This window comes from Amphibalanus amphitrite, unplaced genomic scaffold, assembly GCF_019059575.1.
Source record: "Amphibalanus amphitrite isolate SeventyFive unplaced genomic scaffold, NRLGWU_Aamphi_draft 000416F_arrow, whole genome shotgun sequence".
Classification (NCBI taxonomy): Eukaryota; Metazoa; Arthropoda; class Thecostraca; order Balanomorpha; family Balanidae; genus Amphibalanus; species Amphibalanus amphitrite.
The window spans coordinates 265,682-407,911 of NW_024881910.1; the positions used below are offsets into that span (position 1 = coordinate 265,682).

A 142,230-nucleotide genomic window follows, 5' to 3' on the forward strand; every position below is an offset into this window, starting at 1 on the left:
AAGCAATGTCGCGTGCACCTGAACTATTATTCAAATGCTAGATTGTGCAAAAATAAGTGTGAATTAATGACCATTCGAACGCGATGTAACCGACTCTGTATATGTAACGATTGTATGCTTGCTCATTTTATTCTGAAGATGAAACATGAGTGTTTTGAAACGTTAATAGATCATGAGCATTGGTGAACTTTTATTTAAACTACCGAAACATCAACGAAAAACATTCCGACAAATCGAAGCCACCACACGGAAACTGGTGAAAGCTGAAAATGCCCTGGTCTTTAATGAGACTGCAATAAAGGAAAACCTTCTGCCAAACTATACGAATATATATATATATATATATATATATATATATATATATATATATATATATATATATATATATATATATATATATATATATATACATATATATATATTATAATCCCGTATGTTCCGTCTTCTTTTTTACTTAAAGGGACAGTATCATCGAAAAAAAAAATCCATGTATGGAGCTGATTTTTTTTTACTAGCATTTCTTATTTTTCTGAATCAGAAAAACATAGTTTGAGGACCGAACTCAGTGAAAAATATTGCAACCACATTTCATTTTCATGATTCATTTTCATGAGCGAACCACCACTATACAAGCATGGCCGCCAGTTTGGAAGCATGCAAAATTACTACAGAACTGGCGCAGATAATACATTATTGACGCTACGCTTACGCGGTCGTTCTTCTGATTGAGTTGTCCTTAGGGAGAGGTAGCCTTAGGTATTGCCTATAAAAATATAACGTGACAATTGGAGGGAGTGACAATTGGACGTGACAATGACAATGGGAGAAAATATCACGTGACAATCACGTGATAAACGTCATACATTGGAGGGAGATTGTGATTCAAGCTGGAGGAATTCCTTTGTTGAGCCGCTAGAATCCGAAGGAAACAGCGGAAATTGCCTACGACTATTTAATGAATTTAACGGTGATGAATAAGTGCGAAAAACGTTTTGGCTTTATAAAATTTGATGAAATGACCAGGGTAAAAGTTTTATTACTGGCGGTCAATTCAAAACGGCGCAAAACATTTAAACAGTGAAGATAGTGAAGCACGATTCAAAGTGTGGTACACCTTTCGTACTTTGAGCGGCGATAGCGGGATAACGGTGTGGAGCTTCGAGGATCGGTCTTCAGTTCCCGGACCAGAAAGGTGGGGCCTATGCAATGTCAAATTTCATCAAAATGGTGATACTGTCCCTTTAAGTGAAAGAAGCATAGGGACCAACTTAAAAATTGTTTTTGATACTTTATTTGTACGTTTCCGAAGAAACTTCGAGATTGTAGTTTGATAGCCCTGTGAATCCCGAGTCCTCTCATGCGAATGGAGTTGCTGCAAACTCAGAAACTATACAGGCTCTTGACAGAGACTATCGTAGATCAAGGGTTTGCATCCCAATCGGCCAAACATGACGTCTCTTCAACGTCACTTCCGGCAGACCTATGATATCTAGGTCCAAAGCTTTTTATTTTGTCATGAGCTGTCAAATCGATCTAGCAAAGAGTACTGAAACTGTTCGTGTCGATACGTCCAACAGTTTGGAAAATATTGCAGAAAAACTCATTAGAACCCCTCGCCATGCGCGGGTCAGGTATATCGGGCAGCGCGGGCCACGATCCAAAATCAGCGGAGATTGACATTAGGGGCGTTCCACGACAAATCGACAAGTGCCCTGCACCCTCATATTTTATTTTTTGCTTAAAATTGGTCTAATGGGTTGTGATGGGCGGGGAAGCCAGCTGTGGCAAGGATTTTTTTCTTCGAACAACGGTTTCTGAGATATAGCCTCGGGCAATTCCTGGAGGTCGCGCTGCAGCCCTATGTTTGGCGGCCTATAACTCAGAAACTATTGGTTTTCTACGATAAAAACTTTATATGGTTCAACTCACAATCAACCAACAAACATTTTGGCTATCTCGGATTTTCAATTTTTGAAAATTTTGATCACGTGACCTTTTGACCTATTTTTCGAAGAGTGACCTTGATATTTTCCCCACTGAAAGTTGCAATTTTGTCTGATGACGATTAAAGCCTTATCAATTGTCATTCATATGCGATAGTAAAAAAAGTGGTTTTCGCCCTGCGTTGACCTCAGGTCAGGTCATTTTTATGACCTGTCCATTATTACGGGCGAGAGCGTCAGCGAGATCTCGAGAACAAAGCAGGATAGCGACAAGCGGTAAACGGTACAGGGTACACACGGTTAAGATCTATAATTTTTACTGAGGTCATTTTCAGGTCAGTTCAAAGATGACGTCACAGGAGCAAAAAGGAAGTCAAAATAGCGGCACTACATACATATATGAAGTTTTTCTCGAATAACTTTCAAGGTATCCCAGCTAGGAACAAACTAATAGCACCATCGTGATCCTCTCGTCGATCCGCATCGAAACAGATGTATGTTGACCTCGAAAGGTCGAAAGGTCAAAACTTGACCTTAGGTCACATGACTTAAGGTCAACTTTTCACCTTTCGACCTTTCGAGGTCAACATACATATGTTTCGATGCGGATCGACGAGAGGATCACGATGGTGCTATTAGTTTGTTCCTAGCTGGAATACCTTGAAAGTTATTCGAGAAAAACTTCATATATGTATGTAGTGCCGCTATTTTGACTTCCTTTTTGCTCCTGTGACGTCATCTTTGACCTGACCTGAAAATAACCTGAGTAAAAATTATAGATCTTATCCGTGTGTACCCTGTACCGTTTACCGCTTGTCGCTATCTTGCTTTGTTCTCGAGATCTCGCTGACGCTCTCGCTCGTAATAATGGACAGGTCATAAAAATGACCTGACCTGAGGTCAACGCAGGGCGAAAACCACTTTTTTTACTATCGCATATGAATGACAATTGATAAGGCTTTAATCGTCATCAGACAAAATTGCAACTTTCAGTGGGGAAAATATCAAGGTCACTCTTCGAAAAATAGGTCAAAAGGTCACGTGACCAAAATTTTCAAAAATTGAAAATCCGAGATAGCCAAAATGTTTTTTGGTTGATTGTGAGTTGAACCATATAAAGTTTTTATCGTAGAAAACCAATAGTTTCTGAGTTATAAGCCGCCAAACATAGGGTTGCAGCGTGACCTCCAGGAATTGCCCGAGGCTATATCTCGGAAACCGTTGTTCATAGAAAAAAATCCTTGCCACAGCTGGCTTCCCCACCCATCACAACCCTTTACACCAGTTTTCAACGAAGAATAAAATATGAGGGTGCAAAATTAATATTTTATTTGTCGATTTGTCGTGGAACGCCCCATTAGCCGTTTTCACGACGGCCATCTGGTACACATTTGGTGCACATTTGGTGCAGATTAGGTGCAGATTAGGTGCAGATTTGGTCAAATTCGGTTCAGTGTATTTACTATTTCTTAGTAGCAGTATGGAACTAGGCTTGCGGTAATTACTTATATGCCTGCTTTGTCATATTATCAGAGAGTATCATCGATTAAAACACTGAAATAAATTCACAATACCAAGATATTTGCTGTAACAGACATTAGGTGCAGATTTGGTCAAATTAGGTGCATTCGCCGGATAGCCCGTCGTGAAAACGGCTATTATCTCTTGCGCCCGCCCGTCCTGTCAGTGTAACTTGATCACACTGACAGATACACAAACTGCTTGCCTACATATCATACGATTGATGTGCAGAAAGAAGGCACAGAAGGAAATGTATCCTCGCTTTGAGCTGCCGCCTCTGGGTCTGTAATCGGTATACGCCTGTGTCCTGTCAAGTAGAACTGTGAGCGGGACGGGGAGGTGTCGACATTGCGAATCGTGCCATAGTATATCACGCTGACTGTTCACTTCTCCGGCCACATTGCACAAACGGTACAATCACTGCCTGGTTACCAGCTGTTCACGAGGCTAGCCCGTGGCAATGATTTATCCCGCGCCGGGCCAGTGCTCGGCGCCAAACGCGCCTGGTGCACTTATTTACATGCACTTATTTACCTGACAATTTGGCTAGCGAACACAGACATTGATCAAATTATCAGTGATGAACATATAGATCGATAGTCTGATGAGTCAAATAACATTAATCACAAGCGTCAATGCCTAGGTTCTTACGTTTTAGTCCATGAAGGCGCCCTCTTTATTCCATATTCCAAGAACTCACAATCTACCAATTTATCACAGCAGAGTCACAACATCCTCCTCACGAGTGTTGATATCATACACGCGTACAATCAAAGGTTCCGTATTGCACATTCACGGTGAGACGTCTCGGCTCCGTGGCCTTCAACCACTGACGCAAAGACCCCATCTCCGTTTATTGCGCCTTGCGCGTCGCCTATCGGAAAGTCTGTCTATAAAAGGCGACTCATTCTCAGGTGGCGTCAAGGCGTCGCTATGGCTTCTCTCAGGGTAGTCGCACTGTTTCTGGTGCTGATTGGCGTGGCGGTCTCGGCGCCAGCCTCCGAGTCAACGCCGCCAAACATTGTCTTCATTGTCGCCGATGACGTGGGTGAGTAGTGAGATAGAGGTGTGTGTGAGAGAGAGAGAGAGAGAGAGAGAGAGAGAGAGAGAGAGAGAGAGAGAGAGAGAGAGCGAGAGAGCGAGAGAGAGAGAGAGAGAGAGAGAGAGAGAGAGAGAGAGAGGGAGAGAGAGAGAGAGAGAGAGAGAGAGAGAGAGAGAAGTGGGTATATAGTTTTTTTCTAAGAAAGGACCTTTGCTAGTAAACATGTCACGGTATGACGCAGTTTTGTTTTGTACATACATACCTATGCAGTGCACTGGCGAGGGCATATGGCAATGCCAATCGCAATGACATTGACAATACCCCGGTGTTTTTGATAGACCATGTGAGCAAAAGTAAACATGAGGCAAGTGTTTGAGTCTGACTTTTCGAATGGTTGGTTGAATTCAAAGGAATAAGCAGCGAGAATTAGGCTACCTAAACATAGGATTTTAAAGGAAATGAAAAATTCCATATACGGTTTGAATTTTATTGGCCTTCCAGCTTTCTCGTAGACCCACGATAACCGATTCACTATTTTGAGTTTTCACAAAGGAGGGTCATAACGGTACAAGGATCACAACGTTGAGAGTGAGACTATTCCAACCCATTGCGTTCCATTAACTTCTCATAACTCTTTTTCCGACAGGCTTCAACGACATCTCGTGGCACAACTCGGATATCCTGACGCCCAACCTGGCCAAGCTGGCTGGCGAGGGCGTCCTCCTGGAGAGGAGCTACGTCCAGCCTGTGTGCTCGCCCTCGCGGTCGGCGGCTCTCACCGGCCTCTACCCGTACCACATGGGTACCCAGGTCAGTCGGGTGGCGCGGTGTTCCGCCTCAGCCGGAGTGCCGAGCTGTTAGCTACACTGAAAACAATTTCACCCAAAACTGGCGAGTAAACCGGTGTCTCGCGGGTACCCCTATCCGCAACCATTTTTAACCACCCTCCCAGGAGTCAATTTAGGACATAACACTTTTGCAATTCACTCTGGAGAGTAGTAACCTTCCACGACTATTCGCGCACCAGTGGCTCGCAACCCCTCCATCGAAAGGTATTCATCGACGCCTACCTGGCAGCAGCGCCCCACAAACCCCTAGGAGATGGGGTTACCCTCCACGCCTACCCTTCGCCGACCAGAGGGCCAAAAAAACTCCCACGCTTGACCATATTTGCGGGAAAATATCTATATTATAGCAATCTCACACCTAGAAAACATCGGTGAGAAAGTTTCACATCGGTGGGAAAGGTCAAATCGAATTCCCATAGAAATTTCGACAAGACTCAGTCACCGGCAGTCATGCAGACCGCCCGAAATCAAGAAGATGTGTCGCCGCTGCTTTCGTGACCTATATAAGAATCTAAATGGTTTCACTAGGTAGTTTCGGAAGAAAAAGCGTTGCCAATCGTCCCGTGATGAATATTGCAGAGGTTTTAAACGTGCACCCTAACAATTGTACTTTCGCCCCCACTTGGAAACCGCCAAACAATGTGCCAATATATCATTGGTTCAAAAAAAAAGTTAAAAAATTGTTGTAATTCAAAACTGTATGAGACAACGCCATCTAGTTGTAACAGTAGATCCAACTCCTTCAGGGCAGGTTATGTAAAGGTTCGCCATCCACGGATACGCGTTTACGATACCTCGAGTAGTTCCAACTCTTTCAGTGAGGGCTGTGTCAATGACTCGACACACGCGGGGACAATATCCGGTGCTGGGTAGCTACCTTACTGCAGACTGTGGGTGCAGTGCATATTTACGAGTAATAAGGCAGGCAAGTCTGATTACCCTCTAGCTAGAATCTGGACATGGCGAGTTAATACACATATACCACCCGCAGAGCAACGCTTAATTCGCCAGCTTCGGGTGAAATTGTTTTCAGTGTAAGGCTGTCCATTAGAGTGCGGCATGCTGTCCCTAAACTGGGAAGGGACGGGGAGTGACATTTTGATGCTGTTGAATGAATGTATAACGCTGCGTATATCTATTTTATATGTTGCATTTTGAAGTTGCCTGAGGCTGCATGAAAGTGAAGAGTGGAAAAATTGAAGTATGAACTTTTGAAACGGTTATTCGTATAAATATAAACAATTGGTTATTCGCTAGCAATATTATCTTGACGGCAGAGTTGTCTTACCAGATTAACCCTCGCCGGCACGGGGGGATTGATGCAACCCCCCTAAGGTTTTTCACGAATAACTCGCATAAAAAGCGGCCGATCGCGACGAAACTTTCAGTACCCTCGCATTGATCAATTTTGCACCTACCCTGAAAATTTCATGACCCTGACTCAAATGACCTTTGACCTGTGACCTACTTTCCGAGACCATGTTTGGCCGGAATCGCGATTCGGCGTATGTCGGCTCGCATTAGCCGCGCGTTTGCAAGCTTTTCGTGGTTTCAAACGTTCAAACATGTGATTTGATGTTGCTCCCATGCATTAGGGTGGATGTCAAGGTCCCCTGAAGGTCAGGTCAGGTCATTGACCTTTGGTGACCTCGGTTCACTTTTTCGAGTTTTACATGTTTCTAGGCTAGTTTTTGGAGCTGATTTCGAATTTAGCACCATTTGAACATTTGCGAAGTAGTTTTTGTGCCTTCGTAACATGTTACGAAGCTGTCAGAGGCGGTTGACGCGTATTACGAATACCCGTCACGACCCCTACCGGTTGACCTGACCTGACCTGACCCGACCTGGTCTAAATGCTTAAAGACATCATCTCTGATCAAAACTAACACGATATTCGTGATCAGCACCCCGGAAAACCCCATGGCAGCCACACTTTACGACTTTCTAACAGGTCCCGATTTCCCCGATTTTCGGGTCATTGACCTGACCTGGAAGGTCACCCGATGACCTAGGACCTTGAAATTGGATATCATCGGCTTCCTCTCGTGACGGGCAGCACGCTCGTTTTTTCCGCGAAGCTCTAGCTCGATCAGGGGCCAAACGCGAGGGGGGTCGTACCAACGTACCCCCCCCCCCCTTGTGCCGTACCCCCCTCGTGCCGTCGAAGACGATGATACTACGGCTCCGACCGTTCTGTTTTAGTACGTGTGCTGGGCTGATTGTGTGACGTTGTTTTTATGTCACAGCGCAGCGCCTACCTGCCGTGCCAGCCGACCGGTCTGAGCGTCAACTTCACCCTGCTGCCCGAGCGGCTGCGCTCTGTCGGCTACAGCACACACGCCGTCGGCAAGTGGCACCTGGGCCACTGTGCGCCTGAGTTTCTCCCCCACAACCGCGGCTTCGACTCCTTCTACGGCGTCTGGAACGGCCGGGAGGACCACTTCACGCACACCCTGAACGGCAGCCTTGACCTCAGAAGCAACGACGAACCGGACTGGGACCAGAGCGGCGTCTACTCGACGGAGCTGTTCGCCTCTCGCGCCGAGCGCATCATCAGCGAGCACAACAAGTCCAAGCCACTGTTCCTGTATCTGCCGTTCCTGGCTGCCCACCAGCCCGTCCAGTCGCCGGAGGAGCTCGAAGAGCTCTACCCCAACATCCCCAACGACCTCCGTCGCACGTTCAGCGGCATGGTGACGGCCATCGATCTCGCCGTCGGGCGAGTTGTCGAGTCGCTCAAGGCGTCCGGCCTCTACGAGAACTCCGTGATCGCGTTCATCAGTGACAACGGTGGCAACGTGACAGCGGCCGGCAACAACTGGCCCCTGCGCGGCTTCAAGAGCACACTCTGGGAGGGCGGCACCCGCACACCGGCGTTCGTTGTGTCTCCGCTGCTGCAGAAGACCGGCTACGTGAGCTCAGAGCTGATCCACGTCACCGACTGGGCGCCCACCTTCCTCCGGCTGGCCGGTGTCGACACCTCGGACCTCAACTTCGACGGCGTGGACCAGTGGGAGACGCTGTCGACCGGGTCTCTGAGCGCGCGCGACGAGTTCGTCTACAACATAGACCAGCGCGACGACGGCGACTTCAGCGCCGCGCTGCGCCAGGGCGACATGAAGCTGATCTGGGGATCTCCCGGACGCTACAACGACTGGTACCCGGTCCCGGACTCCAACGGCGACGCCGTGCAAGACCTGTCCGATGCGGTAAACATCGATAACGAGGACGAGGTGGACGTTATGGACGTTTCAGCAAGCCGGCACGGAGACCCTCAGCCTGTGTACCTCTTCAACGTGACGGCCGACCCCGATGAGCGGGTGGACCTGGCGGAGCAGATGCCGGACGTGGTGAAGAGGATGCAGGACAGGGTGCTGGAGCTGATGGAGGACCTGGTACCGGCCGACTACCCCAAGCAGATCATCGACGGCTACCCGACGAAGGGACTGTGGGAGACAGGATGGTGCGACGCCCACTGATCGGCTGTCCTGCCACAAGCGGTACCTGCGAGTTGTGACCATCGACTGTCGTTTGCGCGTGAATTTGATTGTTACGATTTGTACGTATTTGAAGTCAAGATGTGGTACGAGGACCCGGAACTTCCTATGTATCAGTTGCTTGACGTTTAACCCGCGCCCCGCTGGGGGGGGGCAGAATCTGCCCCCCCTCCCGTTTTTCGCCAATAACTTCTAAACGCGTTACGCCAGCGACGTCAAACTTTCAGTACCTTATCATACATCAATTTGACACGTTCCCTAAAAATTTGAACGAAATCCGTCGGAAAATTTTTGAGAAATTGGCGTTTTAGTGACGTCATGTTCGCCATTTTCGCCTCAAAAACGGCAAAATTTCAAACGCCGCTAACATCTTCATTTTTAAAGGAATCAAGACGTAACAAAAAAGGTTATACGTGATTCCACGTTGTCTATCAAATGGCTATCTCGGTTTTTTGAAAATTTTGGATTTTGGCCCAAATTTTTTCAAAAAACTGATTTTTTTGGGAAAATAGTTATAAAATCCAAAATTTTGAGTGTATCGAAAAAACCGGAATATATGTCAGAGAAGTGGTCAATGTGCATCTACATACCAATTTTCAGAAGAATCGGTTCAAAAATGTGGGAGTTATTCAAAATTTCATGACGTCACGACACACAAATTTTTTGAAAAATGATTTTTTTGGAAGTTCTAGACCTCGTACGGAAACAAAAATAGCACCATTCGATTCGCCGTGAAAAACTGCATCAGATAGATACCTTTTTGGGCCTTAACAACCAACTTCAAAATTTGACCTCACTTGACCTGACCTTGACCTGACCTCGACCTGAAATTCATGCAGAGGTGGTCCATATCACTTATTGAGTGTGCCTATTGAATTCTATGAGTAAAATGAACCATAAAACATGTGTCGCACATGCCCTTTTCTATATTTTGTTTTTGGTGACCTGACCTGGCCTGACCTGACCTTGACCTTGACCTTTGAATGACATTGTATGCAACGAATATTGTCCTGGTAGTCTAAGAACACGTTTTGGGCAATCAGTCTCAGTCCATTCTTCGGCAACTACGGTGCAAGGCCGATACTGTAGAAACTTGCATTTTGTACCCTTGACCTGACCTTGACCTGACCTCTGACCTACTTTAGCAAAAAATTTTGGGCTCTTAAGATCCGCCTTGTTGAGAGCTTTCGATTGCCGTTTTCCCCGTCTTTCTACGACCATCGGTTCGGAAGTTAGACAGGGGGGGCAGAATCTGCCCCCCCCCCCCAGCAGGGCGCGTATGGCTGAATAGCCCAGCGGGGCGCGGGTTAACTGTTTTACTATTCATGTTGAATGATGGGTGTTGAATGCTGTTCTTGTCGTATCGAGCCAGTCGTGATCTATTTTCGCAGACACAACGTTGTATGAATGATAAACAGAGAATATATCAGTATGTAATGGTTTCATGTGTGATATTTCATGCAAGGGTGAAACACTGTTTGACGCCTATACCTCCGCAAGAGATAATCTTCACAGGTCAGGCTTTGTTTGCATTGAGGACGTGCTCATGTCTGCTGAACTGGCAGCTATTGACAGAGAATGCCTCAGAGCCACCACCGTTTGTTGGCCCAGGAGGCCGAGCTATATAGACGGGAGACGGTGTGTTCAGCTATACCAGCCCACAGCGGGACGTTGAGATAACTACATAGATTCTGTTCATTCTGTGTTCTCTGATTATGATCAGATAGATATTAGATGCATGTACCGATAACAGTATTCTTTTTCGTATAAAAGACGTCGCAGCAGTTCAGAAATCATTACGGAAATATTTTATTGTTTATGTTCTTGTTGCATGTTACACATGGACGTCGGTACTTACAACTGCATACAATGCTAAATCGCTCGCAAGACATGGCAATACATTGAAGCAAGCAAAGGTGAACCGCAACAGCTTCGGTGTCGTGATACGCACAAAGCGATATTAGCACAGTGCCTACAAGCTGTAACCGCAAGCAGCAGAGTTACTCTCAGGACAATCTTAGAGCTCCAGCATAGCTTTGTTCGCGTTACACAAAACCAAATACCGCACACTTACCTGTCACAATGCTACAGAAAATGCACATAAAAATAACTGACATCACATTAAGACGGAGTACATGACACATCGGAGCATTGGTTCATACCTTCATTCTTCTGGGTAAAGCTGTGAGATTGTTTATGGTTCCGTACTCGGGGTATTCGCAGGGGAGCCGTAGTCGGATAGAGGTTTTGGGTCCCAGCCCTTCTCCCGTCCAGTCCCTCTCCCGTCCATCCAAACCAGCTCACAGTTTCCACTGTTATTTCAGTCGTGGGTCACGGCCTCCTCCCTACCGGTCCGCCTGGCCGAGTCATTCGTCCTGCTCTCGCCAATGCCGTAGCGCGGCCCAGCGTTCCTCGGGCGGCTCGGTACTGGTGGCTCCATCTCTCACAACCTTATCAGTTATCACATCACCCGGCTAGTAGCGGCGCTCGCACTGTGCCATACGCTGGTCTGTTCGCTGGTAGGTCATCTACGAGGAAAGAGGATGTTCGTAGACTCACGATAGCAGACATCAATCAACCGCAAGGAATGTTGAGAGCGCGGCCATGTTTTCCCGTATAACAGCGAGACTACTCCACACACTGACTATTGTCGGCTCTACACTTTGCAGGCACCTCCCCGACATCCGTTCAGGCTCGATCAATCGTCTTACGAGAGAATACCTCACTCTGACTGTGGCACACCTATCGGCTGCATTTGGGCCGCCCGACCTCAGCGGGAACACAACCCTCACGCCGACTGACAGCTCACTGACGGTCAGTTATGATACACACATTACACAGTCATAAGCCATCACACACAGTCATCTCAGAACCAGAGCGGGCCTTCGGTATAGGTATTACAGTCATTGTCCTCCCCGGAAACATATAGCTTTGCATACTGCCACAGCTTTGCAACTGCAGCTTCTGTAACTCTGCAACTGAAGCTACGGCAGCTCTGCAGCTCCCCTCGGGGTGACACTGGGCGGATCTGAGTTTCGGTTTTAGCCTCTCCGGTAGACCGTCTCCAGCCAAGCTCAGGGCAATGGCTTCAAGACAGCGTGTTGACATTCGCTCGTACCTTGGCGTGAACCTTCATGAATTCAGGTGTGACGTCACACGGTGGCCGGGAGTCGTCCACGATCTGTGGAAAGAGACAAATACGGTTACGTTAGCTCACACAATGCAGCGAATCTGCAGCTTATCCTGTGCACAGAGTAGCCAGGGGGCGCCCCAGGGCATCATCGTGAACTGGAACCTGACAAGGCATTTAATTCGGGCTCAGGTAGGTACTCGGTCCTCATACATTATGGAGTGTTCAGATGAAGTGCGCCACACGGCTGTATACGACGCCACGAATTTTACAGGACGGTGCTGACCGGCTCAGCCTGGCTTATTGCAGCCAGTTCGCGTTCGGTGTCCACTGGTATTGCATACTTCTCATACTAGCATTGACATTTGACTATATTGTAATATGCACTGACAGATTCGGAGGCTGGCTTTTGGTGGGCACACGCTCCCGATGTCAAATAGGCTCGCAAAAATTAGTTACGATACACCCAACGCAATTAAATGACTTATATTCAGACAAGTCAAAACGTCCTCATGATAGGCATTATCAACACAATGGCTAACATAGTTAGTGCCCACTTCTTCCTAGCGGTTATCGCTACCATGGTGGTCAGGTGGTCTTCACATGTCAGGATACAGCTCGTTATCAAATTTCACGACCTCAACCGCGAGCGCCACTCGAGATCGACACCTAATTCAATGCGGCATTGCTCTCTAAAAGCATTCCAATGTGAATAAAGAACCATTATTCTAAAGAATATATCGCACACGGCACATTCCTTTTCCGCGAACAATTCACTTACAAGCGATTCCTCATCTACCAATTCATCGATTTATTTACACACTCGCTCATTTATAATTAGTCATTCACTTTAGCTAGGTATACTCCCTTCACCTGACAAGGAAAATGTCACGTCGTACCTGGACGGGGGGCTGCTCGGCGCGCCTCAGCCGCTCCTCGAGCGCCCGCTCGAAGCTGCTGCGGTTGGTGTCGGTCACCAGCTGGGCCTGGCGCCGCTGCTGGGTCTCCCGCCGACGCTCCAGTTCCCGCTGCAGCTCGCTCTTCTGGTTCAGAACGCTGCGGCCGCTGCGGAGGGGACAAAGACGTAAGTAAAGCAAAGCAATGGTCGAATGGGACGGTAGAGGTGGACTTGAGTAAATCGGGAATGGTCTGCTATCGGTACACAGAGCCGAAGTACGGACAAACGTCTGAACATTAGGGAAGGATGGGCATTTGGCATCAATAGAGCAAGGTCTTAAGAAGGTATACCTAACGACGAGACAGGACGTGGTAACATCGAATAGGATCAATTGGCAATAGTTATGCAATGTAATTTTGGAGTTATTTCCGTCTAATCATACCAAACGTACGGATGCATTGATACCATGGTATGACTGCTTGTGATCAGCGAAAGTCAGCGACGAAAGTAATTGTTTTCTTTCCATATTTTATTTCTAATAAATCATATACAACTATTCGTTTAAATGATAAGTAGATATATAATATTAGTAACTATTTGGTTGAATTTATTATTTATTATATAATCATTTATGTAAAAAGTAAATATGTTTTTAAAACATTTTTAATCGAGTCTTATAACAACGAAGGCGACGAAAGCCGAGGACATTCAAAACGCTTAAAAATCATTGTGAGTCAGAGGTGTTCGCTAAAAGCAATTGTCAATATCGGAATGTCTCTAGGCTAGGTACTTGACTTTATTAGTGCCTCGCGATATTATGCTTGCCGGTTACAGCTGAGAAATTCCGATTATATCTCAAGCACTTTCGATTAACAGCAGCTAGCAAACAAGCACCGCTGGCAGCACATTACCAAGCATTATTTGAACACTATACGTATACATACAATGCTGTGTAGGCATGAGGTCACCGTATCATCGCTTATCTGCCCAGCCTATTTGTTGACGGAGCCGTGAGAACACAGCAATATCTCTCAAACAGCATATCGATTGTCGATACATGTGAAAATCATCAGGTGTCATTTATCTGCATCCATCGAACAACACATCTATACAGTGCTGAACGCCTAAGGTAGGTATGTTATCAATGACCGCTTGTGATACTATAGCATAAAAACTTAACCCTGGCCCCGTTGAGGGGGCCAATTTGGCCCCCCCTGTGGTTTTTCCTGAATAGCAAGAAAACGGCGGCGCGCAGCGCCGCCAAATTTTCAGTACCTTCCAGGGCATCAATTTGACACCTTCACACCAAATTTCAAGTCTTAGGTCACCTTAGGTCAGGAGTTATTGTGGTCAAACTGAGGTCATGTTCGAGCAAAAATGAGCAAAAAACATGCAATCTTGAAACGCTCACCAAATCTACAGTTACCAAGCAATTTCAAACTTCTTTATATGGTCTAGTAGAAAAAAGCGGCACTACAAAAATGCAATCTCGGATTTTCAAAATTTTGGGTTTTTGACCCCAAAAATTCAAAAAATTGATTTTTTTAGAAAAACTGAAAAAAATCCAAAAAATTTCCGAATTTCAAAAAACCGGAATATATGTGATAGTCCCTGCGCTCTTCTATATACATACCAAATTTCAGATCGATATCTCGTTTTTTGGCCAAGTTATAGCGAAAAAACTGTTCAAAAAATGATGACGTCAAATTTTTGAAATCAATTTTAAGCGATTCTAGACCACGTAGGGCAAAACAAAGACCACCATTGAACTCCCCGTGACGAGCTGCATCGAATCGATACCCATTTTATGCAAAAATATCAACTTTGAAATTTGACCTAATTTAACCTGACCTTGACCTGACCTTGACCTGACCTTGACCTAAGCTGGCCCCAAAGGCTGCCTGACCCACATAATCGCATTTGTCATGTAAAATGGACCATAAAACATGTATCACACGACACTTTCATATTGAGACCCCCAGTGACCTGACCTCTGTGACCTGACCTAGTATCAGTGACCTCAAATAGCAAAATATGTGTTTGAAGAATATTTCCCCATCGATGATTTTCAATGAAATGCATTTTACTCGATTGTACAACGCATTTCTTAAAATGCCTGTAAACGGTGAAAATTCGACTTTTGACCTGACCTGTGACGTCATCGGTTTGACCTAGGTCAATAAAAGTGGGTCACAAGGTAGTTTCCTGATAGGGCTATCCGACACCGTTTGCCGCTTGTCGCTAGGTTGCGTGGTTCTCGAGATCTTAGGGGGGCAAATTGCCCCCCCCCCCCAACAGGGCGCGTTGCTCGGCAGAGCCCAACGGGGCGCGGGTTAATGAGGTGTTAGTCCGCGGTGCTCCCTTCGCTGAAACTAGATACGACACCCCAGGAAGGCAGGTCGTATGATAATGATGCCTGTCGGCATGGCTAAGGCTACATGATACCTATGCGGTGCGTCAGAATGTCATTCTAATGATGTCGCAGTGGGAATACCTAATGATAATACACAATGTGAGAGCTACGGATGCTGCAAATTTCTTTCGAGGACCAGGAGCAAGACCTCTCTCAATTACGGACACTTACGCGTGTCATCTAAATGTCATTGTCATCTCCAGTCCTGTCTTAGCAATAATTCGCTAGCAGTTGCTTGTCGGGCATATGGCCATATAAGACCTGTCCATGTGATTTTAAACGCATGGATTGAAACCCATATCAACCACAAGGGCTGGCGCCGTGTAAAGCCTCACGGAAAACTTGGATGGCCAGCAAGACAAACAAACTCCTGTCAAAATCCGTCATACCGACTTTGACATCCAAATGCAACATGCAGTGAAAGACATGTCGAACCAGCACCATGTCGAATCGATCACTTCTGCTCTGTCCCATGCACTATATATGTAGAGTTGACGTTACGCAACGGTCACGTGTCAATAGACAGCCCATGGGACAGGCAGGCTAGGGTCTTCACGGGTCGCCGCCCGCGCAGGGCGTGATTGCGGCAATTGATTTACGGGTGGTGTGTCGAAAAATGGTAGGTCTCTGGGCGACCTCGCTGCACCAGTACTGCGACTACTTTCTCATCTGACGACAGGAGAACGAATCCCTCTCTGCCGGCTCTAAACATGCATACGGAGACCGTATCATACGGCCTCCGTATTCATATGGAAGGAAGACGAAGGGCACAGCCATGACTGCTCTCCGGTGAATGACTCCAAGGAAAAGGTCGACGGTCACTATCCCGGCGCTGGCGGTCGGCAGAAGGCATTTAGTCTCGGACATCAGGACGTAAGACGATACTAACCACGGACATTTATCGGCAGTGAGTAGGTATTGACCGCGGATAAAAGGCGATACTGGCCACGGACATGATGCGGTATTGACTGATAGGAGGCGGTACTAACCGCGGGCATAAGAAGGCACCAACAACTCCAATGAAAGCACAGGTCCAAGCCAGAAGGCAGCCCTGGTCAGCTGACACGACTCGTCAGCAGCCCCGGGCTGGGAACAGTTCCCCGGAGCCCATCGGTCAGCCTCTGATCTGACCGGCGGCGGCCACTGACGGATTGTGACGTCACCGCTGACGGGCTGACGTCGGCGCTGACTCACACGCCGGGTGACCCCCGGCATACATCTGACAGGGAGCGCGTCCGCTCAGCATCCGGCACCCTCAGCCCGAGGCGCGGATAAGGCTGGGTACTGGTGGAAGTGAGCGCTAGGCCACTTCCTACTTGTCTTTGTACTAGGAAGAACTGTGTTACGAACATAGTCTTATATATGTCGTGATTATTTTACGGTGGCATTTATTGGAAAACAATATTTCAAGAAATTAAATTGTAAGTTTTTTCAAGAAATTAACACGCGCACCGACGGGGGGCGGATATCCGCCCCCCCCCTGAGGTTTTTCGCGAATAGCGGGAAAACCGCGGCGCGTAGCGCAGCGAAATTTTGTACGACTATTCTCTCATCAATTTTACACATGGTGTGCAAGTTTGAACCTCCTATCTTTTAAGGTCAGGTCACCAGGTCACTTTGAATGACCCAACCTCAAGTCACTTTTTTGCAACTTTGTCACCGTGCCAGAGCTACAGTAGATGTCGGAGGCCTTTGAAAGTCGCAGGATGTTATAAGGTCATTAGTAGCTACAATTTGTATATCTCGGAATATCGATATCGATGACCTAAGGTCAGGTCAATTTCTCGACCTCCCCATTATAAGTCAATGGGGGAAAATTCAACTCCCTGTTTTTACCACTAAAACGGGTCGGAATGGCCCCATAAACCATACATGACCTCATATACGATCAACCTTCACTACCTTGAGGTCTGTTTTGCTGTTGGGCAGCTGTAAGGTCATGTGACGTCATCAAAGGTCACCAGCGGTTTTTTGACAATAACTCCGTACAGGAACAAGATACAGCCGCGCGGATGGTCTCATTGTGTTCAGCTCGTCAAGGCGCATTGAATGATATACATGATAACCTCGAGGTCACGTGACCTGAGGTCAACCTTTGACCTTGATCTTTCGAGGTCAACATATATATCATTCGATGCGGATTGACAAGAGGATCACGATGCTGCCCTTAGTTTGTTCCTATATTGACTAGTTCGAAAGTTATTCGAGAAAAACTCTCTCCATACCTAGCGCCGCCATTTTGACTTTTTTGACCCCTGTGACGTCATCTTTGATCTGACCTGAAAATGACCTTTGTAAAAATTGTAGACCTTGTCCGTGCGTATCCCTTGCCGTTTACCGCTTGTCGCCATCTTGCTTCGTTCTCGAGATCTCAGGGGGGGGGCGGTCATCCGCCCCCCCCCCCGTCGGTACGAAGTTGGCGCAGACCCCCGTCGGTGCGCGGGTTAAACTGTTGGATAGTTTCCAACATTCGACATGCTAAGACTAAGAGAAAAATACAAGACAAGACATTCGAGCTAATTACAATGAGCAGTTATACGACGAGTGTACGAGCAGCTTTTCGCAAGCGAAATGTCCGTTTAAAAGTAGCCAAAGGGCTAAGCGGCAGCTAGAATACCCATTCATTCCGGAAAACAGTAACAGGGTACTGCCTCGAAAGCATCGTTTTACGTTTCTTTTCTATGCCATTTCTTTGTAATGTCCTTATCTTCATGATGCATGACACAACCCCACGCTGTGTCTGAGCGCCTGACGCGTGCAACTGCTGCAGGCGCTGCGGCAATCGAGCTCCCCCGCTACCGCCCGACAGCCACGCGGCGGCTCTTCCCGTATAGAGCCGCGGCGGCATGGAATCAGCTTCCACGAGATGCCACCGGGTCCGCATCGCGGCGAAGGGTGATCAACTGTTTTGATTAGTAGATTATGTGTAGTGTGTACGTAGCTGTATTTTTAAGCCATCTCACTCACCTTTTTACCCTGTATTTTTATTATGTCGATGTGTAATGCTTCCTTATGCAGATGCTTCCTTGTCGACGCACCTGTATCATGTAAAATGACTGGGCCATAATAGCCACATGTGGATAAGCCCTCAATATACGATACGATACGTTTCCCTATGACCGTCATATACGCTTTGCATAACCACAAACATTTCGCGTGTGGTGTTTTAGGTGTGAAGCCACTAGCTATCGTGACTTGGCATTCGAGGCTTAGTTTCTAGCGTCATTCCCGGGGTTACATCATGTGTGACACAGTAGTGATAAAAGAGGCACCGCGCCTACACCACACTGCGCATTTTGCGCTACCGAAGCTCAACAAGCGACATACTTTGCCGGTAAGCGCTGGTGATCGCGAACGTTACGCTTACGCGTCGCTGGCACAGGAAACTGTTGGCTGGCTAGCCATGAAAATGGGAGCAATTGAAATGGGTTGGGAACGATTGAAAGTAACTGGGAGTGGCTATGTGAGCTAAGCCGCGTCCGCTCTGCTTGCTAGCACAATGGTGACTACTATCCGTAAATAAGTAACGCTCAACAGTACCAAAATGTGTGCATTCAAAGTAGACTGTAACTATCCAAAGCAGCAATGTATGGCGCTCGACGGTGGAGGCTCTCACGTTTTGGCGTTGAACTTGAGCTCTCGGTGCAGCTGCCTGCGGTCGGCGCTCTCCAGGCAGGGGTTGGCCAGTTTGCGTGGCACGATGAGCCCCTCTGGCGTGGTGCAGGGCAGCCGGCAGTTGGCGCGCGCCTGGTGGTTCTCCTCTTCAGAGTCGGAATAGTCGGGCTCGGGTGCCACCGGCACCGCTGTCAGGCCTGGAACAGGGGAGTAGACGGGGTCAGCAGGGGTCCGTACGGTGGGGAACGTACATACAGACCGGGCCGGGCACCGCCGCGCCGACACCGTCGTCAGACCTACATACAACAGCGGGGCACAGAGGGTATCAGTCCAGCCAGGGATCCTCACGGGAAGGTGCCAACCAAGTTGATAGACGAGAAGCAGTCGTCAGGACTAACGGCGCAACGGATAGATAAAGACAGCGTTGTATTTAGGGCCTTGGTCAGCGTGACAGACCGACCGGATTTACAAGAGTCCCGCATGGCCACTCCTCACACTTGTAAAGGTTACCGTCGAGCGCTGCTGTCAGAGTTCACGGAAAACTATTGAAGTTCAGAAACACAGCGGTCGGGTCGTACTTCACATGTGGTACTTACAGTAGAAAACGTTCACAGCTGCCATAAACAATGCTTATCGCAATTAGTCCTGAGCTCAAGCTCCTAAAAGACATTTGTTTGTTCCCGGCTCTATCGAGTTGGTACTCGATATCATATGGTCGATACTAATGGAGAGGATTAGTGGGCATTGGCCGCGCCCAGTTTCTGTATCCCCTCAGACAGCTGAAGTGGTAGTCTGTTAGGGACGGTCAGCAGAGAAGGTTCGACTGGCCACAGGCCAACACGTGATTTGAAGTGGTAGTGGCATTTGAAGTGGGAATGGTAAACGTTTTAGGCCACATGCTTGAGTGCAATGCATGTTTAACTTTTGTGAAACTGCTTTAAATGCGACATACTTGCGCTAAAAATTCCTTCATCGCTAAGCTGAACATTACGCTGGTCAAACTATGAAAAAGTCTATCCATATTCTGTACAACGGCCAGCATTTGAAAAACCACATATCGCTCTGACACACTAGAAGCTAATAAGCTAATGAGTTGTATGTATAGATGCTAAAACAGCACACTGATCCCCGTGGCTAACACCGATTTTTGGTGTGTCTTCAGCCCCTGTGCCCTTTTCCAGCCCCCTGGCGTGACCCTGAAGTGACAGGTGTGACACATGGCGTCACTAATTAGAGTGACACGAGCGAAACGGCGCCGTAACGCCGCAGGCTCTGTCACGCCACTGCGGTGCGGGGCTGACATTATTGCAGCTGCACAAATGCCGGCTAAACGGGATAGCTGTCGGGGTCGTGGCGACGGCGTGCGACACAGGGTATTTTATTGGAAGTCTGGCAGACAGTCTGGCATGTGAGGTGAGTGAGGCGGAGGTCAAGATGGTGCCACCGGGACTCTCTCTCTCTCTCTCTCTCTCTCTCTCTCTCTCTCTCTCTCTCTCTCTCTCTCTCTCGTTCTCTATCCCTCCCTCTTTCCTGATACATTTTGGCCGTGTTCTCACCTGTTACAGACAGCTCGTTGAAGAAACCCATCTGTTCAATCACACCCTCGCTCCTCTATGTCCGACCTATTCAACACCGTCGCGTTCCTTCGCCACCACCACGAAGCGCTATCTCTCAAAAGGAAAGCAACTTCTCAAAGTAACTCCTCAGTCCGTCTCCGACCGTCCACTTCCGCTGTCCTCAGACGACCACCCACTGTCCCCTCTCGCCACCGATTGCGTCCCATTCCGCCCCACGTGCCTGAGGACTGTCCGCGGCCGCGATAGCGGTCTCCTCAGTCACTCCGCCCCAGCTGGCTATCTGAGACCACTGAACATACTTCCTTGGAGAGGATCGGTATGGCCAGTCACGCGCGCCGGCCGCCCAATACGAGCCAAATTTGGGCATGTCGCGCTGCGCCGGCCTTGAGTGGGACGTGTTTCTTGGATTCTGTGGATACGAGGGCGGAAATAAACATAGTTAAGAGGGCTGTAGTGGGCGCTGGCCAGGGGCCTTTAGCCGGAACGGAAGACGAATAATACGAAGCATGTCACATCCGTCGTGAAAAAGGTATTTTAGCTTTATGAATAATCGATGTCCGGTCCTGGGATCGATCGGAGGTAGCGAGGGGCCGTCCGCTCTCTGCACTTGCGTTACATCACAAGAACTGTTGGAAACAGACGTAAGACAAAGTTATGTTGCTTTCACTTGAACATGTAGCTAGATCCTAAGCATGTAGCTAAATCCCTTGCATCATGTTCACACTTCAACCCATGGACGAAATATACAGATAGGTATCTCTTTATGAATTTTGTTCGTTAATTGTTCAACCAGTAAGTGACAGTGTTGTTCCCGGTTGGTGCTGACCGCCGGCATAACATTGGTCAAAGCAGCTCGACTGTAAATGAATTGAAGTCTTCTAGGCCAGATTTCGTTATATTCTTCTTACAGCGTTTGAAATAAAACCGCTTTCCAACGTCATATTTATAACTACAGCAATCAGAGCCCGGGTCAGTTCATCATCCATGTGACTTCTTTGTCATCCTCTGATGTCGCTGAGCAGATGGCGAAGGAAAATCCCGGCTTATACCCTCTCGCTCATTGTTATGCAGATCTCATAAAGGACTGACCGAGGCTTCTCACATACTGCGTGCTTCTTCTCTGGTCCTGGGCAGCCAAAGGTCACTGGCTGTGACCGAGCTTCTGTCCTAATATACGGCTTCCCCTACAACTGCAGCCCTTTCCACCAGAAATACGGCAGACGACGCAGTGCCTGGTCCCACTACAACAAACAGAGGATTCGGAATCGGTTCAAGCTTTTAAAATTTATCTATTCTCTTCTTTTTCTCTTCTTTCTTTCTTTCTCTTTCTCTCTCTCTCTCTCTCTCTCTCTCTCTCTCTCTCTCTCTCTCTTTCTATTTCTTTCTTTCTTTCTTTCTTTCTTTCTTTCTCTCCCTCACTCTGCTTTCTCCGCTCCTTCTTCTTTTTCTCTGCGTCTATCTGTGTTTTTTTTTCTCCTCTCATGTCACAGCTATTTGGCTTTTAGTCCTCGTTGACTTTTTACAGCACATCTTTCATCACCCTCGGCCGCTTTTTCCCCGTCCCTTGATAACGAACGACTTATTTGCCCAGGAGACAGCACTGTCTCCCGTCCTGTCCTCCCTCCATTCTGCCCCAATTCGTGTCACTATTTGATCGTGTCCCGGCCTCCCAGCAACGAAAACAAAGCAGCGTATCTGCAACTCCAGCCAGGGACGGCACGAGGCCACCGACCTCGGCTGCGCATTTACAAACTGTACACACGCCTTCGGAGCGCCAATCATATTGCACCAGCCGCTGGCGTGACGTCGGCCATGACGTCAGAGAAGGGGCGGAGCGAAGCTGGTTAGCCAGCTGTTTTCACAGCGCGGCGGGCGGCGCAGTGCGGCGAGCGCGCGATTTTGTTTATAAACAATCGTTGCCAAGGCCGTATTGGTATAGATGGTTGCAGCGTGATTGATTTTGATTGTTTGATTGATGTGATGCGACGAGTATCATGGATGAGGATACTTACGATAGCATAATTGGTAAACACAGTTGCCTGCAAAATTTGAATGTCAATCAGACCGCTCGTTCACCAAGCGCCTGTGGCCAAGTGGCTATGATCCGCGCATATCACCTAGAGGAGCCGAGTTCGGTTCTCGGGGCGGCGAGTTTTTCTCATGAGCTCCGACGTCTAATTGAACGGTTTTACGTAAGCCTATAAGTAATATAAAGCAAACCCCTCTTATTGACGAACGCGGTTGGCGGCTCACACGCATGTTGCAGGTCAGAGTGGGTGGTATGAAACGACGCGTCTCGACCATCTCCGTGTTGTTTGCTAGGTGTGCACGCTGTCAGTGCACGGGTTTTGTGCATTTCGCCGAAAATCATTCTGGATTCTAATGAAATCGGACGTCTAAATAGGCCGACTCAGAGGCGCTCTGAACGGCAGACGGCTTAAAAGATCAACTTGAAACTTATACGCCCGTCTAGCGGCATCGATTTTGGCGAGGCACTTTTCGGATCTCTAACTATGCTCCAAATTGCCGAAGATCCGAAAAGTGCCTCGCCAAAATCGATGCCGCTAGACGGGCGTATAAGTTTCAAGTTGATCTTTTAAGCCGTCTGCCGTTCAGAGCGCCGCCGAGTCGGCCTATTTAGACGTCCGATTTCATTAGAATCCAGAATGATTTTCGGCGAAATGCACAAAACCCGTGCACTGACAGCGTGCACACCTAGCAAACAACACGGAGACGGTCGAGACGCGTCGTTTCATACCACCCACTCTGACCTGCAACATGCGTGTGAGCCGCCAACCGCGTTCGTCAATAAGAGGTTTGCTTTATATTACTTATAGGCTTACGTAAAACCGTTCAATTAGACGTCGGAGCTCATGAGAAAAACTCGCCGCCCCGAGAATCGAACTTGGTCCCTCTAGGTGATATGCGAGGATCATAGCCACTTGGCCACAGGCGCTTGGTGGACGATCGCTCTGATTGACATTCAAACTTTGCAGGCAACTGTGTTTACCAATTATGCTATCGTAAGTATAAGTTGGTCTTTCGGATGAACTATTTTCCCAAACAAGATCAGGGGTTTTAGCTAGTTGTAAATATTCAACACAACATTACAATTTCTCATCGAGTAGGTAAGCTCCACGATCCGCGAGTCTTAAGCTCCGCCCATGCACTTGACGTCACCTGCCAAGCGCCGCTACAGCCTTTCACTCCGCCCATTGGCATGACGTCACGGCTCGGTCTCCGAAGACGTGTATACAGTTTGTAAATTTGCGTCCCGGCTGGGACGCTGCCAAACAGCCAAATTACCGGCCGGCAGCACCGGAGCTCCAGAACTGCAGAGGCAGGCGCAGTGCCGCTGGTAACACTGCGGTACACCCGGAGGAGAGAGAGAGAGAGAGAGAGAGAGAGAGAGAGAGAGAGAGAGAGAGAGAGAGAGAGAGAGAGGAGAGAGAGAGAGAGAGAGAGAGAGAGAGAGAAGCTCCATTAGGAAAAGATGCTCTTCATAAAACAGCGATGGCAGATAAAAAGGGACATAACGATGCTGGAGCAGCGCAACGTCCTCCCAAGCAGTGATGGCTTTATATTTATGGCCAAGTGGTGCCCGTTTAACGCCTCAGTGATTTTCACTGGCCTCAGCTCTCGGTTATTCGGCCTCTCTTTCCTCTGAGAGCTGGCTCGGCGCGGCGACCTTGAGCTGAACTTGACCCTGTGCTGCTCGGCCGGTCAGCGGCCCGGGTGGGCCGCGCGGGGCCGGTGCCCGCAGCCCGACCGGCCCGGGCCGATCAATGGCAAGGTCGACACCCGCAGGGACGTGGCCGCGCGCCGAGTTGTGCGTGCGGGTGACCGGAGCCCCTCCCTCCCTTCCCACCCCACCCGCTACCGGCCGACGACCTTGGAGAGACGGCAAGGCCGCCGTATACCGCGGTCTGCACGGGAGAGGGAGACAATCTGCCAGTCACGACCACCACCGGCGTACTCAACGTCAGCTATTCGAGGGCTGTGGATAATCTGCGCTAAATCACAGCCGTTTTCACATTAATGTCGATCAGTGGGCTTAACTGTTCAAGGTGATCTGCCGACATTCGCCAGGATTTGGCGTATAAAATTATAGTCAGATAATCTTATTTTAGGCCGATTGAAGTCGTCTTCCTGTTGTCCTAAGAGAATAAGGAGGGAAACGAAGAAGGTTTAATGGTTTTGCAATTAAGAGACGAACGCAGCTTCCGTTCCTCGCGTGGAACCAAATGCCTTTCTGCAGTTGAGCACTAATTGTGTACAAGCAAAAAGTGATTTCATGTTTCAGGTTCGGGTACCCCATACCTACATAGGCGGCGGAACGGCGAGGGCACCGTGCCGCCCTTGATTTTGCCATTTTAACATGAGCCCTATGGGCGTTGCATGGAAAGAATGGGACCAAAAGTCGGCAGTGCCCCCCCCCCCTTAATTGAAGGTGTTCCGCCACTACTGCCCTTAATTGAAGGTGTTCCACCGCTACTGCATGCCTAGCTTAATTGATTGATAAGTCTTCCTCTGAGTAAATGGATAGTACGAAGGCAGTGTGCGCATCACATTTGTTGGAATGTTGTATATCTACGTGTGATACTACAGATGGAAAGACTAAAATGGAAATGAACATTGGGGGCATAGATGAAATGGAAGGGAAAAAACGAATTGATTTAATAGCTGTTGTATATAAACAGTTTTATCACGTGTTCAGTAGGCTATCCTGGAGCTTATGATCCCAAAGGATGATTAGAATTCACTAAACCGCATGCTACGTTGATATAAACATTTCTGAGATAAAAGATGAGGTAAAGTAAAGATACGCATGGGGTTTTTCACCTCAGTTTTCAATTTACTGGCGATCATCAACATTTACGGATCGTCCTACGCGTGAGCTATTGTTCTTGGATGCGAACCTAAACTGTTTGACATGAGTCCAAAACATTGCTTGGATCACATTCCGGGTGGGGCGCGGTCAGAATCATATGTTTCAGGACATAAATAGGAGCGGTATGCTCGCAGGCTGAGGCTCCTCCGGAGCCTATCATAAGAAACTGGCCTGAGCGTAGGTAGGGTGAATAGGTCAAAAACGCCCCCCTTAAGCGCGAAACCTCCTGACACTCAACCCAACACAGATTACTTAAACCTTTGGGCACCATCATGTAGCTCATTCTTTTTACTACGCTTTGAGACCAAGAAAAGACACCTGCGTGTGGTATTTAACCCCCAAAAAGGTTTTCGCATACCCTTACAAAAGGGCGTTTTGCCCCATACCCTGGGTAATACGCCCACACCCATGTGCAAAGCGCCCCCACCCCATCCATCAACAGAAAATGATGAACATGGCAGAACTTGACGTCATTCTGACGTCATTTGTGGTCAACCTATCATAGCCTTTGGAATAAAATTTTGTTGCAATGTGTAAAATGGATGTCCGGAGGAGTCCTGAAAGTTTGGTGACGATATCTGCAGTCGTTTAGGATATATCAGCAAAAAAGGACAGGGAGAGGCCTTTTCGGCCCCGACTTACAGGGCGCTACCCTGCACTCTCACCACCGTGCAAAACGCCCCCCTTTCAGAAAACTGGGGGCGTCTTGCCCCATGCATCGAGTAGGCGTCTTGCCCCATCCACTCCATTTCCGGTCAACAAAATATTGACAAAAAACGCGCCACTAACGCCGCAGCATAATACATTCAACAGAATGACAATAAAACGCAGTTTTGAGTGATGTGCACAATAGCAAGTTTTGTGATATAAAGAGGGCATCAAAATATTAGGAATCTTCTGTAAAAACAACAAAAACCACACCCAAAACCAACATCAGCACCTACCCACGCTGCTCCTCAAGACGCAGAACCGGAAACTAGAGACCTACGTAAACAAGCAGCTGACTGTTCTAAAAGACAGGATAAAACACCTATCCGTCGATAAGAAATACGATTTTTTTAGGGGAGGCGTTTAACCCAGGGGTGCGTTTTCCCCACAGTTACCCTACAGCTAGCAAAACAGCTTCGCTGATGGGGAAGCAGATCTTCATAGTAATTGACGTCACGCGGGTCATGAGCAGTGTTCAACAGTGAGCAGCCAAACAAAAATATAGTGCGCCTCGATTGCGTTCACTCGGGCCTCGATTGCGTTCACAAATATTTATATGGCACCAAGCCCCACGTCCTTCTACCATTGAACTATGACAACCAATTTAAGTCCTTGGCAAACTATTTCATGCACAGAAAATTTCCCTACACCCCAAGCAGCGTGCCCAAAAATGGTAGCAATAGCCGTTTTCACGACGGGTCGGTTATCTGGCACACATTTGGTCATATTTGGTTTAGAATAGTCCAGTTTGGTGCATTCACCATATCATCCGTTGTGAAAACTGCTAATGTGTTTTTATCTTTTTCTAAGAAAAGGACGAAATGAAATAAAGCAACTTATCAATAAAAATATTCAATAAGGGCAGCTTAGCACCAAACATATTGCTGCATATGAGGAAAACCAGACGCTGTATTGTAAATGCAATTGGACAGACTTGAGACTGGTATCAAAAGGCCTTCACTTTCAGGACAAGCAGATCCCGTAGGCATGAGAAGGTTGGAGGTCCATTCCACTGTTATGGCTGGACTCGGACTAGAATAAAGGCGCTTCCTCTCCATCACTCAGCCAACCGACGTCCAAAGATCATCAACTCAAACATAGGATCCAACGACGGAAGAACATGGTCGTTTCAAAACCCATCACGAACAATTCAGATCTGGACTTGGATGACACAATGCGCCGGGAGCCTTTATAGCTGCTGCGGCCGAAGCGTTTAAAAAGAAAATCAACAGGAGAGAAACTAGTTGTCATCAAAGATGTTGTATGTACTTACAGCAAGATTCTCCATTGCTTTCTAACAATTTAGTTCAAATAAACATGTTCGCTTTTTACACGCGTGACCTGGTACGGAATAACGGGCTTGCAGACATAAATCGCGGCTGCAGCAATGCCCTATGCTTTGAAATCAACGAACCGAAAGTCGGCATTAAGCAGGTTAGAATCCATTCACAGTCATTATAAACTCTGTCTCGTAACACATGCCATAAGAGCTGAGAGCACCATCGGGTCACATGACTGAGCAGGTTACGTCGACTGGCACCGGTCGGTAGCGGAGCGACCTTCTCTCTGCAAGACGGATGATCTACCATTGAGTCACCACACGCAGCATTCTCACTGTCGTTATCAGAGACTGATTATCGCCATATGACGGCTGTGAGGTGGTCCGAGGAGCCACAGGGTGACGATCGGACCACTCAGTGCGTACCGGGACCGCGGACCGGAGACTACCATCTGGTCGGTACAGTGGACCAACCGTGCCGGTTACACCACACCCAGTGAGTAGCGTAACGAGCCCTGATTCACAGCCTCACTGATCGATATATGAGGGTTTAATTGCTGGTGAGCGGGACCGCTGTAGTTACTGGGAGGGAGGAGAAGGAACGTATATCAAAAATGAGGTGAATGCTGGAGTGTCAACGATCGGTAGTGAAGCAGCATGCTCTCAATTTTTCAATTAATGTGTCAAAAATAGTCCGTCATCCAAACTTTTTTGTTATGGCCAGCAAACAATATTTGAGGTTCGTTCTTCACATGGTTAAAAACAAAATTACTTATCAATGTACCTACATAACGACAAATGTCTTTAACCGTACACTGACTTATCCCTTTTCCCCTCCAATGTCATAAAACATGAAGCAGTCTTGAGCAGGTATACAGGGGATAGTGCTTTGTGCGCCGTCTTGTTGAAGCGAGGTAAAAATATGCCTCATACAACATTTAGCACTTCAGAAGCGATACTGACCTTGAAGAAGGCGCAACCACATGCAGGACAAGTGCACACTCATTTTTCATGCGCATCATAATACATGATTTCGCTAACCGGTCCGGTTCTGCATGACCGAATACGGACACGGCCGTTTGTACGTCACCGATATCGACCGGATTGCAGCGACAGGGTCTGGCGCTGGAAACTAGCGCGACTGGACTGCAAGACCGCCAACTCACCGCTCTCAGGTGCGTCCCCATCACTGCCGTCTTCAGTCTTCCCGTCCTCAGCGTCAGTCCTCCGACTGAGGACCCCTTGCAGCAGTCCTCGCCTGTCCTCCATTGAGAGCGGCGCCCCGTCCTCCTCCACTCCCTCCGGCATGTCCTCTGGAGTCGCTACCGGCGATGTGTGACCCTCCTCCTCCATGTCTCCCCAGGCGGTAACTGGTCGACTCAGGAGGCGTCGACCGCGTCGTCGGCAGCGCACGCACCACCCTCCGTCCGGGGTAGGGGGGAACGGCACCCGGCGACCCGCCGCCGCCGACAGCAGCGTCTTCGGGGAACTTGGCTGCAAAGTGTCGCCGACCGACGCCTGACTCCGACTCCGACTCTGACTCAGGCCTTCAGCCGTGCGACTCACACGCCACGCTGGTTCTGGAGGGAGTGTCAGACGTAGCCCTGTTGCACTGTACCTTCCGCCGTCGTCGAATGCACGCTTCACACCAAATGCAAACCGAGGCGGCCGCGCGGCGAGCCGGCGCAGGGAGCAGCCGGAAGCGGGGTGGATAACACATTGAACGCCAGTTGCAGCGGAGGCGGCCCGTCCCGCAGCAGGGGAACGACCACCGGTCCCATCGATTGGATGACGTCACACCCCTCGGGTCGGTTGTACCCCGCGGCGTCGGGCGCCAGTGACGTCACCAGGCGAGGAGGGGCGGCCACACCTTGTTGCAGCCGTCAACGCTGAGAGGCAAGGCCCTATATACCCTGAGAAGAGACAGGAGCCTGTAGCCACTTCCAGGGCTTTCCAAGGCGGCCAGCAGAGCATGCCTGCTTCAGGGCATGCCTGCAGCAGCCTGCTGCAGCAGGCTCTGAACGATCGTGAATTATTACCGAATGCTGATGCTGCATTGTTTCTCGTCCATTGTATGCGTCGGTTTGCGTCCAGACTTGAGTCGCACACAAGTCTTGTTGCAGACCGGCTGCACAGTGCACATCCATGCGGAGCCCGGGCAGCGAATATCAATGCTGGACCTCGTACTGAACCTCAGAACAAAGCTAACTTTTCATCGGGTGCGCATGTTCAGTGTGACCCGTTAGGGCGGGCACCGGCAGAGCGTTAGTTGTTACCCATGATGGCGGCGCGATATTACTAGCTCAAATCGAGGGCGGTGCGCCTTTTTAGACTCGTTCAACCTGGCTATCCACCTGACGCTCAGGTTCTTGAGCTATCAGCATATCGGCAGCGGTACCATACCAGACATTCATCACGCGCACCCTTGCATGCATTTCCTCGTATGTGCACTGCTGTCAGCATTATGCAGTATCAGCTGATCAGCTGTTACGTATAAGGTCATGACTTAGACAGCAATGTGTAAAATGGCGTGTGCTCTGAATATGGAGCAGACTGGTCCGTCGCGAGGATGGCTGTGGCGACTCAGTCGGTAACAGTTCATTTGGAGCCATCTGTTATCCGGCTTTGTTATACGGCGTGCCAATGCACGACCATACCTCGAGCGCACCTCAGTCAGCTGGTCGGCGCTGCTTCCATTGTTCAGTTCAGGAGCGTCGTGAGGAGACGGTAGCAGGTCAAGCAGACCACTGAAATCGTTACCCAATGGCCAATGATACATTATCAGCGCCGTACGTAGAACTGAGTTTAAATGCATTTGAAAGCGATTCTAGATTCGTAGGCTGGCAGTTACGTGTTGCATGAATGGAGTGCACTTTCATTATCGTTCGGGAACAGAGTAGAGCAATGAGTGGCAGAATGACCCATGAGAGCACATTGTTTCAAAACCATCAATGATTTTTAAAACTCTATAGAACTTACTTCAAAGAGAGCTACCGCGTAATTCCTGTTGTGTGGGTAAATAATGTTTCGATGCTGTCCTTTGAGCAGACAAAGTCGCTGGATTTCAATGGCGTTATCAATTAAAAAAATCATGTTTTACGGCTTGCCTGAAGGTAAAACAAGCGCTCCATGCTCGTGAAACAACAACGCATGCGTGTTCTGCTAGTGTATCCGACCATTCCCACGCTCTCCAATGTTGTAAATACATAGGGGAGAGCGGGGAGAGTTGTATCATGTCCAAGTTGTATCAGGGCGAATTGTGCCAAACTTATCCAATGGATGGCGCTCGCGACACGTCCAGCCGACGAGGTTTTCCGGGCGCCATCTTTCCCTGTTCTGTCTTGTGGCTGAGTGGACGCGTCTCGAGGTGAGAGGCGATTTTATGTTTTTTTAATGTCATTCTAAAAAAATAAGTTGCAAGAAAATGTGTGTTCTGGGCATTTAGATGTGCACGAATTTGAAAGATCTCCGTAGCGGTGGTGAGGGTAGGTTCTAAGGCTGCGTGAGTGAAAACGGATTTCTCCAGCTGTCCGCTGTTTTTTTAGCACGAGGATGTTTTTTCCAAGATGGCGGCTAGGTACATGTTGTATCAGAGCCGGGTGGGGTATGTTGTAACATGTATGTATGTATGTATGTATGGGTATGTTGCTTTTGATCGCGAAAGCTAAGCCCTGGCTCGCGTTTGTAGGTAGCTAGTCAATGCTCGTTCCATTTCGGCACAATGTGTTGGCTTCTTTGCTCTTAACGGGCCACTTTTGCGCCTAGTCTGTTGACGTTTCGTTCGGATTGCATTGACCTAAGTTTGGTCTAATAAAGTGAAGCCTTTGAGCATACCTATACATTGTATTAACCCCATTTAATGTTGTTGTTATGTTCAAAACCAGTAGCAAGCACACTCCCTGAAACGTGAAATAGTGATACAAATTACCCCACCATGTGATACAACTCACCCAAGCCATGGGGCAAGTTGTATCAAAAACATTGTTCTATTCGGGAGACCGTAGAAGAAAAACTGGTAGAGGTAGCGGAAAAGTTACTTTGCACAAAAAAGCAGAAGAATCAAGGAAGGGGATAGTATGGAAATAATGAGTTTATCACGGATAGTTACGAGGTTATGGGTCTCGGAGTAAAAACTGATACAACCCACCCCACTCTCCCCTACAACAATAGGTAGGGACAGGAACTGGAGGGCTCTAGAGACCATATCAATGACTATCACTGTTATGGCCGAACAAAATAGCCAATAAGCATTTACCTGTTGAAAGATAGAAACCAAATTGTCCAATGAAAATATAATAAAATCATTTCATAGAGGTCAATTGCTAAATAAAAACATTAGTGTTTCCATAAAAAAATTAAAAAAAACGTTCGATTTGGAGAGAACAACATCATAGCCGTAAATACATTCGTTATACCGTTATTCGTAATTCACACTACCCAAATGAGATATAGGAAATTCCTCCATTTGCATAGCTCCGAGTGGAAAATCAGCTGATATCTTTGCCACTTGTATTTTTGTGTGTGTTGAAAGTAGAATGAAATGATTTAATTCAAACAACTCGCTTGAAAATGAAAAGTGTCTATTCCTAGCTTTTAAGTTCTAGAAATAAAACCTAATAGCAACAAATGAGTAAAATATAATTATGTCAAGCAATGAAAACGTAAGCGCTCTGACGGAGAATAGCAACGATAAAAATCATATCGAACTTCTCAAACCAACAGCTATCAAGAAGATTGACAGACTAGATGGCATTTCTGTCCGAGACACGTATGCTCCGTTCCTGACTTTCCACTTGTTTTCCATGGGTCGTACACTTACTTGTGCATTTCGCAACGCAGCAAAGTACAATGAAACCCTGCAGCAAAAGTCACAGGGAAACCTAACAAATACAGGGCACATTCCATTCGAGCCCTTCAGGGAGCTCTTCCACACAACAGTCATCTATAATAGCCGTTTTCATGACGGCCATCTGGTACACATTTGGTGCAGATTAGGTGCAGATTTGGTCAAATTAGGTTCAGTGTGCACTGTACTTCTTAAAAGCAGTGTCCCAAAATTGAGTTTTGTCTTGGGTGTCAGAGGGGAAATTTACCCACCAAAAAGAGGGAGAGAGTGGAAAACTGCTGATTCGATTAGATCCAAAAGGAGTGAGAAATGACAAAAAGCATGCATTTTATTCTAGGGTGTAGAATGTTTGATGCTAACTGGGCATCCACACAACTGTCTTTTTATAGGTAAAAAATCTAGGTTTTCTTGGTTGGGACTTGGGAGTGGAAAATTGTTCTGAAAAAATGGTGGTGAGAGTGGAAAATGAATTTCATTTGGATGTCGTTTCCCACCCAAATCGACAAATTTTGGGACATTGCTTAAAAGTTATCAGTTTGGGCTGCACAGATGCTCATACCATATCCCTCATTTTTTCTCAAATTAGCAGATATCCTACTTTCGATTGAAACACTGAAATGAATTCATATTACGAAGACATCTATTGTAAAAGAGGTTTGGTGCATATCTGGTCAAATTAGGTGTAAGCTGCTATTTCCAGTCCATTTTACTCACGCAGCTGTGCCACGACGCTCTCCATATCTACGTTCCTACGATCCGTCTGCGCCTCCGTCTCCGTCACCGTCTCGCCACCGCTCACCGCTCACAGCCCTCTCACCCGGCGTGCGTCGCGCCGCAGACTGACTGGTGAAGCCTTCCGACAGTCGTCAGCGACCCGGCCAACCGCCGCCGCCACCGCCGCCGCCGCCGCTTCTCGCGAGGTCAGCCGCCCGGACCGGTAATACAGGGGCCCGCTCCGACCCGGAATCCACTCAGAGGATCCACTCATCCACTCAGAGGGTCCGCTCCAGCTCGGGAGCAGCACAGAGCGCTCGAACCAGTACGGGAGCAACACAAAGGGCTCGAACCAGTACGGGAGCAACACAGAGGGCTCGACGCAGTACGGGAGCAGCACAGAGGGCTCGACCCAACCTGGGAGCAGCACAGAGGGCCCGCTCTAATCCAGAAGCAAAACAGAGGGCCTGCTCCAGCCTGGAAGCAACACAGAGGTCCCGCTCAAGCCCGTGGACCCGCAAACCAGGTGACCAGCAAAATTCAGCACGGGAACCGAAGTATACTCCTATTTACAGGACTGGCATGCTGGACCACTTGCACTGGCCGGGGACCGACGGAGACGCCGGGGCAGATAGCGAGAGCAGGGAGGGTAATACAGGGCCGGGGGAAAGGGGCAAAGAAAACACGCGCTCAGGTCACAGGTGACTCCGCCTGCCGGGCTAGCCTATACCTATACGAGCATACGCCTTCCGCACGAATCTCGTATACTGCCTTTTCCTTAGGTGAGTGATTGCCCTAGGCGCTATAGAGGACAGAATAAGTCAGATGGGTGCAGGATAGTCTTCGGCAGTGACCAAAGTTCAGGTTGAAGCCCTGTCTCTGTTGCATCGCGCCTTGACAGATAAGACAAGTGCAGTGACTTTGAGCAAAACAAAAGAGTTTATGGAACCACCTGGAACCGAATGGAAAGTGATATCACGGACAACGCGGAACTGAGAGCACGTAACACTGTGTACCAGACAGCCACCACGGCGCCTTTCACTCGCCGACTCTGCGCAAAACATCAACAGAGGCTCCAAAAACACAGCAGTCCAATTTGATCACGCTAGATAGCGCAGCCTGCCAGTTGTGTGGCAACGTAAACCGAACCATTAGGGCGGGCGGACGGGTAGATGCAGCACGCTTTTTGCATTGTCGGACAGTTTGATTGGCCCTCCTTTCAGGCTGTATTCACTGTATTGTCTCGTATTGGGTCGCCTGTCGCATCTATAGCGTTCGACGGGCGGGCGGGCGGGCGAGTCTACTCTGCTGGTCTCTCCATGTGACCTTCCTCTCCGGGCCCTCCGGGGCCCGACAGTGCGCCAGTTTTGTAACGCTGACATTACGTCACGCCGCGTCACGCCAGGTAGACATAGTGTCACGTGATCAGAGCGCTGTGACGACCTGCTGAGCGACGTGACGGCGGGCCCGCAGCTGACGGCGCCTGCAGTATGGGGGGGGGGGGGGGCTTACCGGCTGCCGTTTTCGTACCGTACCGGCTGCCGTAGATCGGTATCTGCACCCGCATTAGACAAAGTTGTGGCATTCATTCAATCATTATGTAATCGCATTCGACATATGTTTACCCGGTAACATCTCTGCATGATGAAGCTTTCAGCAGCCAATTCGCTAAACAATATTCATCTACAAAATTCACTGATATGCAGTGAATTTGATATGCATGGTGAAAGTTATCACTTAAACCTTGCATTAGCATTGTTGATGAATTTAACCCTCGCCGCCGGACCTATTGGTTTTCTACATACGCGCCGGCCGAGGGGGGGGGGCGGGTACGACCCCCCCCCCTCGCCGTTTCGCCCCTGGTGGAGCTAGCGCGTCGCGGAAAAAACGAGCGTGTGCGCCGTTACGAGACGCAGAGATTGGTACCCGATTTTAAGGTCCTAGGTCAACCGGTGACCTCTGAGGTCAGGTCAAGTGCCCCAAGGTACAGTTCAGTTTTTGGTGAATAACTTCGCAAAAAACGGCCACAGAGCGCCGATTTTGGCAGCATCGTGTTCGCCTCGCTCAGGCGCGTCGAATAATATACTTTTTGTCCGGGTCAGGTCAACTTGGGGTGTTGACCTCAGGTCAAGGTCAGGTCAGCACCCCCAGGTCACGAAGTTGGTCGAAAGAGGTCATGTCGCATATCATTCGATTCGGCAGGCCTTCCTGAGTCCATTGGTGGCTTTCCCGACTCGCTAGCTCAATCTGATCAAGAGTTATTGACGAAAAACTAATATGACCTTGATGACGTCATAAATGACGTCACGCAAGGTCAACATTGCAAAAGTGACGCATCTAACCTTGCAAGGAGTGCATCAAATCACGATTCTGTGTGCTTGAGATAGTTGGAGATCGTTCCCGGCGCCAGAATAGCAGTTTTCATTTTTCCCCATTGACTTATAATGGTGAGGTCACGAAAATGACCTGACCTCATATGACCTTTAGGAAAAATCCGAGATATACAAGTTGTGGGACTCATAATGGATACTAGATCCTGCAAGTTTCATTTCCCTGTGACATCTCCTCTGGCAGTGAGGGCGTTGCGAAGTTGCGACATCTGAAGACCGTGCAGAGGTTCACTTATGATGTCATAGGTCAGTGACCTGACCTGACCCAAAAATGCGGTTGGTGTCAAAAGATCCGGCTTGGATCAAAGGTCAGGTATGCCAAGTTTCAGCTTTCTATCGCCAGCGTGTACGGAGCTATCGCGAAAAAAACCCTATGGGGGGGGGGGCGGCACCCGCCCCCCCCCTCGGCCGGCGAGGGTTAAATATCAAACGTAATTTCCATGATTTTATTATTTATTTACATGAGGAGCCAAAATGCCGCCCTCCAGCTCCTTGTCCCCTACCAGGCAACGAAGGCCTCCCTCTTCTCCAGATGGCTGAGTCAAAACGCGCTCCCTCTCCCCTCTCCCCTGCTGTGATGCTCAGTTGGAACCATCAGTGAAGACGGGGCGCGGGCTGAACTCTCGGAATCCTGCAGCTGTCGCCTCGGGCAGTTCTAACGGCGGTCATCAGCAGCGACCGGCCGGCGGGGGTGTGGTTTAGCCTGCAGAGGGTAACCGGATGGCGGGTTGCGGATCACTGCCGCCGGCGACAGACGATCCACAGCCAACAGGCGTCTAAGCTTAGACTGTGGCGACAGACGATCCTTCTCCCCCCCCCCCCCTCCCTGTTCTTTGATATAGCCAACCAATGATCTACCTCCGTCCTCCAGAGCAGAGAGGGAGAGAGAACGAGAAAGAGATAGAGAAAGAGAGGGAGAGAGAGAGGGAGAGAGATAGAGAGAGAGAGAGAGAGAGAGAGAGAGAGAGAGAGAGAGAGAGAGAGAGAGAGAGAGAGAGAGAGAGAGGAGTCAGAGAGCGTCTGCTGACTTGTGTGCATTGGCCCAAAATGTCGAATAGCTGCATCAAGAAGCACCAATCTGGACCAATCTAGAGCAGACCACTTGCCAACAGCCCATTTCGTCAGGTCATTCCGCGGTGACCATGAGCCATTGTTCAAGTGTCCGCGATACAGAAACTGGACCAGTAGGTAAGTTCCGCCGACCTCCCGGTAGTTCCGCGCCAGGAGATCGGCGGTCAAAAAGATCACGATCTGATCAGAAAGGCCACGGGGTGTCCCCAAACAGAGGATAGCGGCGGTCAGAGCTGTTACGAGAGACCGAGAGCCGCTCGACCATGCACGAATGGCTCGTGACTGTGTCACAGAGACATTTCAGGTGACAGACGCTCTCAAAATGTCATTAGTTTGACAGGCGAGTGTTGGTGATCTATATCACCAGGAAAATCACTCGAAGTTCGAACGTTCTCCTTTATTCCAGCGATGTGTCAGCTGTTTCTGTGTGCATCTGTTACCGTGCTCCGCTTGAGGTCGTCGTAGTGTATTCGGTTGTGTGTATCCATTTTTATATCCCGCATGCTTATTTTTGGTTTTGTATGATAATTGTTTGTTGAATGGAATACTGCCAAGAGGTTGAAAAAATATTCACTTCCGTCTAATATGTCAAGAAAGAGTTTAAGGTCAATTACACCTTATCCTTCATTCTATTTATATCGACAATCGGCTACAGCATAACAAAAAGCATTTATTTGGACCAGTGCAGTGTGCAACACCGCTCAGCCTTGACCTAAAGTCTGCCGGGTCTCAGTGAAACTCCCCAACTCATAGAAATTCATTCGCCATCTGCGACGCTGTGCCGTTATAAAGGCCGTATGACACTGACACTCCTCGTCCGATCATCAGCCTGTAAAAATCCATGGAGCAGACGGACCGAACCGAGAGCAGCCTGTTCCGTTCCTATAAAAGGTCGCATTGGCAGACATAAAGCCGCCTTACGGACCGGCTAGTCGAGGCTAATCGTCCGTGGTATAAGCCAAATCTGCTCATTGGAGTGACAAACGGCCACCAGAGATGACGTAACACGACGGCATGGTCGCCCATCGTAGCTCTCGCCAGGCCAGCCTTTTCATTCATTTTATGCTTTCAAATCAAAAGCATAAAACCTTCAGCCGTAAAGTTACATTCAGATCCTCTGGCTTTGTTGCCTTTTCCGCCCTCGACCTTCAGTATCATGCGGCAAACGAAACAAATCCACGGGTCCTGAGTGAAAACTGAAACATTTTACCGACCCCATATGATAATTGCACTCGCATAAAAATTTCGATGGCATTTGGCAACGAAGTACCAACGCATAAGGCAGGGAGGGTATCATGCTTACCGCGCTTATGGTAGCCATGCATCCGCGACAGCTCGGAGAAAAACTGCATCTCTCCAATCTGAAATGAGACAAGAGTACCACAGGTTAAATCGGTTTATCATGTGCCGGTGTCACTGTTTCTTGTAAGACGGGCTTTTATCGCAATAACTATTGTTACACCAATAAAATGATGGCTGTACTTGCTGTTTGTTGTTCATTGGTAAACGTGACAGTGTACAAATAGGCAATTATAGTCACAGACCTTGTGTTGTTGGTTGTGAAGGCACAACACGTGACAGCTTTTGGCCGTGACCGCGGCCGGGGGCGGTTCGGCGCCGCTCCCGCAGTGCCCATTGGCGACAGGTGGTCGCCAATGGCGGTACACGGCTGTCCATTGTCCCGTGTGACAGATGGTTGTGGTCACCAGTCACCACCCGTCCAAGAAGCGTCACAACACAGTGAGCTGTGTATGGAGGCGAATACGACGGGGTTTTGCAATCCATGAATGGATGAAGAAAGAGATCAGAAGTGATGGTATGCTTCAGGCTGATCTGCCTGTGTTCAGAGGACACAGGCGCTCGTTAGGGCTGAATGAACTTTTTCATGAGAAGTCTCCATTCTGACGTGCGTTGGCCAATAGCTGAATGTTTCCAGATTAGGATCATTGATACATGTCCAAAAGCCAGTGCAAAAGTCAGATCTCAATAAGCGCCTGCCCTAAAGTTTCTTGGTATGACTGATATGGTTATTTTACCCTATTATCCACTCCAACGCTTTATCATTCAATCGAGATACAGCCTTGTCTTTTCTTAGCCACAGTAGGTACGCACTCGCTGCAACACCCTTTCCCTCCCTGCTCCCCTCGGCGGGCAGTCGGTCCGCTATTGTGCAGTTGCACGAGCCGGTCACGGAGCGGCCGAACTCGAAGCTATCAGCTGTGGCGCCGCGCCGCGCTGTATGCCATCTCTCCACAGTTGTAACAGAGCCTCGTGTGACGTAACAGGCCTCAGACCAGAGGCCGCGCCAGCTGGCCGGCGGAGCGCCTGCTGTTTTGTGACTCCCAAGTCCCAAGGTAATTGAGCTGTTGGAAGATGCCACTGAGACATTGCGTCACTCTGTTTACGTTACACGGTGAGTTATGGCTGAAAATGTGTTGATTCATTTTAGAAAGATTGACAGTCCAATACTCGTTCCGTAAGGTTGGCAATGCAGCGTGTGGAAATGCGGGATAAATGTGGGAGGGAAATGACAAGTCTGAACGTAATGCAGGCTTAGATGCGAAATGAGCTACTCTTCACTGGGCCGGGCACACGACTCTGAACCGTTTCATAAGGTTCATGGGACGGGAGATGATGGCATGTTGCCTAACAGAGGGAGCGGTAAATATGCAATATGTTGACTCAGCAGATTAACGGAGACGTACTAATTGATTGTCGGTTGAGAAATTCAAGCACTCCGCGGCTAGTCTCATTGAATAGCCTCCTTACTCCCTTCGTAAGGAGTTTGAACATTATTAGCCTCTTTTTTTACATAGAAATATCTTTAAAAGACAAAACAACAAGATTTTGCAAACCATCAAATTCATAAAAATTTGCGTCTTATAAAACCCGGAGATGCTTCAATTTTCGAACAATCCGGCTTGCACTTCATTAAGGTCTAGCTACACTATGCGGGATCCTACGTCCGTGATCTGCGACTTGCGAGTTTGCGGGTTTTGCAGAAAATCGGTACGCAGGTCAAGTTCAGCTGATAGGAAATACACAGGGTCGGCTACACTGGGGTCACGCAGATTCAGTCAAGGAAATCCCGGACGTTCAGTCCAGGAAATGCCGGATAGTCAGGACGGTCAGGATGTTCCGTACCGATATAAAGTCCAAAGCTACTAACTTTTTTGCAGAATCTGCGAGATTGCGTGATATGAGACAGTTGTTGGCGCACTTGGTGGCGCACCGTATGAATCCAAGTGACGTAATAAATAATTATTTCTTAAATTTTCATGTGTTTTTGATGTTTTATTAACAAAACATAATAATTATTGATGAAATAGTATAGAAGATAGCAAACTTAAGCGTTTGTTGCGCAACCATTTATAAGTTGTTATTATTACGTCAGAATACAATAATTCATGGAAATTCTGGAAAATCGCAGAAACCGATGTCAAGGAAGTCTCGCAATCACGGATCTGCAGATCACGCACGTAATTTCCTGGACGGTCACGCTTATTGTAGCTCAGCCTTTAGGCTACTTTTCCAAACCCTTTGTTTCACCGGCTTGCGCGACCCAAAGTCCCTTTGTTTTGTGGCACAGAGCGACTTCCCTCTCCCCAGTACTCAGCAGACGGCTCACCCGCCTCCCCACCGCCACCCAGCTGATAAAAATCGATCTGCAGTCGACCACCCCTGCGAGGCGGCTGGCGCTCCTTATATGGTCACACAAAGGCGCCGCGCGCAATGAGACACCTCTTGCCGAGCGCCGCGGGGCTGCGCGTGCTCCAGGGGTCAGCGGTGGGGTCAGCTGGACAGTGATCAAAGGCTTGACGATTGGTGATGATGTTTGGATTTGTTGTGATGATGATGTGATGTTGTGTAGCATGTAATGTTGTGAATTGCATAGCTGTCATGAAATACTTACCCAATGTGCTGCTCAGGTAAGATTTATGCTCGTAACATCAAGGTTTTGATTGCCAACTTTTAGCTTGCTCGCCAGTTGTTGGTTGAAGTTTACGATGATTTGTATTCAGTAGTTATTGGTCCTCCCAAAACAAAGAGCATTATTTCCCTTTCTCCTTGCCCCTCCTTCCTCTCTCTCTCTCTCTCTCTCTCTCTCTCTCTCTCTCTCTCTCTCTCTCTCTCTCTCTCTCTCTCTCTCTCTCTCTCTCTCTCTTCTCTCTCCAGCTTGTTCTCTACACCAAATATCGCCATAGCAGGGAAGAATGCCCCAGCGCTGTCTGCCGAGCAAACTGTCTATTCCGCAACCTTTCCTCTCAGGTCACAGCACTGAGACAGCAGGTCGCAGTTGATGACCTGACCTCTGACCACCGTGAGAAGTGTACTGCGATCGTGACATGTGCTGAACTCGCTCGCTTCGTCCGTCCGGGCTGGAGCGGCCGGAAAATATCACCACGGTATAATGGCTGCGGGGCCACGGGTGAGCCAATGTCCCACTGCTCAGGTCACGGAGCTGACATGAGGGTCCGGACGAGGAAACACGGCCCACTCCGGCGCAATGAACGTTTCCCCGTGCTCAATTTCACTGGAGCGGCGACCAGACGCACCGCGCAGCCGAAACGCGCCCACCGCAATCTGCCGGTGCGGCACGGCAGCGCGTGATGAGGAGCAGCAACAGAAGAAAAAGTGTCGAACAGATCACGACCTGCGACCGAGTCGGTTCGTGCCGGTTCCTCTCGGGTGAACTTTCACCTCGGTCGCGCGCCCACAGAGCATGAACAAAACCAAGGCGAGAAAACGCCCCCACAGAGAAGAGAGTTGGCAGCTACTTTGCGGTGAGCCGCACATAATCAAATGATCAGAAAATTTTCAGCGAATAGGTACTGATGCTGCATATTTGCGACACAATAGTCAATAATTCTAAAAAGTAAAAACCGTGCAATCTGACCTTTATGCTACATAGTACGTATAAAGGGTTATAGTCCGTTTTTCTTATCTTTAGACTTCACTCCAAGATGTTTCGCAAGATATGCACGAGACAAAGCATGGCTTAGAAAAAATCAAGCCCTTCGGAAACAGAAAATATTGCCTTGAAGCCTGGAGAGTGGCGCTCTTGGGTGCGGCAAGTGCAGATTTGTAGTCTCACAAATGTGTATTACATAAATAGGTAGGTACTTATACCTACCTGCTACAAAAATTAAGTTGGATAAAGTTTGGTATGCTAACCGAACTATCGATCCGATGAATTAAAGGGTACCTATAAAAGCGAATATCACTTGGAAATGAACTATTCTGCAAATGGACACAAGTCATCATCAGTGACTTTAGTTCAAGACCTATAGGGCTTGGTTCCAGCCGAAGTTTTTTGAAACCGCAGGTGCGTGCGACTGCGAGTGCGGACCCAATGCAAGGAAATTCTTGAAGGAGCTCGGCGTGTGGCTCGTAACAAGTTCTGGCGACTGTCGTGAAGCACTTGGTTTGTGGTTCGCTATCGCAGACATTCGAGTGAACGCGTTTTCGATAGTATTGACTGTGACGTTGTAATCCTCACGAAGTATCATGTGGACGGGTTAGACTGCGTGACGAGAGGCGGAGATGAATTATGCCTGTGGAGGTAGGCAACCCGCAGGACATGCGTGTTCAGCGGCGCAGGCTACCAACACGAGTTGGCTATATGAGCGTGTGTTTAGCGATGAATGCAGCATTGATCGAAATTAACAAATATACATACTATTTCAATGTGATGACATGTTTTGCTCGTATTACCCGCTAGTGTCTACAAATCTACCACCAGTAACTCGTAATACAAATTACAAAAGACAGGAAACACAGGAGTCGTACTCGTATATTGGGTATGTTTGGTTCACCGAAGCCATCGTAGGTCCCATGCGCCCTCAATCACTTTCACTGTCACTGTCGTCACTGCTCGAATCCTGAAGTGACACGATCACTGGCTCGATGTCCTCCATCATACCATCTGCTCGCCAGTACACCTCTTCCAGTTCTCGCACGTGGCGGCAGCAGTTTCGCCACAAGTCCGGTGGCGCGGCGTCTCGGCTATCCAGCAGCAGCCTTTCCACGTCATTCAGATGCCCAGTGTTGTTGAACTGGCGGACGTGCGTCTTCATGTTTGCCCAAACCATTTCAATCGGATTGAGGTCGCAATGATATGGGGGCAACCTCAGTACTTCATGACCGGCCTCCTGTGCCACCTTGTCCAACACATACTCGCGTGTCTGTTTCAGAGGGCGAACCAGCTCAAGAAGCTCGACCTTCCGCAAGTCCGGATCAGGATTGACATCATGTACCCGCAGCCATTCTTGGATCGCTTCCTTCCTCCAGCTAGCTGTAGGTGCCTTGTTAGCACATCTTGAATGATACGAGGCGTTATCCATAATGATCACGCTATTCGCTGGCAGGTTCGGCAGAAGTTGGAGTCGAAACCAGTCCTCGAAACAGCTCGCGTTCATAGACGTGTGATAGTCGGCAGACTTGCCGTCCGTCCTCATACACATGAATGCTCCTGGGGTGAAGCCGCTGTCCGAGCCAGCATCGACTATGATTAGGCGCTTGCCCTTCCCTGTCACTGGCTTATGGCCGGCCACGTCGTCACTGTCCAACCACGCGACCGTTCGCATATCAAACTGGTTATACCAGGTCTCGTCCAAGTACACTATAGTGCGCTCTGGGTCGGAGCTTCTAATCTTCCGAATGCGTCTCAGGAACGCGTTCCGGGCTGCCACCACCTGAGGTTTTTCAACCAGCAGCTTTCGGTTGTTCACTTGTCGGAACTTGAATCCTATTTGGAACAGCTGCTTTCGTATGGTTGAGCGCGAGATAGTCTGCTCGAACTTGTCCTGAACTGCCGCTCTAATGGTGTCCAAAGTGACCTTTTTCCCTTCCAGGTACATGGCATGCACCATTCTTCTGAACGCGCACTGGTCAAACTCGTCGAAGTACTCGCGTGGCCCCCTGTTAGGGCGCTGGCGGGCTGGAGACTGGCATCCATGTGTCTCTATTCCACTCTTGAATGCATTAACAGAGGCAATCGACACTCCAGTAGCAGAGCTGGTCTCCTTCGCTACGTTAATGCTAGCCGCTGCACTCTCATCACCTTGCTTGAGGTATTCATCTTTCTTTCGAATAAAATATTGGTAAACATTATAAACCACTTGTCTCGCTTGTGCACCGATCGGTTTTCCTTGCCGAAGTTTTGAGAGCATTGCATATTATTGTATACGAATGGATATAAATTTCAAAAGATATATAAAAGTCTCAGATTTCCTTGATACACAGCAGACATATGGTGTGTTCGCTTTTAGAGCCAGTGGCAATGAGCGTGACGCTTGATTTTTATTATCAAATTGTGTGACGTCACGTGCTAAGTTATCTGCACATCTTGGAGTGAAGTCTAAAGATAAGAAAAACGGACTATAGTTGATAAATTAACAACTATCACGTTTCTGGAAGCCTATACCTACCTACTAGAGATCACGAGACCGTGATGATAACTATAAGTTCACTCTTCAGTTCACTCTTGGCCAGTGCTGCCAGATGGGGAAGGCTGTAATCCTCCATATCAGTTACAAAAATCCTCCAGATTCCTCCAAATCCTATTGGTAGATATAGAAAGGCGGTCTTGGACGCTGCGGGGGGCTATACCCCCAAAAAAGTTTCACCAAATTCTAAAAACTCATCGGATTTCGAATCCTTTCGCACTGCTGTGCAGTTAAAAAAATACTTTTTCTTTTAACAGTTGCTGAGTTTTCGTTTTATCTTAAAAAACGAAAGTCGATTTCGGGCGCTGCAGGGGGGCCGGGGGCATTTGCCCCAAATGTCCCCCTTAGATCCGCCAGTAGTTTTGTACCCTCGTAAATATAGCTACAGACTGAGACATTCTGCAGTCTCACGGTGATAAAGGATGTGATATATCCTAACGGATAGGGTGACGCTGGGCAGGAAAATGCCTTTTTAGTCTTGAATGTGTTATATTTTTCCTTGAAATTGAATATAATAATCGGACGACAAATCCTCCAGATTTTCCTCCAGAATCAAAAATCCTCCAAAAGCGAAATTTGTCCGCAAATAGAGTTCAAAATCCTCCAGATTTGCGGAAATCCTCCAAATCTGGCAGCACTGCTCTTGGCGGCCGTCGCGTGCGGACGTCTGAGAGTGGCGCAGAGAAGACGATTGATTAGACGAGAGCGCGGACATATTTTCAGTTTATTAGTTTGAGGTAGGGGTTAAGGGCCCCATCCTCATTTTCCACCTTTCTTTAAACAGTTGATAGGTGTTTTTTTCTCTTCTTTTCTTCTTTTTGAATTTTGTTTCGCCATTTTTCTTTGTTCTCAAGGTAACCTGATTTATTGAGTTGTGTTTGGAATGAGTGGTCCGGGCAAAATGGATGAAGTTTCTGCCCTGATTACAGAAAAAATAGAAAATGCCAAAAAAGAACTAACTGAAAAATTCCAAAAAAACATGGATGACCTGAAAGTTGAACTCGAGGCTCTCAAAAAAGAGAACCTTGAGTTGAAAGATCAACTCACGGACATGGAAAGAACCCTGGACAAAAACGAACAGTACAACAGAAAAACATCTTTGATCTTAGGGGGGGGCGGTGTCCCACTGCCCCCTTCTGATAGACCAGAAACCACCACTGAAACTCGAGCTCTGGCTGCGGAGTTAATCAAAAAGAAACTCAAAGTCAACATGAAGGGCACAATAGTGGCTTGTCACAGACTAAGGAACAAAAAGAGGATGTTGGTCAAATTCCAGGACTTGGATGACCGTGAGGCTGTCTACCAGGCTAGATTCGAGCAGGCTAGTGAGACAGACAAGGTTATCATACATGAAAACCTCACTGAAAAAAGGGCCAGCATGGTGAAAACACTAGGACAAATGAGGGAAAAAGATGAAGTCACAAACTACCACACTAAAAACGGAAATATTTATGCAAGGAACTCCCGTGACAAGAGATACTCACTGATCGAACCCTGGTACACAGTTGAAAACATAAGAGAGACCTTAGGAAAGGCACAAACCAAAACAGCAGCTCCCGACCGGTTCATGAGATCACAGACACTTGAAAACATTCCACAGGGAAGGGTGGCCAACAGGGCTGCTGACTTGGGGGAGTTTGTGGTACCCGCCAACAAAACAAAGAAGGGACAGAAACAAACCAGGAGTCAAAGTCAGACAGAAAAGTAGTGAGTGACAGAATCTGTGGGTGCTGATTGGACGGGTGGGTGCTGGGCGGGCTGGGCAACTCATGTTTTGCTTCCTTCTTAAAGCCACATTAATCAAACTGAATTGATTTCACTTTTTCTATTGTGGTGGTATTATGTAGTCATCAGGTAGGTACTCTGTGCATACTAATCATTTATTTAGTATGATATGCATCATTATGAGGATTCAATTATATGCTGAAGGTTTTTGTGATCATGGTTCATGGACTAGCCTTGGATTTATCAGCATCTAATTATGGTATTTTTTCAAGGCTAGCATTTGTATTCAACTTTATATTTTCTGTGGGTGTCACCAATAAAGTTGTCTCAGTGTTGAACATAGCAAGCTGGTTACTCATAAGATCTGCTGTATGTTATAAGAACACACTGCCTGAGCATTGAACCTATTACATGGGCTTTGCCTAAAATCCTTCTGCCTGAGTGAATGTTGTTCTAAATGAGCATACCTAGCCTCAGTCAGACTGTTTTAACCTCCATTTCAAATGGAACACTGTATGGATGAGTGCATTGCACCAAGCCTGGCAGAAGGGCTTTTTTAATAAATGTTTTAATCTGAATGCAGAGTGAGTGAGTGTAGCTGCACCTGTGGGCAAGGGCGGATCTAGGGGGTCGTTTTGGGGGGGGTCACCAGTCGGCCGACATACCAGGTCTGGTGAATGAATTCTGACGACCGGGGGGGGGGGGGTAGGGAGCGAGTATGTCGAGATCAAAAAATGACATTTGATCTTCGTCGTTTATAAGATGAAGTTTTATCGTAAGTCACTCGGCTCAGTAGTTTTAGTTAGTGAAACCCACCTATATAGGAGCGTCGCCACGGATTTTTTACTGGGGGGAGGGGGGAGGCGGGTCGACCGACTTAAAAACCCAGAAGTAGATATAGTTACCTCACTTTTAGCCTAATGCATTAGTAAATAGTAGCATACAGTCACGATCTCTCTTATTGACCTGTGTATGAATCGGCGGCGCGAAGCGCCGCAAAAATTTGCAAAAAAAAGTTGTCAAAACACAGCTCTAAAACACAAATATTACAACCTTTTTAGCATGCTAGTACAAGCCGGAGTTCCTTCACAGTACACATATGAATTCCGATTCAATTTGACACGGTTGGTGTTATTACAGTCACTGTTATTTCTCTCTTATTGATTGGTGTATAAATCGGCGGCGCGAAGCGCCGAGAAAATTTGCAAAAGAATGTGTCGAAACACAGCTCCAAAACACAAATTTTACCACCCTTTTAGCATTGCAGTACAAGCCGGAGTTCCTTTACAGCACACATATGAATTCTGATTCAATTTGACACGGTTGGTTTATGTAATTACAGTCAAGATTTCGTATTGACCTGTACGTATGTACATAAATCGGCGGCGCGAAGCGCCGCGAAAAATTTGCAAAAACATTTGTCAAAACACAGAGGGGGCCTCCTCTCTACAGAGGACCACCGATCTCTACTGCGGGCCTCCTCTTTTCACAGGGCCTCTTAACTACAGAAGCTACAGGGCCTCCTCTCTACAGAGGGCTTCCTCTCTACTGAGGGTCTCTCCCTTTAAGAGGGCCTCCTTTACAGAGGGGGCATTCCACGTCAAATCAAACACCGAAATCCGTCATCCCCTTCGATTTTTCTGAAAATTTGTAGGCAGACTGGGCATGGTTCAAAACTGAGTTACGTATAATGTTTTCGAAATTTGATAACGTATCGCTGAGATATAGGTCATCGAATATAGCGAAAAATGCCACACATCAATTTTTTAAATGGCTATAACTCTGGTTCCTTTTCTGGTATCCAAATGATATGAACAGGGTCTTATAGGCAATTGATAAGGCTTTGATTTTTAATTATAAAATTAAATTGAAGTGACCTTGAAATGCATTTGACCTTGAATTAAAACAGAAAAATTTGAATAGCAAAAAACACGTCACCTTCGATTTGGGTAATTTTTACATATTATGTCCGTCACAATGTTCCTAACCCTCTGTGAAAAAATTGGAGTGGGCCATTCATAACTTTCGCGGCAAACGCCGTTTTCATCCATCAACATCACGCAACCGCGCGTGACCTTGAAAGACAGAGTCAAGACATGCTTGCTTGTGTACACTTTCTGAAATGAATAATTGCTGATTAGTGATATCCCAAACTCTGCGAGAATGGAAATGCATAGTCATGGTAGTCAAGCATTCACGTTCCATAGTAAAAGTGTCTCAGGCAAACGGTATTTTGCGGTGAATTTTGAGCCGTGTGGAAATGCATCATGAAGTAAATTCAACGAAAACACTATCACGCAACGATATCTTCACGTCTTTTGATCTTCACTATACGAAAGAACATACATTTTTTAGTATGTGTGGGGAATTTCTAGTTAATCCAATAATAAATATGGCAGTTAGAGGCCTGCTAAGAGTAACATTTCGCCGGCTGAGGCGGGCTCGGCCGAGGCCCGATGCGGGAAACGCAGCAATCACAATTTTGTGTTTACACGTTAATATTTCAATTGTTTACCAACCGATTTTCAAATTCTTTCACCATAAGATTACCTGTACATTTCTTAGTCTTCTCACAAAATTTGACGCGAATCGAACGTAATCAGCGGTAGGGAGCGCGATGTAAAGACGGAACCGTTCCGTTCCGTCCCGGCACAGTCTACAATTCAGGCGGCGCGTAGCGGTCGGCGCCGGCTGCCGAGTCGCCGCGTCGCTGCGGCGACAGGATGTTCACTTTACACCGCTATTACTAGAACAGTTGTGAACCGATTTTCTTATTGCTTGCACGATGAGATGTCCAATTTAATTCTTGACAGGTAGCCATAATTAATTTCGCATTAATCTTATGAGATATTGGCGAAAAACAAGAGGGGTGGGCGAAATTCGCTCTTCCCCCTCCACTGCGCGTGCTAACATACGTTTGCATATGTGCAATTTTCTTCAAAACTTATGAATGGCCCACTCTAATTTTTTCACAGGTTGTTAAGAATATGGTAGGCAATAAAATATATGAAAATGAGCCAAATCGAAGGTGACGTGTTTTTTGCTATTTCAATATTTGTGCTTAAGAACAGAGTTAAGCAAATTTCAAGGTCATATATTTAAGTAGGTGCAATTCTAAACAAATGCTTAAGAAATTACCTAAACAGTAAGGTTTATTTCATTCAAATCAAACAAGTACAACCAGAGTTATGGTCGTTCAAAAATACAAAGATGCAACATTTTGTAAAAATTTAATGCCCTATATTTAGAAGACCTGTGGTCAGAATGTGCAAAAAACATCAATGTAATGTCCGGGGCCACACAGGAACTCGCTCACAAATTTATAATGAAATCGCTGATGGTAAGGTGCAAAACAGCCGATTTTTGTTCGATTTGACGTGGAATGCCCCAGAGGGCCTCCTCTCTTCAAAGAGCCAGAGGACCTCATCTCTGCAAAGGGCCTCCTCTCTTCAGAGGGCCTCTTCTCTACAGAGGGCCTCCTTTCTTCAGAGGGCCTCTTCTCTACAGCGGGTCTCCACTCTTCAGAGGGCCTTCTGCATTCAGGCGGTCTCCTTTCCACAGAGGGCCTCCTCTCTACACAGGGCCTCCTCTCTACATAGAGCCTTCTCTCTACAGCAGGTCTCCTCTCTACAGAGGGCCTCCTCTTTAAAGGGGTCTCCTCTCTACAGGGGGCCTCCTCTCTACTGAGGGCCTCCTTTCTACAGAGGACCTCCTCTACAGAGGGCCTCCTACCTACTGAGGAGTCAGAGGGGCCCTAGCGGTCAGACACAGACACTAGCGGTTATTCACTGGAGGCCCCAGGAAGTAAGAAGGGCCCTAGCTGTCAGGCTGGTCAGAGGGCCCTGAATGTCCTGACGTGATTTTTGGGATTCCCGTGAATTTCTTTCGCCTCAGACGTGATTTTGACCTGCCAGGGCCCAGGGGCACTAAAAATAAAACAAACAAAATAAAAAATGAAAATAGGACATCACCAAAATTAAGTGACCGAAATCCGTTGAGTTTTTAATTTTGCGTATAGGTAGGGGCACCACGAATTAAATTCATGACCATCCCCTTGGAGTTTTCCTGGATCATCCCCTGGTGCTCGCACGGTTGAGACAAAAACGAGTAAGATTCTGGTCTTCAATACGCCTTTTCACGCAACACGATCCAGAAAAAACAAAGGTATTAGCTCAGAAGTGTTTGACAGGTGATTTTGAGCATGCAAGACGGCGTCTATAGCGCATTTAGGTCTTCGGCTTTTGGGGGGGGTCAAATGACCCTCTCAGACCTTTTGGGGGGGGTCATGACCCCGTGGACCCCCCCCAGGATCCGCCAGTGCCTGTGGGAGCAGCTTCACTAAGCCCAGCAAGCGGGCTTTTTTCACCAATGTTTTAATATGAATGCTGCATGTGTGGGTGCACCTGGCTGCGCCAAGCCCAGCAAACGGGCTTTTTTAACAAGGCTTCCTTGAATGCTGTATGGATGGCTGCACCTGCACCTGGCCTGACCACGCCACCTGATTATTTTCCTACCATGGCTTTGCTACATGGCTGCTATGTGTGTGCACATACACTTATCTTTGATGTCCACTGCTGGTTTGATGCTGTTGCAAATGTAGGTGATGCAATCAATATGCTCCCTTTAGGGTCATTCTATCGACCAAGTCATTACCATTCTCCATGGTAAGCCAAAGTCTGTACCATTGCACATGATCGCAAAACCCTAGAAAAGATTAAAAAAAAAATCATAAAAGAAAAAAAAAAGAAAAAAGTAATTGTGATCATTTCACTGCAGCCTGTGTTGTAATGTACTATACATTGAGTGGTACAGTTGCCCAGCCCAGCCCGGCCCGCCCTCCATTTCCGTCACCTCGCAGGTCTTAAGTTCGCCTGGGACCCTGTCCCGCTGCGCGCGGCGGGCGGCTGGCGGGGCCTCCGTGTCTAGCGGCCGGGGGCGTCGGGTGGCCGCCGGCGGCGTGCAGTGGGGCGGGACTGTGGCTTAACGTGGTCAAGTGGTGGCGCTACTAGTAGTGTCCAGAGGGCAGCACCTTACCGGTTGCTGAATACGATAGCATAGTTTCTGCCTGACTATTGCCATGCACAGTAAGGTAATGTTTGCTTGCAAATAGTACACACTACAATATTTGTACACTTATATCATACAATATACAATATCAAATAACATATCAAATGAATAAGCATAAAACAAAGGCATATTGATGCACATATGCATGCGTGTGATGCATGCATGCATATGTGTATGTAACTACGTGTACCAAATAGGTATAAAAAATATAGTGAACATGCAACCAGTGTGAACTGATACTTATTAAGACACATGAGGTAACAATAGGTACACAGATACTAGTAGAATGTACTCAAACCAGTACTATAACTTTCAAATAGTATTATTCAGTGCTTGCATGCTCACAAATAATACCACTATATATAATAATATGTAATATAATAATACCACAAATACCACCACATCAAAATGTATGTACGCTTACAAATATCACACAATATATCGTATTAAATATCAAACTGAATGAATAAACAAAAGGCAACAGAGGCATAGTGGTATGCATATGCCTGTGTCTTTGTGCACGCATGCATGTGTGCTGCCTGCTATGTGTACATTTGATGTATGTCACAAGTTTAAGCAATATTGGGTACATATAATCGGAGTATATTGATGCTTATGTAGAAATCACTACATATATTTGCTCTTATTGTATTTGGATACACCGATGCTACTGGTGTACCCATATCTGTAATGATAATAACCCTACTCTTTATAATTTACAAAACCTTACTGATACAAATGACACTTATTGTTCATCAATTCGTGTGAAATAGTGATTACTCATTCCAAACACCAAATGCTAGTGATCCAACTTCAAAGTTTTTTTTTCAAATACTACTTGTAGTAGTTAATGCCATTAAATATTGTTAGTGAAGCTGATTCGCATAGGCTGTATCAGAAAAGAATCAATCCCTTTCATGGCATTGGAAATAACTTTGACCCAGAAACTCAAAGAAAGTTTGAGAACATTATCACTGAATGTAAATACTATACCATTAGTGTTAATGATTCAAGACCTGATAATTCTGACACTGTATTTTCTGATAAACTCTCAGTTATACATTTAAACGTGAGATCCATTCTCAATAATGAGAAGTTTGAGTCTTTCCAAACATTTCTACACTCAGCTGGTGTAAAATGGGATATAATATGTGTGTCCGAAACCTGGCTCAATAGTGATATTGAAAACATGCGAACCATACCTGGTTATTCTGCTTTCTTTGAAAGCAGGATAGGAAAAACTGGTGGAGGAGTGGCCATTTATGTTTGTAACAGTCGCATAAGTTCATGTACTAGAATCCAAATGAACGTTTTGGAAGGCACAGAATCATTATTTGTAAAATGCGAACTACCTGGTACAAAGATAATCATAGCTCAAATTTACAGACCACCTGATGTGAATCAGGCTATATTCATTGATTTCCTGGATACAGTGTTAGAATCACTCTCAAGAACTCAAACTCGCTGTACATGCCTTGTCACTGGTGACTTCAACTTTGACCTTTTTGAAATTGACAATGATGAATCTACTCGTGAATTTTTTAATATCTTTACATCGTATGGATTTCTACCTTCAATATGCATGACAACGAGAGAGGGAGATAAAAAATGTTCCCTGCTCGACAACATATATTGTAACAATATAGATAATGCCAACAGCGCTGGCATCATTTATGATGACCTTTCAGATCATTTTCCCATTTACCTGACACTCAACATTCATGCAGCAGAAAAACAGAAACAAAGGGAAGAAATACGATCTTTTGACTATAGGAAGATCAATGATTTTAAATCATACCTCCAGACTTCATTACGAGACTTTACCAATATAACAGATCCAGACACAGCTTGTGAAACCCTTTTAGAAGCATATACAACAGGGATAGATAGGTATAGTGTTACCTATAGACCCACAAGAAAAAATACCCCCATCAAGCCATGGATTAGTCCAGGTATTCTAGCTTCCATTAATAGAAAAAACATACTATTTCTACAAAAGAACAAACATCCAAGTCGAGAAAATATAGCAATATACAACAAGTATAGAAATACCCTTAACAACATTTTAAGGGAAGCAAAAAAGATGTACATAAAAAGCCAGCTTCAAAATGCAGACCTTAAGAAAACTTGGGATATTCTAAGGGACCTGACCAAAGGACCATCTGCCAGGTCAGACCTGCCAAACACCTTCCATACTTCTGATGGAAATCTTGAAGGACCACAGCAAATTGCTGATGGTTTCAATACCTTCTTTACAAATGTCGGAAAAGAATTAAGAAATAAAATACATCATAATGATGTAGATCCCTTGCAATATATACCCCAATTTACGGGTAACAACTTGAACTCATTACCCCTTACCAATGATGAAGAAATAACAGGTATAGTCAATAACATGAATATGGTAGGTGGAGGGCATGATAAACTAAATACAAAAATATTTAGAGCCACCTATTCCTCCATCATGTTAGAAATTGTTCATTTTATGAATCTTTGTCTGCAGGAAAGCACTTTTCCTAAGCTTTTGAAACTTGCCATTGTGAAGCCAATTCTTAAGACAGGTAATAAACAGCAGTTTAATAACTATCGGCCAATATCACTTCTACCTGTTATTTCCAAATTATTGGAAAAGCTTATACACAAACGATTGGATGATCACTTAACAACAAACAGCATACTTAATATAAATCAATTTGGATTTAGGAAAGGTATGGGCACACACATGCCCATATCACTCATCCAGGAAAGGATTACAAATGCATTTGAAGCAAATAATATTGTGTGCGGACTCTATTTGGATATTCGGAAAGCATTTGACACAGTTAATATTGATGTTTTATTAAATAAAATCAAATGTTATGGAATCAAAAGTAAAGCATATGATATGATAGTATCATACTTGAGTGATCGATCCCAATGTGTACAGATTAACGGTGTCAGATCAAACACATTGCCAATTGATATGGGAGTCCCTCAGGGATCTATTCTGGGGCCTCTTCTGTTTATCCTTTATATAAATGATTTTCCAAACATAAGCAAGGAGTTCAATGCATATTTGTATGCAGATGATACAGCAGCCTTTATGGAATGTAAAGATATAACAAAATTACAAGATACTGTGGACACAATTATGCCCAAAATATCAGAATGGTTTTCTGCTAACCAACTCTCGATAAATACTGATAAAACTTCTTATCAGATATATTCAAACAAAAGAGATAGACAAGAAATAAGGTTGAAACTAAATGGAGTAGAGATAAAAAGCTCTAAAAGTGTAAAATACCTTGGAATGTTTATTGATGGCGATTTTAAGTGGAATACTCATATAAATAAGCTATACACTACATTGTGTAGAAATGTTGGTATCATTACCAAAGTGAGGTACTTTTTAAACACTGAACACTTATTATTACTCTACAATTCTCTATTTTTGTCATATGTCAATTATTGTTGCTATATATATAGCAATACTTATACTTCAACCCTATCCAAAATTGAAAAAATACAAAAGAGAGTTGTCAGAATTATAGATGGGCAGCCAATGATGGCTCATACGGATCCAATTTTCAAAAAACTAAAACTCCTTAAAATTAAGGATGTGGCACATCAGCAAATGATACTTATCCTGCATAGAAAAATATGCAACAATCTACCACATGGATTCGACCAATTGTTTAGATTTCATCCTTCACTCAGAAACATTCGTAATGTAAAACACTTCGAAGAAATATTCACTTTCAAAAAATATAAAACTCATACTTTGTCATGGACAGGTCCTAGAGTGTGGAACAATGTCATGACCTCGATCTTTCCTCACGTTCAGTCTGTGCCATTTGCCAAAAGCACAATAAAAAAGCTAGTTAAAAATCATTATATCAATCAATACTGATTATTTAGCTTGATACATCTTATAATTCAAAGTAGGTACTTCAACCATACCTACCAAACGCTGATATGCCTGTATGTGGCAGTTGTATGTGTAATGTGTATGTATGCTTGTGTAGGCATACATAGGTGTATGTATCCGTCTGGTATATGTGTAATACGCAGTATGTGTATTTTACTCATTTTTAGTGTTTTGCTAGATGTCACCCTACCTGCCCGGGCACTTGGAGCGCCCGACAACAAGCCTTGCTTCGTGGGGTGCTCCGAGTGTCTGAGCTAACGGACCCACATGCATGCCTAGACCAGAATATTATGATGATGATATTGCCTTTGATGAGAGAACCCCCTAACCAACCTTCCCCAGCGATTATGCCTTTTTCTCGTATTGGATGCTGTGTATGAATGTTACGAATGTGAGCGAGTGAATGAGGATGGGCTTTCAGTAGAGGGCAGTCACCACTGTTTACAGTGTCGACTACTTTGCTTCTTATTCATTCATATTAACCATGGACTCTCTCTTTACTGCTTTTTTATGTTTCTTTCATTTCCTAGCTGGGAGTGCCGCGACTTGAAATTTTAAGTTATTCTGGTGTTAACGTAAGGTTCTGTGTGTCGCTGGGATAGAGGGAGGGGGCACTCCTGGTCACCTGATCATGGGTGGCGGCTTAAAAAAAAAAAAAAAAAAAAAAAAATAAGGAAAAGGAAATGCTATTAGCATCCATATGCTGGTCAAACTTAGAGGAAAATACATGATAATTTCATTTTTTAATGTTAAGCCGAATCGATTACTTAACGCGCGATTACTTACTTACTTACTTACAGCCATACGCGCCCTGCTGGGGGGGGGCAGATTCTGCCCCCCCCCCCTGTCTAACTTCCGAACCGATGGTCATAGAAAGACGGGGAAAACGGCAATCAAAAGCTCTCAACAAGGCGGATCTGAAGAACCCATTTTTTTTGCTTAAGTAGGTCAGAGGTCAGGTCAAGGTCAGGTCAAGGGTACAAAATGCAAGTTTCTACAGTATCGGCCTTGCACCGTAGTTGCCGAAGAATGGACTGAGACTGATTGCCCAAAACGTGTTCTTAGGCTACCAAGACAATATTCGTTGCATACAATGTCATTCAAAGGTCAAGGTCAAGGTCAGGTCAAGTCAGGTCAGGTCACCAAAAACAAAATATAGAAAAGGACATGTGCGACACATGCTTTATGGGTCATTTTACTAATAGAATTCAATAGGCACACTCAATTAGTGATATGGACCACCTCTCGATAAATTTCAGGTCGAGGTCAGGTCAAGGTCAGATCAAGTGAGGTCAAATTTTGAATTTGGTTGTTAAGGCATAAAAAGGTGTCTATCTGATGCAGTTTTTCACGGCGAATCGAATGGTGCTATTTTTGTTTCCGTACGAGGTCTAGAACTTCAAAAAAAAATCATTTTTTTAATTTTTGTGTGTAGTGACGTCATAAAGTTTTGAATAACTCCCACATTTTTAAACCGATTCTTCTAAAAATTGGTATGTAGGTGCACATAGACCACTTCTCTGACATATATTCCGGTTTTTTCGATACACTCAAAATTTTGGATTTTATAATTATTTTCCCAAAAAAGTCAGTTTTTTGAGAAAAAAAATTGGGCCAAAATCCAAAATTTAAAAAAACCGAGATAGCCATTTGATAGACAAAGTAAAATCACGTATAACCTATTTTGTTACGTCTTGATTCCTTCAAAAATGAAGATGTTAGCGGCGTTTGAAATTTTGCCGTTTTTTAGGCGAAAATGGCGAACATGACGTCACTAAAACGTCGATTTCTCAAAAATTTTCCGACAGATTTCGCTCAAATTTTCAGGGAACGTGTCAAATTGATGTATGATAAGGTACTGAAAGTTTGACGTCGCTGGCGTAACGCGTTTAGAAGTTATTGGCGAAAAACGGGAGGGGGGCAGATTCTGCCCCCCCCCCCCCCCCAGCGGGGCGCGGGTTAAACTTTCCGCATAACAACTACTGAAACCGTAAAAAAGACAAACAGGGATGGAAATTGTGGCACTTTTCGTTGAGGTTTGGTTCAAAAGTGGTTGCAGGTCATGTTTGACGTACACTTTTAATATGTCGTCCCCGGTGAGGCCGTTTTCGTGTAAACCAATTCAGCACCTTGCACCCGAATCCGAGCCTCTCACGTTCAGCTGACGTACCATCTCATTGGCCGCCGAAAACGCAGTTGGTCCAATCAGCACTGATTTCTCAGGACAGATTCGATCACCATTCGTGCAATCAGTCTGATTGATTGCTGACGTGATTGCACTGAGAAGAAATGCAGACTGATTTTGTTGTTGTTGTTGTTGCTGCTGCTGGAGAACTATAGCAAACGAGTCACTTGGTCTTTTTTAGCCTTGTTTCCATAGATCCCCAAAACAAAAACTATTCTCTATGTCATCACTGGCTGCAGTGTGGCCTACACTGTAAAAAAAGAGTAGCACCCTTTGGGTCATAAGTCAGAGTTTTCAGTACCCTGTTGGTGCTTAACCCTCGCACGACCAGGCCATTTCTCATAACACGAACGACCAGGGGGGGGGGTTGTTACGACCCCCCCCCCTGGCGTTTCGAAACGGAAGGTCGTAGAGCTTAGCGGAAAAAACCAACGGATTGCTCTCAACGAGATCTCGCGATTGGTGGTATATTTTTTGGTCCTAGGTCAACATTTGACCTACTTTTGACCGGTCAAAGGTCAAATTTTCGGAAAAATAGACTTTTTCACCTTTCCGCGGCGATTGCGGCAAAACGGTGAGAGATATCGACTTGAAACCTTCACTATCGTGTTCCTTGATCAATTCTCTATCGTTTGGTATGTATTTCGTTTCCCTAGCTCTAAAAATGGCGCGTTGGGAGCGCCGGAAGTCGGCAAGGTCACAGTCGGCGGCAGAAATTCGAAAAATCAAAATTTAAATTTTTGAAATCTGATTGTATTTTCGGATTTGGGAGGTCCATTTGCTCCCTATAGAAGCTAATATTGCTGCATATTCCCATTGAGGTGACAAGAATTAGCAAAATAGTGGTTCGGGCGCTTTTCAAAAATAGTACCGGACGCTGTTCCTCTTATGACGTCATAACTCCGTGACCTGACCTGACCCGGTCAATTTTCTTGCACCACACGATAGCCAATGCTTGCCCCAACATGCATGGGAAGTTTCATCATGATCCATCAAACAATGTGGGTATCACCGGCAGAAAACCTAGGGATTCGGCGCACACGTTTGGTAACTGTCGGCCGGAGGCTGTACCTCTTATGACGTCATAACTCCGTGACCTGACATGACCCGATCAATTTTTTTTCGGCAAAAGATGCGCAAAGGTTGCCCCAGAGGGTATTGAAAATTTCAGCCCGCTACGACAAGCCGTTTAGCGTGCACTTCGAAAAAACCTCAGGGGGGGGGGGGGTTGATACACCCCCCCCCCTAGGCGTTCTAGGGTTAACGTATGCCCCAAATGGTGCTTACTAAAGAGCCCTAGATGCTAGCATTAGCACCATTTTGGTGCTTAACCGGCGCGGGGCTGGGGTCTCCAGCCGAACGCGCGGGGCTGGGGGGGGGGGGGGGGTAAATTTTACCCCCCCTGTTATCTCCCGAACTAATGGTCCGATTTGGAAAAATCAAACGCCAATCGAAAGATCTCATCACGAACAACTAAGAACATGTACTTAATTTAAACTTTGAGGTCAAGGTCAAGGTCAGGTCAAGGGTACAAATTGCAAGTTTCTACAGTATCGGCCTTGCACCGTAGTTGCCGAAGAATGGAGTCATCGACTGAGACTGATTGCCCAAAACGTGTTCTTAGGCTACCAAGACAATATTCGTTGCATACAATATCATTCAGAGGTCAAGGTCAAGGTCAGGTCAGGTCAGGTCAGGTCACCAAAAAACAAAATATAGAAAAGGGCATGTGCGACACATGTTTTATGGGTCATTTTACTCATAGAATTCAATAGGCACACTCAATAAGTGATATGGACCACCTCTGGATGAATTTCAGGTCGAGGTCAGGTCAAGGTCAGGTCAAGTGAGGTCAAATTTTGAAGTTGGTTGTTAAGGCCTAAAAAGGTGTCTATCTGATGCAGTTTTTCACGGCGAATCGAATGGTGCTATTTTTGTTTCCGTACGAGGTCTAGAACTTCAAAAAATCATTTTTCAAAAATTTTGTGTGTCGTGACGTCATAAAATCTTGAATAACTCCCACATTTTTGAACCGATTCTTCTAAAAATTGGTATGTAGGTGCACATAGACCACTTCTCTGACATGTATTCCGGTTTTTTTCGATACACTTAATATTTTGGATTTCATAATTATTTTCCCAAAAAAGTCAGTTTTTTTGAAAAGAAAAAAAATTGGGCCAAAATCCAAAAAAATCAAAAAACCGAGATAGCCATTTGATAGACAAAGTAGAATTACGTATAACCTTTTTTGTTACGTCTTGATTCCTTTGAAAATGAAGATGTTAGCGGCGTTTGAAATTTTGCCGTTTTTGAGGCGAAAATGGTGAACATGACGTCACTAAAACGTCAATTTCTCAAAAAATTTCCGACAGATTTCGCTCAAATTTTCAGGGAACGTGTCAAATTGATGTAAGAAAAGGTACTGAAAGTTTGGCGGCGCTGTGCGCCGCCGTTTTTGAGATATTGCAAAAATTCGCGAGGGGGGGGGGGGGTAAAATTTACCCCCCCCCCCAGCCCCGCGCGGGTTAACTTACACTCCAAAGAGTGCTTCGTTCAGAGCCATAGGTGCTAGCATTAGCACCGTTTCGGTGTTTTGGTGCTAAATTCACGCACCCAAAGAGTGCTTCATTAAGAGCTCGGGTGCTAACATCGACACTGAAGCACCCTATATAAGAGTCTTAGACTGCTAACTGTAGAACATTTTAAGTGCATGTTAACCCTCGCCCGCACATGGGGGGGGGGTGGTTGCCACCCCCCCCCCCCCCCCCCCCAGGTAGTCTTTCTGCTCTGCACTCAACATTTTTAGAGCTAGAAGGCTGATTTTTCGTATAGCTGCTCCTCTATCCTTTCTTGATGTCCACTGAAAATTTCAAGTTTCTGTGGTTTTTGGTTTCGGAGATATGACCTTGTTTTTCAGGTCATGTCATGACCCAAATGGCCCATTCTCAACATCTTGCGTTGGCTATGGGCCTTGTGAGCTTCTGACACCTTGATTTCGGCCTTTTTTGCCAGTCTTACCTCCCACCTATCATGGAACATGTTGTTCGACGATGTACAGATGTCAAGGTCAAGGTCAAGGTCAACCTAGGTCATCTAAGATAGTTGCGTTTTAGGCAAGCGGAATTTACTTTTTGTGAAGTTTTTTGACTGCATTTTTGGTAAAAGCTTCTCAGATCATTATTTCATGTAATATGGACACATAAACAATCGGTGCACACATCAGTATACACACAGACACACACAGACATACAAACACATATAATTGACCTTGACCTAACTTGACCTGAAATGACCTCAGCAGCAAAAACCTGGTCGGGTAGTGTGACAAAGAGGTTCTAGCTGGCTTCGCACCAAAAAACGGCATCGTCATCGGTATATGATAAGCAGCGCACTTGATATCCAGCGGTGACCCAAAACAGCGCAAACATTTTTTAGTTTGACCTGACCTGGAAGGTCAATGACTGACCTGAGAAGGTAAAACTGGGTATCATTGGATTTGTCTCTTCCCAAAGAATCTTTTTGGTCTTTACCGCTAAGCTCTATCTCCAACAGGAACGAAATGGCGCGGGGGGGTGGCAACCCCTCCCCCCATGTGCGTTCTAGGATGGGAAAATGGCATGTGCGGGCGAGGGTTAAGCACCCAGGGCTCTGGTTCCAGAACCGTAGCATCCGACTAGCACACCGGGATGCTAATCTTTTTTTACAGTGTAGTGATAATGACAATGACTTGATACGACAGATCGCACTGGTCACGAAGCCAAATAGCGCTTGGATAAGGCACAGGTGCCTCCCTTACCATGACTTGGAGCTAGCAAGCAAGGTCGATGCTCAGAAAACGGCTAAACGATCAGCCCGCCTGGCTTTAACTGCATATAACGCATTCACCAGCCATTAAGTACATCATACAATAGACCATCCTACATGGTGAAGCGAACCACTAATGGCACCAATTAAACGCGGACACGCTTCAGTGCGTCATCGAGGCCAATCCCTTCGATAGCGCTCGCCCTGGCGTCCTCCCGTTGCCGCGGCGCACGGTGCCCCCGTTCTGTGTCCCATTTTGTCTGAAATGGCCCACCTTCCGTCAACAATTAGCGGCGTGACGCGTCACGACACCTGCGCGACACGCCCCGCTATTGTCAGCTGACGTCACTGATAACGTCACCCAGCCGGCCGAGACTCCTCAGTTAACATCCCATTGGGGAGTTGGTCTGTGGTCAGCAGAAACAGGTCAGCCATGGTCCTTGGGATAGGTGGATGCATCATGCCGAGTGGCCGCATGGCCCTGCATGGCCTCTATGTCAAAAGTTATCGCCAAATTAACTTGAAGAGGTTTCCACTTTCACACAAAAAGCTATTTTTACTGTTTTTGCCTTCTTGAGGCTACGCCGTTGAGCTTAGGTCATATAAGAGGGCACATTTGTGAAACAGCCTCATAAACAGCTCCGGACGGGCGGCCCAGACTTAATACAGAGCTATCGAGTGTTCTCCCGCGATTTTCTATCTTTATAAGTTCATAAGCTATGTCTGAATTGCCAGAGATCGTCTGGATAAGGAAGCTGTGACCTTTTATTATTTTCACGGACTTTTATTGAAGTCCGTGAAAGTGACTCAAAGTGAAATAAAAGTCCGTGACTTTTATTGCCTCTCATGATGACCTAACCTTTTACTTGTGCCTAAAATATATTAAGTTTTTTTTTTCTGTCATGAATTATGGCGACCTAAAGCATGCCTCTTACCATGTGTCGCTATATACCGGGTGGCCCAGAAAAAACGTTCCCAACTTTGAATCAATATTTCTCAGAAAGTGATAAAGATGCAGCACTGAAACTTCCAATAGTCAATGCGGCATATATTTTCAGTGAAAGGTATGATTTTTATGTTATTCGATCAATTACTTTTTAAACGGTTCGTGTTTCTAGCATGCCATGTAAAAATTACTTTTTTGCTCAGATGTTTACTAAAAATGTGAGTGAACGGGCCACTTCCATCTCGGCACCACGGCCTGCAGCCATGACTGCTACTGGCAACTAGTCTCATTGATGGTTCAGGCCTCAGGGTGACACATTTCGTCTAGCTTTTTTCTTTATTCGGTCGATTTACTGTTTGATCTTCTTGAAGGGAGGGCGATGACCAGTAACCCATGCACCGTGCCACTCCTGCTCGAAACAGGACTTAGCGTTGAAACGAATGGCATCCATTAACACCATTTTGGCTCATTATTTGAATATTTGGCACATAAGTGGGATAAAAAATATTTAAAATAACAACATACGTGCTGGTTTCATTCACGTGTTCTATTTTTCTTTTTTTAACAAAGTACGTCCAAGCCAATCATCACTTCCGCTCAACATCGGCAAAAAAAGCAAAAACGTCTTACTTAATTCAACATAAGATTGCTGGCTTGAAAATGATGGTACAGTGTTACAATTTGGCATGCCAATGCGCAAAGAAGTCATGCAAACTTGATGAAAATTTTGGCTCGTTATTTGCACTCAAATTTGAGATATAGACCTCCAAAGATCGGAACGTTTTTTTTGGGCCACCCGGTATACGGCCCAGAAGCAGAGGAACGGGCGAGGATAAAAATGCCGCCGTCTCGATGTGTGACTGGGTCGGCGAAGTGGCGTAAATAAGATAAGCTTAATCTGCTTGGTGTTCCTTACCTATCAGTCTGTTTTGGATGCCTAACGTCCAGTCACACAGGCGTAGGAACAGGGGGCCGGGGGGGGGGGGCATGGCCTCCCACTTTTCAGCCATTTTTTAAAAGTAAAATCTTTATCTTTTATTTAACACGCGCACCGACGGGGGGGGGGCGGATATCCGCCCCCTGAGTTTTTTCGCGAATAGCGGAAAATACGCGCCGCGAAATTTGGTACGACTATTCCCTCATCAATTTTACACATGGTGTGCAAGTTTGAACCTCCTAACTTTTAAGGTCAGGTCACCAGGTCACTTTGAATGACCCAACCTCAAGTCACTTTTTTGCAGCTTTGTCACCGTGCCAGAGCTACAGTAGATGTCGGAGGCCTTTGAAAGTCGCAGGATGTTATGAGGTCATTATTAGCTACAATTTGTTTATCTCGGAATTTTGATATCGGTGACCTAAGGTCAGGTCAATCTCGCGACCTCTCCATTAAAGTCAAGGGGGGAAAAATCAACTCCCTGTTTTTACCACTAAAACGGGTCGGAATGCCCCCATATACCATACATGACTTTATATACGATCAACCTTAACTACGTTGAGGTCTGTTTTGCTGTTGGGCAGCTGTAAGGTCATGTGACGTCATCAAAGGTCACCAAAGGTTTTTTGCCAATAACTCCGTGCAGGAACAAGATACAGCCACGCCGTATGGTTTCATTGTGTTCAGCTCGTCAAGACGCATCGAATGATATACATGATGACCTCGAGGTCACGTGACCTGAGGTCAACCTTTGGCCTTGACCTTTCGAGGTCAATATATATATATATATCATTCGATGCGGATTGACGAGAGGATCACGACGATGCCCTTAGGTTGGTCATATCTTGACTAATTCGAAAGTTATTCGAGAAAAACTCTCTCCATATCTAGCGCCGCCATTTTGACTTTTTCGACCCCTGTGACGTCATCTTTGACCTGACCTGAAAATGACCTTAGTAAAAATTATAGACCTTGACCGTGCGTATCCGATGCCGTTTACCGCTTGTCGCTATCTTGCTTCGTTCTCGAGATCTCAGGGAGGGGGCGGTCATCCGCCCCCCCCGTCGGTACGAAGTTGGCGCAGACCCCCGTCGGTGCGCGTGTTAAATACAAACTATGAGCAGGAAATGGTTCAGAAAGGTGAGATGAGCACAAAACTGTAAAGGATTTCTTCAGAAGGGTGTTAGGGCTCCCACAAAGTGAGATTGAAGTTTCGCTGCCCCCCCCCACACACACACACACACACACTTTTCGTGAGGTTCCCCGTTCCTACGCCCATGTCCAGTCAGTCAGGTGTTGGTTAATGGTTGGCTCTACTTATACGAGCATTCTTACTTCTGATGTTATCGTTCACTGGCCTGAGACCAGCGATGACTTAACCCTCGCCGGACCTATTGGTTTTCTACATACGCGCCGGCCGAGGGGGGGGGGCGGGTACGACCCCCCCCTCGCCGTTTCGCCCCTGGTGGAGCTAGCGCGTCGCGGAAAAAAACGAGCGTGTGCGCCGTTACGAGACGCAGAGATTGGTACCCGATTTTAAGGTCCTAGGTCAACCGGTGACCTCTGAGGTCAGGTCAAGTGCCCCAGGGTACGGTTCAGTTTTTGGTGAATAACTTCGCAAAAAACGGCCGCAGAGCCGCGATTATGGCAGCATCGTGTTCGCCTCGCTCAGGCGCGTCGAATAATATACTTTTTGTCCGGGTTAGGTCAACTTGGGGTGTTGACCTCAGGACAAGGTCAGGTCAGCACCCCCAGGTCACGAAGTTGGTCGAAAGAGGTCATGTCGCATATCATTCGATTCGGCAGGTCTTCCTGAGTCCATTGGTGGCTTTCTCGACTCGCTAGCTCAGTTTGATCAAGAGTTATTGACGAAAAACTAATATGACCTTGATGACGTCATAAATGACGTCACGCAAGGTCAACATTGCAAAAGTGACGCATCTAACCTTGCAAGGAGTGCATCAAATCACGATTCTGTGTGCTTGAGATAGTTGGAGATCGTTCCCGGCGCCAGAATAGCAGTTTTCATTTTTCCCCATTGACTTACAATGGTGAGGTCACGAAAATGACCTGACCTCATATGACCTTTAGGAAAAATCCGAGATATACAAGTTGTGAGACTCATAATGGATACTAGATCCTGCAAGTTTCATTTCCCTGTGACATCTCCTCTGGCAGTGAGGGCGTTGCGAAGTTGCGACATCTGAAGACCGTGCAGAGGTTCACTTATGACGTCATAGGTCAGTGACCTGACCTGACCCAAAAATGCGGTTGGTGTCAAAAGATGCGGCTTGGATCAAAGGTCAGTTATGCCAAGTTTCAGCTCTCTATCGCCAGCGTGTTCGGAGCTATTGCGAAAAAACCCTATGGGGGGGGGGCGGCACCCGCCCCCCCCCCCTCGGCCGGCGAGGGTTAAATGAGCTAGAAGAGCTACAGCCGATATTGAGACACAAGTCACACAACACTACCATAAGCAGCACGTTAAAACGTTTTAGGACCCCAGCGTCACGTGTGTTGAACATCGAATATGTTTTCTGATGCGTGTGAACCGCATTGGGGGTAGGTATGCGAGAATTCAAACCACCCAGGACGGCCTCTGCAGGATACGAAGGCCGATATGTGCCGATTAACTGCGTGACTGCACGTGGCCGTCAGGCGTGACAAGCGCTAACGTCACGAATCACAAAAGCAAGGTCGCTGAGGTTACGGTTGATCAGCCAGCTGAGCTGTGGGTTATGCAATCCAGCTGATCGGCTAAGATAGGGGACTTGATAAAAAAGCGAGTGTGAGCGAGTAGGCTTACATTACAGAAATAACAAGAACGCCGGGCTGATAAAAATACATTTATAATCAGTTCAGTCCACGTCGGTCAAATAATGTAGCAGCTGAGCCACAGCCGATGTAGGTATTTAGTATTTACTCACCTTGCGATGATGCCCTGTCCAGTCTGGTCCAGTCCTCTACTGCTCGCTAGTATCACAGCTGCTGCCGGCTCTCCCGGTCCACCTCTCCACACCGCACACAGCTCCCGGCCGTCCGGTGTCCCACTGCTGCCTCTCCAGTGATCTGTACCGCCTCACACGGCCGTACACCACCCGCTGGATTTAGAGCAGAACAGAAGCCGCAGCCGCCCGCCCGCTGGGCCGTGACGCCGCCGTAACGTGACGCTGTGGCGTGTCACGGGCGCGCGCTAATGTGGCGACTAGCGGCGGGGCCGCAGCGCGTGCCGAGAGTGGGACGATCCGTCACACAGCAAATCAGTACAGCGAGGACGGACGAGCCGAGACGGGTTACGGGTGTTACGGGCAGCCCGACCGTGAAACGGGCACGCCACACAGACGTGCGACTGGCGGTGCAGTCCCACATACGAGCACGAGGATCCATTTGTGGTTGCCTTACCGATCGAGAGCACGGTTTCCCAATCGGTAGACTGATTATGCACCTGCAACATACAACTACATCCGGAAGAAACAATAATGTCTCGAGGTTGATTATTATTTATGACTCGTTGCTTTCTGCAATGCCGAGGAACACGCTTAAATAGCTGCCCTTTTTGGGTGCATTCGTAACCGTTGTTCCACTTACCATTTGCATTTATTTTTCGTTGTTACAGCGAAATAAGACAAACGAAATATATTCATTGTATTTCGTTGGAAGCGACACAACATAAACTGATGGACGAAATATAGCGTCACAATCTACAAAGTAACATCAATGCGAGTGTGCGTGTGTGAGCAAATATAACGCACTATTTTGCGCTGCAATAAAACACTATGCTTGGCACAACATATTGAAGCAACATACGTTCACTTATAACGTCAATAAGCGCGGTCAGTCAGCACGGCCTCTGCATATTCACGAGAAGCACCTTATGACAGTGGTATGATCAGATACGGGCAGATCGACTGAGACTCCAGGCCGGTCGCCGGGCCACCGAAGTGAGCACTTCTCGTACAAACAATGGCTACCAGCTCCATAACACTGCTTTCTATGACTAGTACCTCGGTGTGTAGGCACATGACTTTGACGAGAAGCTCAATGGGTACCATTTGGCCTATCATTCTTACACGTACGCCAAACAGAGTTTCTTACTTGCGCATTTGATGCGCGTTGATGAGCTAATACGTGTTTTATATGCCATACCTAAGCGACACATACCAAAAATATAGCTTTTCCTGTGACGCATTCCCTTTGCTATATCAAAATATCAAACATACGCCACTGGCTGGGCCACTGACTTACCCGAAACAACTCCAGTAGCGAGGCGACTCGAAGCTCGCCCCGGCACCGTTTACAACATAGCATCAGCGTTACTCACGCTCAGTTCGAAACATTGACGATGGAATCTTCAGCTTCCATCCTACTTGGTCAAACAAGGTCACAAGCTCGCACAATCACTTGATCATAGCTCGATACGTTACCAAAATAAGAACAGTATACTGCTGTAAGTCTCATTTCCGCACGGGCCAGTTTCAGGCATCAGTTTCTCTGTCACCGGCCGCAGCAAGACGCCGACATATCCTTCCCGGCGACACCACCAGTTTGTAGTTAGGTTCCTCACTCAGCCTGCACAGACCGTTAGGCTGAAGCACTTTGTAGTCACCACAGTCAGGACTGCCTGAATTGAGGACCTTATAGTCGCCGAAGTCAGCTTCGCCCGGTTTGAGGACTTCGTAGTCCCTATCTTCAAATCTCCCCGACTGAAGAACCTTATAGTCTCCGTAGTCAGTACTGCCCGACTGTAGGACCTTATAGTCTCCGTAGTCGGTGCTTCCCGGTTTGAGGACCTTATAGTCACCGTATTCAGTGCCGCCCGGTTTCAGGACCTTATAGTTCCCATAGACAGCACTGCCCGGCTGGAGGACCTTATAGTCTCCATAGTCTGGCTCGTCGAAGCTAAGCGCCACCCTCGGCGGCTGATCAGGAGCTGTCAGTCGGGTCAGCGGCACGCCGGACGTTCTGGGCGGGGGCGGCAGGGCCGGCGCGGGCGGGGGCGGGGGCGGCGCGCTCGTCGGCACGGCCGGCAGCGTGGGCGACATGTATGTCGACGACAGGTCTCCCGGCGGCGGCGAGGACCCGGCGGTGGGCGGCGGCGGCGCCTCAAAGTCGGGTGGCCCGAGCAGGTCGCACAGCGCAGCCGTAGGACTGGGTACCTCAGAGGAGCGCGGTGCCGGCGGCTTGGGCGGCAGCGGAGGCGGCGGCAGGGTCGGCGCACACATTATCGCCGGCGCAGACACCTGTAAGTGCGAGCAGAAACATACAGTCACTATAGCGTACTTACTGGTCATCCCCACCCTTCGAAACACAATTTAAAAATCAAACCATGCATGTGCGACAGTCATTCGTTTCGGCTGTGTGTCGTTCATTTAGCGTTCGCTCCAACAGTTCGTTCTATAAGATTACATCCACGTTTGCCTGGTGTTTACCTTTTTGGTGAGCCTGAGCGGAAGGCTGGGCCGGTGCTCCAGTCCGCCGCCGTAGACCACTGACGAGACTGACGATGTGTGGCGCTTTTCGGCAGCTGAGGAAGACGAAACCGGCAGATAGGTCAGTTAGGAGACACAGGGAGATAACTGGATAAGTCTCAAACATCATGGTTTCGTAACAAAAACCGGCTCCCATTATGCAGCGCAGTATCATTTATTTAAAAAAAAAGCGAATAAATGGTTAGCATTATTGAGTTAGGGGAGAGTGGGGCAATGGCGACACCATAAGCATTTTGCTCAATAGCTTAGCTATTTGAAGCTATTTTATGGTGATTTTGACTGTGGTTATAGCCAAAGGAATAGGCTTTCAGATAACACCCAGTTTTAGTATCTCAGATCACTGATGACAGATTCAGAGCCTACGCGAAAATGTGGTGAAAAATGAAGGTGCAAAAAAGCGAGGGGTAATGCCGGCCACTAAGTGCAATAGCACAAAAAAATCGAAATATCGTCTCTGGTATTCATCCTTAAACCGTTCTTTCGATGGAAATTTAAGTGAGAATTAAGAAACGACAACTGTATTCAGCAGTTAACAGTGCACTGCACTGCAACACAACATTGCACTCGCTGCAACACAACAGCGCGGCGCCAACAGAGCAGCAAACTAACACAACCGTAAACAGCAAGCAAACTAACACAGCCGTAAACACAGCAACCCGAAACGTTGAGCTTTAACGACAGAAGTCGCAAACAAAACCGCGTGGAGTCATTCCGGACACGTGTCCGGTATTACCCCGAGGTCAGCTTTATTTTAAGAAAGCAGGCAGCAGTCAAAGGCATTGCGTCGCAAACGCCTCACATCCAGCAGTCGCCTAAGAAAGGCTTAATTGAAGGTCATTGCAAAGCAGCACTTCTGAAAATGCGTTAACACATTTCACAGTCAGCAAATAGATGCAACAAAAATTAAAAATCAGATACGAAAAACACATTTAACGCTATAAAAATGAAAATAATGGAGCTACCGTGACAAACTTGCACCACGTGCTAGAATGGCGCTCAACTGAAATGTAAACAACATCAGCTGATTAGTGATGGACAAAGTACTCACTAGAGACGGGTGGCCGGCATTACCCACCGTCCGCCATTGCCCCGCTCTCCCCTACATGAGTTGTACGCAGAAAGCAAGGACAAAACAGCCTTCTGGGCTGGTAATATGCGTAGAGAATAATACCAAAAGAGTTACGTTTCTATCCAAAGCCCGTCTCGTCGGCACTTTCCAATTCCACAACTAAACGTCCCACAACTAAACGGCACGTCAACAGCCCAGAAGACCAGCCCGTCATCTCCTTCACTCTAACTTAAAACAACACACTGCCCGCCACCCGCGACGCACTAGCGCTCAAAACAGCCACCCAGTAAGCATTGCTCACGTTTGGGCGGCAGCGGCGGTAGCGGCGGCTGATCCGAGCTCCCCACCACAGACGACTGGCGGCTGACCGGACGGGACGGACCGTCGGTGGACGGTCGCGACTCCGAGAGACGCTTCGGCGGCCGCTCGGGAGGGTCGTCATCACTGAAATGAGCAGACAAAGAGCAGTGTCATCGGGTGAGTATCGCATGGTTCGGCATCTATCCATACCTACGACGGATCAATAGCTAAGAGCGGTCACGTTCACTACACATGCATGCTTTCTTATATTGCACAACAACAACCATACCGAATACAAGTATGCTACCCATGTATGCTATCCATGTGAAAATACCGCTTTTGCATCGTTTTCCTCCGGCCAAAACCGTTTTGCGGCCCGGCTATCCGGTGTCCTAGCGGCTCATCGCTCATAGTCGTTATCTACCCGTATCTTCCGTGTCTCTCCCGTATCTCCCCGCGTCTCTCACCCGCCGACGGTGAGCAGGAAGTATTCATGCTGTTGGAAGTCGCCGCTGGTCTGAGAGCCTGTCGAACTCCTCCGGTCACCGAGCGAGTCCCAGTCGCCGGGCCGCGCGTACCCCAGCTCCTGTTCGCTCGGCTCCGCGGCCTGTACCCCGCTCCAGGACACAGAGGAGGCCGCAGACGAGCGGCTACTGGGACACGAGCTGCTGCCCGGCCGGCGCCACTGGGGCACCGCAGCGGTCGGTACTGGAGGCAGCGGCGTGCTGGGGAGGGGGAGGTCGGAGGTCAGACACGGTGCCGGCGGTAGCCTCACACCTGGGGGGGGGGGGGGTCGGATCGATCAGGGGCACGTCAGAAGTTGAACATGGTTCAACTAATCACAGGACACTTTTTGGATCAAGTCAGGGCTCATCATACACAGCGTGATCCATCCACCGACTTCTCATGTGTTTTTCTGAACCGGTTCCTTATCTTACTTCACGTTTTGGAAGGCCAGTTTTGAAATGAGATTGTTTTGCCGTACACATTTCTAGGGATTTCACGATCACCCATTGGCCTACCTGAGTATGCTGGCCTTGGAGTCTGCGCCCACGCTGCGCCGGTGACTGCTCTGCCGACTGAAGCGGGCTGGTCCCGGGGAGTCGGCGCCGGGCGCAGGCCCCGTACCGGCGGCGGCCAGTCGCAGCTGCCGCTGGCACTGCAGCAGACGACGGTGCAGCGGCTGCACACTGGCCGGAGCCAGCTGGCCGTGCAGACTGAGCGCCTGGTCCAGAATCGAGAGCTGCGGAGGGGGAGAGGGAGGGGTCAGCGGAGACCCGAAAAAATGAGACATACCAACGAAGGAATGGGTTGTTAGAGCAGGAGATCGTGGTCGACTGGAACTGCCAGTAAGGGCAAAGTTAGTTTTGTTACAACAGGATAAATAATCAAAGTGTCTACCGATGTGATGTGTTGTTTTTCAGATTGTTTCGGTCTGACCCTGTGGTTCTGCCGGCCGACTGACCTGCTCCTGGATGAGCCCCTTCAGCTGCGCCACGTGCTGCACCATGTCCGGGTTCTGGGCAGCGAACTCGGCAGTGAAGAACGCCTCCTTGAAGTTGCTGTGGCCTCCGTTCACCGCGGCGTCTATGATGCCCTGCGCAGGCGAGCGAGACGAAGCGGTAGGACAGGGTTAGAACGGAGACAAAATGCAACGAATTCTCACTAAATAACAAGAAAAAGTTATTATGTCTAAGAGATTACATAATTTTCCTCTCAAAACGGAATCAAGTCTATCGACAGCGGCCGGTTAGCTTAGTTGGTTAGAGCGTCGTACTAATAACGCGAATGTCATGGGTTCGACCCCCATACTGGCCAGTCTCTCCCGTTTTGACGTTTTGACCCAGCCACTGTCAAAACACCGCCTATGTCACCCACCCGCCCCTCTCTCCCTCTCTCCCTCTCTCCGCTCTCACCTGGAGCCGCATGCTGAGCGGACTGACGTTGGTATCGGCCACCGGCGGCGAGTACCGTCCGATCAGCTGACGCAGCTGGCGGTTGGCCGCGCTCACCGTCTCACAGCCGTGTCTCACCGGCGAGATGAGCTCACGGCGCGCGGAGCTCACCGGGAACCAGCGCAGGATGCCCGGCAGGGGCGACTCGATCTGCAGCACGGTCCGCTCCAGCCACAGGGTCTGAGGGAGGGCATGAGTCAAAAGTTGTGGATGGACTGGCAACAGGTCAGCCACAGGGCAAGGACGACGCAGCCACAGGTCGCAGGTCACAGCTCACATATACGTATCACATCAACAGATGAACCTGGTACAGATCAGACATGGTGCAGACTGAAGTCACAGGCCAAAGGCTAACAGGTCACAGGTAAGACCATTGACCGACAGGTCACAGGTCAGGCATTGATCAGTCACTGGTTTGGGACAGCGTGGTCCTACGTCAAAAATGGCACGGTCACAGACAGCAAAAGTTAACGCTCTTCCCCCTCCCCCCAATGCCACATACTTTCTGAGATCAGAGACCTGTTATTCCCCCAATCCCCACTCGCCCCCAGTCTGCTCTAACTGACCTTGAACTCGTTATCCCTGTCCACAGAGCCGCGGTGGACGGGCCGGTCGAACTGGAACGTGTCCACATCGTTCACCAGGTGGAACGCCTGAATTTTGGCGGGAACGTCCAGCTGTTGGCGGGAGCCGGACTCGCGAGCCACCGGCCGCACGTTACAAATCTGAATGTCTGTTGAGTGCTAAAGGTCAAGGGAAACAACGAAAAACGGCAGTCGTTGAAGTGGCGAGAAGCTTAGAGCCAAGCTTAGAGCACTAGCTGCTTAAACATTGGAAAACCCTATCGAAGATGCGTATAATCTATGAATACGTCTACTACCGACAGCATTGCATAAACTTATCATTTGCAGAGACAGCATGACTTTGTTAAATAGAAATCAGAGCCTTAACCTCCCGGCCCAAATTAAAATATTTCGTCCTCCTTGGTCGGAAAATACCCCTTTTCAGAATACAAAAAGAAAATAAACGCACAGAAACGCTTCCACAAAAAGCATCCCGTTTTTATGATATGTGCAGAAATATTGAAAACAGAACCTCTCAGCATCCATGATCGATACGTCTCCACTCATGTATGAAAAGGATACACTGCGCCGGTGCGTTCATGATGTTCTCGTCAGGTGGCGCTAGTGTCGTCATCAGCTGAGCGGCGGGGAACTCGGTCTGAAGGCGCTGGGTGAACGTGGCCAGCCGCTCGTACTCCAGACCCCGATACACAAACACCTTATTCTGGAAATAGAAAACGGGAAAACGTCAAACTGAAAAACCGTCCGTCGTTTCCATCCTCAGGACATTCAAATCCTTCTCCTCCACGCCGCAACCCTCAGTCTGGGCTAGACAGGCACCTTTATATCATGCGGGCTGCTCCCGGGGGAGCGGCATGTTGCTGGCCCGAGACAGCGCACCCCGTAGCCGGGTGCAGAGTGCTTGGGGGCTGGTCGGCCTGTCCATTCGGACGGGCTCAGCCCCGGGGACTCTCTAGCAGGGCTGCGGAGTCGATGGATTTTCGGCGACTCCGACTCAGACTCCGCCTCCGGCTTTCAAAAACCAGCTCCGACTCCGACTCCGGGCAGAATTGTCGACTCCGACCGACTCCAACTCCCGACTCCGACTCTGCAGACCCAGCAGGGCTGCGGAGTCGACAGATTTTCGGTGACTCCGACTCCGACTCCGGCTCGGGTTTCTAAAATCGACTCCGACTCCGACTCCGACTCCGTCTGGCCTGAGGGAGCTGGAAACGGTGCAAAGACAGGCGTGCAGGACAATCACCGGATGTGTCAGATCTACACCAGTGGACGCCCTGGCCAGAGAGGCGGATCTCCTGCCTTTCTCGGCGCGGCGGAGGCAGTTGGCGGCTGTGGCGATGGAGCGCCACTCCCGGGACCTACCAGGCGACCCTGTGCAGCGGATCCTCCTCCCTGAGAACCGCCCCCGGCAACGTCTGCGCTATGACAGAGGATGGGCACGGACGGGCCAAGAGATATCCAAAGACGCCGGCCTAGACGACTTCCCACGCGAACCGTTCCTGGTGGTTGCCAGCACCCCTCCCTGGGAGTCACCGCCACCTCCAACGGTCCTCTTCCACACTGGACTTGTGAGGCCGCTACCGCAAAACGCCCCCGCCGAACAGCGACGGACTGCCGCCGAGGAGACGCTAGCCGGACTGCCGAACCCGGACGTCCAGGCTTTCACGGACGGCTCGGCCACAGCCGGCACAGAACGAGGCGGAGCAGGGGCAGTCGTCTATAGGAGCGGCAGGGAAGTGAAGAGGATCCGAGCGCCAGCGGGGCGCTTCACGTCGAGCTACACAGCGGAGCTTCTCGCTCTACGAGAGACACTCAAATACATCGAGTCCATCCTCACCGATCAAGACCCTGCACTCAACATCCAGCTGTGCACCGACTCCCTATCATCCCTCATGCGTCTGAGGGAAGGCCCGGCCAACCAGACTGAACGGGTCGCTGACCAAGTCTGGCTATCCCTCCGGCGACTAGGACGACGCCACCGCGTGGACCTTCAGTGGGTTCCCGGTCACGCGGGAGTCGCCGGCAACGAGATCGCCGATGCCGTGGCCAGGGAGGCCGCTGAGCTGCCGCAGGACGGGACACCCATCACCTTCGCGGCGGCCAAGAGCCTGCTGAAGCGTCACGTGAGCAGAGAGTGGGTGGAGAGCACGCGCCACTCCCGACCGGCTCCCGCGACCCGCCCGCACCTAAGCCACGACTACCACGATGTCGTCGGCCCGGGCAGGGTCAGGCTGGCAGACAGGCTCGGCCTGTCTAGGAGAGAGGGCACCGCTCTGGCGCGCCTCCGGACCGGCCACTCTCCTGCCCTGCAAGCTTACCGTCACTTCATCGGGGCGGAGGAGGACGATGGGTGCCCGACCTGCGGCGGCGGAGTCAGGGAGGACGCGGAACACTTCCTGACGTCGTGCCCCGCGACGGCCCGCGTCCGTCACGACGTTTTCGGGAGAGAGGACCCGACGCTGCGGGAGGTCTTCGCTGACCCATGCCGGGTTATCGAGTTCCTGCGGCGCCTGGGCCGACTATAGAGCGCCCACGGCGCTAGACACTCTGGCGGGGTGCTGGGTTCTCCGGCCCTACCCGGCGTCTGAGTCCGCCGGAACCCGCCCGGGGGCCTGCTGCCCTCCCTGCGCGGACGTCGCAGGTGTCGCCCCCGAGGGGGGCTGGGGCCCTCACGGGCCCCCCATGTGGGCCCACCGGGCCCGACGGCCGGAACGACAACAACAACAACAACTCCGACTCCGGTCACAACTGTCGACTCCGACCGACTCCGACTCCGACTCCGACTCCGACTCCGCAGCCCTGCTCTCTAGGGTGTCTGCCGCAGACCAATGTCTCCCCCTAATTCCTATCATCCTTTCGGCCCTTTAGACCGAAAGGGCCTAACCCAACAAAACAAAACAAACAAACAAACCATGCCCTCTCTCTACGTACCCTGACGAAGGGCGGGAACTGCTGTCCGTAGAAGCCGACCCGGAAGTACTCCGGCTCGGGCCTTAGCTGACTCATGATCCGGTCATAGAAATCCGCCATGGTGCGCAGTGTCTCACTAAGTCGCCCGTAGTCGAACACGCGCGTCTCGTACTGCTCTGCCAGCTCCTTGAGCAGCGGGATGCCGAGCTCCCAGCACTTGGCGCGGTCCACATAGTCGACCATCTGCCGGAGCAGCTGCTCCTTTCGCTGCCACTCACAGTGGGCCGGGTAGCGCAGGTCGGCGTGCAGCACCCGGGTGCTCCACTCGAGCTGATCGGCGTGCAGGCGCAGCGTCAGCGCGGCCTCCACGTAGTTCTCGGCCGAGACGTGCAGGTCGTGTAGCTTGTAGATGTAGCGCTGGTACATCTCCGAGCGGTTCACCTCGCTCTTGTAGAAATTCTGTAGCAACGAACGGCCACAGGTTAACAGAAACATCAATCGGGGTAACAAGATGAACGGCGTTTATGGTCTCACAAGCTAAAATGATTTCGTTTTCCTATGAAGCTATAGAAATAAAGTGGTTTACAAGGTAGGTACAGCAAGTTACGATCGAATACGACAGAACCGAACACGCTTTCTCGAGTTATTCAACGGCTACAATCCCCGCCTGAAATGGACCACCGGTCGACGCCCCGCGACTGACCAGCAGGTTGACGGTGCAACTCATCCGTTTGTCCCTGTTCTCGTCACCCTCCATGACCTGTCGGTAGTCCAGCAGCCGCTCCAGCAGGCGCGTCACCGACAGCACGAACCGGACGCCGGCGTCCCGCCAGGGCGGCCGCCGCTGCTGTACCTCCGTCAGCAGGCTGCAGGGGGGCGGGTCAGGTCAGGTCACGGCACTGGGCAGGCTGGTTCAAGGTAGAGAACGATAGTGTAACGCAAGGGCAGGACATGTCCGTTGGAGTGTAGAACGAACACAGCTCAGTCAGTCCACTGGGCATGATGGGTCAAGGCAGGACAGTGCAAAGCAAGAAAAGGTAGACCAAGGAAGATCAGAGAAAGATAAGACAAAACGGGTAGCATCGATTATCTCGGAGTATCTAACCTTTGAGCCACGATCACACATGCGGCCACTGATCCGACATGATCTCACTATTTATATCGGGAGGTTACTTGTGAATTACAAAATGGTCGGAAAGTTGGAACTCACATGTTCTGGAAGAGTCTGCGATAGTCGTCGTCACCTTTGTCTTCACTGACGAGGATGTCCAGTTTATCGATCACCTCAGTCTCAACCTATCACAAAGATCCAGGAGTGAGGCACATGCATACAGTCGCATCTAGTTCACCAGAATCGCAATAGCACAACAAGCTTCGAACAGCACGATGTATATCCTGCCGCAAAACACCGAGCTCAAAACTGGGCACATCAGGCTCCAGCAAGAGAGGTCGCTGAGTCCTGAAATCAGCAATCATATGCAAAGTACCAATGGTAGTGCGCTGGATAACGCCGTCAAACTTGTAGAATAGCATATGCTAGGCGCGTAACCACAATACCTTCAGACATTAGACAAAACTATAACTCTGCAACAACAGCTCGACTGGATAATTTCCGTCCCCTCACCTGTTTGAAGGTGCCCCGGGCGGCCTGTTCCGCCCCCATCAGCTCATAGAAGACGGGCAGAGTGGCCCTGCGCAGCTCCGGCGCCGGCAGCAGCGTCAGCTCCAGCATCGCGCCCACCAGAGACGGCACAAAGTGCGCCTTACGGTCGCCTGACGAGAGAAATGGGAAAACAACAATGACGGCACGAAATGAAGCTTTTGGTCACCTGGCGGTGGAATGGGCGGCTAAACACAAAAATGGCCCACGAATTGCAGACCCGCCAGCACTCTTATCAAAATTCACACAACGTATCACTTATCAAAATTCACAAAACATATCACTGCTGTGAATGTAGCATGACAATCATTTGTTTGACCTTCGAGTATTTCCCAAACATTTCAATGAGCTGGTACAGGGCACCCGCCATCCATCGGCTCACCGAGCAGACGCCACATGGAGAGCACCTCGAAGCCCATGACGATCCGCATGTCCTGGTGGCTGTGCAGCAGCTTATCTCTCTTGATCTCGGAGAAGGTCTCCAGCTGGAGGTCCGGCTGGGTGGCGAACGCCACAGACAACGTGAAGTAGCTGTGCCACAGCTGGGGACGAGAAATGGCGATAGTACGGTCAACGTCCCTCACCGTCCATTGGAGCCCACCGCCTCACTCACTTGCGAATTCAGCCGAGTGGTAATAGCTTGTCATGTGGCAGCCATAAGCTATAACAAAAGCCATTTAATTAAAATACACCGGACAAGTCTCCTTCTGGTTGCCCTTATCGAGTATAGGTACAGCTGGCGCCACCTATAAAAGACTACAACGCGTTGTGCGGTACAGCCTACATTCAGGCGCTTACACTACGCCATCTATGGACAAGTTTCTGAACATGAGCCAACGGTATTATATTTACGCTAAAAGGAATTATGAGTATGTTTAACCCTTTTGTGCATTATTGATGACATCGTCATGCAAATATTACAAAATGTATAACAAATGTGTACGGCTTCCAAATGAAACATTGAAGACGTCAAATACCAAATCACGTGTAACTATTCGACGAAGCTACTCCCGGTGCTGTACCAGTTGGTTGAAGCTGTCTCCCTGCAGGAAGCGGGCTCTGAGAGGAGTGGAGAGCTCCTTCAGCGTGTTCAGGATCACCTTGTTGACGGTCATCTTCAACACGCACCAGTCGCGGGGGTACATCTAAAAGGGAAATAGGCAGTCAGGCTGAGCAACAGGACGGTAGAGCTGAGGGACGGCATGCATCAGTCATGGGGGTAGATCTGAGGGGATAGATGGTCGGTCCTCAGACTGAGGGGCGGCGCGGAGCGCTGGCACTGCCACAAAACTGCTAGAATGGCAACACGATCAGGTCTTGGTGGCAGAGAAGGTCACAGGAGATCAGCAAAGAGCAGTTATTGGTGCGAGTTTATGCCTTTTTACTTTCATATCATTATGTATTACGATCACAATACACCATATACCGAGTAAAATTGACCCAGCAATACAATTACTTATGCTGCACCTAACCCAAAGGTGACAGGTCATGAACATACTCCCTACCCAGGCCCGGGCCAAGTGACACTTCCAAAATAACTAGAACCCGGACCGATGATCTGGTCACACAGCCCTGCAAATTCTTACCTGTTCAGTGATGAGCTCCCTGAAGAGCGCCATCAGTCGCAGCAGGAACTGGCAGAGCTGCTCGTCGTCCGCCATTTCGGCCCACAGATGGCAGTAGTGTGCCGGCGCCATCAGCCGGAGCAGGGTGGCCAGGGCAGCCACCAGCCGGCCGCACTGCCCGCCGCCAGTTCTCAGAGGGGTCGACTCCAGGGAGAGGACGGCTCGGACCAGCGTGTCGGCGAGGTAGAGCGAGAGGATCTCCACCTCGCGGCCCGTGTCGCCGTCACCGTCACACTGGGGGAAAGCAGCAACAGCACAGAATCGTCACAGACCCGTTATAGGACCTACAGGGAGAGTCTACTCTCCAGACTCGTCTAACTATTTCTTCATATTGCCCTCCGCTCCATTTACATGATGCTAGACGGGCAAAGCGCCATCAACTTAAGACATTTTACATGTACATAAGTTCGCCGGAGATCTCGTCACCTTGAGCTGCTGGACGATGGTGAGCAGGTCCCCAAGTAGGTCGGTACTGAGTCGCACCTCCTGGCGGTGCCCGATGTGGTACTGCAGGTGCTTACACATCGTCTGTAACAGCTGACGGCGGCACTCTGAAGGGGAGGAAACGGAGCAGCTCAGTTAAACTTTCTAATGGCGATAGGAATTCGATATTTGTCCAAGCAGCTTGTCCAAGCGCTTTTGAAGAGACAGTGTGCTGATAAAAGGCTACTGGTAAGCAACTCGCGTAAGGATGGGTCTTCTATGCAGCCTTGCCAGCTCGACAGACGCTGCAATTCAGCCTGCTCTCCAAACCAATGAACTCAGACTCCAACTGATCACTGGATGTTGACTTCTGACCCTAACTGACCCGGGACCGTTGACCTCTGACCCAAACCGAGCTCTGACTCTAACTGACCCCTGCCGTTGACCTCTGATTCTCACCTCTGTCCTGAAACAGCTGCGATCCGGCTGTGGCCTGCATCGCCTTCAGCTTGGCCTGCGTGACGCACGTCTGGGGGTCGCGCGGCAGGGCCTCGAACATGAGGGAGAGCCGGCGGGCCAGATCGGCAGCCGGCACCACTGCGGCCAGACGGTCGCAGACGGCCGGCACCGACGACAGCAGCGCCACCTGTAATAGATCAGAGTGTTACCAGCGCCTACCGCAGAGGAGCGCACGAGTTTTCAGACAATTGGTCTGACACCAGCTAATTGCAGAACACAAAAAAGTATTACAAGAACATGAGGAAGCCATGTAACAGTGAGGGGTAATGCGACTGATGTAGATTATGTGCCACCTTTCACAAAAGCTCTGCAACCAGCCTCGCCTCAGTGCTATCAGCTGCCCTACCTGTGCTATGCCTTCAGTCCCTATGTATTTATTCGCCCCCACCTGCGTGATGCTGGCTGCCCTTCTCCTGCATACTGTCAGCCACCTTACCTGAGTGCTGACGGCAGCGTCTGACGTCGCGCTGGACAGTGTCCTATTGAACACGTTAAACAGCTCAGCCAGGTCGACCCTGAACGTGTCGTCTGACCCGCCGCCGCTCTGCCGCGCCAGCAGCTGGCGCGAGCGGACCACAAACTGGAAGACGAGCTCGAGCGCGCGAAAACAGCGCGCCAGCGGCTCCTGGCGCTCCGCCACCGACACCTGCTCGGCGTAGTGGCGCACGCAGCTCACCAGACCCCTGAAATAGCATCAGAGAGTTCGTCAGAACAGTGCAGACTCCTGAGACATGAGCAGCAGCTCACAAAGCCTCTGAAACAACGGACCATCAGACCAGACTCACCAGACATAGTGCACTGCATACCAGACCAGCGACCAGCCTCATCAGACACGAAGCATAGCAGGCCAGCATACGCGGCCTGACGCATAAGACCACAACAGACGACTAGCCCAGTGGAGCCCGACACATAAGACAAGCAGCTCACCACACCAGGACCAGACGACTGTGCTCCGTCACCAGAAGCCGACCCAGCTCAAAGACAGCGTTCTCAATCTCAAGCAATAAATAGTGTAAAGCGATTTTGGAAGTCGCCGCTTTTTATTCCCACCCTGGGTAATGTCGAGGGTACTTACTTGTAGACCAGAGCTGCTGCGAAATGTCCGCTGACGTAGGCCTCGAGCACGGGTCGGAAGTGCTCGAACCTGTTGTCCTGCAAGTGACTGAAGATGCTGACCTGAGGAAGACATCAAAACGTCGTGTCAAATGGTAGGTTGTGGTTCATTTTATCGCAACTAGGGATCGCTAGACTTCCGATAATCGTCCCATTCGAGCATTGAATAAATTTTCATTCATTTTCATTTAGCTCTCGCAGATGTGTCGAGTACTTAGTGCAATATGAAACATATCAACATGACTCTATTTGTTTCGCGCACCTGATATTACTCTTGATTGTTTTGATGCTCACCGTTTACTGTAGCGGACAGGTTCTGGCAAACTATTGCAATCGCTCAAAGAGCACTGTCTCAACAGACCATTCATGACACCACAGTAAACGGTTCAGCGCAGACTCATATACGAAAGACTACCTTTGCTAGTTTATTGCCGACAATTTTATCCACTTCCCTGCCAAGCTCACGTCCAGCTGATTTCCCTTCTGCCCAGAACTCACCAGGGCCTGAAACACCAGTCCCGAGTGCTGCGTAGCCGTGCCGTCGTCGTTGGAGAACATGGCGAACAGTGCATCCAGCACGTCCTGCAGGAACTTCATCACCTCCTCTCCCTTCAGCTTCATGACGCGGCTGAGCGTGTCGGCGATCCGTTCCGGGTGCTGCCGCCACTTCAGCAGCGACAGCAGGTCGCCTGCCGGCGGCGGTAAGGGATGGTTGGGGTAAAGGGAGGGCCGGTATCACACGAATAAAACACTGTGAATAAATCCGACGCAGATATGCACTGCAAAACCAAGACGAAAGTTCATGAATGCGTTACGTGCAACTGCACATGCCTCCAGCTCTACCTCCAATCATATACCTAATCTTTGAAGGTGCACTTAAACTCCATTTCGCTTGACGGTAGGTAGCATCTAACGGTATGCATTCTTCTCATGTCGTCTGAAACATTAGAAGCAGTAGATGACTCGTCCACGTCAACCAGCTGCTACGCTCAACTTACATAGCGTAGCTTACTGTTTGCTATATACGCTGTCACTAATATTTGTACAAGTTCACCTCACTTCGTTCCGATCGTTGTCGACTCACCGTTCTGTGTGAGTTTGGTGGAGCAGAGCTGAGTCTGGACCCAGACAGATTCGCGAGCCGACCGATTAAAGTGGTGGTTTCCACTGACTGCCACCTCCGCCTGACCCGAGTGCCACGCCAGGTTCAGGTACGACGCCGGGTTCTGTCGGAGAGAATAAAACAATGACAACGAGAGACTGCGCATGGGCTAACCGGGATATGTTGAAAACAGAAGTACCAACGCACCGCAGATATGCAAGTTAGATCGTTTAACCCTATTAGTGGCAGGGGGGGAGGTTGTTTTCATCCACCCCTCAGGTTTCTCGGGAATATCTCCGAAACCGCTGAAGCTACGATGCTGAAATTTTCTGACTTTTCCTAAAACTAAATTGGGCACATTCCCTGAAAATTTCAAGTTCCTAACTTTACCAGGGGCGGCTCCAGAGCACTGGGAATTGGGGGGTCCTATTCGTGAAGCGAGTCATTTGGGCGAAGATCACGATGCTGCACCAGTTTTACGAACAGTGAATGAAAGGTATCATGTGATAACATATACAGTTATTGTGCATCCTCTTTTGACACGTTTTTGCTATAATAGGCGGATCCAGGCGTCCAAAAAGGGGGGTTATGTTTTACCTCCCAACATAGGTGCCCTGACACCGCCTATGCATGACCAATACAATTGTAGTCGTTCTCTCATAAGAAAATTGTAACATAACAAGACCATTACCACCCTTTTTAGAAACAGTACCAACAAAAACCTTATTTACTATACATTTTGTGTACCCCCAATCTCAATGATCTGTATCCGCCTATGATTTTTGAAAATGCATATTTTTAGGATCCATGTGAATTCCTGGTTCATTCTCTATCGATCGGCAAAAGTTGCGTTAAGATTGGTTCAGAAACCTGGCCGTGATAAACAGTCTAAAATGTATCTGCAATTTGCCCGTTTTTACCCCCTTCTACCCCCCCCCCCCCTATTGACATTTTTTAATTTTTATTTTTTAGAAATGTAGATCACGTTGAGCGAAATCGAATGCCGTTTGAATTTTGAAAATCGGCCCGTTAGATCTCGAGATATCAAGGGGGGGGGTCGTAAACAGCCCCCCCCTGCCACTAATAGGGGTAGCCAGGAGCCTGCCACTAATAGGGTTAAATATGTCACTTTATACAGCTGGAGCAGGAGCTATATTATTAGTCTGGAGCTATATTAGTATTAGTATTATTGTTCGTTGAACCTGCTGCACTTCTAAGCAAATGATCCTAGAAGAGAGCCGTCCTCCAGGAATAGCGCACTACACGCAGAAATAGCATCATCACTACCAGCAGAGTTCCAAACACGTCCGAACTACCCACCCGAACGCACCGCCTGTCATTTTCAGACGCAAGAGAGCTGCTCCGCCCAGTGTGAGCGGTCATTTATGCACGCTCGGCGGCCGGTAAGTGGACGGTATTGACACAGCACGGAGCGGACGGACATACCGCGGCACGGTCAGTCAGAGAGGCATTGGTATGCCGCGGGTAGGATGGAACTCGGCTCTTGACCACATGGACAGGACGGCTGGGAGGACGGGACAGGACGGGACGGGACGGGACGGGAAGGGGTGGACGGGGGGGGGTTACCTTGCCGGTAATAAATTCTAGCAGCAAACAGATCTTTTTGCTTTGAAGGAAATAACGTCATGTCAATTTACATAGTATATGGAGCACAGGTCGAAGAAAAGCCAATACAGCAAATAGGCCCGACATACGGCCAACGCCAGCATTTCATATGTTTTTGATCTACCGGCCGTTACCCGTTGTCATCCATCGTCATCCTCTGTCCCTGTACGACCACCCACCAGCAGTTTGTTCCTGTCGTCACATTTATAGACGCAGAGCTGACGCAGTCCGTCGCCGATCGTCGCCCCTTCATCGTCCATCAGCCGAGCGAACGCGAACGCAAACAGCTTCTGCTCGGCGCGCTCCTTGGCTGCAAAAGGTCACATAAGGTCAAAGAGAGGTTACGAAAGGTCAAAGAGGACCACAGCACGTCACTGACGGGTCACAGATCATTGGCGGGTCAAGACACTTCATCAAAGGGTTACACGTCGCAAATGGACGGGTCATATCAGGTCACAGAAAAGAACATCAGGTCAGAGACGGGTCACAGGGGGGTCACGGAGACGTCACATCAGCTCACATAAGGTCACAGACGGGTAGCAGAAGGCTGCCTAAAACGGATGCATTTATTCCACTGACATCGAACAATAAGATCCAATATTTTCTACGCACGCAAAGTCCGATAGCGGATTTAAACTCTCACCTTCTAGATAAAACAGGCAGCCTTCCAGTTAACAGCTCGACCCTTCCCATCTCCTCTCCTCCCCCTCACATTTCTGCGTCGCGTCTGGCGCTCGTTTCCGCTGACAGTTCCGACAGCCTCTCTCGGCGTCACCCGTCCGCTCCCATTAGACACATCATCGCCGTCGACTGTCGCCGTCTTTACCCCTTACCGCCAACACCGACCGTACACAGCCCACGTCGCCTCGACGGCGATCAACACGCCCCGTTGCAAAAGACCTGCGATAACGCGGTCGGGAGCTCTGACCGCCGGCGGCGGTGGGCTGCGTGCCAGCCGGCGGCGGCGAACGCCCCGTGCCCCGGCGGGTGCACGTGCGGACTGGTGCGGTGCAGTCACGGAGACGAATGAATGCAATGAGCGCAATGTATGAACTATGATGCATTGGGTAGACTGCACATATGTCAACGATAGTCAGATGGCTCGCGAGGGCTGAGATGGGTGACACTGACAGAGAAGCTCAGTGTAATGTAAATGTATTTATAAACGGGTATATAATGTGAATATCAAGTAAACAGCCAGTGCATCGAAAGACGTCATATTGAGTGAGGTAACAAACTATACCCACTTCAAAGCACAAATGTATAGCGTATAAATCGGAAATGACGGCGGATGCTATAGACCGGCCCAGTGGGGCTGAGAGCAGCCCCTGAATTCCCAGTCTGAAGTGAATGCCACCATCTGCCATCCACGCGAGATCGGTGTCCATTTCCGGTGCTAAAGGCGGGTTCAGACGTCTGTTCAGACGGGCGCGATCCGCCGGTACGCGTGAGAGAGGCCCAGTCAAGGTTACGGAAACAAACTCCAGGAGCGATAACAAACGGATGTGGCCCCGCCGGCCGACACACAGACGGCAGTGTGAGTGTGAGGAACACCGGTGTTACCAGGCGGGAGCTGACGTCACAGCCAGCGCTGCCAGATTGGAGACATGGCGCGGTATACACACAGGGTGGGGTGTGTTGCCAGACCGCAGAACCGGCGGTTTACATAGGTGACGGCTAAAGTTATCTTGGATGACGCATGGGGATAGTGTGTAACTGACTCGACCAAACGACTGGGACCTTTGTCTGCGACCCCAGACCGCACATATTTGCGCTATGACGGCCAGATAACAGCCGCAAGATAGGGATAAAGCGGCCCGAACCGCCTTAGTACAGATAACAACCGCAGAGCGCAGCTAAAACGTGTAAAAAGACGTAAGAATTGTTAGTGCGGTGAAGAGATATGCACTTTAGCTGGATGGCAAATTTCAGCGATTTTCTAATGAATGACTCGACTCGATTTCAGCGATTTTCTAATGAATGACTCGATGGTTAACCCGCGCCCCGTAGGGCTACCGGCGGACCCTACCACCCGTAGTGGGGGGCCGTTTCGGCCCCCCCCCCCCCTAAGATCTCGGAAAGTTACCGGCCGATTTTCAAAATTCAAACGGCGTTCGATAGCCCCACCCAGGAACTACCTTGTGACCAAATTTCATTGACCTAGGTCAAACTGATGACGTCACAGGTCAGGTCAAAGGTCAGATTTTCACCGTTCACAGGCATTTCAAGAAATGTGTTGTGAAATCGAGTTAATTGGTAATTTATTGAAAACCATCGATCGTACATTGTTCTTCAAACACATACTTTGCTATCTGAGGTCACTGATACCAGGTCAGGTCACAGCGAGGTCAGGTCACCGGGGGTCACAATATGAAAGTGTCGTGTGATACATGTTTTACATGACAAATGCGATTTTGTGGGTTGGGCAGCCTTTGGGGCCAGCCTAGGTCACGTTTTGGTGAAGGTCAGGTCAAGGTCAGGTCAAATTAGGTCAAATTTCAAAGTTGCTATTTTTGCATAAAATGGGTATCGATTCGATGCAGCTCGTCACGTGGAGTCTAATGGTGGTCTTTGTTTTGCTCTACGAGGTCTAGAATTGCCAAAAATTGAGTTTGAAAATTTGACGTCATCATTTTTGAACAGTTTTTTCGCTATAACTTGGCCAAAAAACGAGGTACCTATCGATCTGAAATTTGGTATGTAGATAGAAGACGGTAGGTACTATCACATATATTCCGGTTTTTTCGAAACTCAAAAAACTTTTTGGATTTTTTGGCTAATATATCCAAAAAAATGCTTTTTTGACTTTTGGGGGCCAAAACTCAAAATTTTCAAAAATCCGAGATAGCAGTTTTGTAGCCCTGTCAATTCTACACCTTTTATGTCTTGATCATTTTTCTGTATCTTCTAAGCTGTAGGCCTGACAGGTCTTCTCGCGAAGGTCTTTTTTCGGTCGAAAATGACAGAACATGACGTCATTCTGACGTCATTTGTGGCCAACCTATCATAGCCTCTGGAAAAGTTTTGGTCACAATGTGTAAAATTGATGCCCGGAGGGGTCCTGAAACTGTGGTGGCGATATCTCCAGCCGTTTAGGAGATATCGACCGAAAAGGACAGGGGGGCCGTTTCGGCCCCCCTCCCCCCTACGGGGCGCGGGTTAATGAATAATTGTCGTTGGTGTATTTAACGACGCCCAAAGTTGGGAATGACGAAACACAACGTATGTACGTGCTCATTTAGGAGGGTAGCACAGCACAATCTTCTTCGGAATCACAAAAATTTCAGGAATGTTGCAGGGGAAACATCAGTTATTTGCTATTTAACTCTCCGCAATCCGTCTTATATTTCCTCTTGAAGAGAACGCAAACATATACACTATACGCAACGTTATTCAGCGCATGTGATAACGATGGAAGAGTCCCAATTAGTATGCAGCAGTTCCCGGCTCCTTTTTTACAGCTAACATTCAAAATAACTTTTCCAGTTTCCACTAACTTTCACCACTGACGTCTGACCTTTAGGACTAGCTGCATGCCTATAGCAGCTGGATCGTAACCCGAATTTACTCATGAATACATGCAGGTACTGCAGGACTAGCCCGCAGTTGCTTTGCGCACCAACTGGAACCGACCCGTAGTTTCCCGGACGAACTGCTGGAGTTCACCCATTATTACCGCCCGAGTAATCAAAAACGAACTTACTGCTAGAGCAGTGGCTGAACTCGAGTCGCACGTGGGCGGCGCCGAACAGCTCGATGGGCACCGCCAGCCGGATGGTGTCGGCCCAGCGCGGAGTGTTGTTGTGGTACAGCACTGTCGAGCTGTACCGCTGGGTACCCGGCTGGCCGGCGGCGCTCACAATACAGTCCTGGGGAGACGGCGGTTCGGCGTGTTAGTGAGTGGCGTCGGAGACACGGCAGCGGTGACTGGGGTCGTGAAGATTGATCAGAGAGGGGACGGTGGTAGTTCGTTGCGATTCACGGATTTCTAAAGCACAAAAATATCATTATTATTTCTAATGACAATTGCAAAAAAAAAAATCATTCGTTGAATGTTCAAAAATGCCTTAGCAACGACACGTTAAAAATCATATGACTCTGATTTCCTGGAGCACAAGTTTCAATTGCGGATTCAGTCCGCAGAAAGTCGTACACAGATATCGTGCCGTCACTCCACACCGCGCCCCGTGCCGTCCGTCTCACCTCCACCAGGCGTCCGTCGGCGCGCACCACCATCACCGCCACCTCGATGTTCTTGCCGGTCGACTTGCCGCCCCTCTCAAACTCGGCACGGTCCAGCGTCAGGTACAGGTCGTTCCTAAGGGGAGAATAGTTTACCGTCAGGTACAGGTCGTTCCTGAGGGGAGAGTAGTTTACCGTCAGGTAGGTACAGATCGTTCCTGAGGTCGGAGTACCATATAGCGTCAGGTACAGGTCGTTCCTGAGGTCAGAGTACCATAGCGTCAGGTACATATCGTTCCTGAGGGACTATTACGATGGCGTGAGTCAGGTACAGGCCATTCCTGCAGAGGCACAGTGGTCATGAGGAGAGACGTAGCGTCAGCTCTCTTCTGCCCGCCATCTCTGCATCATGCGCTCCTTGCGTGAAGGTCAGGCCATGTCAGCTCTTTGAGGGGCTGTTCCCGTGGACAGATACACAGGTAACTCTGCCCTATCCCGGACCCCATTATACCGCGCCAGTAGCGGCGCCGTGATCTGCGCCGATATCGTCTCGTGGCGCGCCGCTGCGCCGCCGCTCGTCCCGCCGGCGCCACAGCCGCCTCCGCAGCGCTGTGTTCCAGGCGGAGCTGACAGTAGCTGGTATGGGGGGGGGGCGGCCACAACTACTCAGAGATGGATATCGGATGATCGGAATCCGCGGAATGTCGGGACAGGAGTGCGGTCAGGCCTGATTCCTGGAACGCATAGTGAAGGGATCGAAGGCACCTGTAATCACTGATGTGTACTGAATTTTTAATAAGTGACCATCTGTCGTTTCTTGAGGCACTCTGAGCGGCCACAGAAGGAAATAAACGAAAATCGACATGTTGTTACACACCTCAACTCGCAAAATAGCTGAAAAGATGACACCCTGAAAAACGTGTAGCGTGAAGCTTGTGAACGAGCGGAAGACGTTCGGTACAATACCTATTACAATGCAAGCAATCGTCATCATCAATGAAATAAACAAAAATAAGATACCTATCAGTTGTCACTGACCTGACATCTCCCGGCATGATGACGTCCGGAAAGCCGAGTTTTCTGGCGATGGCAGCGTGTTTCAGCAGGAGGGGATGGTCCCGCACCAGGTGCGATTGGCTGCCGTTCAGAAGCCGCAGCGACAGAGACAAACCTGCGGGATAGCGCACACGAGACACACAGTCAGTTATTCTGTAGATACACAGGCGAAGCAGAAAACCAACTGAGCCCCCACGGACATACCGTGGGTGGGTTCCACAGTCACTGAGCTATTCTATTGTCCCGTGTTTATTGCCCATTGCATTCATCCATGTCGTTTGGGATTTTACATAAATATTTACTTTCAGTGCAAGACAAAAATGGGAGACAATGCGCTTCATTTGAATTTTTCTTCGGTCAGTGAAGTCTAGGCTCTTGAATAAAGTGAAGTAGGAACTCAATTCGTGCTCTAACTCAGTGCGGCATGGTGAGGGAGAGTAACCAGCAGCAGTCCCAGACTCTACACCTGTGGCCGACTCGCCGCCACTGACCGTAGCTGCCCTGTCCGGAGAGCGGGCTCAGCTTGCTGGCCTGTCGGATGATGAGCTCGTGCAGCTGGCCGAACTCCCTCTCCTCTGCCTGCTGCAGCCGCACGGTGAGCTGGCGTTCAGTCGCCTCCCGTCCTCCCAGAACATCCCACAGACAGACGGCCGCGCAGCCCAGCGGCCGTCGCAGCCGCTGGGGCCCCGCGCGGCGCCCGGACTCGGCCGGAAACATGCGACCCAGTCGGAGCGCGCGCACCACCAGGTGCAGGTCCGGCGCGTGGTCCACGTCACCCAGGTCCTGAAGGAAGGGGAGGCGGAGAACTGTCAATGCTGCAGAAAAACGGAGGCGGAAAAACGGTCAGAGCTGCCAGAACGGTGTCAGGGAAACGGTCAGACACTGAATTTGCGTGAGCACTTTCGCGAGGGCGCTGATTGCATAAGAATAGAAGGACGTTTGCTAAATAATGCAATTTTCGCTCAATCAAAAACAAATGGAATGCGATGCATTGATAAGGCCGTGCAGAAAATGGTCGTGACTTGAGAGTTGTGACAGAAAGCTCATCAATACCTTTCAATTAATGCCTGTGTTGCACGGAACTGTGACAACGCTAGTCGCTAACAGCTGAAGTAAATTAGTAAAATGCTCAGTGGAAAGGTTCAAACGGGTATGCTGTCTCGTGAACGATAAAGAGAACCGCACCTCGAATATAGTGAAACAATTTTGTGTAGATGTAGCCCAGGTGCTGGCTCATGGAAAGGTGAAACAAATCGGTGGGGAAACACGGCAGAATCCGACAGATGAGGGAAAAACTGTGTTACATAAACTTTTTATTTAATAAAAAAAATCGGCCAAAATTCCTTGTTTTCTTCTGGAACCGTTTGATCATTCAATAGATCAGTTTCTTGCGTGACGTATGTCGAGCGACACAATTTTGAGCCATCACGTTCAGCCTTTCTGATGAACAGTCACATGCATGTGACCGTTCGTCAAAAAGACTGATAGTTCGCGAGACATCCTCCGATTAACGAGCTTGATTCAGCGTCGGCGGTCTGGCGCCCTGCGAACGTAGTACACCAGCCTGCTACCGCATTCAGCCCATGAGTCATTGCCATGCACGTGCGGCTGCCAGCCCAGTGTGAGCCGTGTGAGACGCGGCACCATCGGCCCAGTGGGACGCCTTCCGCGCCACTCAGCATGGCAGCGGCGTGCCTTTGACGAAGTGGCAGCACAGGTTCCCCATCCGACACGTCCCCGAGATACATATCTGCGGCTTGCGCGCGCCGGGAGGGGTGAGAAGGTACGAGTGGGCCACTTGGAACACTGCAGTGGTTTTATTGTAGGTACGCAGAACGTGTTAGTCATTTAGACACACGCAAGTGCAGAGGTGCTCATAAACCCGTCAAGAATCAACTGCACCTACAAAAGGGATAGTTTCTAATTTCTATGCCTCAGAAAGCCTAAACTTTCATATCATCAGATGTCACGTTAAAAAAGAACACGTTCAAAAAGCAGCGCCGTTGTCATCATTACTCAGCCCAGAGTCTTATGCACTTATCGAACTTGTAAAAACACAGCCGTATGATATGAACTTGAGCAAAAGACGTTTAACGATGAGGATGTCGAGCGATGAGGCCGTGATATCCATCCGGTAGTCACTTCCCGGTGTATCGAGTACACTTCTAACGACTGCGTGAAAGCATGCGCTGCATAACAGCAGCTTACAACATCCGACTGATACAGTTACGCAACGATGGCATCAATATTTGAAAGCAATGATTGCAACTGTAACTGGCAACCTAGAAGTAAGTGAAAGAAGGAAAGAAGGAAAGAAAGAAAGAAAGAAAGAAAGAAAGAAAGAAAGAAAGAAAGAAAGAAAGAAAGAAAGAAAGAAAGAAAGAAAGAAAGAAAGAAAGAAAGAAAGAAAGAAAGAATATGATAATCAAAAAGATGAGATAGGTATCGTTGCTTTCTTACCGTAAAGACGGCTGAGGAATTGTTGGCAGACTTGTTGCAGAAAGGCTTGACGCCATCTCTTGATATCAAAACCACAAATCGTTCGCTGTCAAAAACGAAGAAAATGCCGAGTCAGAACAATAGCGAGACAATTAAAAAAGCTCAACCATTATAGCACTAAAAGCACTCTCAAGCAAATCACTAATTCCTGTGATAGAGCAAATAGCATACAAAGAAGCGTTCAATTTTATGACTTATTCTTTGACTTTGTTTTAATGCAATTTGCCTTTTTATTCATGTTACGCAGCTAGCTTCAGTACATCATTTGTAAACACGACAGTGGGCCAGGGACCCTGAAAAAGGTACGTCACCAATCCACCATGGGCGCCTCACCTGATAAACCTGGCGCGCTTGGCGTCGTACAGGGAGAAGTCGAGCTCCACGTCTTCGACGATAGGGTAGCAGAACTCGCTCACAGACAGGTGCAGGTTGTGATTGGTCACCGTCGGCTCGGCTGGCTTCTTCTTACGGAGCGTGCCCCGTATCTAAGGCAGAAAATGAGCGCAGGGGTTAATTACAAAGGCTTCTTTTCAATGTGATTCGGAGTGATGGAATGTGACTAATGAGGTTACGGAATAGGTACAACATTAATTGGAAAACAAAATAAATAGAAAATAAGTCATTTTTACCGAAACTTATCGAAGTAAAAAAACTAAAATTTCAAATACAGTAACGTATATGTCCTGAAACACATTTATCAATTAATGCTAGTTTCAAAGCCACTTACCGACATCCCTTGTGACGTTTCCAGACTTTGCGAATGCTGGAATACCATAAGAGGCGTTAAAATCGGGCGAAATAAGATATGCGCTTATCACTGGATAGTGAATATTCAATTCATATACTTTTGATTACGAATGTTTGTCCTATTCTTTGGATAAATGCACTCGGCAAATCAAAACATTGTACAAAATATACGTTCAATAAATATTCATTAATTGCTACGGAAGGTAAACCAATACCGCACAGGTATTGCATGACAAGCTGCGCTAGATACATATACGTTGTCTGTTTCACTTTGTTCTGTTTGTCCAGCGCCAGTTGGTGTGCCCGGCGGTGTGCCACTCACCACGCGGTGCAGGTCGACGACGGAGATGGTCTCGGGGTCCACCATACAGCCGTCCATGCGGGGCACAAGGTCCAGACCCAGCCGCCTGCGGTAGACAGAGATGAACGGTCAGATACTGCATGAAGCAGACATAGGGACTGTCGGAACGGAACACAGAATACACGTCAAAAAGCGCGGACACCTTTTTTAGTAGGTACGAAGCCACATTCATAAAAGTGAGGGAAATTCGAACCGAAAAAACTTTTAGAGAGAATCCCCGCTTGGTCTTCAGCGTCCGATACCACCCGTATGGATATCCCAATGCATTTGCCTACATTTCCGATGTAGGCTGCAGCTCAACAAAATCGACGTTTTAGGTTGAAAACTGGTATTCAGCTGCAAGGAGTGCGTATCCTGTGCCAATACGCTTTTGCGTGCCGGACTGAAGAGTGAGCAATAAATCATCGCTATTAGCCGCACTGTCCTAGAACATAGCTATCTATAGTCCATACCTTCTAGGTCAAAGTTTGCGTCTCTGGATTCTTCAACCTGATAAAATCAATATATTCAGCATGCAAGGTGATTTTGCGACCACCCAAAACTACGAGCAAACTTCAAGGCATGGTATTTTGATAAGTCTTTCTTTAGTTCCTCGGACAGAAATAACAAAATAGACAACCAGCACATGCCGGTTCGCATCAGACTATTCAACTTGCAGCCAGAGGCTAAAACTCTCCAATTATCCCATTGTTAACTTTTTACACTGTCATCCAACATCTCAGCAGCCGGGGCTCGTTAGGAGTTAGGACTGTTCGCCGCTCCTGACGGCCTCGAACGTTGCACCAGCAATGGACTCCCAGTCCTCAGTGCACTGTTATCCTTCGCTGATCAGCAATGTCGCCTTCGTGACAGCTTCAGGCGGCTGCGGTTCCATTGTATTGTCAGTTAATGTGACGCCATCCCGTGTTCATCGTTCTGCGACACCTCATCGATAGCAGGTTACCCACAAGACAAGAATTGATAGCTGGTCGCATGTTCATCATGCAGTTTCAGTCGTAATCGCGGCGTTTGGCAATGGTAGCCAGATTGCGTCACTCGTTAGAGCAAGGCTACCTTGTAACGCCCGCTCCACACAGTGTAATCATAGACCGTGACCATTTAACAACGCTCGTGAGTCGTGACCTCACGAGCTCACGACAGCAATTACATCTGAACGGATCCTTTAATGTGGCAAAGGGTGGAGTGTGAATTAAAACTACTGTCCTCATTTAGCAGAACAATACCTTTTCACAGCAGAACAGGGGATGCATGGTCTATTATAATGACGGCTGTTTATTTTAATTAGACACAAGGACGGCACGACAATTGAGATATATGCACTATGCACCGTGAATCGTGCACTGTGCACGTCGGTCGTGAATCGCCGTGTTCTTTGTGTTAACACTAACCACCTAGTCCAGATTCCAGAGCGGAATCGGTGCCACGCACGGGACACAGCAGGAAAAAAAGAACAGCTGCACAGCACGAGCGGCCTATGTCGGGCGCGCCACGCGCCGCAGCGCCGCAGCTGCGCCACGCCACGTCGCAGCCGCGCCGCGTCGGGTCACACTTCCGCTGGTAGCGGCTTTTTGTCCCTGTTCCGGGCGACAGTCGTTTTTCCTGTGTCAGAGGACCCACAACACGTCATTTGTAGCACCTAAAGACACGGCACACTGGCTTGTCGCAGCTAGTTCGGGACTAAGTTGGAGCCCCTTGGTACCGGGGACGGCACGTCAAATGTCAAAATATCCGGTGCAAGATATCCGTCGTTAGTGAAATAAATTCAGCAGCGTAGTTGTAGGTAACTAAGAAGACGGGAGGGGTGGAAACCATGAAATAATCTCTGGTCTCTTGTCCTGCGGTATTTACAGAGACACCTTTATAGGATAGCAAAGGTATTCTTATTCCGTTGCTAGCTTTGATTTTTTATCAAGGTTAATGGGTGACATCTTATAAATCATAATACGCACACACATGAAGAAAGCACAGAATGACAAGCCGTCTCCCGATGAGAATCCCTTGACTTCTCACTGTCGTAATCAAAGCGGCAAGCGCGAGCATCCGTGTAGCTCGAGTGAATCAGCGTGGCTCAGACAGAGCTCTTTCTTCCCAGACTCAGATGGTAAGCGAGCTGGTCTCAGCAACGCGGATATACAACTTGACCAACAGGATGTGTCATGAATTAATAATTCGCTGTTACAGACATGCCTAACCTCATTCAACTGCATGAATGAGATAAACGCGGCGAGATAAATAGCAATCTGGACTAATATGATGTCAGGTGACTCGGCTTTCCCTTTTCCGTCACGATACTATTATCAACAGACGGGTGACCGGTGAGATAATTCTACATCTAACGCCACTGCCGAACACCTCACGACATCGTCCACTCTCAGACAGGTCAGAGACCTCACGTCTCAGACGTCCTCGCTGGAGATCGGGCCGACATCTCCAGGAGGGCAGATGGAGGGCCGTCGCCCTCCTCTCGGCGCTTCCCGCCACTTCCGCAGCGCGCGCGCGCTCGCGCACATGTTGGGGACAGCTGCGCGGGATGCTGTGCCTCCGTGGCCCCGCGCGCCGCCGCTCTCAGCCGGAAACTGAAGGGGAGGAGGGAGGATGCAGCCTCCAAGATAGGACAGCTGCCGGGCGCCTTTTTATTGATGTGGGCACAGCAAAGGGTGCGTTCAGCAGCGTTTGGAACGGAATGGAAATGTCTTTGAAATTCTAAAATAACAGTCGTTGTTGGTTTACGGGCGAGCATGTGTGCACCAGGTGTGTTGAAAAGCATGCGGACAGTGTGCTCCTGCTGCAAGATACTTATGTCGAAGATGAATAAGACGTCATTGACAACTGTTGTCATGCGCTGAACTAGTGCAGACTTTAAGCTAGATAAGACCACCACTGCTGCGACGCAAGCAAAGGCAATGCGAAAACACTTAAATTTCACTTTAGATTTTAATGGCCACTGTGAGTCAGAAAAAAAAATGAATCGCAGGGCATCAAGAAAATAGCATTTTGGTCCAAAATCTTCAATAGGAAATTAAAAGGCGTGAGTGAGTGACGTAGAAACGCGTGAGCCATATATTCTCTTGTCCTAAATTATTTTCCTTTTTTATACACGGAGCAAGATGATACCTATGTACATGAAAGGCTGCCTTACAGATAACATCGACTCCATCGTGGGAGCTGAACTGATGGAATCAGACAATTAGCCGTACTTTTCTCGTTCAATATTCTCACACTACTTATCTGAGCACCGGGGTCAGTACACTCAGTCAAGACCTCGTGAGTTATTTACGTGATTTAATTCGTTAACCACCGCATAACCCCGCCGGAAGTGGCTGATCTCTCAGCCAGCGTCCGGAAGCTTCTCGCTACCGGGAAATAATTACTATTCACACCTCCGCGCCAAGCTCCCATGCAAACCATGGTGCACCGGAATCAGTAGCGAGGCTGACGGCGGCCGCCACCGTCCGTTACCCTTCCCGACATCACAGGCAGCCTCGATGACAGGTGTGTCGGATGGAGCTCCGATCTGCCACCCGACACGGGCGCCGTGCCGAATTTGTCAGCCCGACACAGTCGACCGCCCGACAGCATCGGCCGCCAACACTGCAGAACACTGCAGCAAAATGTCAATGAATAATTACAGGCTGTGACAGCGAGAGAGACGTGTAATGCATATGGTCGAGATGTAATTCATATATCCAGAGTGTACTGCATACAGTGCACCATCTTTGAACGATGGGCGGGCGGTTACAGGCCGAGCACGAATACCTACATAGTGACAAGCCGGAAAGATGGCGAATCAATCCGAGAGGATGTTTCGCAAGAGTTGCATTAATGTGTCATATGTGCGCGAGCGAACGGCATCTCCATTTTGCCGTGTATATCTCAAGTGATGCATGAAATCAAATCACACGGCGTTCGGACGCATATGAAGGGTCATAGCTGTCCGTTACCACCTCCTTACCCCTCCCCTCCGCGGTCGTCAGTGGCTCGCGATGATAGGTCGTCACGTCACGGTACAAATCGTGGCCGTCACGGCTGCCCTGACCGTGACACCGCTGACAGACGGCCGTGTCAGGATGTCAGATCACTTCCCGGGTCCGACACGCGGGCCTTCCTCGGGAACGGGGCGGGACGTCGCCCTTCAGTCGTCACTGTGCGAGCTATATAGAGCTCGCACAGTGCAGGCCTACCAGAACCAGAGCCATGAGTCCTCGGCCATCACAGAAGGGACGGGCGATCACGCGATGCGCTACTGGTCGTACGGAACGCGGACTAACCTTTACGTGTGACAGCCGACACGATTTTAAGAACACGTTGGATTTGTTTACTATTTCAGCCCAAGATATGAATCGACCGATATACAAGTCGGTCGGGACAAGCGTCATATTAACTCATTTCACATGTCTCGATCAGAGAAACACCATTTCACCAAGCAAAGGACCCACGAGTCTTCAAACGCAGCCTGTGGATTGTGAGAACGATCGCAGACCTGCCAATGACCTCTCCATATTTCTGCGTCGTCTGTTTGAGTGTGGTCCGGCCGGCGCGCGTGCGTGCGTGTGTGTCGGCGCTCTTTGATGTTACGGCCGGGGCCGCATTCGATGAACGGCGGACGGAAGGCCGTCCGGATGCCCCGCACGCTGTCGAAATGATAGAGGAGCAGACGTGCCTCGCTTGTGTCACTGCTCAGCGCTGGGATTCGTCCAACGGGAACGACAGTCAACACGCCCTCCCGTGAATATCTCAGCCATTACCTGACTAAATATTAACACCTAGTCATCCATCCAGGTAGAGTTCGCTTCCAAGTTCCAGGCGGCGATGTTGATAGCTCGTATCAGAATAAACCAATCCGCCTGGGAACTGAGCTGAGTCGAATACACAGTTCGTGCCAACTGCCAGCTATCTGTGCCATCAGTTGCCAATTTGGGCCAGAGTGGCAGCGAATGTGGTCCCACCGAAACCGCAAGCCCACACCATCACCGTGAGAAATACGCTGACTTTTCTCCGAGCGTGGCGGTCGTATTCCACAAACTATTGCAATCGGACAGGAGCCCTTTGTAATTGGTATCATCGCCAGAGGATTACATTTATTGCAAAAGAAAGAAATGCATTCCACTTGAAATAGTTAGATGATGGTTGTAAGAAACACGATAATTGTTTGAATTCACACTACATAAACTGGAAACTGAGTACATACTAAGCATAAGTAAGATGTGACCGATACCGACTAAACAAAGAATAGCAATGCTTCCCACTTTGCCTACTGACACCTATAACTCAGCACTCATGTATCAGATAGGACTGAGGCGATACCATCACACCCCTTCCGCTGGCGGAAATCCGCGAGCAAACAAACTGCTGGAGTGAGTCAGTTCGGCGTCTTGTCCGCCCTCGAATCGGTTGCCTAGGATACACTGACCAGCCGCAACTGATATCCAGCAGAGAACGACATGGTGTTTACGTGTTTACAGAAACCGAAGATAGACGTGTGTCACCCAGTCCGAACTGCCACACCCCTTCTTCGATCTCGGCACCCTGGCTCTTCGCATCTCTCCCTCTCCCTCTCTCCCTCTCCCTCTCCCTCTCCCTCTCCCTCTCCCTCTCTCTCTCTCTCTCTCTCTCTCTCTCTCTCTCTCTCTCTCTCTATTTTCTCTCATCTGACATGTGCGCCTAACCGTCGTGACAGTAATGACAGAACCGTGAGCTCCCCTGCTGCTGTGGCCAGCCACTGCCCTGATGGGGATATGGCACCAACTGCCGCCTCAGCTTCAGACGGCACTCTTTTCATCTCCACATTTCAACTCAGTACTCACATGATTTCTGTCGGTTCAAGCCATGTAATCAGGATAAAACTTAAACCCACAGACTTTGTTGCACACTTCAAAGTCTCGAATTCGATCGACCCAAAGGCACAGTCAGTGCAGTCAGACCACTAGACCAACTTTACTCGTACCCACCTTGGTCCCGCCAGCACGTTTCCAGCGGTCGCCTTGAGCCGAGCCGTGCTGAAAGTGGACACAATTAGAGCCACAGCAGCGTCGGTCGGTCGGCAGGCTCGTTCTCGTTTGTTCGCCGGCTATCAGCTCATCTGGACAAGAACAAGGCACGAAGGCCGGTCGGACAGGGGCCGGGGAGGGGGGGGGGGGGGGGAGCTCGCCGCTGAGCGCTGGTATTTGGAGTCGACTCGAGGTGACCGGACTAAAAGTGATTGAGATTTTCAATCACACGGAGTTGTGAATGGACTGTGGTGACTGATCGATGATGACGGGCACGAGAATGGAATTGAATGACGGGTCGGTGATGTGTCCCAGTTGACCGTTTTCTAACGGCAGCAAGCTATCGGATGAATTTGTGCTCGTGACAGCCCTGTCTGCTAGTACGATACTGTGATACGTTACGTCATGTAATGCAAACTGAAATTCCCGTTTTCATCTCGAGACAGCGCCACAATTTAGCAACTTCCGTACTAGACAAGCTCGCAGGCTTCATCACGGCGGCGCCGTGATGATCTTTCTCGCTGCCGCTTGCGCCTGACATCGGTCCTACCCCAACACACGCCAGTGAAAATTGATCCGAAAGGCGAGCTGTGCAGTGTGCGACGATCACGTGACCCGCCGGGGGCGACCTTACAGTGGTGACCAAGGACTGTTGACAGGTCCTGTTGGCGGCTGTGACAGGTGGTTGCCCGCGGCACGTGTGACCGTGCACCGTGCAATATGCACCGTGCACTATGCAGTTTGCACGGCAGTATCGCCTGCTGCGGACGCACTGTATGAAAAATGGTCTCTTGGAGCGTGCCCCAGCTACTCTGGTTTGCAAGACACGGCAGGGGTATAAACGGCCCTCGGACAGGAGACTGGTTATGGGGCGGCGCAGTTATGAAATAGCACCGCATGATAGGGCTGGGCAGTTTTTAATGGAATAACTCATCGCATTATCCATGGTATGCCCTTTTGGATAACTTAGAACGGAGCTAAAAACTAACGAATGGCACTATGGGCTATGAGTGCAATGGCGTCTCAACTCGTTCAAAAGAACGCATTAGTTTAGTACCTTAGCTAACAGAAACCATGTAATTTGAAGGACTGAAAACACAGCTAATCTATACCAACATTGTTCCTGTTTCCTTTATTATCCGCGTTGGGTTTTCTCAGAACAGCCTTGCTCACAAAGATCTAGGTATTCCAGGATCCCGAATTCCTGAATCAGCAAATTGTCTAGCCAGGGGTATGAGTCAAAACTTGCGTCACTCATGAGCAGACTATGGTAATCTGTCGATAAAATCTGTACCGACGCGACTTCCCGTCGCCTACTGACTAAGTGTATCCGGAGGGGGCCAGGAGATAGCTCCAGCCCCACCCAATCCACACGGACCACTATGCCGCTGAATAATCGCCCAGTTCCGCGCAGAGCCCTCATAACCGTATCGAGGCTGTTCCATAACATGACACATAACTCCCGGTGTGGCCGCTCTCCGGCGCTCGCCGGTCGGACTGATAAAATCAGAGTAGAGCGGGAACTCGGTTCAGACCGCTCTGCAGTGACTAATCCGTCTCGGAGGCCGCCTAGAGCCGCGGATTACCTCCCCGGCGGACCAGGGAGGCAGCGGCGGTCGCGTGCAGTGAGTTTTATGGCACTGCACGGCGAGCAGGGCCACAATAGAGCAGGTTTGGGCGAACAGGGAGACAGCGCGGACGGGGGTCGGTGCAGTGAGTTTTACAGCACATGCTGCGCTATAGGGAGCAGGGGCATATCAGAGTTCGGCAGCATTGCAAAGAATGAGGCAGCGAGGAAACCCGGTCAGAATATGTGCCTGGTAAGTACGTGCACTGTGTATATAATATCTGGCCTGTTCTGTGCACTGTGCAGCGGCTGTGGTCCGTACATCAACCAGCTCAGTGGGTCACTATACATTTGTCCTATCTATCGTTTCTCTTCGCGAAGCTGGATCGGCAGCATGACGCTTCAGCGCTTATCTGATGTTAGGACGTAAAGTAATAAAATCGACAAGCTGAACCTATGCCGGAAGGGTCTGAATCAAAGTAGTTCAAATGTTTAATGAAATACTATCTGACTAACTGCAGCGCGAGCATTCCTCTCAAATACCGATCAATCTCCGTTTTCCCTGACCGCCCGCCCTGGAGGAAGTATCCCTGACTGGCTAGCTCAGGTAGTTGTTCAGATCCGGCTCCGGAGGCTGGAAGCTGAAAGTCGGTGCCCTCGCCTTCGCTTGTGATCTACCGCGCTACATCGTGTCTTCTGCGAGAGCCGGTTACACTTCCTCACTCCACCACACATCACAGACGAGTGCCGTGTATCGTATCGGCCTTCCGGGTTTCAATTAGCATCAGATACAGGGCCGAACCGAGGGCGGTGTGACCTCCGGCGGCCGACCAGTCATAAAACCACCGACGGCCGCCATTCAGACATTGTATGATGATGAGGCATCGATCAGCGCTGTGCTAAATGCGCGGATTAGCATCCGCCGTTTTTGCTCCGGTGGCGCCGGTTCAGTGAAACAATAATAAGATGAGTGATGGCGAACGCAAGAAGGAATGTATCTTCCGTCATCGATTGAGATGCACGGTAAGGGGTAAGGTAGCGGACATCTAAATAAGGTGAAAAAGATCTGGTGATATCCATCATGTTCACGTGGTTAAACTACGAAAAAGGCTTCGTTAACAGCACCATGCAGATAGGGCCAATTCATCACCTATTAGTGTCAGAATCAGTTACTACCAGCGTTAAATGATAGCATCTGAGCATCGCGTTTATCTTCAGCTACAAAAGCATGTCAGTGAGAAGTGCTGACTTTCTAATCATGATGAAGAGCTTTCATAGACTTTTAGAGTTGGAACACAAACTTCTCAGTTGATATATAACCCTTGTCTACGAGATCAAAGGTAAACATGAGATAATAAGATCAATGCGTGACGGTAAGTGCAAGCGATCGATATAGTTCATTCCAAATTGCACTTCACCAGTACACCGGCCACCGGAACCTCATTTCGCTTATCGAAGCAGCTGGATCTCGTGCAGTCTGACGATCCGACCCCTCTGGCTTCCATCACCACTGGCGTCTCGTGGAAGGTGCCTGCTCGCGACAGGCCGGGTCGCCGCCCCCTACCCAAAGAGACCAGCTGGACGGCGATCGATGGTGCTCAGTGACGGAATGCCGTGCAGGTCTGCCGGGCCCGGCAGCAGATCCCGGGGCAGCCTCGCCGAACGGGCGCCACGGTAAGTATGAACATGGTTACTGACAGCTCACAGGGCTCCAAGATACATATGTAGATACAGTCGGGGCAGGACAGGACAGTCCAGTGGTCGATAAAACTTCCAACGTGCCAACGCTCGTTGGAGCAAGATATTAGCAATGCTTCGAAGAGCTGGAGACAGTCCGCCCGTCTACATGGATGCTTCCTTACGCCTAAAATACAGCATTGACTTATGACTTTCTAATCGTCCGGTGCTGTTATCGGCTGCTCGGTAAGTACCGCGTGTATGTTCCCTCATTCACTCCTGGTCACCCTTCGGTCACCCCTCGCTGGGTCGGGCCAGTCGGCTATTTTTATCCTCTTTCCGGCTAGGCCACCCGCTGAGCTCTCGCCGTGCCGCGCCGTCTGCGAGGGACCTGACCCTTCTGCCGGGACAGGTTTCTCCAGGTGTCTCCAAGGAGCCATCATAGCGCTAAGGGTGTGCTCCGCATACACATACATTGATTTTCGCCCTTACTAGCAGGGCCGCTGGCACGCGTTGGCAGCGCCCTGCGGGCATTTTTTCGCTTAGGGTCATTTTGTGGTAAGGAGGATCAGAAAATCACCCTTCCAACTTTCTCCAGGCCTGGGTGTTTTATCGAGCGCGCCTGAAAACGCACAGTGGACCGAAATCACACTTCGATTGCGTTACTTCGTATCAGGTAATACGATAAAAAGTCCGCTCTTTTCTCAATCAATAAGGACAAGTGCGTTAAAGCACACATATAAACTTTTGAATTAGAAGCTTTAAAATGCTAAATTTCAACATCTCTAAGCTGATGCTAATCGTTAGTTGTTTCAGACTTTGGCGCGAAAACGTAGGCATTCAGATCCACCGTACGACCGGTCACCGTATGCAGTAGTGTGATGGTGTGAGTTGGGGAGTCAAGGCCGTGTGGGGAGAAGGTGAGGAGATACCGGTGTGCCGACGCGGCGGATGGCAGTGAATTTTCAGGATAGGTAGCAAAAGGCTCATTCCCAGATACTGTGCCAAATTTTGCGGCGCTACGCGACACCAACTTTTACGCTATTCGCGAAAAAAACTTAGGGAGGCTGCCCCCCCCCCCCGCCAGGCGAGGGCTAAGTTGGAGACAGTGGTGGGACTAAGATGTTCGTTGGAGCAGCTCCAAGCATTTTATCGACCTCTGGGACAGTCAAGAAAATTAGCAAAACTACCTTTTCCTTGGGTCATTGAGTAGTGTGTCATGTCAGAGCACTGTGTGCAGTCGATTACTGTCAAGAGTAATAATGCTGTCCGCTGCCGAATGCGGCGGATCAGCGGCGTCGGACTGACCTGTTTCCCCAGTCGACCTTGGCGGTGGCTCGGAGCCGCAGCTCGCGGGTCTGGTCCTGGGTGAGTGTTCCCGTGATGAGCTGACGCCGCCAGTCGAGCAGTTCGTGCATCACCTTCCACAGCGAGGAGACCTCCTGGGTGTCGCGCTCCTGAGACGCAGAGAGAGTCGCGGTGACAAACGGTGAAACAGACGGATAACAGACGGTAATACAGTGACACAGTGGTAGAGCGACAGTATAGTAGTGAGACAAGGATTCAAACACATTGATGTATAGACAAAGTGACACAGAAGCCCAGCGGCATAGTGACATCTGCCTCCCCAACTCCCATTCTCACTGATCTTTGGTGTGAAAAAGATGATGACTTAGGTAGTAAGTAAACCTGCAGTGTGCCCAATGGGAAGGACAAACCTAACGTATATCGTATCCCCTGGCACATGCAGCAGTGTCTTCCAATTCTGTTCCCGCCCGTATCAACCTTCGTAGAGGGCAATTGTCACTTTATCGTTCAGGTCAATTCCATTTGCCAACTACTGAATAATCAATAACGCAGCCTCGACATGGACAATGGACACTGGTGCTGCGCGCATTTGTATCCAACCCGTCGTGCGCCACAGTGCATTAGCAGCGTGCTGTTGCACGGCTCCGGTTGCTAATGAGTGTCAGAGCAGCCGTCTCAAGTGACGCCGGGCGCCCTGCCACTGACACTGACACCGACACCGCCCGGCCGCCTGTCGCAGTCACTGAGCGGACGCGGCTAATTACCCCTCTCCTCCCCCCTCCCCCGACTCTACAGGCAGCACGCGTCAACAGCGGCCCTACTGAACTGACCGATGACGTAACGGCCCACGCGCGCGGCGCGCTGCGGCGCAACTGGTGTCGTGTGCGAGTGTGTTAATGAGTTAATTAGGCCTGTAGGATGGAGTGGGGAGGGGTCTGTACTCACCAAGTAGAGCTGTTTCCAGCGGTGGCTCCATTCTCGCAGCACTTGTGTCACCTCTGTGGCCACCTCATCCTCTGCCGGGAGAGGACGGCTCTGGGGTCTGTGAAGGAGAGAAGCGAGAAATATCAGTCACAGACACAGCCTATATGTACATCTTCGGCCGGCAGTGGACAGGTCTGGGGTCTGTGGGAGGGGGGGGGGGGAAGTGGGGGAGTGATCACTGGTCAGTCAGAGATACATGTTCTGCCGTGAGCAGACGGTTCGGAGGTCAGTGGGGGAGAAAATGGGGAACAGTCAGTCAGAGCAGCTCAACGAAACCTGTCATCAATAAAAAAAAACTACGAGAAAATACATATCATATGGACCAATCAAAGTTTCATAGCAAGTCTTGCAATCAAATCATCGACAATCACATGAAATAAGCTCAATGAATTATACACGTTAACAGGTTAAAGTGAGCTGTCAGGGCAAAAATGTCCTTTGGCCTTTCAAACATACATGCAATGCAATGCATGTCATGAAAGTGCATGCTAGGCAATATGTTGCATACGCAACACCTTCAATCATACCTATTTATTTCGCATGTCTTGTCATTGCCTTACAATTTGCCAGACGCGCGTCTGTAATGACGATTTCAGCAGCTCAGGAGTGGTTGAAAGGCTCCGCCGACAAAGGCTACATTGCACCACACGGGAGCAGTGTCGCGGAGCTGAACAGAGCGCAGTTCACCGTGTATGCAGCCTTTGTGAGGGAAAGTGTGCACGCAGGTGTAAAACTATGTCCGAAAGGCGACCTCAGACGCTTTGTATTCTGCAGAGCATTGAGAACAGGACAGGGCGACTCGGAAAACCGGGAGAGTGAGTGTAACTCCACTCTTGTCCCCTGTCACTTTTACTCTCGATGGGATGAAATGATCGAATGGTAAAAGCGATAGAAAGGCAGTTTTTTTCATTATTCGGTAAGCAGCCCGATGGATGGTGGAAAAACAATTCGCTATCGAAAAGAATTACTTCTTAGCTTTTGGGCTTTAGCATCTGTCAAATACATAATTTTTATACGATAATTGGAAAAAAGGATTAAGCATGCCAATTCGAGATTTGATCCAGTTTTGTTTAACTGCAGGCAACCGTTTGAAGTTCAAAGCCACCCCGAGGCGTTAGGAAATGATTGAAAAGCCTATATACTCTGGAAAAGACGTGAGATAAAGATAAAGTTGATATTTAAGGTGCACTTGAAAGATACGTGTGAAAAACGTTTACTTTATTCGCCCATGCGGTATCATTGAAATGAAGAACACTAAATAAATGCCTATAGAGTCTGTCGATCTGATTCTATATCTGAATGCTCAAAAGGTCTGCACTACAGACGTAAGTTTCAGATCACAGATGTATCTTTCCTGAAATTGTCGGTGACCTCACAGGTTCGCTCTCAGAAATCAGCCCCTTCACTTATCAGTCACACCCTATCAGGTGAATCAAGTGACGTTACCACCGATCACTCATCGGTGAATCAGTCGACACAGCCTGGGACATGCGCTAGCGTCGCCTTCTGATTCCCTTAGAACATTGCAAGTCACTTTGTCCGCAAGTTGAACTTGTCATACAGTCATGTGACCAGGTTGTTACAACAGACGTCAGCCACGTGACTGACCACTGTTGCAAAACGTCAGGCACGTGACATAATACTAATGGATGGCACCAGTCACGCGGCCAACTACTAGCGGCGAACATATGCCACGTGACCGGCTACTGTTGAGGACACCTGTCACATTATCCCTCCTCCTTCGCGCACCCCTCTCTCTACGACACGTTCCAGGCGGGACACGGGTCTCGGATTTCAACCAGCGCACGGCGATCGGAAAGTGAAAGCCGTCTGACCGGGCACAGCGGCTGGTTTGATCGGGTGACAAGACGGGCGACTAGACAGGCGACCGACGGGCGACCCTCACGCATAGCTGGCTCCGCACCCGCACAGACGGGGGGGTGGGGGTATGACATAGCAGAGGAGCGAGCTTGTAGGACAACTTCGGAAAGCGAGCTGCGGTTTTAGACAGCTAGGCTGCACGGAGTGAACCCCATCGGAGGCTGCAGTCAAACCAGGAACGTTCGGTTAGAGTAGATTGAAACGATAGCAGTTCTGACTCGCGTCAGAGCTCACGAGAGAAAGAGACATGGTTTGAAAGTGAAAGGACTGCACGGAATATGCAGAAAATGGAGCAGTGTGTTCCCAAAGGAATTGGCTTTCGGTCAGAAATGTTCCAGACAGCTGGTGAATCATGTATTGAAGCTTGCAGCTGAGAGACAAGCGAGCTTTCTTCGCGTTGACAACGTCGCCAACTGTCTCGACAGCGTGTTGGCACTTGGCAACGCACTGCGTTTTAATCATACTTCCTAGAATGTCACAAAATCTCTCTTTCTTCCTCACCTCCCTCCCTCTCCCTCTCTTCCGCTCTTTCTCTCCTCCCCTCTCATCGTAGACGCTGCCTTTCCCAGCATCCCTGTCGGCGCTCCGGTTCCAGCAGCCACCCGACAGCACCCCTCCCGTTCAAAGCACATCCGGTGTCGACGGCACGTGCTGCACGGGGAGGGTCCAGTGAAGGGAGGGTCTAACGGAAGGGCGAACAGAGCTGCCTCTGTTTACCCCCGTCCGAACCGGCCGCTGTGACAAACTGTTTATGTGTGTGTGCGCGACGCGGGATCTGGGGCCTGCAGCCTTTCGAACGCACATTAGCCCGAGCTGCCGGCAGGACACCCAGAGACCTGCAGGACCGGTCTGTTGGCCACCGAGCCTGCAATGAGGCCTCTGCAGGCGGCTGAGATTTTCTTAAGACGACCAAGGCCATATTCTTTGAAGGATTCGAAATGGAACAATGTCCTGAAAGACGTAACTCATGTGACTCACACAACTATCCTTGAAAAGGCAACAAAATGAACGACCAAAACATACCTGCTCACAACTCAGTTCCCGTGAGTGCCTAAATATGCATAGAATGAAGGGCGCTGACGACTGAGAGGCGCCTGCTTATGTCTGCAGCCCATTTTAGGAGAAACACTCTAAGCCACAGACGCATGATTGAAATCGGCTGTCGATGGGGCTCCGCCCTGCTGTCCAGAATCCCGAGACCTCCCAAGGGGTGCTGCGGAGGTCTGTGGACCTCCCAGGACCGTGTCCTCCCAGATCCTCCCACCTCCGGCGCGCTCGAGGCATTGGTTACCGCTACCCCGCTCAAGCGCGGCTAGTGCCTGACTACTGGGAAGGGCCGCTCTGTATTCCGTCAGCGGAGTCGTCGGGCCACAGATGGAGTTCCGAGCCGCCTGCCAATGGGGCTCTGCATACACAGCGCTGGTGAGGTGACCTATGAGCGCTGCCGAGCGTGTGCAGCGTACCGCCGCTGCTGAGATCGGTGCAGACCGGGGCAGAACCACGCTGCACTGGATCAGTGTACCGGGGCAGGACCATTGAACTGGGGCAGGATCACACTGCACGGGACCGGGGACCACCGCTGCACTGGAGACCATGCATCGCGAGACAGGAAGATGCTGAACTGGACCAGCGGATCGGGCAGGACCTCCTCAGGGAACAAATGCCGCGGGGCAGGGCTGCGCCGGGTGAGCGTTCTGGTGACCAGCGACAGGTCCTCCAACAATCCCTCCCGCTTGGTATTGCAAATGAACGAATTCTATTTCACTGTCCAGATATCACCTCTGTTCCGGCAGTGATGAGGGACGAGGGTGACCTGAGTCACCTGTCGACTCGCTCGGTTACTGTCCCCTGTCTGTGTGGGACCAGTTGGTGACACACTCTCCGTCCCGGAACGTCACATCACTCATCTGACATAGCCGGACCTCCCCGCGGGGACCGACCCGGTGCGGCGCTGAGACGGTGGAGAAACATACAGGGCATGTTGTCACTAGAGCAAAGTGTTTGTTCGCTACACCGGATGGGTGATGCCATTTCATTCCGTGCATTGCGGACTCGTCAAATGGAATCCCCGCACTCTGGGCAATGGATAGGGTTGTGTTTAGAAATGGGTGGCCATTATAAATAATTCAATAGAGGATGAGGTCATGGTTTACGTACAGTCATTTCCGCTGCGTTCAGCTTGCACAGCAACACGCCATAGTGCCTGGGGTGTGTATATAATTGGGTCAGGCTGCAGGCGTGTTTGTGTTGCAGAGACCAGAGTGCGAGTCCAGAAACAGAGACCGGGGGACCGGAAGTCATAGACGGAGACGGAGACATGAGATGGAGACAGGCAGAGACAAATACAGGGAAACAGAGGAAAGATACACAGAGAAACATACAGAGACAGAGACGGGAGAGACCGACGCATGTATTCGTCTCCAAGTGGCATGTCAGCTGTTGTGTCAATGCTTCCACGGTCGCCGTTTACTTATCGAGCCTCGATCAGCTGAACCGTGCCGCGAGTCAGACCGGATATTGAATCACCGCCCGTGCTTACATAATGTACGATATCACGCTACAGGAACTACACCAATCGTGTCAATTATGGCGGGGAATCCGGGCAATAGCTTATCCCATTGCCGGTGTTAGGCGAGAGCATGGTATGCCGCATAAGGGACTGAATGATGGAACCGCAGTTAATAAGTTTTAGTTATACCCTGGATGGAATCGTTTTACCATTTAGCCTTTTTGTTCGCATGTTTGCAGCTTATCTTGCATGGCTCTGAGTATGTAATTGAGTGCATCTGGTAATGTCAGCTGCCTGCGGGAGCCTCAAAACCATCGAGTTCTAGCGTTACTCACCCGTCGCTGTCCGGCCTGCCGCGTTTGACACGGACATAGCTGGCGGGGAAGATGCCCCTCTGGTGTCTGTTCCTGGCCGTGTACCCGCGGTACCAGCCACCACTCTCCTCCAGAATGTGCACTGTATCGCCGACTGTCAGAGGCAGGCCGTGGCGGACGCAGCCCGGCCACCCGTACACCGCTGAAATGCAGAGGAGGGACAACAGTCAGAGACAGCCTGAAGACAGCCTGAAGAAATAGACAGCCTGAATAGTCATACACCGCTGAAACATGCAGAGGGACAGCCGTTAGAGGGATAAAATAACATAGCCAGTCATCCGTAAACCACTGAAACACAGAGACACACAAACGTTAGAGCGATAGAAAGACATTCATGGACCAGCCCAGCCATCCGTGTACCTATGAAACTGAGAGGGACAACCGTCAGAGGGATAAAATAACACAGCCCAGTCATCCATACACCCTGAAACACACAGAGGGACAGCCGTCAAAGGGGCGAAATACCACAGCCTGCCCACCCGCACACTGTTGATACACAGAGGGACAAAAGCAAGGGACTATGATTGTACATAGTTCGTGTCAAAAGCACACGCAGCCAAGCCACCCACACTCCGCTGAAAGATACATATGCGCCCGTCAGACGGACAAACTGAATGGAAGATAAATGGCTGGTCAGCCCAGTGAAGTATACGATAGTCACGTATACGGTTCTCCATCTCCGCTCCCAGCCGCCGCCTGCCGCGTTCCTACTGCAGCGTATCACTGCCAAAACAGGCCTGGTGCCTGCGATAAATCAGACCCTTCTGGCCACCAGCAGTCACAGACAGTCACAGAAGGCATCAAGACAGAGCCATGGACGAGGCACCGCGCCGCAGCGCTGTCCAGACAATGCTGAGAGTCCGGATATGGGCGAGAGGCCGCTGACACCGGCTGCTGTCCCCAGACATGGACATTGGACAGGACATGGTATGACAGCCGCAGACATAGACATGACACCAGACACGCCCCTCCCTCCCCCCCAGTCTCCTCCTTCAGCCGCGGAGTGACCCAAGTCTCAGCCAGAGCCCGTGGAGATGACATGAAGCAGTCACAGAAGGGGCAGAGCCTAAGGCACAGGTCACAGGCCATTCAACGCCTCCACTGTCCCCTTTTACAACTCACAAGTCGTGATGCACGGTGGCACAGGTAGAGACGGTGACAGGGCACCCCGCGAAAGGAAAGGAAAAGAGAGTGTGGCCGCCAGCCACGCTGCAACCACAGACATCTGTGCGATAGCGCTGCACGCTCGGCGGCGCTGCGGTCCTGGCCGCGGCGCCCGCCAGCCGTGCGTTTCCCTGTCTGCTCGGACCGACAGCATGGTCCGAGAACTGGTCCTGCACTCCAGAGCAGAGCGTCCGCCGTGCCGGGTTTGTTTATCACACACCCACTGTCGAGCTCAGTGACACTAACGGGCCGGAAACGGCGCGGAATGCCACTCCTTCGCCTCATCCCCGTCAGCGCGGTGACGCATCAGGAGCGTACGGGGATGGAGCCATTTGTCATTCCCTAAATACACGGCCTTTTGACCCCACGTGGGGCACGCACTCAAGAGAAACGCCTACTGAAAGCTGGGATCCGACTGACAATGTGGACGTTGGGTGACACATGCCGTGGTGAGCGCTGAACGGTAAGCGTTGGGCTGTATAAACGGTAGGCGATAGACGGTGGGCGACCATCCGTTCCGTGCTTCTGTCCTCAACTCCTCAGGATACTGAAATCCTTCTCCTCCACGCCGAAACCCCCCTCCGGGCTGGACAGGCAACTTTATCTCATGCGGGCTGCTCCCTTGGAGCGGCACCGCTGCTCCCGAGGGAGCGCACCCCGTAGCCGGGTGCAGTGAGTGCCTTGGGGCTGGGTGGCCTGTCCTCTGGACGGGCTCAGCCCCGGCGACTCACTAGGGTGCCTGCCCAGACCAATGTCTCCCCCTAATTCCTATCATCCTTCCGGCTCTGCAATGGTCTTGTCAGACCGAAAGGGCCTAACCAAAAAAAAAAAATTAAACGGTGGGCGACGGGCGGTGGGTGGTAGACTGCGGGCGATGGGCGGTGGGCGGACGGACGATGCCGCACCTCCACCCATCTCCACACCCAGGCAAGGCCAGCAGGCTATAACCCAGCCCGGCCCGGCCGGTGGGCGTCTGGTCAGGTAAGTACCCCGCCCCACCCCCACCGGGGCAGGGCCGGGTCAGCCCAGTGAGGTCACTGAGGGTGGAGTGGGCCGGTCGGTGCCGCTCCACCCGACCTGCGGCCACGGTCGAGCTGCAACACTCACAACGCGGTGGTATCTGACCAGAGGAAAACGGAGAGAGATAGAGCGGAGCGGCGGGAAGGGGGAAGGGGAGAGAAAAAGACGGGAGAGGGGAAATAAAGAAAGTAAGACAGACACGGAGAGAGAGAGGGAGAGAAAGAAAGAAAGAAAGAAAGAAAGAAAGAAAGAAAGAAAGAAAGAAAGAAAGAAAGAAAGAAAGAAAGAAAAGAAAGAAAGAAAGAAAGAAAGAAAGAAAGAAAGAAAGAAAGAAAGAAAGAAAGAAAGAAAGAAAGAAAGAAAGAAAGAAAGAAAGAAAGAAAGAAAGAAAGAAAGAAAGAAAGAAAGAAAGAAAGAAAGAAAGAAAGAAAGAAAGAAAGAAAGAAGAAAGAAAGAAAGAAAGAAAGAAAGAAAGAAAGAAAGAAAGAAAGAAAGAAAGAAAGACAGAAAGAAAGCAAGGGAAGAAGGAAGGGAGAACGAAAGATGGGGAGAGAGGAGCCCGACAGAAAAGACCGAACAGACTTGGCTGATGGGAAGTCATCGAGGAATCTTTAGCATAATCACTTGTGGACTGGAAAAAGCTAGCCCGAGTGCGCAAGGAAGAGCTAGGCGTAATACAACACAAGTAATTTCACGCCGCTGTTGACAACCGTCACGCCCCGCGCCCGCACCAACTACCGTCACCCATCCGTTCCGTTCCGTTCCATATCCGGAGTTGGGGCAGGTCCGAGCTGCCGACCGGCCACCCTACCGGAAGTACCGCGCGTCGCTGTGCCCGCCAAACGGCGAGGAACCGTTCCAGCGACAAAGGAGGCTGTCCGCTAGTCCAGGACTCGGTGTCACCCAGTGGCGGTATTTCCGCTGGTGGGTGCACTGGGCACCCAGCGTGGGTGCACTGAGCACCCAGCGTGGGTGTATTGCTCGTCCGTCAGTGTCACAATGGCAAGTGAATGCAGATGGTGCTTTGGAGGGACGTCGTGACAGCACGCCGGCAAAGTGGACACGTCCGGACCGCGGAAAATGGAGGGAGAACGGATAGAGGGAGAGAAAGAGAGAGAGAGAGAGAGAGAGAGAGAGAGAGAGAGAGAGAGAGAGAGAGAGAGAGAGAGAGAGAGAGAGAGAGAGAGAGAGAGAGAGAGAGAGATGAGAGTGTGGCGCGGCGCGTATTATTTAGCTGCGGCGTGTCCGTCCAGCACGGCCGCCCTTTGCGCCGCCAATCGCCGCCTCGCGCAGTGTTTATGTTATTTCTCATGAACGTTTGTTTTCCTGCTTTATATTATTGTAAATTCGTTATTATCGTCACTTCTGTCTTATAGTTTTCAACCGTATTTAATATCTGTCCTTGCTTTAATTTGTTGTAATTTCTAGATTGACTTTTCGCCGTTTCTATATACTCGATTCGTTTTTGATTATGTAAAAAAGTGTTTTAATTTTTGGCTGTGTAGTTCCGCCCCCGTTGACTTCCTGTTCGTTTTGATCTCTATGGTTTTTGGCACGTGCTCTCAGTTAAAATATAAATTTAGTATCGTACGCAGAGTGTCAGAGAGGCTGAGTATTTCGACGAGTTCCTAGTTTTATTTCTCACGTTTTTCTCCCAGTTTAACCCATATCTAACCATCGTTTCACTGTTTATTTCGTTCTTTCATTGTGGGTAATTTCCTTTCCTCCGAACACGCCCCTATTTACCCTGAGACCCACATTCTGGTGACCCCGACGTGATTTGAAGTGATGAGTTTAACCTGTTGAAATATCCTGTGCTTTTGTTGTCATTTTTGTGCATTTTGTTGTTGACTTTGACCTTACCTGCCCACTCTGACTCGTCATGCCTGACTCTGATACTGACGATGCCGCACGCGCGGTACAGCCAGCCCCTGCCCACCATGTGTCGATCAAGGCACCCGCCTTCATGGAGGGTGCCGTCCAGGGCTGGTTCGCGATCATGGAGGCCCAGTTCCATATCGCTCGCATCACCAATGATACGACCAAGTTTTATCATGTGTTGGCCTCCCTGCCTCCCATGACCGTGTCTAAGCTGGATGGGGCAGTCCTCGTCTCCCACAGCTACCAGGCCCTCCAGCAGGCGGTCACAGAGCTCTATGAAAGGAGCAAGCCGGAGCTCTTCGACCAGCTCATCTCCAAGGTTCAGCTGACTGGTCGACCCTCCCTCTACGTGCGGGAGCTGCAGGAGCTGGCTGGCAAGGTGGGAGTCGGGGAGGAGCTGGTGCGCCACAAGCTTCTGCAGTCCCTGCCTCCTGCCGTCGGTGCTGTCCTCGCTGCCCAGCGTGACCTGAGCCTGCAGCAGCTGGGTAAGCTGGCAGACGAGCTGATGCCTCTGCTCCAGACCAGCTGTCTGGCAGCCCCGCAGGCTCAGCTGAGCAGCCACCAGCGCGACCAGCATCGACCACCGCACAGGAGAGGGGAGCAGCAGCAGCAGCACCAGGCCGACTACTCGGCGCTGCCGACAGGTCTGCGGCCGTTCCATCCGGACCAGCGCCAGCAGGTCTGCAGGGCCCACCTCTACTTTGGAGCCGAGGCCCGCACCTGCAAGCCCTGGTGCCGGTGGCCCAAGAAGACAACGAACCTGCAGTTGGAGCCATCGTCCCGGCGTGCCTCTCCCGAGCGCCCGGGAAACTAGAGGGGCAGGTCCTCGCCACTGCGACGCGCGGCCTGCCACTCATCCGAGTCGCAGCCCAAGCTGGTTCCAGATCTCTGCAGCTGGTGATCGACACTGGTGCTGGGGTCTCCCTGCTTCCGAAGGAGCTCGTCCAGGGAGCTGTCTTACAGCCCACTGCAGTCGTCATCACCACTGCCAGTGGAGCACCGCTGCACACCTACGGTGAAGTTCTCCTTTCTTTTTCCATCCCAGCCCTCCGACGATCTTTCCAGTGGACGTTTGTCGTTGCTGACGTTACTGTGCCCCTCCTGGGTCATGATTTCCTTTCCCATCATGAACTGGTTGTTGACTGTGCTTCCCAGACCCTCCTGGACAGTTTGACTTCCCTTCGTTCCCCAGCTGTCCCCACTGACCGTCCAGCTCCAGGTGCCTTCCTGATCAACCAGAGCCCCGATCAGCCGCCCACAGTCCAGGCTCTCCTGCGCCAGTATCCCTCCCTCCTGGAGCCGTTCCAGCCGGGAGAGACCTCGGACGCCAGCCCGATTCCGGCCAGTCATCACATCGATACGGGCAGCTCACCGCCGACGTTCGCCAGCCCGAGACGACTGCCGCCGGACAAGCTGGAGGCTGCCAAGGCCACCTTCAACGCTCTGCTGGAGGCTGGTGTGGTCCGTCCGTCTACCTCACCATGGTGCTCGCCGCTGCACATGGTTCCCAAGAGGACGCCGGGTGAGTGGCGGGCCACCGGCGACTACCGTGCGCTGAACGCTCAGACGAAGCCGGACCGCTACCCTCTTCCACACCTGCACAGCCTGAGCACGCGTCTGCATGGGATGACGGTGTTCTCTAAAGTCGACCTCCTCCGGGCCTATCACCAGATCCCTATGGCTCGCGAGGACATCGAGAAGACGGCTGTCACCACTCCATTCGGCGCCTTCGAGTACCTGTATATCCCTCTGGGATTGCGGAACAGTGGCGCCACGTTCCAGCGGGTGATGGATCAGCTGTTTCGCCAGGTCCACTGTGTCTTCATCTACCTGGACGACATACTGATCTTCTCACCCGACAGAGATCAGCACGGCCGGGACCTGGATACTGTGTTCAACATTCTCCACCAGCACCGCCTGCGGATCTCACTGGAGAAGTGCAGCTTCTTCCAGGAACAGCTGACGTTTCTGGGTCACACCGTGTCCGCTGGAGGACTCCGGCCTCCAGACGCCAAGATCAAGGAGATCTCCGAGCTGCCGCCTCCCCAGGACACTGCCGGGCTCCGGCGCTTCCTCGGGATGGTCGGTTTCTACCGCCGGATGATGCCCCACTACGCAGAGACCGTCTACCCTCTGACGGAGCTCGTCAGGCTCCACCCGAAGAACCGGCACCTGCCGTGGTCGGAGCCGGAGCTCGCCGCCTTCGCAGCCGTCAAGGCCGCTCTGCAGGACGCCTGCACCATCCGCCACCACTTGCCTGCCTGTGACGAGTACCACCTGGTAACAGACTGTTCACAGGTGGCTGCCGGCGCCGCACTACACCAGATGGTGGAGGGCGAGCCAGTTCCGGTCGGCTTCTTCTCAAAGAAGTTGAGCGAGCAGCAGCGGCGCTACTCGACCTACGACCGGGAGCTGCTGGCGGCCTACCTGGCGGTGCTCCACTTTCGGCACCTGCTGGAGGGACGCCAGGTGACCCTGTTCACCGACCACCGCCCGCTCACCACCGCCTTCCTCAGCCCGCACACGGCCAAGTCGGATCGGCAGCAGCGACATTGGAGCGTCATCACCGAGTACGTCTCCGCTGTCCAGTACGTGCGCGGTGCCGACAATGTCGTCGCCGACTGTCTGAGTCGCCCAGACTCCACCGAGGAGCCGCCGGTAGCCGCCGCGCTGCCTGCGCGGACCCCGGCGCCCGAGCTGCTGGTCGCTGCGCCGCCGTCTGACGCCGAGCCGCTCACCACCGAGCCGCTCGCCGCCGCGCTGCGCCCGGCCGCCGGGTCGCTGGCAGCCACCGCGCTGTCCGCACCGTCTCCGATCTCCGAGCTACTGGTCAGCGTGCCTCCATCGGACGCCGGGCCGCTCGCCACCGAGCCGCCTGCCGCCGTACCGCACCCAGACGCCGGGCCGTGCGCCGCCGCGCCGCGCCCGGCTGTACCGCACCCAGCCGCCGGGCCGGCCGCCGCCGCGCCGCGCCCGGCCGCTGAGCCATGCCCGGCCGCCGCGCCGCGCCCGGCCGCTGAGCCAGGCCCGTCCGCCGCTCGGACCGCAGCCGCCCCACCCGGGGCCGCCGGCGAGCCGCGCCGGACCGGTGCTCTGCCGGCCAACACTCAGTCGACTACTTCAACTGCTGAGACGCCTGTGAACGCCGTCACCGTGGACGCCGCCGATCTACACGCCATCGCCGAGGCCCAGACGAACGACCCGGAGACCGCCTCCTTCCTGGAGCGCCTTGAAACGTTTCCTCTGTCTCCTGACCTTTCGGTTCTCTGTGATGTTGATCTGACCAACCCCAGACCGTTTGTCCCCGCCTCCCTCCGTTTCCAGGTTTTCCAACGCATCCACGGTCTGGCCCATCCTGGTGTGAAATCATCCGTCCAGCTCATCAAGTCCCGCTACTTCTGGCCCGGAATGGACCGCTGCATCCGCCAGTGGGTTCGTGAGTGTGAGCCCTGCCAATCGTCCAAGGTCCACCGTCACACCAAAGCCGCTCATTCCTCCTTCGGTACTCTGAGTGATCGTTTTGAGACCGTGCACCTTGATATTGTCGGCCCTCTGCCCCCGTCAGCCCCTCACGGTCAGTCCTTCACATCCCCTTACCGATACCTACTGACCTGTATCGACCGCGCCACTCGGTGGGTCGAGGCGGCGCCCCTCGCTGACATCTCTGCAGCCAGCGTCGCCGCCGCCTTTATGGACGTCTGGGTGGCCCGGTTCGGCGTACCGCTGCACGTCGTGACCGACCGAGGCACTCAGTTCGAGGCGGCCGTCTTCAGCCAGCTCGCCACCGTCCTCGGGTTCCATCGGCTGCGGACGACTGCCTACCATCCGAGGACGAACGGCATGGTGGAGCGACTACATCGGACCCTGAAGACGGCCATCACCGCCAAAAAGAAGCAGTGGCTCCAGGCGCTCTCAGTGGTGCTGATGAGCATCCGAGCCACCGTCAACGACGGCGGCTTCGCGCCGTTCACGGCAGTGACCGGCGGCCTGCTCCTCCACCCCCGGGTGCTGGTGGACCGGCGGACGCCGCCGGACGTCAGTGAGCCCGTGCGGGAACTGGCCGAGCGGATGGGGGCCGTGGACTTTGCGGCCCTGTCCGCCGGCAGTAACCACGGCGCTGCGGCACACACATACGTTCCCGGGGAGCTGCAGACCTGCACGCACGTGTGGATGCGAGTGGACCGGGTGCGCCGCCCCCTCGAGGCGCCATACGTAGGACCGCTCCGCGTCCTCGAGCGAACCGGCGCCTGGTACCGGTTGCAGCTCCCCTCGGGCGCCACAGACACTGTGTCGGTGGAGCGCCTGAAGCCGGCGTACGGGACGCCGGCGAAGCCAACGGACTCTGAGCTTCGGCGCCCTGCACCGGACGGCGCGCCGCCCGCGCCGTGCCCGCCGCCGGTCGCGCCGCCGTGCCCGCCGCCCCGCCGGGGCCGTACCGCACGAGTGGTGCCCACTGATCCCGCGCCGAGCTCGACGCCCATCGCTCCTGTCCGGACCAGGGCCGGCCGGCAGGTCCGCTTCCGCGTGCCGCCCGACACCGTGCGGTAAGAGTGTGTTACGTGTTAAGTGTGTTACGCATCGTAGTGTTCGCTCCGCGACTAAGAGGGGGAGCAGTGTGGCGCGGCGCGTATTATTTAGCTGCGGCGTGTCCGTCCAGCACGGCCGCCCTTTGCGCCGCCAATCGCCGCCTCGCGCAGTGTTTATGTTATTTCTCATGAACGTTTGTTTTCCTGCTTTATATTATTGTAAATTCGTTATTATCGTCACTTCTGTCTTATAGTTTTCAACCGTATTTAATATCTGTCCTTGCTTTAATTTGTTGTAATTTCTAGATTGACTTTTCGCCGTTTCTATATACTCGATTCGTTTTTGATTATGTAAAAAAGTGTTTTAATTTTTGGCTGTGTAGTTCCGCCCCCGTTGACTTCCTGTTCGTTTTGATCTCTATGGTTTTTGGCACGTGCTCTCAGTTAAAATATAAATTTAGTATCGTACGCAGAGTGTCAGAGAGGCTGAGTATTTCGACGAGTTCCTAGTTTTATTTCTCACGTTTTTCTCCCAGTTTAACCCATATCTAACCATCGTTTCACTGTTTATTTCGTTCTTTCATTGTGGGTAATTTCCTTTCCTCCGAACACGCCCCTATTTACCCTGAGACCCACAAGAGGAAGCGTACAGTAGGTCTATTAAAAAAGTCCCCAGCACCAGTGGGCGCTGCCTCCGCTGAGCCGAACCCCCGTCTGCCTGTCCCATATCGCGCCGGGCTCAGGTCAGATAGGGTCAGCGGGACCGCTCGGTCCGGCCCGCGGGCGGTGGACGGGCGGCCGGTAACGCTTTCCGCCAGCCAGCTGTAGAATCCAACACACGGGACGGCCGCCGCCCAGCGCAGCGAAACCGGTGTTGAAGAATGGCAGTAGATGTTCATGGCCACAATTATTATGAGAAAGTCAGTGTTAGCCCGTGCCCGACAGGAATGCCTATGCGCGCCCTGTTGGAGGGAAAATGGGGATTGAGCATCATTATTATTACTCAGCTTTGGGCATTTAAGTGGCATTCGAAGTAGCGTCAAAAGTAGCAAAAAGAAGAAGAAATATACTTCAGCCAATTTTAGATCGGGTCAGAGCCAGAGGTCATGTCACCAGAGGTCATCGGTGGTAAAATTTTGCTTGGACAGGGTGCGTTGCGCGCACCGGTGCATGGGGTTTCCAGTTTCCATGGAAACATCAACAGACTCGGGAGCTCGCAACGCTAGCGTGGAGCCGAATTCATATCAACCGCCGCAACAATGCAGCAGCGCAGCGCAGTGTGCTGCAACGCGGGGCCGTGAAACACCGCCCAGGGCTATCCATGTGTCAGGGCAATCCAACCCACGTGATGGGCTCGGCCCCAGCGGAGCATGAGGTCCAGGACTCCCGCCCAGGCCCCCTGTCTCCCCCTAATTCCTGTCATCCTTCCCACTCTGAAATCGACCGAGCCTAACCTAACACAACAATCAGCTCGTTTACCGCTATGTCTGAATAATATTGTCAGATTTAATAAAGGCGAACGGCTTAGCACGTAAATAACAGCAACTGCCACCATCGGTATTATGAGAAAACCAATTGCTTTTCTACAAACACTTAAAAGTTCTTAGCTTAAAACTTGCTTGGAATTAATTTTACCAGCCTCGTGTTCCTCTTATCAAAAAACGCTTCGAATGAATCAAAAGTTGATCTTTAAAGGTTATTTGAAAAATTTGGCCTATGTTCAAAGACATGACCTGACCAGAAATGGTCATGATGCATAGCAGGATATTATGTAGATTCGTATCGTGGAACTTTACGAACACTTTAGATGATTTCATAACTTAAGCATGTCTATCAAAAATAATTATGACATGGCTCATATATAAGCTGGGTGTGTGATCATGCTTACTAGTATGTTTAACGCAACTGATAATGTTCTGTTGGCCACAATTTCTATATTTAATTTATTCTCCCGGATTTCATATTTTTATTAATGACACCTTCACGATGTCGAGAAAAAATGTCATGTTAGGGCAACACAGGTCACGAAGCTGTTGAAAGGAGGACATGTTGCATAACATTTGATTCGGCAAGCTTGCAAAGTCCAAAGATGGCTGTCCCGACTGGCTAGCTCATTTTGATCGGGAGTTATTGACGAAGCACTCCTATCACCCTAGTGACGTCATAAATGACGTCACGCAAGGTGAACAATGCAAAAGTGAAGCATTAGACCTTGCCAAGAATGTATGAAGTCACGATTTGAAGTGCTTGAGGTGTAATTTTAGATAATTTCCGACGCCAAATTAACAGTTTCCATATTTCTCCATTATGCTTGACACTAAGTGCATTGCGGATTTGCATCATTTTATAACCGACAACCGTGCAGAGGTTTACTTAACCCTCGCCGGACCTATTGGTTTTCTACATACGCGCCGGCCGAGGGGGGGGGGGGCGGGTACGACCCCCCCCTCGCCGTTTCGCCCCAGGTGGAGCTAGCGCGTCGCGGAAAAAAACGAGCGTGTGCGCCGTTACGAGACGCAGAGATTGGTACTCGATTTTAAGGTCCTAGGTCAACCGGTGACCTCTGAGGTCAGGTCAAGTGCCCCAAGGTACGGTTCAGTTTTTGGTGAATAACTTCGCAAAAAACGGCCGCAGAGCCGCGATTTTGGCAGCATCGTGTTCGCCTTGCTCAGGCGCGTCGAATGATATACTTTTTGTCCGGGTCAGGTCAACTTGGGGTGTTGACCTCAGGTCAAGGTCAGGTCAGCACCCCCAGGTCACGAAGGTGGTCGAAAGAGGTCATGTTGCATATCATTCGATTCGGCAGGTCTGCCTGAGTCCATTGGTGGCTTTCCCGACTCGCTAGCTCAATTTGATCGGGAGTAATTGACGAAAATTCATATGACCTTGATGACGTCATAAATGACGTCATGCAAGGTCAACATTGCAAAAGTGACGCATCTAACCTTGCAAGGAGTGCATCAAATCACGATTATGTGTGCTTGAGGTAGTTGGAGATCGTTCCCGGCGCCAGAACAGCAGTTTTCATTTTTCCCCATTGACTTAGGTATACCTAATGGTGAGGTCACGAAAATGACCTGACCTCATATGACCTTTAGAAAAAATCCGAGATATACAAGTTGTGAGACTCATAATGGATACTAGATCCTGCAAGTTTCATTTCCCTGTGACATCTCCTCTGGCAGTGAGGGCGTTGCGAAGTTGCGACATCTGAAGACCGTGCAGAGGCTCACTTATGACGCGCATAGTTCAGTGACCTGACCTGACCCAAAATGCGGTTGGTGTCAAAAGATCCGGCTTGAATCAAAGGTTAGGTATGCCAAGTTTCAGCTTTCTATCGCCAGCGTGTTCGGAGCTATCGCGAAAAAATCCGATTGGGGGCAGCACCCGCTCCCCCCCCCCCTCGGCCGGCGAGGGTTAAGACGCCATGGTTAAGTGACCTGACCTGAAAACGTGGTTGATGTCAAATGATCCGGCGTGAATCAAATGCAAGGCATACGAAATGTCAGCCTTCTATCATCAGTGTGCTTTGAGCTACCGCAAAAAAATACATGGTGGCGGCATTCACCCCTTCTTCTCGGCCGGCGAGGGTTAAACCTCGCTTCGAATTATTGCAGATAATGATGCAACCGAAACTAAAGCATTTATCTGTGTCTGGAACGGCCGCTGACTTGTTGGACAAGATCCCCAATCTTGATTTGCTAGATTGGAATAAAATGCTGGGTATGTGATACATATATACCCCTCGATTTGCTCTCGCGCTATGTCTATTTTAACACGCGCACTGCAGCGGGTCTGAGCCGAACACGAACTGCAGGGGGGGTTGAAAACAACCCCCCCCTGAGATCTCGAAAACGGCGCAACGTAGCGACAAGCGGTAAACGGCGTTGGATAGGTTGAGATGAGATCTACAAGAAATACAAAGATCATTTTTGGGTCAGGTCAAAAACGAGGTCACCAGAGGTCACCGAAGACAAAATGTTACGATTTTCACAACAGGAATTTCGCGGTAGTTTTTCTTGAATAACTTGTCTTGCACACAAGACAGAGGATCGATTCGAACGCCATCGTTTTTGGCTCGTCAAGGCGCATCGATATGACCTCGAAAGGTCAAGTTGAAAATTTGACCTCAGGTCAAGGTCATGACCTGACCGAAATAGGTCATGTTGCATATCATTCGATCCGCATTGACGAGAAAAACACGATAAACGTCGAACGGAGTCTCTATCTCTATTCAATCTCAAGTTATTGAAGAAAAACCGCTGGTGACCTCAGGTGACCTAAGATGACCTGGAGATCACCTTCCAAAGGTCATAAGTGATATGTTTCGGTGAAATCACCAACAGGGACCTGCAATACTATGATCCTGAGCGTATTGAAGTCATAGGATGGCATTCAGAGTAAGTTGAAAATTCTCCCATTGACTTATAATGGGCCGGTCGCAAAAATGACCTGACCTTAGGTCATCGATATAAAAATTCCGAGATATACAAGTTGTAGCTCGTGATGACCTTACTATTTCCTGTGGGTTTCACGATCATATCTCAACAACTGTAGGCTTGGTGGGATTGCAAACTTCGAAATTTACGTTTCGAGGTAGGGTCACTTGACCTGACCTGGTGACCTGACCATAGGTCACCTGGGGTCAAAATTTTTACTCAAGGTGTGCAAAAGTTGGGAGAACAGGTATGCAAAATTTGGCGGCGCTACGCGCCGCCGTTTTCTCGCGATTTGCGAAAAACCACAGGGGGGGTTGAAAACAACCCCCCCCTGCAGTGCGCGTGTTAATCATTACTGTCGCTTTTTTATCCGAGATGATGTCGCCGCTAAACGGGTTGTTTTGTTTGCTTGCTTGCGTTGAATGGTCATTACGGCTTATTGAAGGGTTATAATGGGGGTAAAATAGGGATGGGGCGAGGGAGGATATGCACTGCGTCTGCAGGTGTTTAATTTAGATCACAAAGGCATCATTTCCGGCATAGTGCAGAGTCACTATCTTCCCCCTCCTCTGCACTGCGGCATCTCTGCGCCCCTCACACGGCGTCCTCACTCCACGGCCGGCCGCCGCCAACTGACCCACTCGCCGGGCGCCGCGACCTGACCCGTGTCGCTGCCGCGGCCTGCGCAATAGAGTCGGGGCTGGAATCCGGGGGTTCGGCCGGCCGGCCGCCTCTGGAGCGGGGGACTTTTTTTGTAGACCTACTGTACGAGCGCCCAATAAGCGTAATTATCCAATAAGTGACCAGAGGTTCTCTCAATGGGCTCGATGAACGACTCTGAGGGACCGTGATTGCTTACAGGGAAACAAGAACCACGGATGTATAGGAACACGTAACTCGACGCGTGAGGAATTGAACGAGTTCTTTGGGCTGACGATCTTGCATTCAGCGAGAAATGTATAGGTGCGGAGTGCGGGATGAATCTGTTCGTTCAATGTTCATGTCCTTGCCAACCCGCGGGCATTATTCTGCGCTCCGCAACGATCTTGCATCCTTTCATCGCTAGTGTGCACCCAATCTGATTCTTCAGTCTTCAACCTGTCTCCAGTCTTCATGCACCCCACCCCTGCAGCCTTCTTGCATCCCTTGCACTCCTCCGGGGCAGCGCTGGGTGTCCCGGCTGCACCCGCGTGGTCCCTTTCACCAGCACTTCACACAAATAGTCGCGGCCAAATGGGCCGAATAAGCCTCATCGTGCCGCACATCCTCGAGTTGCGAGCGGTGACACAAACACCGACACACGCCGACACTAACAGCTGTCCTGGCGCGCAAACATCCGTCGGACAGCGACCAGACATCCCATCTAAGTCGGTCCAAATCAGAGCAAGGAAAGTTACTCCCAACGTCAGCCAAGTGATTTAGTCAAAATTCTTACATTCGGCCATGCATGAGTCGGACATCCTCCCAATAGTCGAACATCCCCCCGAACATCCTCCAAACAATCTTCTGAGATTTACCACACATTACTGTAATTACAAGTGTCTGGTGATCTATTTCGTTACACTTAAATAGTTTTCGAATTTCGAAGACATTTATTTGTACGTTTGGGCGTCCGCCTCAGTTTCCGGTTCGATAGCTCGTTTTAGCTCCCTGTCCATATTGATTCGTTTTGGCTCCAGGCCCTGTAGGTATATAGTTCCCAGACGGTAGCTCCTCTATCCACGGCTCAGGCGGCCGTACCCCGTTCATCCCACCGAGCCGTTCCATTGTTTGACACGCACACACCACACGAGCGGACAGCATCTAACTAATGAACTTCTCAGGGGTAAAAAGTGAGCACGCACAGCGCTGAGCGCCGCGCGCAGTCGGCCGCAGCGGGTGTGTATTTATTAATACCACCATCTGCACCGGTCGCCGCGAGCAGGACGGAATGGGTGTGTATGTGGTGTGCGAGCTATTTGTTATTGCTCAGCGGGGGTCTGCGCACATGTGCGCCGGGCGGGAGCGGCGTCATCGCCGTCCCCGCCGACCGGGGAGACGTCATCAGCGTCATCGTCCGCCAGCGAGCCGTCATCAGACAGCCAGTGCGCGGCGATGACGGGTGGACAGTGGAGGGTGACGGGTGGACGATGACAGACGGTGACGGATGGACACTAAATGGTGACAGACAGTGACAGACGGTGACGGGTGGCCACAGGTGACAAGTATATATAGGCTATGGTTGGTGACGGATATCGGACAGTGACGGACAGACATGGGAGAGTGGAGTGTGGACTCGCAGTTGACATTTATGAAAAGTTTTCTGCTCGTAAGTTAGGTTTATTGATTTCATGAACCTTTGCGCAATACCAAACAATACGGGCAATCAGCAACCGCGGAGGCTTATCTGAGGTCCATTGCAGAGGTAAAAGTAAACCAAGCAACGACGGATGCCGTTTATCGTGCAGCCAAAGATCACCAGTTGTCATAGAGACCATTGAACATTGGATGGTCGTCATGATAACGGGTGAACGTTACAGTTAGCCCGGGAGATGAAGTGGCAGTTTTCAGTCGTGTACCGCGGCTTTGCAACAGGATCCCAGATGGGATATAGATCGGGACTGTCATGGCCGAGACAAAACTCATTATCGGGAGAGTCTAAGCTATCTCACGACAGCTGGAACTGAGTCTTGCGATGCTGCCTGTCTGCGATCCAGCATGTTGCATGGCGGAAAAATGGCGCTAGTGGATGACCATGTTTGGGTAAATAACATATTTTTAGTTACATAAAAATGATAGATGACTGATGGTGCAATAGGCTATGTGTGATGTATAGTTTATGTTTATCTAACAGCATTTTACAGGACCAATTTAACCTTTACTGCGATCGGCAGATGGATACATTTACATGAATTGAAGTCGTTTCTGCAAGCCGCCTGCTATATATGCCCGTCTGGCCGGCCGGACGCCCGTAAGGGGCTGTATCCGGCCCGGATCGATGGTAAGCATCGCGCTGATCTGAGCTTCCTGTAGCCAGCACCAGAGGAATGGCGCCAATGCGGCGGATAAATGGCGCGAGTTGGGAGCCACCTCCGGCATACCAGGGTCACGAGAGTACAGAAAGAAATACTTATGCACAATGCACCACGTGCATTACATTGTATCTTCATTAGCCGAGTCAGAGACGCATCCCACGAAATCACGAAATAACCGAGCCATTGCGTTAAAAAAATTGAAACATGGTCGATGACTATCGGCTCATGCTAAACAAAAGCAGGCATTGCACATCAGTCAGAGATAAAGCATAAAAAATCATCGCAGACGTAAGCTCCATACGTACCGACAGCCAGCCTGTCTCCTTCGCGGCGTTTCCACGTCATCGTTTCTCGTCTCTCGTTATCACTCTCACACCATATCACTTCACACAACAGTCGTCACCGGGTGAACCTTCACACTCCCCAACACTCGCGTATCACGTGCCTCGTGCCGCGCGCGCCGCGCCGCCACTGCCCGGGATCGACACGCACCCCACTCGTCCCCGTTCCGCTCTCGACTGGCGGCCTGACGGCCAAGAGCCGCCGCCCGGCCGCCCGTTCGACCGACCGCGCAGGCGCCGTCTGGTGCTAGCTGCACGGCGGATATGACGGCGTTGCAGTCTCCGGCCGGCACGCCACTGCTCGTGAATGCGTCCGGCTCGTGAGCCCTTCGTGATCTGAGCGAATGCCGGAGCTGGGTTACCGGGGTTCTGGGTAACACCGTTATGGGGATTTGTGCAGAGTGCATGTCCTGCTAAATAACAGAGGTGGAGCTCAAGGATGTTTGAAATTGCAATATTCCACGGATTTATTTTCGACGTGCGGCGCCGAGACCACTTATTAACCCTCGCCCGCACATGCCATTTTCCCATCCTAGAACGCACATGGGGGGGGGGTTGCCACCCCCCCGCGCCATTTCGTTCCTGTTGGAGATAGAGCTTAGCGGTAGAGACCAAAAAGATTCTTTGGGAAGAAACGAATCCAATGGTACCCAGTTTTACCTTCTCAGGTCAGTAATTGACCTTCCAGGTCAGGTCAAACTAAAAAATGTTGCTGTTTTGGGTCACCGTTGGATATCAAGTGCGCTGCTTATCAAATACCGATGACGATGCTGTTTTCTGGTGCCAAGCCAGCTAGAACCTCCTTGTCACACTACCCGACCAGAATTTTGCTGCTGAGGTCAATTCAGGTCAAGTTAGGTCAAGGTCAATTATATGTGTTTGTATGTCTGTGTGTGTCTGTATGTATACTGATGTGTGCACCGATTGTTTTTGGGTCTATATTACATGAAATCATGATCTGAGAAGCTTCATAGACCCGGGAACAGGGGGGGGGGGGGGCAGCGGGGGCGCTTGCCCCCCAACTTGGGAGCCGAGGGGGCGGCGCCCCCTCAACATTGAAGCAGCGAGAAAAGATCTTTCCTCCCTTTTCCGGACTTCTTTTCTTCTTGTTTCCTTTATACATCTAAACATCAACACACGGCATTTTCCTTGCCAACTGAATGGTTTCTGCTGATACAGTATCGATTTGACAATTCTGCACCTGGGCCTGACCTTGGCCATAAGTTTGGCAGGCCAGATTTTATACTGGACCATTTTGGGTCAACTTTGAGAAATACATAACGTACAACGGTGGTAAAATGGTTGCTATAGGTATAACACAGTTTACCCGCCCGGGTGTGAGGGCTAGGGGTGTGGGCCGTGGGGCAATGAGTGCACTGACGTGGCGCCCTCGGAGGGCCGGTATGGGATTAAAGCTCAGCGACACTAAGGGCTTGTGTGGTGCCTTCGGTTATCGGTAGCACCCTTAGAATCACCGGCGTAGGGCCCTCAGAGCCGCCAGTAAGGGGCCTTTAGAGGCACCGGTGTGGGGACGCCATGCAGGTGCCGGTGTGGGCGCTCAGAGGTGCTAGTGTGATTCTCTCAGAGGCGCCGGTGAGGGTCCTTACAGGCGTTGCTGTGGGCCCTCATAGACGCTGGTATGGAACCGTTACAGACGGGTGTGGGGCCTTTAGACCTGCTGACGTGAACTCTCTACAAGCCGGCAGGGGGTCTCAGTGACCGGCAAGGGGTCCTTATGCCGGCAGAAGAAGTCCTGTGGGGTCCTTAGAGACCGGTATGGTACTGTCAGACACCGGTGGGGCCCTCAGAGTCACCGGTGTGGGGCCCTCAAAAGTCACCAGTGGGTTGCTTTTAGATGCGCAGGTGTTGGTTGGGTCCTCAGAGCTGCCGATATAGGGCTTTAATAGGCACTGGTGTAGGCACTCAGAGTTTGGGGTGTGAAACCCTCAGAGACACCGGTGTGGGCCCTCATTGGCGCCGACGAGGGCCCACAGTTGCTGTTATGGGGCCCTCAGAAAAATAAGTGAAGTGTGGGACCATCACAGGCTGGAAATGCCCCTAGAACTGGCCCCTCATAGGCCAGTAAAACCTTTCAGAGGACAGTAACGGGCCTTTGGAGACCACCGAGGTGCCCTTAAAAGCCGCAAGCGGCCCTCAGAAGCCGGCGTGGGGCCCTTATGGAGATCTTAGTGTGGCTATTTAGGTGCTCTAACAAGCCCCATGGGGCCCTTCTGAGTAGAAATATGGCTATCGTTAACCCTCAGCGGTCAAATGGCGCCGTGCCGCAGGGCCCCTCGGACCCGATGGTCCCTTTTATCCCGATGGCGGGGGGGGGGGGGTACGTGTCCCCTTAGACCCCTAGCTACGCCGCTGTTTCATATGCATCATGTCAGGTATTTTAGGCTCGCCCCCCCCCCCCCAACTTGAAAATCGTTCCCGGGCCCCTGAGCTTGTACCAAAAATCCAGTCAAAAAAATTCACAAAAAGTAAATTCAGCTTGCCTAAAACGCAATTATCTTAGATGACCTAGGTTGACCTTGACCCTGACCTTGACCCCTGTACATCGTCGAACAACATGTGCCATGATAGGTGGGAGGTAAGACTGGCAAAAAAGGCCGAAATCAGGGTGTCAAAAGCTCACAAGGCCCATGGCAAACGCAAGATGTTGAGAATTGGTCATTAGGGTCATGACATGACCTGAAAAACAAGGTCATATCTCCGAAACCAAAAATCACAGAAACTTGAAATTTTCAGTGGACATCAAAAAAAGATAGAGGAGCAGCTATACGAAAAATCAGCCTTCTAGCTCTAAAAATGTTGAGTGCAGAGCAGAAAGACTACCTAGGGGGGTGGCAACCACCCCCCCCCCATGTGCGGGCGAACCTGAAAGCATGGTCACTTTTCGGATTATTCTCTGGGATAATAATATCTAACTCAAGCTTCAAAAATTCCAGCGTTCTCTTACTTTTTACTTGGGAGTTGGGTACAAGTCTTTAGAGGTGAAGGGATTGGTATGATACAGGTTCTAAAAATGAGAGTTTTTTAGTTTTTTTTTATTTTTGTCTAAAAAGAATCATCGCAAACGACAACAGCAATAAGTTGTGGATGTTCAAAAGAAGGCATCTGGGCGTAGCAAAAGTCACATAAGGGCTCATCAAAAGCTGTTTTGCACGTGGAATAAGCTTTGCTACTTTCAAGTTTTAAGCGTTTAATAAATTTGAGCCGTTACGAGAAACATTTCTGCCGTTTTATTTTGCCCTGAATTTTTTCCCACATGGCTTTGTAAAAAGCAGCAGTTGACCAATTGCTAGACAAATTCGACCATGATAAAAAATGTGTAATCGTTCAACGTGATAAGTATATATTAGATTTGTTCGTAGCTGTAAAGTTGGGACGACCAGCAGCCATCAAACATGAGTGAGCGCACAAATGCCACCAGCGCCAAGGGGAAGAAGGGAAAGGGAGGCGCCTCGAACGCGGCCAACAGCACCAAGGCGTCCATCCGACCGCCGCAGCGGATCACCACTGTTCAGAAGCTGCACATGAAGCTGCTGGAGGCGGGCATCGGCGCCGGCGACCGGCGCGGACCGACCGACGCGGCCATCGCCGCGGGCATGAGAGCGACGGCGCGGCCGGGCCCCGGCACCGAGCCGCCGGACGGCTCCGTGAGCAGGGACTCGAGTCCCGGCATCGACCTGGTGCCGCCGCCCCAGGAGCCGCCCGCCGAGCCGCCCCCGCCGCCGCCGCCCAAGAAACCGGCCAAACGCACCGCCGCCCAGATCTTCCGCGAGCTGGCCAGGTGCCGGGCCGAGCAGGAGGAGGAACTGAAAAGGTGAGTCTATCGTCACTGCCCCTCCCCTTCCATATATCAGACAGATAAATACCTAACCTTCAGGCCTGTCCACCTGAAATCCGTAGACTAAAATGTGCTGCTCGCACTGCACGCATGGCGGTGCTTGCAGGCCAGCCGCTCTGTCGAGAGGTCATGTCCTGACCGTCTCGTCGCCGCCACCGCAGACTGTCGGCGCTGGAATTTGTGCCCGTCACCGAGGAGGTCGTGAACAAGAAGGCCGTCGAGCTGGAGGAAAAGGAGGCCCACGACAGGGCCGAAAGGCGCATGCTGGCACTGCTCAGTCTCGAGAACTCCATAGCCTCCAAGGAAAAGGCGCTGGAACATAAAAAGAAACTGGGAGATAAAGCGCTGCAGGAGGTAATATTTTTTCGAATGATTTGCTAGAAATTTAATTGTTCTGTGCAGGTAACACATATAAGAGTAAAGACGCGACGCTAGATCATATTGTGAGGAACTTCTTCTCGGTCAACCGATCACCTTCATACGTATTGCAGTGATGGTTGCATTATAAGCAGGTCGTAGACTTTCTGCGACAAATCACCAATCAGCTATGTTTCAGTGTCATCTATTTTATGCCGTTTCAGAAGCGAAACCTGCGCACCGTGCTGGCTGAGCTGAGGGCCCAGGAGCAGACTCTGGCCGAGCACGTGCGGAGGACCGTGGTGGCACTACGGGAGAGGGCCAGGGAGGCGGTCAGCGCGGTCACCCAGCAGAAGGTCACCGACGGTGAGTTACCTGGCGTGGTGGGACGATCTGGTGGGACAGAGGGTTTGTGGAGAGGTTGGTGGGACAGGGGGTCGAGACGGTTTAGTTGGTGGGACAGGGGGTCGAGACGGTTTAGTTGGTGGGACAGGGGGTCGAGACGGTTTAGTTTGTGGGACAGGGGGTCGAGACGGTTTAGTTGGGACAGAAGGTCTGGTGGGACACACAGTCTGGACGGACAGACGGTCATGTGGGACAGTCTGGTAGGAACGATGTTTTGATGGGATGGTCTGGTGAGACGGACGGCGAGGGTTTTATTTGTATCTAAACAAAAGTTTCCACGGCTTTGTATCATTGGTTGCATAATATCGTAAAATAAGGTTGCGTAATACATTATCGTAATCCGCATTTATTTCCAGCTCGCCAGTTTGGGGAGGAGACGCTTTCACTGGTCCGTGAGGCTCAGCAACAGGTGAGAAAAGGCGCTAAGAACAAGCGTTCTTGGTCGGTCAGAACAAGTCCGTAGATAAGAAAGGGAAGCGTTGAAACATTATTACCTCTCGTGTTAGCGGCTTTAAATATAATTTAGAACGTTTCATTGCGAAAGGACACAGTTCAACAGCTAAAACAAATACTCAAAGCGTTACCCCATAGGAGCTTTGACCATCGTATCAGTTGATGCACAATAAAAAGACATAACCATCGCTAATCAATTTCCTTTTATGAAAACCGACGTCGCTACTCCATGCCATCATTAAGCAGTGACCATCCAGCAGACGCGTCCTCTTGCCTCAGACTACCTCCCTCTCTCCCTCCGATGCCCGATCTGCGATGGTGCACGTGCTGTTCCCCTTCCGGCTTCCAGAGAGAGGAGGAGCGTCAGCAGCGGGCGCAGCTGATCCAGGAGATCCGGCAGCTGGAGACCACGCCGCTGCCCCGCTTCAAGGAGCTAGACCTCACCGAAACGGCCGGCCACGGACTGCTCGACGAAATGTCCATCGTCGAGGTAAGCCATCGGGGTTCGACGTAAGAGCTTAGATTCATTGATAAGCGCCGAGACTGGGGACAGATATGATGAAGGGCTTCGGCATAAATCAGAAGACGTCATTATTTGCATGTTGATGCGTGAAATTTCCCTTTTTTGTAGAATACCTATGCTCCGATAATTGGTGCACTACCGAAATCCAGTTTATCTTTATGACAGTTATTATTATTTCAATGACAATTTTATTTTTATTTTTATTTCAACTATAATAACTACGTGCAAAATCAAACACGATTGCATTCGTGTGACCTCTAGCCTGACGTACTTGACGTAATGACCTCTGAACTAACGTAATCGTTTTTGCCTTTGCACGGCCGCTTAGTATTTCGATGTTCTTCGGTCTATCTAGGTATAAGAATAAAATTCATTATAATGCGGTAAATGTCTGTTCGTGGAATAAATGAGAATGTGATTCGTTTCAGCTGAGAGAACGACTTGCCCTCCTAAACATGAGACGAACGGCAGAACTTCGAGAAAAGAATCAGATGATTCTCAAAAAGAAAAAGGAACAAGAAGAACAAATGGAATTGGCTGAGGAGATTTTGGCAAGATTCCACGAAACGCAAGCACTTGAACGGTAACGGTCTAACTAAGTGTCAAATGCTTATTTTAGTGTTATTCATTCAATACGATAATTCCTAGCTAGGTATGTCCTGCCCCGAAAAAAAATATGAGTGGCAAGGACAGAATTGCGCATCAGCGTTAGCTACTATTATATTACGGTCTTCACTCTACAAGGAACTGGAACCGTTTCGGGTCGGAGCTTTTAGAATCGATTACATCACTTCGTCAGCGGGTGGCAATCGGTTAGGTATTGGGATTTGGACATATCAGTCGCAGAAGTACTTACATATTTTTGAAACTTCGAGTTCCAAAAAAGAATAAAGCTCCCATTTCCTATTGATAAGTCATACTTACCTCCCTATCTTTAGCGCCTTCTTTCATTTTTCCATCGTTCGCGTTCCACTCTGAGCTCCAGCTCCGAGCTGTATAGACTCCGAGGAGCCAGAGCAGCTCTTTCTCCGGCTCCGGACAAAATACAAAGCTCCGACCCTTTAAAGGTAGTGTGCCACCTTTGAAAGATTTCCCATTTTATTTTTCCTAGGATAAGAAGCTTCTGTTTTTACCTAATATCGCAAAAAAAAATCAAAAATGGGCCTGGAATAGTGCCTTTTTCGCCTAAAAGTTTATCGGTTTTTCGATATGTATAACAACTGTAGTGGGCTCACCTGCAAACAGGCGTCGGCAACAATCGCGAATGCGGCGCACATGTGACAATAAGCAAAGGTCATTATAGTGTTACGACGTACGGGAATGAGTTATCAGCTGTCTAATCGTAGACAACACAACGTCGAGCCTTAACCCTCGCCGGACCTATTGGTTTTCTACATACGCGCCGGCCGAGGGGGGGGGGCGGGTACGACCCCCCCCCTCGCCGTTTCGCCCCTGGTGGAGCTAGCGCGTCGCGGAAAAAACGAGCGTGTGCGCCGTTACGAGACGCAGAGATTGGTACCCGATTTTAAGGTCCTAGGTCAACCGGTGACCTCTGAGGTCAGGTCAAGTGCCCCAAGGTACGGTTCAGTTTTTGGTGAATAACTTCGCAAAAAACAGCCGCCGCAGAGCGCCGATTTTGGCAGCATCGTGTTCGTCTCGCTCAGGCGCGTCGAATGATATACTTTTTGTCCGGGTCAGGTCAATTTGGGGTGTTGACCTCAGGTCAAGGTCAGGTCAGCACCCCCAGGTCACGAAGTTGGTCGAAAGGGGTCATGTCGCATATCATTCGATTCGGCAGGTCTTCCTGAGTCCATTGGTGGCTTTCCCGACTCGCTAGCTCAATTAGATCAAGAGTTATTGACGAAAAACTAATATGACCTTGATGACGTCATAAATGACGTCACGCAAGATCAACATTGCAAAAGTGACGCATCTAACCTTGCAAGGAGTGCATCAAATCACGATTCTGTGTGCTTGAGATAGTTGGAGATCGTTCCCGGCGCCAGAATAGCAGTTTGAATTTTTCCCCATTGACTTATAATGGTGAGGTCACGAAAATGACCTGACCTCATATGACCTTTAGGAAAAATCCGAGATATACAAGTTGTGGGACTCATAATGGATACTAGATCCTGCAAGTTTCATTTTCCTGTGACATCTCCTCTGGCAGTGAGGGCGTTGCGAAGTTGCGACATCTGAAGACCGTGCAGAGGTTCACTTATGACGTCATAGGTCAGTGACCTGACCTGACCCAAAAATGCGGTTGGTGTCAAAAGATGCGGCTTGGATCAAAGGTCAGGTATGCCAAGTTTCAGCTCTCTATCGCCAGCGTGTTTGGAGCTATCGCGAAAAAACCCTATGGGGGGGGCGGCACCCGCCCCCCCCCCCCCCTCGGCCGGCGAGGGTTAAACCATGGATGAAAGAACCTGGATAGGAAACTCCTATTCCTTCAACATTACGGGCAGCGTTCCGGGCGATCGACCTGCCACCTAGCGTTCGGTAAGTATCGGGACTGGAAACTCCCGCCGTTCAGCATTACGGCCTATGGGGGACGCGGGGCGGCATGTTTCGAAACGGGTATTAGACCGCAATGCGGATTTATTTTTAGGTTTAGAAGCTAGTTACGACAGACAAAATTGATCAGCCTATCGAATGAGACCAAAACTGTTATTGTCCGTTCCGCACAAAAGTCGTACACGAGCATGGGTGGAGAATGTTTGAAAAAGTTGCCCCGGCCGGCGACTGGTAGTCATGGGAAAGACGACATGCTCAAATAGTATGTATTTGTAAACGGTTATCAACAAACCCATTCTCCGTTTAATGTAATAATGGATGTTGTGTTTGCTCAAGGATGAACATTTTATCCTAACTCTGCTCATTCAAGTCAGGCCAACAGGGCACATCAAGTGAACTCGTCTCATTTCACTAAGTTTCACGATAGTGTTGGGGGCCGGAGGCGTTGCTAGTCTTAGTCCCCAGTTGATTTTACGTGTGTAGGTGAAACCGCGGCAAGCATTTGTGTGAAATTCAGTTAAGGTTATAATAAATCAGTTTCGCATCGTGGTTCTGAATTTCGCTCCCAGGTCACCTAGGGTCAGGACATCAGGTCGAATTTGCTAGATAACCATGCTTTAAAAGTCTGCGTTCATGTCATTTGCAGAGCTTGGATATTTCCTAGAAAGACGAAACTTTTTTTCCACACAAAAATGTTAATTTTGAGTTGTGGCCGTCTTGAAGACAAGCGATTGGTTTTCATGTTCACCTGAAATGTTACTCGCGAGCGAGTCCTAAAAAAGCTATCAAATGTTTTGTTTGCAGTGTTCTAGGTCCTCTAAATCACAAGCTGGAAGAAAAGTTGTCAAAGCGCGCTATAAAAGGGAAAATTTGACTTTTAATGTCCTGTGGTGATTTTGTTTTTGTGCTGGCCTAAAATATGACGAAATTTCTCTTATTATGTTTAGCGCTCTTTCAAACGGCGTTGCCACTCCCCGCCACGCAGCCCAGCAGCCGAGTTTAAAAGGGCGTATAACGCCTACTCTACCTCCCGCCTCAACGTTTTCGATAGCGCCGCCATCCTGGTGCCGGTTTAGTTGGGGGAGCCTTAAGCCCCGCAGATCTTCTTCGATGCTACCCATTTTGTCTCACTGATATTACCCTAGACCTGTTTTCTTTTGTGATATTATTGTAAGGTGATCTTACGATAGCGACCCTTAAATATCGTTATATGTTGCATGTTGATCAAACTTATCGGGCTCAGCGATGAAAATATTTGCCCAGAAGTCCCAATCTCAAAATAAATAGATCTTCAAAAACTTTAAGAGGTAGATAAGTGTAAAGAGAGACACTTTTGTAGGCAGCACTCAGCTTTTTCTCGGCTGGAGACAGGTTTTAGGATTTATAAGAGTGAAAAAGTTACCCCGGCCGCGCCGGGGTTGGCTGAAAGTTACCCCGGCCACGGCCGGGGTGGCCGGGGTAGGTTCTCCACCCATGTACACGAGGGCCGAATACAGGCGACCTTGAAAAAGAGGGCCATTTCTAGTGTTTTTCTCTTACGCGGCGCCGGTGAACGCTTACGCGGCGCCAGTGAATGCGCGGCAGACGCGGCTCCCGCTGCCGCCGCGCGTGCCCTCGGGCACTTACCGAAGGGAACGCAATCAGCTGTTAGTTTCCAATCCAGGTTCTCCTTCATCCATGGTTAAACTGTAAGCCTGTATTGGTATTGTTTCTTTTATTTGGCTGTCGAACATTATTTATGGTTTGAAATATGATTTTATGTAAAATAATTGATATGAAAAAGCCGTCTCATAGGTTATGACCCCATTTCACCACACGCAAGTGGCAGAAATGACCATGATCAGCTGACGCATTTTTCTTGGCCGAAGTCAGAGCGCGCAGCCCGACGCGCCACCACCGCACCACAAAGTATGAGCAGAAGCCGCGCCCAAAGCCAGGGCCCCGGTAACGTGAGGTAGCCGAGTCGGGGCAGCGTGCGCTGACCCAAGCCGGGGCCGCAGCTTTGGGCGCGGTCTACCGCATCCCCGCGGGCAGCCCCGGGCTATCACATGACACCGGGAGGACGCGCGGCTCCGGCTTGGGTCAGCGCACGCTGCCCTGACTCGGCTACCTCACGTTACCGGGGCCCTGGCTTTGGGCGCGGTCTACCGCACCACCTAACAGGCGTGTTCGTAAACCGCAGGAGCTGATGATGAACGGGTTTATCGAAACTTGATTGGATGAGCATATCGGTAATAGCGATTTCAGTGTGTGCATTTATTGTTCATAGTGGTGTGAAATGTGGTTGGTGTACGACCGACAACCCGTCGGGGCGAATTTCGCACTGGGGTACTCAAAATTTGAAGAATTTAAGACGTTTCCATGAGTTTTAGGTATGGATAAGTTCTAAAAATCCGGTTCTCCTTATCTGGGCCATTAACTCCATACGGTCCAGGAAAGCTGGCACACTACCTTTAATAAATCTCAATAATGACCGTTTCCTGGAGGCTGGAATGTTTTTCGTTGGATGCTCTCATAACCACGCTGCTTCGTCGATCAATTCTGTCGTGCCGCTAACGCTCAGCCTGTATCCACAGGCAGCAGCAGCGGGAGCGGTCGGCCAGGAGGCCGCCTCCAGTCTCCTCCGAGCGGCTCCACCAGCTGCAGAGCGAGCTCGAGATGAAGCGGGGAGAGCGGCTGAGAAAAGCTGCCGAGCGGCGAGCCGGTCTGCGCCCGCCGCGACACCTGGCGGCGCCGATAGCAGCGTCTCCAGCGGCGGTGGTGCGAAGTGCGCCGCCGGGAGTGGGTCGCACGCGGGCGGAGGAGGAGGTGGTGTATCAAAGGCGGACAAAGAGTGACAGTTGTGTGCGGCTGGGTGCCAGCTCCCAGGGGGCCACCACAGGCACCTCGCAGTCCTACGGGTGTGTCGCCAGATAGATGGGCAATTGTGGGCTATAAGCACTGCAACGGATCGGCGGAAACGGTACAAGCTGAAAAAAAACATCGAAATATAATCTACTGTGATGCTAGTAAACGTTTCCCGGTTTACGTGGACTAGTTTTTAACGTCTGTCTAGTTTTATGTCTTTATTGTTATCCTAGTCGGAAGCATGAGCACAGATTTACACAGCTTGTGTCAAAGTCACAGACGTCTTATTGTTATTTGCTTACGCACCCGAGTGTTTATTGAGTCGCCTACCAGGTCCAGTACAGTGGGCAATGCAAACCAAGTGCATACGAACTACTTTCTACACAGACAACGATTAAGTCTAGCCATAACCTAACGTACATCTACAAACACAGCTTGTAAGTTGCAACCGCAACATACAAACGCAAGCGTCTACCCTTGCAAGGTCTTACACTTAACAAACGCATTACACATGCACGATACACTTGTTACACTGCATGGTATGGCACATAGATACTGTGAATGCTTACACACACAAAAGAAATACACAAAGTGACGAAGAATAAACGTATCGCTCAACAACCACAGCATCAGCTCGTCTGACATCATTAGTGTACTAGGCATCACACCAATGGGTCACCTGCCTTACACATCCAACAGTGACAAGTGACAACAGCCGTCAGCACATTTACCAGTCTCACATTACCACAGATGAGTCAGTCCCACATCACCGAGCCACCTTACATATCCAGCTGCACATCCGTGTTATCCCGTATCCAGGCGAGGTAGGGAGCGACGCGCGTGTAGCCGGCAGGGTCCCCAATGTCACAGCCGGCGGCGCCGACAAAGCTGCTGATACCGACCAGTGACCAGCGACCGGACTGGAAGATCATCAGCGGGCCGCCGCTGTCACCCTGAGGGGCATACGACCGTGCGTTAACCCTCGCATGTGTGCGGCGTTTGCCAGCTTCTAATGTGTAGGGGGGGGGGGGGTCGGTTGGACCCCCCCCTTGCCGTTTGGCCCCTGATTGAGCTAGAGCTTCGCGGAAAAAACGAGCGTGTTGCCCGTGACGAGAGGAAGCCGATGATACCCAATTTTAAGGTCCTAGGTCATTGGTTGACCTTCCAGGTCAGGTCAATGACCCAAAGTCGGGAAAATCGGGACCTGTTAGAAAGTCGTAAAGTGTGGCTGCTAAGGGGTTTTTCGGGGTGCTGATCACGAATATCGTGTTAGTTTTGATCACAGATGATGTCTTGAAGCATTTAGACCAGGTCGGGTCAGGTCAGGTCAGGTCAACCAGTAGGCGTCGTGACGGGTATTCGTAGTACGTGTCAACTGTCAACCGCCTCTGACAGCTTCGTAACATGTTACGAAGTCACCAAAACTACTTCATAAATGTTCAAATGGTTGCTAAATTCGAATTCAGCTCCAAAAACTAGCCTAGAAACATGTAAAACTCGAAAAAGTGACCCGAGGTCACCCGAGGTCACCAAAGGTCAATGACCTGACCTGACCTTCAAGTGACCTTGACACACACGGGAGTAACATCAAATCACATGTTTGAACGTTTGAAACCACGAAAAGCTTGCAAACACGCGGCTAGTGCGAGCCGACATACGCGAAATAGCGATTCCGGCCAAACATGGTCTCGGAAAAGAGGTCACAGGTCAAAGGTCATTTGGGTCATGGTCATGAAATTTTCAGGGTAGGTGTAAAATTGATCAATGCGAGGGTACTGAAAGTTTCGTCGCGATCGGCCGCTTTTTACGCGAGCTATTCGCGAAAAACCATGGGGGGGGGGTCCATCCGACCCCCCCCCCCCTACACATGCGAGGGTTAATGTCGATTGTCGAGACTCAATGGTGCTCTGAGTCAGGGACTCAAAGCAGCCACAGGACCAGACTAAATGGTGTTGGCAAGGGGACGAACTTAAAATAAATTAAATGCATGAATGTGTCCGAAGGAGTAAAACGGTCACATTGAAACTATATAAAACGTATGTCATATCACTGTCACATGTCATATCAGGTCAAAAGTCAAAACATAGTGGCATGACATGGTTCATGCTTCATTTGTCACATTACGGTATTGTTTTTTTGGGGGGAGGGGGGCTGTAAAAAGTATCGTAATGCATAGCAGCACACACACACGCTAGTACATATATATCAGTGCTAGTGTCGGGGACTGAGGATGCCCTCTCTATCCAGGAGCACTAGTGCTTACCGAGCAGTGCGACTGTTTGGCGGTGGTCGGCTTGGAGCAGATCTTCAGCGGCGTCATCTGGAACGGGAACCGGTTGGCGCACTCGCAGTTACCGATGATACGCACCTTGGCCGCCTGCAGAATGAAGCTGCCTCCAGGCTGCAGCAGGAAAAAGGAACGGGGAAAACTTATGGCACGGACATAAAATGTAAAATATCCGATCAGAAAAAAACGTCAATGTCAAAATACAATACATGAATGAATACTATAATCGTTTAGGTACAGCAAAATAAAATAAAAAACTGTGAAATAAAAATGAGTTTGTCCCGAATGGGATAGACACCCTCCAGTTTTTCTTTTGCATGTGTAAAGAAAAAAGCGGCGCGCAAAACCGCGAAAGTTGGCAACGCTTAACACCGTCAAGTTTGCATCGAGTGTAAAAATTACCGCAGGTCAGTTCACCCAAAGACAGATCACCCGATCAAGTTAGTCCTCGCATTTACGGTGGGGGAGGGGGCAGGCGGGGAAACAGACTTCTCGCTTTTTCGCAAACAACTCTCGCAAAAACGGCCGACTGAAACGAGATTTTCAGTGCCCTCGAGTTAGCTCGCGTCCGGGTGGGTCATCGGCCAACTTTGCCAAGATGGGGGGGGGGGGGCGGGGAGTATTTGGCCACATCAGGCTATCTCGGAAAGTAAGAAAGCTAGAATTACGCGGAAAAGGCAATAGCTTGCTCGCTACAAGATCTTCTTTAAGAATAATAAAAAGTCGTTTTTAGATTGGGTCATCGCTGAGGTCACTATAGAGGTCACCAAACGTAAAAATGTCGCGAATTTTGGTTCATGATTTTGACAACTTTTCACAAATACGCGCATAGCTCGGGAACCAATAAAGGTACAGCGCCGCAGAAAAGCGCATTCCGCTGCTCGCTCGAAGCTCTTTTCTAACATTGTTCTCAGAATTGACAGAACGTCATGCTTTATGAAAGCAAAAGAAATAACTGAATACCAGTGCCAACGTGTTAGCGCTGATGATAAAATTCTGAAAAAGTTATAAATATCAACCCCTACATAAACTTGACCATACCATAACCATATGTAATGGATAGGGTGCAGCTCATAATCAAAGGTGCACTCAAAGGTCATGTAACTTTATGAAAGATTACGAACGTTGTCACCAGTATGAAACGTTAGATGAAGGCACGGTTGAGCGATGAAATCACTTGATTTGTGTTCAAGTCATCAATACGGATCGATTGACATGCAGCATGGTCAACTTTTGAAGTTGTCCTTTCCTGGTCAAGTTTAGTTCGTTTGAGTTACACGTTCATCACTCATCAGTTACACGCTAGTTCGTTTTAGTTACACGTAAGTTTATTACAATTAATGTAAAAATCGGGAGTTCTTCGTAATAATTTAATGTTTGGTGACCTAGTAGTGACTTTAGCGATGACCTGATCGAAAAATGACCTGTACTGATAGGTTTTATTAGCGAGCTATCTATTGCTTTATTCAGGGTCTCTGTAGCTTTCATAATCTTTAGGTAGTCGGGTGGGGCAAAAAAAACGCCACTCTTTCCACCATGGCGAAGTTGGCTGAGACCGCCCAGCACGGTGCGGGTTACCCGTGATAACTTCGTCATCCAAGTCGTCTGTTACTTATTGAGTTCAAGGTGCAGCTTGCTGTTCAGCCCGACCTCATTATGTGTCCTGTGTTCGCAATACGGGATTATGTATACCTATCGCGCTCCGCGGGCCAGGGAGCCACGATGACTCGTTATTTGTTAATGGTCGGCCCCACCCTATCACTTGTTATCTGACAACCATCCATCTCTTCATCCTCAGGACAAACCCATCCGCATCCCATCTCACGCTCCCTTTGCGGGATGGCGGTCACCCCGCCTGACAACCGGTGGGTGAGGTGGGGTCCGCACCAGGGCCTCGTTTCATAAAGCGAGTCCGTAACTTACGGCGGTTTTTGGTCTTGTATTGCAAGCGATGGCGATAGTTTGAATCGTTGAATTTATTTATCTTGCAAGCAAGAACAGAAAGAAGAAAGGGAAATAAATTTATCGTTTCGCATGCGCTTGCAATACAAGCCCAAAAAAACGGCTGAAGTTACGGACTCGCTTTATGAAACGAGGCCCAGGACACGTAAAAATCCTCTCCGGGGTGACCGTTTGGAAGGTGGTCGGACTGTCCCAACGTGGCCGAGGCCGAGACCGAGACGGTTTCGCTTCCGCGGATCACTATCGGTGTCCGGCACAGCCCAACATCTACGCCCTATCCTAATGTCCCATAATGGCTTTTCAGGCCGAAACAGTTTGCTCCCAACAGAACAAAACAAAGGAAAACAAAGCAAAACAAAACAAAACAAAACAAAACAAAACAAAACAAAACAAAACAAAACAAGCAAAGCAAAACAAAACAAAACAAGCAAAGCAAAACAAAACAAAAAATAATATAAAACAAGACAAGGCAAGGCAACACAAGACAAAACGATACAAAACGAAACAAAACAAAACAAAACAAAACGGAACGAAACGATACAAAAACAAAACATGACAAAACCAAACAAAACAAGACATGGAATAATTGTGCAACACGAATCGAATGCTGCCCTCCCGCAATTCGCGAAATAACTTCATTCATTCTTTTTTCAGGAATGCAAACAAGCCTTGCCTGCACCGTTATTTTTATGCAGCTCTTCTCAGCCTATTTGTCTCAGCTGGTTGTGTAGAAAGTTGAAACATCGTAGATAGACTCCCCTCGTTCCTTTCAGCACCCAGCTACCCCAGCTGGCCTTGTTGAGGTCGGCTGGCATTCCTGGGTTGCTGGCTCACTGAGCCAGTTCGGGTACCCACTGAACTGACCTTGTTGGGGTCAGTTTTGCCCCAGCCGGCGATGGTGCCCTCCATGTCCGTGTACTGCTGCTCCAGCTCCAGAATCGCCGGCAAACAGATCGGCTGGATGACGTCGTTAAACTGGACATCCTCGGATAACCTGAGGGCACGTGTCAGATATATGGGTGTTATGAAATGGTTGAATCATTGGTTAGTTATCATTTATCTTAAACGTACGTGCAACAATGCAAAGTTATGCTGAAAATGAGAACTTCAAATTAATTATATTTGCAAGGTGAAATGAAAATCGGCGTGCTTTGACGTTTGCCATCTAAGCTAAAAACGTTAGTGTAACAAGCAATTTTATACCGACCGTTCACAGTCAAAAAGTGTCCAGCTAGCCGCTAGGACACTTAAGAGCTCACGCTGAAGCCCATAAGCCACCATCCCCTGTTTCTCCTATCCCCTGCAAACCCCTCCGCCCCTCGGCCGCAGGACGCGGTAACTACCGAGCCACTCACTCGATCAGTCCGATGTCGTGACTCCGCTCCAGGCTGGCGATGCTCCACTCGGGATGCTGTTTGAATTTGGTGGCGTTGACCACCAGCGACTGGGCGCCCGGGTGTCCGATGTCGAGAGCGCCCAGTCTCAGCTCGGTCCAGACGGCAGATTCCAGGCAGTGAGCGGCAGTGAGCACGAACCGACGGCTGATGAGAGACGCGGAGCAGTACAGCTGCCGGAGAGATAGGTGGGAGGAAGTGAGCTGGAATTGACAGACACATGAAAATGCATTGAATGGGTGTAGCTGACAGACAAAATTATGGAACCGTTATCGAGGCCGGAGACTGGAGGCTGGAGTCGTCATGTTTAACTTTAATGACAGTGACAGTCGACAGACACGAGAGGCTGTCAAGGAGGCGGCAGCTGCAGGTATAATAGCTGGTCAGACATTGTGTTGCCTTCAAAGGTGCCATGCGTTGTCCTCGATACTAAAGGGGACATAAAAGGCATCTTTTTGACACCTTTTACAGCTTTGAAACTGTATGCTCTTAGTGCTAAGCCATGTTTATTCACAAGGATATTTTTTAAAAGGCGAGCTGCACGCAAAAAAAAATTAAAGACGAGCTAAAACGCGATCCTCTCGGTACTCCTACCCCAACGAAACATCGTCCATCTTTCGAAACATACCTACTTAACGTCCTCTCCCCCCTTCCCCTCACATCCACGTGCTGTGATTGAGGCGTGACGCCCCCCCCCCCTTCCCTGGGGGTGGTATCGTGTCGGCTACACCAGGCGTCACGTCACGCCGGCTCCCGCACACAATCCCCGCCGCGTCACGGCTGTGACGGCGATGGCGTCACACCTGTTCCGAGTCGCCGCCCCCGCCCCCACCCCCGCCCCCGCCCCCGCCGCTACCGTCGCCGCTGCCGCCGCCCCGTCAGGTGTAGAGCCCTCTAACACTTCTACACTCCTACACAGTCCTTTGTCGTCCTGAAAGTTCGACGAGTGCTGACTTCTACTTCTACGTTCATAAACTACGGCTTACTGCTGAATTCGATTAGCCATGGTGTAGTTGGTAAAGCACAATGCCACGGCTTCCATGGCGGTTCAACGAGGCTTCACAAGCGAGCTTCAACGATTCTTAAATGCTTTACGAGCGCTGATGTGCAAACGCAATGCCCGGTTGATAGAGCAAGGAACGATAACCCACTCTTTAACCCGCGCCCTGCTGGGGGTCCTGGATTTCCACGCCCTGCTGGGGGGGGGGGGTGTTTGAACACCCCCCCCCCTTGTAACTCGGCTCCTGGGCCACGTAGCGATACGCGGAAGGCGGCGTTCGAAAGAGCGTAAAAAATAATGACGAAATCACTTCGGTCAATTTTTTGGTCAGGTCAAAGGTCAGG

At 49.7% G+C, this 142,230-nt stretch overlaps 8 protein-coding genes and 1 non-coding gene across 12 annotated transcripts in view; 4 read left to right on the plus strand and 5 right to left on the minus strand.

The window, feature by feature from the left end:
- The first annotated feature begins 4,397 nt into the window (after positions 1-4,397).
- LOC122390945 (arylsulfatase J-like) lies at positions 4,398-8,833 on the plus strand. The gene is made up of 3 exons (XM_043384400.1): positions 4,398-4,512; positions 5,153-5,316; positions 7,601-8,833. The coding sequence occupies exons 1-3, from the start codon at positions 4,398-4,400 to the stop codon at positions 8,831-8,833; spliced, it is 1,512 nt and encodes a 503-aa protein (XP_043240335.1).
- A 1,799-nt stretch (positions 8,834-10,632) lies between these two features.
- LOC122390952 (actin-associated protein FAM107A-like) lies at positions 10,633-55,194 on the minus strand. Of its 4 annotated transcripts, XM_043384407.1 has the most exons (5): positions 54,721-55,194; positions 37,687-37,744; positions 18,909-19,104; positions 12,881-13,046; positions 10,640-12,032 (listed from the first exon to the last, which is right to left on the minus strand). In XM_043384407.1, the coding sequence occupies exons 2-5, from the start codon at positions 37,733-37,735 to the stop codon at positions 11,940-11,942; spliced, it is 504 nt and encodes a 167-aa protein (XP_043240342.1). In that variant the 5' UTR covers positions 37,736-37,744; positions 54,721-55,194; the 3' UTR covers positions 10,640-11,939. The 4 variants fall into 4 exon arrangements, with proteins under 4 accessions (XP_043240344.1, XP_043240341.1, XP_043240345.1 ...); XM_043384409.1 differs by lacking the exons at positions 37,687-37,744; positions 54,721-55,194 and adding an exon at positions 20,464-22,198 and having other exon boundaries at positions 10,633-12,032; XM_043384406.1 differs by lacking the exons at positions 37,687-37,744; positions 54,721-55,194 and adding an exon at positions 28,529-29,073 and having other exon boundaries at positions 10,636-12,032.
- LOC122390946 lies at positions 42,227-43,255 on the minus strand. The gene has a single exon (XM_043384401.1). The coding sequence runs from the start codon at positions 43,253-43,255 to the stop codon at positions 42,227-42,229; it is 1,029 nt and encodes a 342-aa protein (XP_043240336.1).
- A 10,833-nt stretch (positions 55,195-66,027) lies between the features above and the next one.
- Positions 66,028-78,535, minus strand: LOC122390953 (dedicator of cytokinesis protein 3-like). Its single transcript, XM_043384411.1, has 17 exons — positions 78,415-78,535; positions 77,950-78,222; positions 77,386-77,508; positions 76,746-76,905; positions 76,328-76,476; positions 75,914-75,999; positions 75,407-75,569; positions 74,725-75,162; positions 72,355-72,496; positions 71,776-71,942; positions 71,171-71,389; positions 70,720-70,851; positions 70,277-70,497; positions 69,722-69,979; positions 69,256-69,398; positions 67,826-67,920; positions 66,028-67,636 (listed from the first exon to the last, which is right to left on the minus strand). The coding sequence occupies exons 1-17, from the start codon at positions 78,511-78,513 to the stop codon at positions 66,872-66,874; spliced, it is 3,633 nt and encodes a 1,210-aa protein (XP_043240346.1). The 5' UTR covers positions 78,514-78,535; the 3' UTR covers positions 66,028-66,871.
- Positions 70,999-71,072, plus strand: Trnai-aau. The gene has a single exon. It is a non-coding gene; the product is annotated as a tRNA-Ile (tRNA).
- Positions 78,536-78,835: 300 nt separating the features above from the next.
- LOC122390947 (dedicator of cytokinesis protein 3-like) lies at positions 78,836-112,029 on the minus strand. The gene is made up of 19 exons (XM_043384402.1): positions 111,951-112,029; positions 108,325-108,327; positions 107,865-108,045; positions 103,101-103,197; positions 102,156-102,304; positions 91,578-91,662; positions 91,236-91,271; positions 90,842-90,993; positions 90,470-90,554; positions 88,501-88,792; positions 87,992-88,124; positions 86,975-87,089; positions 86,475-86,640; positions 82,951-83,081; positions 81,128-81,269; positions 80,542-80,732; positions 80,006-80,106; positions 79,367-79,613; positions 78,836-79,057 (listed from the first exon to the last, which is right to left on the minus strand). The coding sequence occupies exons 1-19, from the start codon at positions 112,027-112,029 to the stop codon at positions 78,836-78,838; spliced, it is 2,607 nt and encodes an 868-aa protein (XP_043240337.1).
- Positions 112,030-112,053: 24 nt separating this feature from the next.
- LOC122390948 lies at positions 112,054-116,516 on the plus strand. Its single transcript, XM_043384403.1, has 5 exons — positions 112,054-112,753; positions 113,161-114,899; positions 115,293-115,404; positions 115,639-116,281; positions 116,468-116,516. Exons 1-5 carry the CDS (start codon positions 112,054-112,056, stop codon positions 116,514-116,516), a joined length of 3,243 nt encoding a protein of 1,080 aa, XP_043240338.1.
- Positions 116,517-127,486: 10,970 nt separating this feature from the next.
- LOC122390954 (cilia- and flagella-associated protein 99-like) lies at positions 127,487-135,404 on the plus strand. The gene is made up of 7 exons (XM_043384412.1): positions 127,487-128,120; positions 128,306-128,498; positions 128,726-128,867; positions 129,263-129,315; positions 129,709-129,849; positions 130,311-130,465; positions 134,973-135,404. Exons 1-7 carry the CDS (start codon positions 127,702-127,704, stop codon positions 135,310-135,312), a joined length of 1,443 nt encoding a protein of 480 aa, XP_043240347.1. The 5' UTR covers positions 127,487-127,701; the 3' UTR covers positions 135,313-135,404.
- Positions 135,405-135,549: 145 nt separating this feature from the next.
- The window catches only part of LOC122390949 (collagenase-like), a 17,213-nt gene continuing 10,532 nt past the window's right edge, over positions 135,550-142,230 (minus strand). The window contains exons 4-7 of the mRNA XM_043384404.1: positions 140,848-141,059; positions 140,357-140,486; positions 137,507-137,644; positions 135,550-136,196 (exon numbers count right to left, since the gene is read on the minus strand). Coding sequence (XP_043240339.1) covers positions 136,023-136,196; positions 137,507-137,644; positions 140,357-140,486; positions 140,848-141,059 — 654 coding nt within the window. The 3' untranslated portion in view covers positions 135,550-136,022. The remainder of the gene's footprint in view (positions 136,197-137,506; positions 137,645-140,356; positions 140,487-140,847; positions 141,060-142,230) is intronic.

Bases quoted from the DNA above. Each gene is read 5' to 3' on its own strand.
- LOC122390953 (XM_043384411.1), bottom strand. From the start codon at position 78,513: ATGTGTAAGCACCTGCAGTACCACATCGGGCACCGCCAGGAGGTGCGA. The intron at 78,223-78,414 runs GTGACGAGATCT...GCTTTCCCCCAG, and splicing joins CCATCGTCCAGCAGCTCAAG to TGTGACGGTGACGGCGACAC. The intron at 75,163-75,406 runs GTCAGTCGCGGG...TCGTTGCTACAG, and splicing joins GTTGCACCGTCAACCTGCTG to AATTTCTACAAGAGCGAGGT.
- LOC122390952 (XM_043384406.1), bottom strand. From the start codon at position 28,715: ATGGAGGAGGAGGGTCACACATCGCCGGTAGCGACTCCAGAGGACATG. The intron at 19,105-28,528 runs GTGAGTTGGCGG...CCCCTGTTCCAG, and splicing joins TGGGGACGCACCTGAGAGCG to GCCTGACAGCGGTGCCGGTG. The intron at 13,047-18,908 runs GTGAGAGCCTCC...TCCCCTCCGCAG, and splicing joins CTCAAGTTCAACGCCAAAAC to CGGCCGCAGCGTTCTGAACC.
- LOC122390946 (XM_043384401.1), bottom strand. From the start codon at position 43,255: ATGGTGCATGCCATGTACCTGGAAGGGAAAAAGGTCACTTTGGACACC.
- LOC122390954 (XM_043384412.1), top strand. From the start codon at position 127,702: ATGAGTGAGCGCACAAATGCCACCAGCGCCAAGGGGAAGAAGGGAAAG. The intron at 128,121-128,305 runs GTGAGTCTATCG...CCGCCACCGCAG, and splicing joins CAGGAGGAGGAACTGAAAAG to ACTGTCGGCGCTGGAATTTG. The intron at 128,499-128,725 runs GTAATATTTTTT...ATGCCGTTTCAG, and splicing joins GAGATAAAGCGCTGCAGGAG to AAGCGAAACCTGCGCACCGT.
- LOC122390947 (XM_043384402.1), bottom strand. From the start codon at position 112,029: ATGGTGGGCAGGGGCTGGCTGTACCGCGCGTGCGGCATCGTCAGTATC. The intron at 90,994-91,235 runs GTAAGTGGCTTT...TTTCTGCCTTAG, and splicing joins AAACGTCACAAGGGATGTCG to ATACGGGGCACGCTCCGTAA. The intron at 86,641-86,974 runs GTGAGACGGACG...CCGTCTCCCCAG, and splicing joins CCGACGGACGCCTGGTGGAG to GACTGTATTGTGAGCGCCGC.
- LOC122390945 (XM_043384400.1), top strand. From the start codon at position 4,398: ATGGCTTCTCTCAGGGTAGTCGCACTGTTTCTGGTGCTGATTGGCGTG. The intron at 4,513-5,152 runs GTGAGTAGTGAG...TTTTTCCGACAG, and splicing joins CATTGTCGCCGATGACGTGG to GCTTCAACGACATCTCGTGG. The intron at 5,317-7,600 runs GTCAGTCGGGTG...TTTATGTCACAG, and splicing joins CGTACCACATGGGTACCCAG to CGCAGCGCCTACCTGCCGTG.
- LOC122390948 (XM_043384403.1), top strand. From the start codon at position 112,054: ATGGAGGGTGCCGTCCAGGGCTGGTTCGCGATCATGGAGGCCCAGTTC. The intron at 112,754-113,160 runs GTGCCTCTCCCG...TTCGTTCCCCAG, and splicing joins GTTGGAGCCATCGTCCCGGC to CTGTCCCCACTGACCGTCCA. The intron at 116,282-116,467 runs GTACGGGACGCC...TGTCCGGACCAG, and splicing joins GTGGAGCGCCTGAAGCCGGC to GGCCGGCCGGCAGGTCCGCT.